This window comes from Vicugna pacos, chromosome 6 (genome assembly GCF_048564905.1).
Source record: "Vicugna pacos chromosome 6, VicPac4, whole genome shotgun sequence".
NCBI classification, from domain to species: domain Eukaryota; kingdom Metazoa; phylum Chordata; class Mammalia; order Artiodactyla; family Camelidae; genus Vicugna; species Vicugna pacos.
Window position 1 is genome coordinate 84449552 of NC_132992.1, and position 129450 is coordinate 84579001.

The 129450-nt window shown below is 36.5% G+C and overlaps 1 protein-coding gene across 1 annotated transcript; it reads right to left on the reverse strand.

Annotated features, from left to right (window-relative positions):
* Positions 1 to 846: 846 nt before the first annotated feature.
* CATSPERB (cation channel sperm associated auxiliary subunit beta) lies at positions 847 to 101953 on the reverse strand. The gene is made up of 27 exons (XM_072963623.1): positions 101864 to 101953; positions 100736 to 100814; positions 90015 to 90103; positions 87880 to 88020; positions 84046 to 84106; positions 74478 to 74573; positions 65267 to 65416; positions 62028 to 62126; positions 61774 to 61892; positions 60618 to 60650; positions 56602 to 56668; positions 56282 to 56328; positions 55721 to 55873; positions 53936 to 54085; positions 46475 to 46619; positions 33777 to 33931; positions 31288 to 31442; positions 19988 to 20178; positions 17528 to 17866; positions 12209 to 12348; positions 10094 to 10291; positions 9225 to 9335; positions 6887 to 6997; positions 5455 to 5590; positions 3975 to 4075; positions 3215 to 3289; positions 847 to 1184 (listed from the first exon to the last, which is right to left on the reverse strand). Exons 1-27 carry the CDS (start codon positions 101882 to 101884, stop codon positions 1014 to 1016), a joined length of 3333 nt encoding a protein of 1110 aa, XP_072819724.1. The 5' UTR covers positions 101885 to 101953; the 3' UTR covers positions 847 to 1013.
* Positions 101954 to 129450: the final 27497 nt, after the last annotated feature.

The window sequence follows — 129450 nt, forward strand, 5'->3', positions numbered from 1 at the left end:
TCACAATAACCCTTTTAGGTAGGTATTAATGTTACCTCCATTTTACAGGTGAAAAAACTCAGGCACAAAGAAGTAACTGCTCAAGTCACACAGCTAGGAAGTAGCAAGCCAGGGATGTCTGGCTCCCGAGTCTGATTGTTGGATCCACCCCGCTCACTGTCCTCTCAAGAGAACTCTCGGGATACACAGGTATGGCCGTGGTTTACAGTGCTCAGCACTGGCCTCTCCTGGACTGGATGCCTAGCCTCTCTGTATGCTGTCAGGGCGGTGTGCAGCTCCTCCTGAGCTTTTCCAGGAGAGGGTAACTCTCTGATCTCCAAATGTATTGGCCATCTTCTGGCTACTTTGGAACAGGGGCTCTGAGAGTACACAGAGGTACATTTGTTGGAATTCTACACATTGCATGTAGGTTTGTAAACCAATACTTCATCCAGACCCCATGTTCCTCTAACCCCACGATGGGGTCACATTTCCTTCTCATTAGCCTTTACAATCTGGTTTCCAAGTTGCCTCAAGAAACCCAGATGGCTTTGTCTTTAATTCCCACGAGGCTCTGAATGCACATATGTAGGTGAGCCTCCTTTATCACCTATCTTTCCCTGGCAGGACTGCATGCTACTCCCACTCCAATCTGAAAAGAGCAAGGCTCTGGTGTTCTGATCCCATGGAATGGGCTCCAGTCAATAAAAGCTGCAAAATGCAGAAAACTCATTCCACACAGAGATGGTTATCATTTTATATTTTTCTAAAAACCTCAGGGAAAACCCTCTACATAAATGTTGCTGTAAGAAATTTTCTATATATTTAAAATAAGAGGATGGAATGAGAAACAAATAACAATTTGAGTTAAAATGGTAATTCTATAGCATTTTATCTAGTTTTTACATTAACATTTAAATATTTATTTTTCTAGGAATTATCTAACAAAACTAAGAAATGAAGAGAAAATTATGATTATCATGTGTTCACTATTGAGATTTTCATCTCTAAGCCGTCTGCCTGGCACTGACATTTCATAAGTTCATATTGTTTCCTCTAAGCAATTTTTGGCATGTGTTCCATGGGTGGATGTTATGTATTTGGAATATAAATGCTACAAAAAACAACCCCCCTAGCACTACAGCCGCTGCGATGACAATAAGTGTGTGTCCTGGAAATGGCAGTGGCGCTTCGTCAACATAAATCTGCAACAGAGAAAGCAAAGCCTTTAAGCTTTCTGGACCCAGTAATTCAAAACACTGAACTTTATATGATTTTCACAATGGTGGATACACTATTATTCGTTTAGCAAAATTCTTTCTGGACTTATACAGATATTCAGCACCCACAAAGCTTAGAAGCAGTCTCTTGACAGGTACCAATTTGCATACGATATATAGGGAATAAGGATTCTATTATCCGATGCCTTTATCCGATGCCTTTAACGGCAGAGGTAGGCAGATAGAACTCGTACGCAGCAGGAAAACATTGTGTGTTGAGTGACAGAGGAATGGGCAAAGTGCTATGGGAACACCGTTAGGAAACGCCTAACTGCTTAGAGTAATCAGGGAATGTGATTCCTGAGCTGGGTCTTGAAGAATAAGAGAAAGAGAAGAAGGTACATTCAAGGTGGAGGGAACCAGTATGTGCCTTCAAACTATCATCTGTTTAGAAAATCCTCTGCACAAGTGCTGACTTCGGGAAGTTTCTGTAAATTCAAAGTGTTTCCTCTGTCTGCATGGATAATTCATAAAAATGAGTTCCTAGAGGAGAGCTAGGATTGCTGACAGAGAGGCACAGAGTCTTTTTCTCTGAGACCCGAGGCAAGGATGGATGCCATTTATGTTAAAAGCAGAAGGTGGGGCACGTGGAGAGGAAGGTGGTTCAAGCTTATGTTTTCCCTGCAAAGTCGGAAGCAAGATCATCTTTTGAGGTGGAAGAAAGTAGAGATGAATGGAAATAGAACAGTGGGAATGTGGGGAAATGCCAGGACAAGCCAGAGGATTGACAAACCGCTTTAGGGTGCAGTTTAAGTTAAAGGTATCACCATCCTCCCAGTGACCCAAGGGTGCATCTACTTTTTAAGAAACAGTCTCATAAGCTATCTCTTCTTTTAAATTTCCTCTTAGACTCATTCCACAGGAGTTAGTCTGGAACTTCAGTGGTTTTCATACTGTAGTTTTATTTTGAAGCCTCTGCCGAGCTTCCGTTGGTGTGTTCTGTCCTTGTGCTGCTTGGCACTGGTGCTAGTGCATATGTGGAATCAGGGGTCTCCTTCTCCAGCTCTTAGGGAGTTCCCCTCACACTCTGTATTCCTGGAGGCCCTTCTCCCTAGTCCTCTGGGAAGAAAGCTGGGATTCATTAGCGTTTCAGCCCCCTGTACTGTTGTGCTGTTCCATGAAACTGGGGCTGAACTTTGGGACAAATAGGTGAGAAAACAGAGAGAAAAACAATGGGGATTTTCTCTCATGCTCCTCACATGACAGGTGTTCTTTTCTGAGACCCTCTGTCTAGTGGGATGGATTTTCTCTCAGGGTCTTGGCTGTCTGCACTGCTCCCATGGCCACCCAGCACCGCAGTTGTGTGGCTCCGTTACTGAGGCAGGGCCAGGATAGAAAAAGAAAGAGGAAGTGAGAGAGATTGTTTTTGATAGTGTGGTATCAGTATCTGGCAACAAATGTGCCATTAATCAATTTAATCCAATCCTTATTCCTTCCCATCTCCCACAGGCATCAGATATTACATGAATAAGAAAAAATGAGTCACCAGTCACTGAACATCATAGGGTGAATTCACAGGGGAGACTGATTTTGGTTCCCAATTCTTGTGGCCCTTGATGGCTTTTGCAGCATTTAAGACTCAACTGCAAATAACCAAAGGGAGGCTAATACTGGAAACTAAAATGTTACAGATGTGGGTCTTTGTGGAGAAGTGGGGGTGAGAGGAAGGGCATTAAAAGTCAGAAAAACGAGCTAAATGTGGAAGGTAAAGAGAGAACAAAAACAAATACAGGAATTTATTAAAATTTCCCCAGCATCGACTGGTCTTGTGACCCAACAAGTGTCCTAACTTCATCCTTGCTGATAATGTCACTACCGTTCTCCAGGACCCCCTCTCTAAGCCTTGTCCATCACACGAATCCTGCCGTTTTCTCTGTTCAGTGTCTCCTGGGCAGATGCCTGTCATGTCATTTCCCCAGCCATCACCCCACTGGATACCTGTGCATTCACTGTACCTGAAATTCTTCAACTAAGTTACAAAAAGTGACCCCGGGAACAACAGACACTCTGAAGTGAAAGAGCTCCGAGCCCTGTAGAAAAAACAGGCATTAGCAACACTGACATGTATGCTTCTTCAAGTAAAAATACATGCTGGGGCCATTTTCCCTAGAGGTGCTGCATAGAAAAATTCCAGTCTCCTTCCCAAGGTTCCTGGGCATATACTTCATGTATTAAAATAAAAATGGAGGGAAGACAAGAGTCTGAAACAAAGGGATTTAATAGTTGATGCTTTTTTTTTGAATGAAGAAACAGAAACATAAAACCTAACATGGCCTAGATGACTACTTTGGGCTAACCCTCATGTTCATGGACATTTTGATATGTCCCCTAACTTTTATTGGCTTTCACAACAATAACTTAGATTATACCAACTTCATTTGTCCTTATGGGCATCTGGAACCAGAAGACCGTGCATACCCAGGTGAAGATTACTAAGCCCATTTCCCCCCTAACTTTTGGGAACACCTTTTTCTGCTCCACCTTCATAATCTATGAATCTTGCCTTTCAGCTCAGAAAACGGTAAGTCAACGTTACATTCAACATTCAGATATCTTTGGAAATAATAGCATCAAGGGAAATGAAGGAAAAATAAACTTCAAATACTTCAAAGATGCTCTTCCCGCCACTTATGGATATCCACATTTTAAAATCTTAGTTTACACATAAAGGTTTTATCTAAGCTCAAAACAGGAAAAAAATTGCTGTCAACTTACTTTTATACTTAAGTTGAGGCCTAAAGGATTATACACTGGAGTATGAAGAATCGATTCTAAGTAGTCTTTCATTTTTTTTACATTTTCTGGTACAGCCTGTCCTAAAATTACACAAAGTATATCTTAAGCACACGTATGCTATTTTCTCATTTGACGTAAAGTTTCTTACATACATTAAGGTACGATGAAAGATTCCATTCTATAGCATGGCGAGCTTATTCCATACTTTTAGTTCTGCTTGACTTTGCGAAAAATACATTTAAGGGGAAATTAGACTCAGCATCTGACACTGCATCTTTTCCGGGGCATCGTCAAGATGGACAAGACCTCTGACCACCTTGATTTGGGCTGACCTTCCTTTCCTGCCCCATGACTAGTCCTGACCTGCACATATTTTAGATCTTTGACAATGAATGAGGTGCTTTCAGGACCACCTTAGTGGTTGGTAAATGGCTTTCAGTAAGGCAGAAAAGTTCCACAATAAGATCATTTAAATCTTTTCCAAAAGTGATCAGTTACTCCTACCTTTCTTATAATTCTTTCTAAAACCAGGTAAGTAGTGTGGGGTTTAGGAATTGCAGTGGTGTGATGGTACATGAGATCTAAAGGGGCAAATAAAAGCTCTGATTGTAGCATTTGCCAATTTTCAGGGTGTGGGTATCCTCATCATGGCTGATTTCAAGCTACCAATGGCTTAGCAACCAGCACACAAAGTACTTGAATATTAACAGTTGGTGCTCAGAAAGAGCAGGCTCCCACACACCACAGAAAGTGGAGATGATAGAGCAAAATACTTAGTAGTCCTCTGCTGGATTTTGCATTTCAAAAGCGCAAATGTTGGGCAGAGTTAAGACTCACCAAATACCAAATGTCTGGATATTTGGTAACATTTGGAAATTTCATTGAATTCGATTGATCTATCAATGTATCTACTCACTGATCTCCTTAAAAGTAGGCATTACCAAACAAACACAAATGTGCAACAAAAAAGTTGTATATTTGAGGTAAAATCTAATTGTGGTAGATTTCATTTTTCTTATTTAGAAATATTTCTGCATCCTTTCAATTATTTTACCATATTTAAAGAACTTTTATCATATAATTATAAGAGAGATCCTATAGATAATCTGGGCACATGTTTTATATCTTCCTCTGCAACATTCCAAAAGCAAACATCAGACCAATGTGCAGGACAAATCCAGTCAATCATTTTGTGCTGCTAATCTGCATAATGGCTGTCAATGCTTTACAGTTCAAACTCTTCAAAAATGCTTTTATGCCACAGATTTGGGGTCACTGGATGTGATGATGAAAAAAGTATGAGATAATAGAAAAGGAGTGAACAGCAATATGACAAATGATTTGCCCTCTTTTTCAAAGAATTCCTGGCTATCTCTCAGGAAACAGGTTTTGTAAACTTTTATCTAAGTAATAACATTACTTATGAGCTGTAATAACTATAGAAGAAAGCAAACCCTACTTAGTTTCCAGTTTTCCCTCCTGTTCACTTCAGTCACAGTAACCAGGTATGGCGCTTCCATTGGGAAATGTCCATCCTCACTGTAAATCTTCAAAGATACTGGATACTGTAAAACTGGAAATTTAAAACGAGGAACCTAAAATGTGAATTCCAAGAATGAATGTAAATTTGGAAAATTCAATATTAACTTCATTTCCTAGTAAAGAATGAATCAATGTGTTCCCAAGAGTTGGGCTATTCTAAATGAAATGTACTTCTGAGGGTTTCAGCCTTCTCAGGGCATGGGAAAAAACATCTGTCTTATAGCAGAATCGTGTGAACTCCAAGAAGAACACACAAACATTGTGGTAACAAAACTCATAATTTTCTATCGGCCCTTTTTCACAGGAATTTGCTGTGATGGTATTCAGACCTTTTTGACTAACCTTCATTCCCTAAGGTACCACATGAAGTGGATCTTGCCCAAATCCCTCTCCCTTCTCCCTCTGCCAGTCTCAATCTTTCAGCCACACTCATTAAACTCAGGCTCTGGAGTTCCAATCTATCTCCATATTAATGATACAATCTTTAGCAAATCACCAGATTTCTTTGTGCCTCAAATGAAATGAGACAAGTCATGGAGAAGCCTGAGACCAGTGTAGGGTAGATAGTAAATTCTCAGGAAATGTGGAATTCAGCATGGGGGCAGTTGTAGAGGTACATAATAGCAACCCTCATAATTTAACGAATGCTGACTTTATGTCCAATATTGCATTAAGTGATTTTAGCTTTACATAGATATTTTTTATATTTTTATATTTTATATAAAGATAAAATCACTTAAAGTAATGCCACACATAGTCCTACAAGGTCTTTGAAATAGATCTACTCGAGATTTATATTAAGTGCACACGTAAGTCAGCTAATGCAGACACCAACATTCAATGTGATACAGCTTTGAATGCTCTGAGACTAATTGAAGGAAATATTAAACACAGAACCTACTCTCTTAACTAACATACTATATTGTCTTCTATTTTGTCACAAGTACCTTGAGCTTCAACTTCTATATTTCCAGACCTTGATACACATTAGATACTCAATAATTTTTTGAATGAATCAATATTCACCATAATCTAGTGTAGCATTTGACAGGTTATAAGTTGTTTTCATATAGAAGTGTGTGTGTGTGTGTGTGTGTGTGTGTATCTTTATAAGAACTCATGAAATGAACAAGACGGTGCAGATATTATTCTGTCTTACAGATGAGGTTAATTAACGTGTCTGAAGGGCATTTAAACCCAGATCTTTTTAACTCTGTGTCATATTTAGTTCTATGTCATAAAAAGACATTACTTCTGTGTCTTAGCTTTCATGTTTAACCAAAACGCACATTTCAAAATCTTATTAATATGAAAGTACTCCATCTTCAGGAAATTAAAAATCATCTTACCTTTTCTCTGCAATCTGAGAAAGCGACAGCATATGAGAACTTCTGATAATTGGTGCAATTACACTCCTCCCGAGTAGACACATTAGCACACTGTTTGAATTTACCGGATTTCTGCAAATAGAATTAAACAGGTTGATGTGCTTTTTTGTTTCTGCCAGGATTTCTGCAAGTTGAGTAAATGTGCAATAAATATTTGATCCCTGAATGAATAAAATCCCCAAAAAAGGGGAAAGGAAAAAAAGGGAAAAAAATCCATTAATAATAAAGTAAAAGTACAGTATTTCTGAATTTTGTCTCCTTGCTTGGTAATGAAGGCAGGTTTCTCTTAGCTGCTTGCCAGCTTACCTAAAGGCACTTTATGGTTAACTTGCATGGGACCCAGACAGCCTGTATCATTCCAAAAGCAGTAATCAGGATGCCAGCTGCCCTCTTCTAGGCCCCTCCCACTGCTGGCATGGAAACAGAGACGTAAAAGAGCAGACTTAATACTATGGGCTGCAGATTCTGTGGATACTCTCCAAACCTACTATTTCTTACTGGTCTCTTCTCCTAGCAGTTCACTAATGCTATGTAAAATCTCCACTATAACCATCCGTTTGTCATTCATTTTTCACTTGATCACTCTTGCTAGAGATTGGTTTATTTATTATTTTTTTCAAGAAACTGCTTTTGACTTTGATAATAAATTCTATTTATAAAAATGTTATTCTTCCTTCCACTGTTTTTAGGATTACCATTTTCCCTTTCTTTGCTTCTTTTTTTCTTCTTTTTATTGAGATAAAATTTATCATTTTAACTATGTTCAAGGGTACAAGGCAGTGGGTTTTAATATATTCACAATTCTGTTCAATCATCACCACCATCTAATTTCAGAACTCACTAATATGTTGTTTAGTTGGGTCCATTCAGTTATTCCAGTCAATCTATTGAGCTCTCTGTTTCATGGGTTGCATTTTAAATTTCCGGTATCTTGTGTGTGTGTGTAATTATGTATGTATAAATGTGTATTATTAGTTCGTTCAACAGTTAAGCACTCCCTATGTCTGGCCCTTTTCTGAGTACTAAAGATACAGTAGAGGATAAAACATATTTAAAAAACCCAAGAACAACCCTCCCTAATGTAAGCTTAACTTTTAATGAAACACAATAAGTAAAATACATTAAAAAACTGTAGTAAGTGCAACATTGTAAAATGACTATAACTCAATAAAAAATGTTTAAAAAAAACTGTAGTAAGTGCAATGAAGAAAAATTAGGCAGGGAAGGGGGATAGGGAATGGGTAACAATGGAGGTGGGGGTTATAATTCTAAACAGCGAGGCCAAGGAAGGCCTCACAATAAAGGTGACATTTAAGCGAAAACCTGAAGATGGTGATGGAACGTGCCACATGACGTCTGGCAGATGTGCACTCCAGACAAGGAAATTTTTGAAGCTGCAGAGGCCCTGAGGTGGAAATGTGTCTGGCCTATTTGAAGAACAGTGAGGAGGCCAAGGTGGCCAGAGCAGACTGACCTGGGGGAAACCCGGTCAGATGTAAAGCCAAGGCCACACTGTGGAGGACCTTATGAACCATTGTAAGAATTTGGCTTTTATTCTGAATGAGACGGGGTGACAATGGAGACTTTTCAACAACAGAAACAATCATTTAATGTCTCTGTGTGCGTGTGTACAGACATGAATGGGTATGAACATCTGCTTGTCCACGTGTACAGGCTAGGTAGGTGTGTTTTCCTGGAGAGAGATTCCACAGGTATCCATGAGATTTCCTCAAGAAGACACCCCGTGATGTACTTTTCTTCTGAACCCAGTGGTTTCTCTGTGTTCTCTCTACCTTGTTCATTCTGACTCCAGAGAGGCAGAGTGCAGCTGGGGTTGGGTTCTTTCCTAGGTGGATCCTCGGCAGGGGTTCAAGTGAGTCTATGTTGGAGCAAACACTCTTCTCTCCTTTTGGACATCATTCCTTCCACAAAGCCAGAGCTGTGAGATGGGCCTGGAGTCCTTCTCATTTAAATAAAGATGCTCTTACCCTCGGCATGCCCTTTGAAATCCAAATGGGAGGCAGGGAGAGGCCAATGGGAAAGAGTTCACTTAAGACTTCTTGGTTCCAAAACCACATCCAGGAATGACAGTAAGAGAAGGGAGGGGATGTAGTAGTAGTAGTAGTAACAACAACAACAACAACAACAACAATAATAATAGCAATAACTTATAAGGGCAGTTTATGTTGAATGTACCTTCCCATTTAATCCCAACAGCTAGGTCTGTCCATCTGTGATTTTACTGAATGATTTCTTGAATTCAAATGAATACTAGTTTATTTGCAGAAAAAATATTTACCTTTGACTTGTGAAATAGATTTCTTGGAATGGGTTTGCTAGGATCTGCGTGATAAAAATTATCTGTAAGCGGAATAGCAATTCCCATATTAGAAGGAGGCCTGTAGTTTACCTGAAAATGATTAAACAAAGAAAGTGTATTTACTAAGTCTTTAATTTAAATATCTTGATCTTCTAGAAAAGCAATCAAAACAAATATTTCACTTTTAGCTCCAGGTATTTAAGTAAATTTCTCTTCCCTCAACACTCCCTGAATTTTGTTTTCTGGAAATTCAACCACCTCAGCCCATGGTAATATAACTTGGATCTTGTAAATAAGTGAAAAAAGCTTTATTACCTAAAATAGCTGTCATAAAGTCAATGCACTGAAGTTTAAACACTTTATAAAGTGACATATTTAGTGAATAATTCTTCAAGTCTGCTTTTTTTTTGTCACAAAGAAAACGGTAAGTATTAAGTTAGTCAACAAAGAATAATAACATTTTTTTTTTAAAGTCACAGATTCTGACAAGGCAAAAATTAAAATTGTGACTACATGGAAATGGGACTAGTAAGATATTTAGCTCAGGACAAGTCAACATAAAGGCAAATAACTATACATTGTGAAAGCCCAAGATTATGCCACCATAATACAGCATAAAATGATATTAATAATGATGAGACTAAGTATCCAAGAAAAATCATTATTTCAGAAAGTTTTCACATTTTAGAAACAAATGGTCATCACATCCTCAAATGACATGAGGACTGAAAAAGAACTGGAGTGCTTTGAGCATCTCAGGAAAGAAATGCTAAGACTGAACGGCCAGCCAATCACACAAAAGTAATATGTCACTGATCCCCTTCAAACAATCTGCTTAGGTTTCTTACTGGCAAAACTTGGATCATATTAAAACCCTGACTGTCCATGTGAACTCCACTGATCCAGTCTTCCATTGGGATAAATATACTGGGGATGTGATGCATAGACTTGAAATAACTACAGCTGCTTTTCAACGTTGGCACGATTGTTGTAACAAAGCACTCAGTAGATGCTCCCCAGACAATAAACGCCAGTGAAGTTGAACCCTGGAAATATTCAAATAAATGAAGTTTAATTAAAGGAACCATTACTGACCAAACTGAGTCTACCCCAAATTCATTTGTTGACGTCTTAACCCCCAGTATCTCAGAATGTGGTAAGGCCTTTAAAGAGGTCATTAAGTTGAGATCGTTAGGGTAGATCCTAATCCAATATGATAGGTGTTATATAACAAAAGGAAATTTGAACACAGACACACACAGGGAAAACCATGTGAAGGCACAGGGAGAAGATGGCCACCTGCAAACCAAGGCAAGAGGCCTGAGAAGAAACCAACCCTGCCAACACCTTGATCTTTGATTTCCAGCCTCTAGAACTGTGAGAAAATACAATTCTGTTGTTAAAGTCACTCAGTCTGTGGTATTTCATTATGGCAGCCCTAGCAAACTAATACGGTAGCTAACTAAAGAATATCGAAAATGAAAAGAAATAAGAAAAGGAAGGATAATAGAAAATAAAAAGTCATTAAGTTTGACCATATGATCTGTTTGATAGCACTCATTTTTTTTTCTTTTGTTTTATGAGGGGGAGGTGATCCATTTGAGAATAAATTATAACAGAAGACATATTCTTTTCTAGGAAGAAATGCATTCCAGTCTACTTGGTTGTGGGTGACATTTGGAAATGAGCAAGGATCAAGAAGGACTTGTTAAATAAATATCATTATTACATCCAACTCAGATCAGTGAGGCTTGCCTCATTCACTGATGAACACCTGGACGTTTGCTTTGATAATATGAATAAAATAACTTCTACTGGTATATATTTTGAAAAGAAGTTATTTACTTAGCAATCACTGTATTTCACAAAGATATGTTTTAGTAGGAATTTATGTACAATAAATGTATTTGAACCTTGCACAATATAAAACATTCAACAAAATTTGATAAATTCTGTTTGAAAATTTCAAGTATATCTGAAAACTTTTAAATGTAGAAATATTAATTACCATAGTGATAGAGTAGACCCTGGTAGTGGTAGTTTTGCCCCTATCCTCATACTCGGTATATTATTAATAATTATACATTTTTAATGAATTTCTTCCAAAACACATTAAACTTAAATCTAAGCAGAGTTCTACTATTAAAGGAAATTTGGGGTGGGAGGAGCGGGGAGGCACAAGTTAAATAAGAAACAAACAGGAAAATCCAGAATAGTGGAAATTCTACAACATAACTGACTCAATTTCTATAAGTCAATGGCAAGGGAAGAAAATGGAATAGTACCTACCTTTGATTAAAAGAAATTTAAGAGATTAAATAACACTGTGTGAATCGTGTTTGGATCCCAAATAAAACAAACCAACCATAAAAATTTTTTTTGAGAAAATTGGGGGAATTTGAACATTGATTGGGCTTTATAGGATACCAAAAAATTAGTTTAAAAAGTTTTAGGGATGACAATGGCATTGTGGTTATGTTAAGCGGAAGGAGTAAATTTTTAAGTGTTCTCCCAGTTTTCGGGAAAAAGAAATAGAAAAATACTGTAAATTCAAAGAGGTTGAGCATTTTCTGTGTGCCAGACATTGTTTTAGATGGCCTACTTGAATATCACATTTAATTCTCAAAACAACCCAATGACACAGGTATTATTATCACTTCCATTTTATAGATGAAGAAACTTAGCCAGAGTGAAGTAACTTTCCCAAGCTCATAAAGATCGTATCAGTAGTGAAAACTAACCCAGGTCATCTTTTCCAGAGTTCACTTTTTAACCACTATTGTATACTGTTACACAGCCTTTTTGTAATATCCAAAATGTTAAAAGTTCTTGGTCATCCTTGTTTTTAAAATGTTCATCCTTGATAGGTAAGATTGTATGTAATTTTTCCTTCTTTTTCTTGGTTTACATTATAAATTTTCTGTAAGTATTGGATTTTTTTTAATAATGAAAGAAAACCTTACTTGATGTAAAGTTTTGCTAGCTGCAGAAATTTCTATTAGATAACTATCAGTATCATCAAAAGAGTCTTCAGCTTTAACTTCCAGCAAATTTGGATTTCCAACAACTACTTCCACGAGTGGTATTTCAAGTATTTGAACACCTATGGAAACAAGGCCAAGGGTTAGCATGGAATCATGAAAATTTTAAGCAATTTCAGAACAATTTGCTAATCCAGGATTCTGGAACATCTACAGAAATCTATTATGAAGACTACAAAATGGCTACAGATATAGTTAGAGATTTATATGGAGTTAGCTTTAATAGTTCTCAGAAAAATATAACTTCGTGAATATTTTCTTCTATTTTTTTTCATGGAAATGTTGTCCCCCTCTGCACTTCATTCCTCAGCCAGGTTCTCAAATGCAAATAAAGGTGACTTGGATGGTACAGGTCACACTGAGATGGATAACTCAGCAGAGAAACTGAGAATACATGCTCAATTTAGAGAGCTGTCCTCAACTGTTGCCAAGGGGAAACCAGGCAGATGAAGGAGTTTGTCCTCAGGCGGATTCCTGCCTGCAGAAACCCAGATTTCTGCCCTGTTTGCAACCTCTCCACACTGAGACATTTACTGGAATGAGAGATTTGAGAGACCATGTACTCTAACTGCCATCTTTACTACAATATATCAGGGCTGAGAAGTAGTAAATGATTTGCCTGAAGTCTCATTTAGAGCAGTTCCCCTTAAACCAAAGTGCTCTGGCCAGTACTTCCTAAACTATAACTGAAGATTTTGTTAAAACGCCAATTATTATCCAGCAGGTCTGAGGAGGGGGCTGAGATTCCACACCCTGCCTCCTCCATCCCTTTATTGAGTCTATATTTACATTGTATATGTAATATTAAATATTACATTACAATATTAAATATATTGTATATATTTAAATTGTATGCTGTGGTGATTTGATGTACTCATACATCGTGAAATGATTACCACAATTAAGTTAATTTATACAGCCGCCACTTTACATAGTTATGTGAGAAGAACGCTTAGTTACCATGCTGTGTATAACATCCTCAGTACTTACTTATTTTACAACTGGAACTTTGTACCCTTTGATCAACATCTGCCCATTTTCTTCCCTCCTCAATCCTTGGCAACCAGCATTCTATATTTATATGAGTTAGACTTTTCTCTCAGATTCCATGTATAAGTGAGATCATATATGATTCATTTTCTCTGTGTGCTTTATTTCACTTAGCATAATGTCTTCCGGGTTCATCCATGTTGATGCAAATGGCAGGATTTCCTTCTTTTTAAATAATATTTCATTGTGTATATATACCACATTTTTTGAAATAATTAATTAATTATTTTAAATAGAGGTACTGAGTATTGAACCGAGGACCTTGTGCATGCTAACCATGCACTTTACCACAGAGCTATTACCTCCCCTCCCCCTGACATTTTCTTTATCCATTCATTTGTTGATAGGCACTTAGGTTATTTCCACACCCTGGGTATTGTGAGTAATGCTGCAATGAACATGGAAGTGCAGACATCTCTTCAAAATATCGCTTTTATTTTCTTCAGATATATACCCAGCAGTGGGATTGCTGGACCATATGGTAGTTCTGTTTTTAACTTTTTAAAGAAACGTCTATACTGTTTTTCATAGTGATTGAATCAATATATTCCTACCAACAATGCACAAGGGTTCCCTTTACTTCACATCCTTGCCAGCATTTATTATTTCTTGTTTACTGATAACAGCCATTCTAACCAGTGTGAGGGTGACATCTCATTATAGTTCTGATTTGTATTTCCTTGATGATTAGTGATGTTAAATATTTTTTCATGTACCTGTTGGCTATTTGTATATCTTCTTTGCAAACATGTCTATTCAAGTCCTTTGTACATTTTTAATTGTATCATTTGATTATTTGTTTGTTATATGAGTTCCTCTTATATTATGTTAACCCCTAATCAGATATATAGTTTGCAAATATTTTCTCCCATTCCATAAACTGCCTTTTAATTTTGCTTTGTTTCCTTTGCTATGCAGAAGCTTTTTAGTTTCATATAGTCCTATTTGTTTACTTTTGCTTTTGTTGCCTTTGATTTTGGTGACAATTCAAAAATATCATTGCCAAGAACCATGTCAAAGGGCTTTCCCCCTTTTTTTTTTTTTTAGGAGTTTTATGGTTTCAGGTCTTACATTGAAGTCTTTAATTCATTTAGAGTTAACTTCTGTGAGTAGTGTAAGACAGGGGTCCAGTTTTATTCTTTTGCATATGGCTGTCCAGTTTTCCCAACACCATTTAGTGAAGAGACCATCCTCTCCCTAGTGTGTGTTCTTGGCTCCCCTGCAAAAATTATTTGACTGTGTAGGCACGGGTTTATTTCTCAGCTCTCTATTCTATTCTCTATTCTGTATTGGTTTATGCGTCTCTTTTTATTCCATTACCATAATGTTTTGATTAGTATAACTTTGTGGTATAGTTTGAAATCAGAAAGTGTGTTGCCTCTAGCTTTGTTCTTTTTCAAGATTGCTTTGGCTATGCAAGTTTTTAATGTGATACACCATGTTAATAGAGTGAAAGGTAAAAAGTGTTGATTATCTCAATATTTGTAGAAAAAGCATTTGACAAAATTAAACATCCATTCATGAATAAAACTCTTAACAAATTAGGTAAGAAAGAATGTACCTCAACACAATATAGGCCATATGTGACAAGTCCATAGCTAACATCACACTCATACTCATCATGCACAAAGCTTAAAGCTTTTCCTCTAAGATTAAGAACAAGACAAGGATGCACACTCTCACCACCTCTATTTAACATAGTACTGGAAGCCCTACACAGAACAATTAGGCAAGAAAAAGAAAAGGCTTCCAAATCAGGAAGGAAGAAGTAAAATTGTGTCTGTTTGCAGATGACGTAATCTTATATTTAGAAAACCCTAAAGACTCTACAAATAAAAAAAAACTGTAAGAATAAATAAGTTCGGCAGAGTTGCAGGATACAAAATCAGCGTACAAAAAGTGTTTCTATACACTAACAATGAACTATCTGAAAGAAAAATTAAAATGATCCCATTTGCAATAGCATCAAAAAGAACAAAATATTAGTAATTTAACCGAGGACATAAAAGACCTGTATTCTGAAAACTATAAGATATTGGTGAAAGAAACTGAAGAAGACACAAAGAAGTTGAAAGATATTTCATGTTCATGGACTGGAAGAATTAATATTATTAAAATGTCCATACTGCATAAACCCATCTACAGATCCAGTGTAATTTCTATCAAAATTTCAATGGCATTTTTTTCATAGAAATAGAAAAGAAAACTCTAAAATTCTTATGGAACCACAGATGACTCCACAGTTCTAACAAGCGCCTAAATGATGCTGATGCAGCTGGTTCCCGGACAACACTTTGAGTAGCTTAGACCAGGCTCTTCTTCACAAAGAGGCAACTGAATTTATTTGCTGATTATTATTCTCTTCCTAAAACTGAATGAATATAACTGCACCATTTAACAACTAATTTGTTATATTTTAAAGCTAAAATGATCAGAAAATGTGGCTTTTGTGCTGGAATATAGAAAGGTAACAAAGAAACCGAATTTTAAAAATCCAGAAATGGTCGAAAAGAGAGGTAAATTGCATTGTTTTTAAAAATTGGTGAAGAAAGGATACGTTACTCAATAAGTGATGTCGGAACAACTACCTTCACTACCTACAATACACCAAACCAAAATGTAGATAAATTAAAGAATTCAATGCACAGTTAAAACCATAAAGTAAAAACTCAAAAATTACTTGATGAAAATATGAACAATTAGTCATATAATCAATGAGAAAGGATCCTAAGGGTTTCAGAAAGTTTTTCAGACTATTTAGTCTACAATATTGGTGGAAATAGAAATAGATGTCTCCAATTTTTTCAAAACCTGTAATTTTCATTTTTGTAAGTAGTGTTTGGTTCTGTTTTTCAAGTAAGTCTTTAAAAAATAGTATTTTTGTCCTTTCATTATGGTTCATCTATCTTCTTTTATCTTTTAAGAGTTTTACATACTTCATACTTTACAGTTATTTTTATACTGTTTTTCTGATTTTTCTATTATCCCAAGATTAAAATTTTCTGCTTCCTATGCTTGTTGACTTTCTCTTATGCTGGGTCATTTCTTTTTCTTTTTTTTTTTTCTTTTTTCTCTCTTTTTTTAGGTTTTTATTTAGGGTCATGTCTTTACATGATTTTAAAATTCTTTTTCTTAATTCATGTTCAATAGAGATCAATTTTTCTGTGGAAGTGCATGTTATCTGGTTTATGAAAGCATTCCTACAAAGGGTTTTGTGCTTTCTTATCCTGAAGACCAGGTGTTATAATTATTTCTCACCTTATGATTCTTGTATCTGGTGGGTAACCTCTGGTGTTACATGGTCTTGGGTTTGGGTTTTTTACAGGAAATTCTTTGAGTCCCACGGAGATGGTAATCCCCCTACACCTCCTTCTTGGGTTGTTGGGTAGTGTTTTCCTAACCCCCTCATCACAATTTGATAGTCCTGGCTTTACTTAATGTTCCCAGTTTCAACTTTCTACTACAAGGTAGAAATGACCAAAGGTCCCTATCTCCTGCCAATGTTTGGGCATTAAAACCCACCCCACTGCCTTTACGGCCTATATCTGAGCCTCACAACCTTCCAGGAGCCACACGTTAGCCAACTTCTTTGGCTTTGTGTTCCCTCTTCATTTCTGGTGACAGGATTTTCTTCTTTCTCTCCCTTCCTTCCATCTTTCTCTCCTCACTTTCTAGCTAAGATATTTACTACAATTTTTGTGTTACTTTTTCCAGTATACCAATTCCTCATTACCTTTAGTAAGTTCTATATTACCTTTACAATTAAAAAAAAACCTGGAAAAATGGAGAAAAGTATGAAATTCTATCTTAAAGTCATTTTTTGGGCTTAAAATAAATACTTGAAATCATTGTAATAATACCGAGGTAATCATAACAGTTTTCTTTTCAGAGGGCAGCAAAAATCTAAACTAAAATCCTGTGTAAATTTGGGGTGGTAATTTAACTTCATTTTCCTCATTTGTTAAAAAAAAAGGATTGTAATCTAGCCTTTTAGGGTTGTTATAAACGTTAAGTTTTAAAATGTATGAAAATCATTTAATACAGAACTTCAATAATCAGAAGCTAACATTGTTATTGATAAAATGCCACTACTATGGTATCTAAAGATAAAGGAAATATCAAAGAGTATATTTTACATTCAAGAAAAGCAACAACATCTCCTTTGATATTTCCCAATAAAAATAAACTTACTTTTTGTGTTAGGCATGACCTTAATTTTCAAGGAGTTCGATTTCCCCAGATCAATGTACTTCAGGACATTGAGGGATAGTAAATCATCATGTTTTTGAAACCAGTAATTACACGGTTTTGAATATATGTTCCATGTTCGTCCATTCTTTTGCCCAAAGTTGTATAATAACCAGGAGTCTTTCCAAAAGGTCATATTGTTGGGTACTCTTCCAGGCATGGTAGCAATAGCTAAAGCATTCTCATTATCTAAAATTCTTGTGATCAGGAAGCTGCTGTAACCAGGAATCACCACCGTCTTCTCTACATCTGAATCTTGAAATGAGGAAATAGCACCTGGAGCTAAAATAGGAATGATTTGATATACAATAAAACAGCCAATGTTCTCCAAGTCTGCTGATGAACATACATGATGAATACACTATTTGAGATTTTAAACTATGGTCTTACCAGAGAACACATTTGCCAGATTCCAGGTTATAATTCAAATTATTTTGTAAAAAGTGTATCACAAATATGCCAAGCCCAACCTATAACTTTAATCTTTACGGTGAAACTAGTTCCATAAAATACTCATCAGAAAAAAATTATAGGGCTAAGTAATTATAAGAAAGTTTATTTCTTTACTATAGAACTGCCAAGAACCTTGATAACCTAGACTCTTCATTGTGTTTTTACAAGAGAAGAATAACATAGCCAGTGTTTTTCCCCAGGGCCTAAAGTTCTGTCTATTACATAGCAGATGCTCAGTAAACATTTATTGAATAAATGAATAATTGACTGTTACAGAGATCTTAAAGACTTAGAAGAGGCTCGACCATAATGAACATTATCATGTTATAATGGGAAGGAAAAAAATTCCACAAAGGAGACAAAGAAGAAATGATGGAGAAAATCCATCAGAGAGGATACGAGGCAAGTCAAAAGGAGAGGAAAGCCACACTACTACCCGTTTTGATAGGGCCTGAAGCATGTCAACAACAATACTCACCATGTTCTGAAAAAATACATAGAAGTAGTCAGAAGAGAACCTCATAGTTCCCTTCCTCATGCACACATGCTCTAATCTTTTCCCATTTTCAACAAACCTACAAAACCCCTTTTCCTACGTTCCTGCCAACTACCTCTCAGTTTCTCTCCTCCTCTTGATCATGAAATTTCCTGAAAGAGTTGCCTTTATTCACTAGTGTCAATTCCTCTCCTAATTTTTTGACCTTAACACAATCAGAATTTTGTTTACATCGCTCCATCTATTGAGATGATCATGTGGTTTTAATTCTTCAATTTGTTAACGTGGTGTATCATATTGATTGACTTGCAGATATTGAAAAATCCTTGCATCCCTGGGATAAATCCTGCTTGATCATGGTGTACGATCCTTTTAAAGCACTATTGGAGTCGATTTGCTAGTATTTTATTGAGGATTTTTGCAGCTATATTCATAAGTAATGTTAGTCTGTGATTTTCTTTTTTTGTGTTATCTTTAGTTTTGGTATCAGGGTGACGGTGGCCTCACAGAATGAGTTTGGAAGTGTTTCTTTCACTTTAATTTTTGGGAATAGTTTCAGAAGGATAGGTGTTAACCCTTCTCTAAATGTTTGTTAAAATTTGCCTGTGAAGCCATCTGGTCCTGGACTTTTGTTTTGGGGAGTCTACTAATTACTGATTCGATTTCGGTGCTGGTACTTGGTCTATGTATGTTTTCTACTTCTTCTTGGTTTAGTCTTGGCAAATTGTACCTTTCTAAGAAAGATTGGCCAAAGGCCATCTTGGCCTCCAGTCACTCCTCAGTGACTGGTAAGCCCTCCACTCTTTCTTTCTCCACTTTGATGAATAACAGTCAGCTTATATTTAATATGACTTCTCCCCTGATTATTGGAATAGCCTCTCAGCTGATTCCTCTGCTTTCCCTCTTGACCTCTCTCCATCACTTGCCCAGTCTGTTTTCAACATAGCAGCCAAAGTGATATTGCTAAAACATAAACTAAATGATGTAATTTTCTGTTCAGAACACTCCAATGGCTTGCCATTTTCTCAGAGGAAAATCCAAATCCTTATAATAAACAATACTAACTTCTGCTTGTATCTACCATATAATCTTTTGAAATAGAAATATCCTGCATGACAGTGATTCAGAACTATTTCATTATGTAGGGTAACATCTGCATGGACTTCCTATCTTCTCTCACTTCTCCTGAACACTGTTTATGACAAAAATAGCATCACTGGAAAAAATGATAGGTACTACTATTGATGAAATATCAATGAAGTGATAGCTAGGTTTTACTATATTAGAATTAAAGGATTCCTACAGGAATCTAAGCATATGTAGACTTCTGTAGACTACCAATCAGACTAAATTTTGAAATCTACTATTCTATAAAAGAGCATGAACACTCTTCCCAAAAGATAATTTTTTCATTTTTCCCAGCCATCAGAGATGTATTATATTATTACACTTACTTTGTGATTGAAGAGTAAGTTGATAGGAGAAAATTCCAGTTTGATTAATGTAAAGGGAACCAGACAAACAAGAGCTCTCATGCACTTCCTCTATTCCAAAAGGGTCTATCACTTCTGCAATAACTGAGGACAAAAATCCTTCAGGAGTGTCATGTTGCAATATTTTTTTTATGTAAGCCATTCCAGTTTTCCTAAAAGACAAATCAACACGCATCAGTCAATTTGGATAAAACAGTGGCCTAAATAAGCAAGTTTATGAACATATAGTTTACAAATAAAATATACCATAAATGGCTAACAAATGAAAATTTGAGTAACATTTGTTCAACCTCATTAGTAGTCGATAAAATGTCAATTATAGCAGTGGGATACAATTTTTCACCTATCAAATTAGCAAAGACTTTTTAAAAGACAGGGTTTAGTCGTGGCAGGAACTGAGTGGAGATAAGAATTCATCCACCACTAATGGGATGGTAAAGTGTTACCAGATTCCTAAGAAGCAGTCTGACATTATGCATTAAGAACTCTAACATTATTTTTTCCCCTTTGATTCTATAAATCTACTGAGAGGACTCTCTCCTAAGTTAATAACTTGAAATATAGTGGTAAGAAAAGCTTTCTACACGAAGATGTTCATAATAGCATTATGATGAAAGTTAGAAATAAAAATGCCAACAACAGGAAAATTAAGTAAATGATATATTTGATCCATTTAGACAAAATGCATCTATTAAAATGTCACTTAAGAAGAGTTTTTAACTACATAAGGAAAGTCATCTTATTAGAGTGTCTGAAAGAAGCATGGTGAAAATGCTAAAATGCGTATTAAAAAGGACTTATCAGTAATTCATCAAAATGTTAACAGTCATGATGTCAATTGTCTTCTTTACATTTCACTGTCTTTTAGGAAATTTCTACAATAAGCACGTAGTCTATAATCAAGAAAAACAATGTTAAGCTAGGATTCCACATGCAAAAAAATAAATAAATCTAGACACAGACTTTACACTCTTCACAAAAATGAACTCAAAATAGATTATAGATTTAAATATAAAATGCAAAACTCTAAAACTTCTAGAAGATAACATAGGAGAAGATCTAGATGAACTCAGGTATGGTGATGACTTTTAGGTATAACAGTAAGGACACAACACATGAAATTAAAAATTGACAACTATACTTTATTAAAACTAAAAACTTCTGCTCTGTGAAAGACACTGTCAAGATAATTAGAAGATAAGCCACAGACTGGGACATAATAGCTGTGAAAAATGTATTTGACAAAGGGCTGTTATCCATAATAACCTGTAGGGGAGGAATGAAACCTCTTTTCCCTCGACACTCCTAGATTTTGTGCCTAGGACCCAAGAAATTAAACTGACAAAAGACAGGCTAACAGCAGAAAATGAACAGTTTATTAGTGTGTGTCATGCTTACACAGGGGGAAAACCTCAGTGATGATTAACAGGTGGTTAGAACCTGGGGCTTATATAACATCTTTTTTTTTAACTTTTTTAAAATTTATAATCATTTTACAATGTTGCGTCAAATTCCAGTGTTCAGCACAATTTTTCAGTTATACATGAACATATATATATTCATTGTCACATTTTTTTCTCTGTGAGCTACCATAAGATTTTGTGTATATTTCCCTGTGCTATACAGTATAATCTTGTTTATCTAGTCTACAATTTTGAAATCCCGTCTATCCCTTCCCACCCTCCGCCCCCTTGGCAACCACAAGTCTGTATTCTATGTCTATGAGTCTATTTCTGTTTTGTATTTACGCTTTGTTTTTGTTGTTGTTGTTGCTTTTGTTTTTTAGGTTCCACATATGAGCGATCTCATATGGTATTTTTCTTTCTCTTTCTGGCTTACTTCACTTAGAATGACATTCTCCAGGAGCATTCATGTTGCTGCAAATGGTGTTATGTTGTTGGTTTTTATGATTGGGTAGTATTCCATTGTATAAATATACCACATCTTCCTTATCCAGTCACCTGTTGATGGACATTTAGGCTATTTCCATGTTTTGGCTATTGTAAATAGTGCTGCTATGAACATCGGGTTAATAAAGAACAATAAGACTATAGAGAAGTGAAAACATAAAGGAAAAAGGGCTAAGGCTTTTAGGGGTGGCAAACTGTGGAAAAGTAAATACATATTGGAAACTACTGGAAGATAAGGGTTGTTTTCAGTCATGCCTGTTGTGTAGATTTCTCTTGGTGTCTCTGGACTGGTAAGTCTCCAGCTGTCTCTAGTGATTAAGAATCACCCTGTCCTTCTTGGTAGAGAGGGGGAGGGCAAAGAATTTTTTCATGTGTCTGCTTCTTTTTCAATTACCTTCAGCTAAAAAGAATCTTTATGCCAAAGTGGTTTATTTTGGATTGGCATATGCTAATCCCCTACGATACAAAGAACTCTCAAAACTCAAACAGTAAGAAAACAAACAACTTAGTTAAAAAATGGGCAAAAGAGCTAAATAGACATCTCACCAAAGAAGACATGCAGATGGCAAATAAGGATATGAAAAGGTGTCCATAATCATCACGTAGCATCAGGACACACAAATTAATACAACCATGAGATACCAATACACACTTATTAGGATGGTAAAAGTCCAAAATACTGACACCACCAAATCCTGGTGAGGATGTGGAGCAACAGGAACTTTCATTCATTGCTGGTAGGAATGCAAAATGGTACAGCCAGTTTGGAAGGCAGTTTGGTAGTTTCTTACAAAACTAAACATGCTCTTACCACATGATCCAGCAAAGTCCTTGGTATTTATCCAAATGAGTTAAAAACATACCCCTACACAAAAACCTGAATTAGGATGTTTACAACAGCACAATTATTCAAAACTGCCAAAACTTGGAAGCAACCAAGATGTCCTTCAGTAGGAGAATGGATAAATTAACTGTGGTGCATCCATACAAGGGAATATTATTCAGTGGTAAACAGAAATGAGTTATCAAGTCATGAAAAGACATGGAGGAAGCTTAAACGCCTATTACTAAGTGAAAGAAACCAATTTGAAAATCCTACACACTGTGTGATTCCAACTGTACGACACTGGGAAAAAGGGAAAATAATGAGACCATATAGACGTCAGGGGTTAGGAGGAAGGGAAGAATTGGTGGAGCACAGAGGACTTTTAGGGCAGTGAAACTATTCTGTGTGATACTGTAAGGTAGATAAGTGTCATTACACACTTGTCAAAATCCACAGAATGTACAACACCAAGGGTGAACCCTAATGTAAACCATGGACTTCGGGTGACTGATGAAGTGTCAATATATGTTCATCGATTGTAACAAATGTACCACTGGCGAGTGGGAGGTCAACAGTGAGGGAGTTATGTGTGGAGAGGGGGTATGTAGGAACTCTCTGCACTTCCTGCTTAAATTTGCTGTGAACCTAAAACTGCTCTAAAAATTAAGTTTATTATTGTAATTTAAAAAATTAACCTCTTTGCATATGAAGTCAATTACCAATAGCCAGGCAGACACCTTAATTACCGAAGCTGTCTCCCCACCCCTCCCACCATCAGAGAAGTAAATGAGTCCCTTGTATTCAAGTGTCTAGGATTGCTCTTGGGGATAATCAGGCTCAAGAGGTGAGAAAGCAGCTTATAAAGGAGGGAAGAGGATTTGGGCAATGAAGGATGGGCTTAAAATTAGGAGTCAGTGAGCTCCTGAGGTGAAGCAGAATATCTGCTGAGTGGGGAAAACACTGCAAAAGACAGTTATCAACAAACTTAACTACCTACCTGTGCTAAGCTCCCATCCTAGCACCTTTGCTGCCTCCCCACTCCACTGCCCTCACCCTGTGCCAATGAACCTGCTTTAATAAGCGTTACTACAGCCTGGAATGGTTCCACATCCAAAGGCCACTTTGATTCTTTCTGCTTATTTTATTCAATCCATCAGCTATGTACTTCATACTTTCCAAAACACCCACCTCCCCTGGCATATATGGCCCCACACTTTCCTGGGTTTTCTTCTATCTCAGTGGCTGCTCCCTCCTGGCTGGGGTCTCCTTTTCTGTCCAATCTTTCTTCCTCGAGTGTCCAAGATCTTTTCTTCTCTACCTGCATCCAGAACAACTGTCAAATGCAGAGCTCCTGCTCTGACTTTTTGGGCTGTGAATTCACACATCCATGCAACTGCCAACCTCACAGGGGTACCTAACAGGCACATCAAGCTTAATATTTCTAACCTGGAACTCCCACTTACCCTGCTTAACCCTGCACCCTTCATCTCAGAAAGTAACAGCATTATCCACTCAGCTGTGAATCAAAACCCTAGATAATTCTTGATTGCTCTCTTGTTCATACCCACAACAGGCAATCCATCATCAAATCCTGTCTTTTCTCAAGTGCACCTGCTTTAGGCACCTTCATCTCCCACCAGTATTACTTCAACAGCTCTTCAAGGCTGGAAACTGTGACTCTCACCCAGCAGTCAGAAGTGATCTTTTTGAAAATATAAATTACTTTACTCTCCTATATAAAACTCTCCAGTGGCTTCCCCCAGCACCAAGAATAAGATGTAAACTCACGCAGCCCACAATGCCTTATACGATCTGGCACTGCCTACCTCATTGCTGACCTTTCCACCACTTCATCTCACTCTGCACCATCCACACCAGCCTCCTTCCTGTTTATTAAATGAACCCACATTTTTTCTTGCCTCACTGCATTTGCACTTGTCTTTTGCCAGGAAAGCTCTTCCCTTGGTTCTTTGCTCTTTGTTCTCAGCTGTGTGCTTATCTTTCTCACTCTATCACCGTATTTACTTTCTTCATAGCATTCCTAAGACCTAAAATTATTTTCATTTTTGCTTACCTGTTTATCACCTGTCTCTCTTCATCAGAACATCACTTCCATGTGGGAAAGGACCTTGTCTATCTTACTCACCACTATATTCCTAGTCTTAGCATAAGATTTGACACATAATAATCACTCAATAAATATTCATTGAATGAATGAATAGCTTTACTAAAAATTTTGTGTAACTGTTGATAATGCTTTCTTTCTGAGCAATTTAGTAGCAATGCTGACATTAAGTCATCATTTTTAGGATTTTGTGAAGATTCTTAAGAACAACTGAACTTGTTATGAAATGAGAGCAGCTTTGTCTCAGTACGTCACCATTTGTGGAAGGACTACACTTCCCCTGTTGCCGAGCAGATGCAGTTTTTTACCTAGCAATATATAATCAGTTCCCACGTGGAAAGGATTTTGACTCAGTATCCGAAATCTCATAGGTAGTGTCCCCCAAATCCAAAATCCTTGCTAGTGTTCTGAATCCCTTCTGTTTTATCATTTAACCTTAGTTCTTGACCGTTATTCCTCAAATTCTCTTTTGAATTCCAGGCCTACTGTTTGCCATTTCCACATTGCCTGATTCCTCACCCAATTGTCTGTCTACCTCGAGTACCTGTCTTCTTAAGCACAATATGAGAACCTCAGATTCCATGACGGTAATAAGACAAGATGTAGCTGGATGTGGCCCATGGGAGACAAATGTAGATGTGCTCTACAATGCAATGAGTAAGGTAGTGGACACTGCTCTGGCTCCATTGTCCTTTTGGGTCTATCTCTTAAATATCTCCCAAACCCATCCATTCCTCTCTATTTCTACTATCAATATCTTAGACTAAAACCAACAATTTTTGCTAAGACTACTCATTAAGAAGATGTAACAGTTCTAAACTTATATGTACCTAATAATAGCCTCAAAATATATAAGGCAAAACTGATAGAACTGCAATAAGAAATTGACAAGTCCAATATCATATTAGAAAATTTTAACATAACTCTCTCAATATTATTGATAGATCATGTAGGAAAAAAATCAGTAAGGATACAGAAAATTGGAACATCACAATTAACAAGATTAATCTAACAAATAAATACTAACACTGCACTCAACAATTTATGAAATGTATGAACATATATAATACACAGTGACCAAGATAGGTTTATTGTATGAGTTCAAGTATGGTTCAACATTAAATCCATAATATAATTCATAATATTAAGTAGAAAGTTAGAGGAAAAAAATTCTATAGATTAGCTCAATAGATACAGAAGGAACATTGCAGTTAAAAACAAAAATAAAATACCTCTTAAACTGCAAAAAATTGTCTATAAGTAAAAAAGAGTTAAAAAAAAAACTATGGAAAGGATAATATGTGATGGTGAAAGGTTTAAACAATCTTGCTATAGTCTGAATGTTTGTATCTCTCCAAAATTCTTATGTTGAAAACTGAATGCCCAAGGTGATGGTATTGGGAGGTGAAGCTTTAGGGAACTGATTTAGGTCATGAGGGTGGATTTGTGAATGAGATTAGGACCCTTACCAAAGGGGCTCCAAACAGATCCCCCGCCTCCTTCAACCGTGTGGAGACACAGAGACAAGTTGGCGATCTGCAACGCACAAGCAGGTCCGCACTGGAACTTGACAGTTCTGGCACCTAATCTTGGACTTCCAGCCTTCAGAACTGTGAAGAATACATTTCTGTTGTTTATAAGCCACCCAGTCGATGGGGTTTGATTACACCAGTACGAATGAACTAAGACACCCACTATCTTCATCCCTGTTAATGACTTTCTAGATACTGTAACAGAAAAAGGGTATAATATGCTAAGAAATGTTAAACAAGAAACAAAACAAATTATTTGCAGGTAGAGTGATTATCTACTTAGAAAAAAAATTTACTTCTACTCAGACCCCCCCAAATATATTAAAAGTATTAAAATGATCAAAAGAATTTAGCAAATGTGAAAAATTTAAGGTTACTACACAAAAGTCAATTATAAGACATCTACTTTTGCTTTAGATGCAGAAAGAAGCAATTCAACAAGAAAAAACAAAGCAAAGCAGATAAATTACAAGTCATCACTTCCCTTAAGCCATCAGAGAACTAAGGTCACAAGATAACCAACCAGCCTGGAACCCAGGGGAATAAGTCATTTCCAGGAGAGTATGAACACTGGAATAGTCTCTCTTATGGATTAGTGTGGAATGGAGAAATACAGTGCTGGCTACAAAAGAAGTGAGTAAGAATTAGCTAAAATTGTAAAGAAAAAAAATAATAAAAACTGCCAAAGACCAAGTATGTGCTGGCATGTGGGTTTGGAAATGCTGGGGCAGCTTTCAAAAGGGAATCTGTATTCCCTTGCAAGTTCCTTCCCATGGGCTTCTCTGAAGGCTCAAGAGAGAGACTGGGGCAGGGAATAGACCAGAGAGAGTCCCAGATGGTGGTGCAGGGAGCAAGGGTGTGGGAGATGGGGTGATGGTGGGAGGAACAGAGGATGAAAGGAAATAGGTCTGAAGGATAACCCACTTCCCTGCATCTTCTTTCCTAAGAAGCAGAAGCCTTCAGCCACAGGAGGTTGGGCATTAAACACTCTTGCACACAGGTCTCAAAAGAGGTGACTGGAGGCTGGGGAGGGGGCCCTGGGGGGTGCTGTCACTGAAGCCTTGGCTCTCTCCCTCCCCCTGGTAGCAGAAGCTTTAAGCTACTGGGAGAGAGGCAGCAAAGCCAAGCATCACCAGCGCACAGTCAGACACACTACGGATGAGGAAAGGATGAAATAACAACTCTCTATCCTTATGGAGGGTTGGGAAGCTGTCTCAGGCCTAAGATTCCAAGAGAATAAAATAGAGTTATCTTATTGTAAGAAGAGCCAGGAATCTCCACCCAAGATCTAACTGCAGACAGAAGGCAGAACCTGGCTATCACGAGAGGTAACTTCTATTATTAGGTGCTTTTTTTTTTAAATCTTAATGGAGCATCACAAGCTGAACCTGACATTGAAATGCAAGACCAAAGGCCAAGAAAAACCAGGAAGGGGTGCCAGCCACATGGGTTACCTGGTTAGAGAAATTTAGTGTGACTTTGGGAAGACAAATACAGCAATGAGATAGAAGAGAAACAGAAAGAGATGGATGCACGTATGGAATTATGATACATCATGGGGTGATGCTGCAGATCAGGGGGAAAGAAGAGGCTTGTTTGGACAACTGGCTATCTATATTTAAAGAAAGAAAGAAATCAGATTTCCACGTCAAATTACATGCAACATCAGTCCTAGCTAGACTGAAAACTTAAAAATACAAAGCAAAAGTTTAAAACTACAACATAGGAGACTAGCTAAAGAGATTGTGGTATATTCATGTGAGTGAATTACAGTGCATACATCAGTATGGAGTAATTTAAAAAGCATATAGGATAATTTAAAAAGCAGAGGTTGAATGAAAGAGACAAGTCACAGGAAAAGGCAGACATGGCTAAGAAATACATTTCACAAAACTAAACAATACATTTTGATACATATATATGTGTTAAAGCTATAAAAAATTTTTAGCCAATATTTTATAATAATTTTATATGGAGTACAATCTATAAAATATTGACTCACTATGTTGTACATCTGAAAGTAAAATAAAATTGTTAGTCAACTATACTTCAACTAAAAAACAAATAACCCCACAAAGTCCTTTCCTTCCGTCCCCCTGAGCTAGTCCTGCAGGATATAATACTCTAGACACCTCCTTGTGGAAGTGCCAGATTTCTATGTGGAAATGTTTTAAAATTAGGCTCAAATTTTCCCTCTTTGGTGATCTGATCACAGGGAACTCGGTATGAGGTCACAGATGTGGATTACAGGAGAGGCGGTAAAGCAGGAGCAGGAGGTGTATCTGTCAGTTACAAACCTCCCACTCGTGAAACATACCGGCGCTCTCCAGACCTGCTCATGTGTCATCTTTTTTGATTACTGTTTCCACTTGAGGACAGAGTGCTGCTACACACTCTACCATTTTATGGGTTGATGAGTCAGGGGACGTCTGGTCAATTACAGGCATCTCAGATCATATGTTCATTTGTGCCCCACAGACAGGATTTCAGCCTCTACCGTGGTCCAACAGCAAGCCAGAAACTGTGTTACCGAGTTGAGACCTCTAGGAAGCAGACTCAGGGACAGAGTTAGAGGGTAGGGTGTTTGACTGTGAGTTCTTTGAGATTAACACCCATAGAGGGGAGGTGATGGAGGCAGGACTCAGCAGAGAGAGAAGTGGGGAACTCTGAAGCTAAAATGGCCCTTTAGAGCTGAACTGTGTTAGGCTGAAAAGGCTAGGTCTTTCTGTTTCCACCTTGATCTGTCATTGGATGTGGCCAGCCCTGGGAAGGCTGTGACAGTTGAAGGGTGCCCTCTGAGAGCACTCCTGGGGCTCCTACCAGCACTTCCAGAAACAAGTCTAGAGGCATAGTGCTGGGGGGCAGAAGAGAGGCAGGAAAGAAAAGAATGCTGCCCAGAAGCACTGCTGCAAGTGTACAGGCCTGCAGAGTGGAAGACTTGCAGAGGCCTGGGGGTGATGGGGACAGCTGTCCACCAGTAGACGTGTCACCTTTTCAAAGGAGTCAGATCTCCCTCAGCAGACCCCTTTATCTTACTTCCCTCTCTCACCCAACTCCGGAAGGGGCTGGAAAGCCTTGACTTTTAGGGAGGGAGAATGTAAATGTGAAAATACTGAGAATGAGAAATTCTCCACCTCCCCACACTCTAGGCTCCCCAGGCAGGGTCAGGCCCAAACAGGGGTTGGAAAACAAACTTAAATTGGATAAGAGTTTGAAGTTTCTTAAAACACTGGAGATGAATGGAGTCATGTAGTTATTAGACTGATTCAGACTCTTTAAAAAGCCAAGGAAATATTTACTTATTGTCTCAGAGAAAAGCTATGGGATCTGCCTGATATGTCATCTAGAGCCACAAAGGAAATAGGTCCACAGAGGGATCTGAAGAGACCGGAAGGGGAAAAATAAAGTTGATATCCAGCTGGTTCGGTAAACAAATTACACACAGTTCATCCGGTTAGTCACCTAATTCAAAGCCTTCAGTGCTTCCCCTTCTTGGAATAACATCCACATTCCTTACTGGGGCACAAAAGCCCCCCTGATCTGGTCTTGAATGATTTTTCTCCTTGGTTCACGACACTGAAGTCACTCTGATTTCCTCGGGTTTCTTAAGCACACATCAGGCTCCCGCTGGCCTGGGGCCCTTTTCCACGCTGTTCTCAGGCTGGAACCTTTCCCCCACTCCCCTCCCCCTTTCCTCCTCCTCATTTCATCATAAACATCACTGCCTCTGGGAAACCCTCCAAGATCCTCCAAACAAGGGCTCAATCCCCAGGAAACCACTCTCTCAATGCTCCACGCTCCTCCGTTGCAGACTTACATTAACTATTATTACTTAATGGTCGATGTCCTGTGCTGGAATCCAAGTTCAAGGAGTACATGGGCTCGAACGTCCTTCTCAACCTCTATCACCCCATTTCCCGCACTGTCTTGCGTGCAGTGAGTGTTAAATAACTATTTGTCAACAGAATGAAGGGCTTACCCTGCTTTGCCCCCTGACTACCTAGATACCTGCCTTTGGCCTATTGCCGACCTCATAACTTTCGGTTCCCAAATCCTTGACCTTCCCGGTCAGTTAGTCAGTCACCACACAAGAGATCAAGATACTTTTCTTAGAGACAGAATGTTCTACAATCTTTGTAGGAAAAAACTAATGCCAACGTTTGTTATACTGTGTCTAACCACCATCCTCCAATCCCACCTCTGAGCGAGCTGCGCTGCGGGGTGCGTGGAGTTGCGGCTGTGGGACAGGATATGCACTGACAGCCCAATGCACGTGTAATAAACAGACCTCAGCCTCCTGGAATAGGGCCCAACACATTTGGGATGGGGGAGTCTCTGGTAATCTGAAACCATTCCTTTCCTGGTTGTTAGATCTGAGGGGGGAGTTACAGAATTCGCATTAGTTTTCAAAGAAAGTCTTTAAGCCTTAAGTGTAGCTTGAAGGGTCACTGGCTCTAGCTGGTATTTTCAAAGCAAGCGTTCCTGAGAACTCGGCACACCCTCTGTGCAGTATTTCAGGCAGGATGGCCTCCTCTACGCTAGATGTGCTTGCCTTCAGGCTGTCCTGAGACTGAGCCCTGAAGATCAGCAGTATCCAGTGCAGCCCACACGTTTTCGATGCCCAAGATGACAAACACGCAAGCCTACAGCTTGGCCTGACAGTGCCGACAGACCCGGCCCCACATTTCTAAAACTGGCGCATTGCACAAGGCACCTTGGAGTCCATAAATGTATTTGGCCTTGTGAGGTGTTAAAGGAAAAACTTATCCTATATGATCAAGAAAATTACTCAAAAACGCAGGCTCAAAATTAAGAATTTAGAAACCAGTGTGCCATCTAAGTGAAATGTGAAGCTAGTCAGTCACTACCTGGAGTGGATCACTTTTCCAGCGTGAATGCCGTTGAACTTCTTGTTGTGTATATTTTCCTTAGGTTCATTCTTGGGCACATACGCAAAAAAGATCATCTCATTTAAGGTGATATACTGTGGAGCAAGGGCAGTCTCAAAGCCCATATCAGGAGCCTGGGATATGAAAAGAGAAAATACTGTAGTTCGAACGGCTTTATACTTCAATTATGACAAAATGCGAGTAACAGATTTGCTTCCACTTCACATCAAAACAATGCTGTTTTGCTTATCAATAGGAGGAATATTCCAATGGATTCTGTTTCATCCACGTGTGTGCAAGGGAAAAACGCATTTTTTTCTATCGAGGAGGAAAATCAATTCTGAGGAGTAAAATTCCGTTTACGATTCCTGCGTAGAAGGTGGCGTGGAAGACTTGAGTGTCATGTCGTGTGTGTGGAGTTTAGAGGCGGTGACTCCAGAACTCAATTCTTATTTGGAGTCGTATGTAAGTGGGGGGCTGAGAAGCACCTCTCCACTTGAGCGCTGACGCTCCCAATCTCCCGTGGTGACCCTGCCCAGCGCTGAGGGCTCCCCAGCACTGGTGGCACGTTCTCGCTCCCTCTGGCTCACAAGGCTTTTCCTGGCTGTTGACGTGAGCACCTTTGGCCCACATTTCTGACCCAGGGGTCTTCTTTTCAACAACCCTTCTCTGATCCTGATCCTGTCCAGGTCTGGGCAGTTTGAGGGGCGAGAAGACAGGTGAGGACCATCCCCAAAGGGGATGCTGGAGTTGACCTTGTTGCTGCGACACAAGGAGGGTGGTAGACAGTGCAGACTCGTTAGGGCGCCACCATCAGGCGGTGCCTTCAAGACCCATTTCTCTCATGCCTTTTCCCTTGGTCTCTTAAATCTGGGAGCCCACCAAGTAGGGGAGAGAGTGGGAAACAGACGCTGTGAGAATGTATTGGGACTGAACAGATGGCTTAAGGACTCTTGAAAATTACTGGCAAAGCTTTAAGATTTCTGTAGGACATCCTAGCCTGGGAGTGGCAAGTACATCCCATGAAAAGAACGTGCAAGTCCCAGGAAAGGTGGCGCAGTGACTAACAGGACAGGCCCTGGAATCTGCTGTCTGCTTAGATGCCTCATTCCAGCAACTAACCAGTGGTGGGTGTAATTCTGGGTAAATTCTTTAGCCATGGGTAAAATGAGGAGAAACAGCTGTTAGGAAGGTGAAGTGCTTTGCTAGTGCGTGGCACACAGTCAGAGCCAAATAAGATCCAGGAACTTTCTGTATCCAGAGGGGATGCTTGTATAGTTTGATTTGGGGGAGGGAGGTGATAATGCTGAGTGTGAGTTCCTGGAACTCATCTTGAGTATAAAAACTCCCATTGGCTTAAAAAATTTTTTTTGTCTTTTTATGGGGGGGGCAGAAAATTAGGTTTATTTATTTGTTATTATTATTATTTGTTTTTATTTGATGGAGGTACTGAGGATTGAACCCATGACCTTGTACATGCTAAGCATGTGCTCTACCACTGAGCTATACCCTCCCCCCAGCTTTTGATTTTAATAATTTAAACGTTGACATAAGAGAGCTAAGACATTTTCTACAAATTGTGAAGTTACTGAAAAATTGAGGTAACTGCTTTTTTGGTGAGTGCGACCCTTCTGTTCATGTGGTTTGATGTATTTCTTTGCAGGTTCACACAACAGATCGGCAAATAAGGACACAGGGAGTCACAGGATGGCATCTTACTGTCACTACAAAGTTCCCTGTTACTCTCTACAGGTACTCAGACAGGAGAAGTTAAAACACCACCCTCTGAATCGCAGTCTTGGCCTGGTAATTCGGAAAGATCTAGTAAAACTAGAGTCATCTTTTATTCTGTTTCCTTTAGGCCAAAGGGCAGGTTTTACTAAATCTCAGTCAAAACATCTGTTTGATTCTTCGCTGACATACTAATGAGAACTCTTTATCTTGATCGTGTGCCATGAGGAGTTCTTAGGCATTTGTAACTTCCCAGGTGGGCACATGACACATCAAAACTATCAGGAAAATCTGCATGAAGTAGATGGTAAGTCCTCTATGTCAGCATTAGAAAAGGAAGAAATGAGGGGGCAGGGTTAATATGAAAGAGAAAAGGTAAACAAGTGGGAAAAACAGAACTCACATTTCTTCAAGGTCAACCTTGAGAGGTAGAGCATCAAACTCACCATGAACCTGGGTTGGATCTAGCTTAGAACATCTGGTGGTTTGCTGTGAAAACATTTATATGAAAATATTGTGGATGGAGTTAAATCTCTATATCCCTGGATAGGGCTTGAAAGATTTTGGAGATGTTCCTTGACACATGGAGGTTTTTCCTTTAGTTACGTAGAGCAAAGAGCATTAATAAGGGTTTGTCCCAAGGAAAACACTTTCCCATTTCCCCATTGCTCTGTATATAGAATGTGGCATTTATGTTTAAAACAAGGCGAACTGCTTCAATGCATTGTATCACTGACCTGTCCAAAAATACCTTTAGAATTTCCAGAGCCAGCAAGCGACCCGCCAGCTTCAAAATGATCTGGAGTCAGTTTATGTATGAATCCCATGTGGTCATAGTATAATGTGAAAATTTTATCAGAAATAGATCCAATTTCACTATATCTTCCTAATCCTGTTAGGAAAGAAACAGAAGTCTCTTGACATCGATATGATACTATATAGAGAACCTTTCAAATTATACTTTATGAAAATTCTATTTAAACTAAGAGGTGGGAGAAGGGCTCTGAGACTGTGGAATTAGCAAAATACATGTTAGTCTTTGTTAAATCCCCGGAAAATCGCTCTCAAGCTTCCTTTGATTACAGGACCTGTTTGCTGAAGCAGGTGCAGGACAGACAGAGTGAGGGAATGTTAAGGGATCTTGAGGAAAAGAGCTTAGCATCTCCTGGCAGCGGGTTCTCTTTCTAACACTAAAATCAGGTTCTTGATGGCAGTGAGAAAATAAACCCAGGAGGTCAAGAGGAATTATCTGTAGAGACCACCAGGTCATTAGCCCTATTAGGATTAATATGTTGAATCCAACTTGGTGTCCTCTCTCTCATGTCTTAGGGCAACATATTGAGAGGAACTGGCAGTGCAGCAACTTTCACTTAACCAGACACTGATGCAGAGAAAGAGAGCGCCCCTCCCCCGGATGGAGGATGAAGCCAGACTGCACGCTGAGGTCTCAGGATGAGAAAGGCTCATTTCCACCCTCCTTAGTTAGGCCAGGGTCTCCTGGTCCATTCTCCTGCTCTGACCTCTAACATCGGAGTGCCCCAGGGCTCAGCTCTGAGATCTCTTCTCTCGCTGTCTCTGGAGAGCTCGTCCAGTTTCAGGATTTTAAATTTTATGTGGTTGATTCCCAGGTTTAAACCTCCCATCTCATTCTCTTCCCTGAACTCCAGACTTATCTAACTGCCTCATGACATCGCCAGGTGCATGTCAGCCAAGCATCTCAAATGGAACTTAGCCCAAACTGAACTCCTAGCACTCACACAAACCTCCATACTCAGGCTTTCTCATCTCCAATACGGGCAATTGCATTATTCCTGTTGCTCAGTCCAAAACCTGTGCTGTCGTTCTTAATTCCTTTCTTCCTTTCATACCCTGCATCTAATCCATCAGCAAATCCCATTGACTTTAGCCCCAAAATACATATAGAACTCAGCCCCTTCTCGTCACTCTACTACAATCACCCTGGACAAGCCAATATAGATATGCTTATTTATTATGAGATTTACTATGAGGAATGGGCTCATGCAATTATAGAGGCTGAGAAGTCCTACGATCTTCTGTCTGTAAGGCAGAGAACCAAAGGCCGAAGCACCAGAGGAGCTGATGGTGGAACTCCCAGTTGGAGCCCAAAGGCCTGAGAACGGAGGTGGGGGAGGGGAAGGGATGATGTAAGTCTCAGTCCATGGGCAGGAGAAGACCAACGTCTCAGCTCAAGCGGGCAGGCAGGAAGCAAATGGGATGAATTCCTCTCTTCTCCACCTTTTTGTTCTACTCAGGCCCTCAATGGACTGGAGGATGCCCACCCACACTGGGGAGGCCAGTCTACTTTCCTGAGTCCATGGATTCAAATGCTAATCTCATCCAGAATCACACTCACAGACATACTCAGAAATGATGTTTAATTTGGGCACCCCTTGGCCCAGTTAGGCTGACACGTAAAATTAACTGTTACAGTTGTTAGGGTTCAATTTGCCATATTTCATCTATAAACATAAGACCCCCCCCCCACTTCTAGCACCTTGGAAATTGAGGTGTTTTACAATTGATGTGTCTTACAATCATTGTCCACTAGGGGGCACTTATGCTACAGCAGTCAACTGGCTACACATGCATGTACTTTTGTCTCTGCTCTTTAAACCATCATCATGTTGAGTTTCCTGAATCACTAGTATAATACATGTTGAGTTCTAATGCTACTTAAAGTGTGAAAATATTACATTATAATTTGGTTTTGCAACAAAATTGTGGGTGCAGCAAAGAGGGAAACAAGCAGGGCATATATTTATCTATAAAGCAAACATCACTGGAAGAATTACCACAACACGACATTTTATGGTAGAACAACCCCAAGTTTTTTATAGGACCTAAGGAAGGAAGAAAACCACAAGCAGATGTAACTGAATTATGTTTTACTACCGGGATACATGCAAGATGACTGCCTTATCACACAACAAGCTGGGAAAGTAATGTCAGTATAATCCGTGTGTCACTATGACCTCCTTTAAAACACCGTGTTAAAAGTTTAATTGGAAGAGTTTTCCTTTCTTTGTGTTAATAGAATAAAGTGTATCTTACAATCAGTGAATCTCAGATTTGATGAAATATAGTGTTTACAACATTCTTCTGTTTGTTTTGCATATGAACAACTAGTTGAGTTGGCTCCAAATTCTTAGGTAATATTATTTTTCTCTGAAAGTTCTTTAGAAGAATATGTGATATTCATTGTTGCAGTGGAAAAATCCAAGGCTGGCTTGATTTTTATTTATGCCTTTAAAATTGATTTTTACTTTCTGTTTCAAATAATTCAGAAGTGGTTTTGCTTTTATTATTTGTTTTGCGTTTAGTTTTTAAAAATGTCCTTGCAGCCACTGTGGTAAACAGGATGGAGGTCCCTCAAAAAAACTACAATAGAACTACCATATGATTCAGCAGATTTACTCCTGGGTATATATCCAGGAAAAAAAACACTAATTCAAAAAGATACATGCACCCCTATGTCCATAGCAACAGTATTTACAATAGCCAAGATTTGGAAGCAATCCAATTGCCCATCAACAGACAAATGGATAAAGAAGATGTATACATACATACAATGGAATATTACTCAGCCATAAAAAAGAATGAAACTCTGCCATTAACAGCCATGTGAATAGACCTAGAGAATATCATGTTTAGTAAAATAAGTCAGACAGGGGAAGACAAATACTGTATGATATCACTCATATGTGGAATCTAAAAAATAATACAAGTGAATGTACATGCAAAACAGAAGCAGATTCACAGACACAGAAAACAAACTCATGGTTACTGAAGGGGAAGGGGGTAGAGGCAAATTAGGGGTATGAGATTAAGAGATACAAACTACTCTGTATAAAATAGATAAGCAACAAGGATGTATTGTACAGTACAATGAATTACAGCCGTTATCTTGTAATAACTTTTAATGGAATATGGGCCATAAAAATACTGAATCACTATGTTATACATCTGAAACTAATATAATATAAATCATCTGCATGTCAATAAAAATTTTTTTAAATTAACATCTTAGTATCAATTTGGTTTCCTTTATTCTTCCTACTTTCAGTGTTTATTCATTCATCCATCCATTCATTTTATCAGGGCTACAATGGGCCAGGAAGTGTAGATAAAATAGAGAAACAGAGAGCCTCACTTCTGTTCATCACTAGAAATTCCTACAATTTTCAGTTTCTCAACCTTTAACATTTATATTTCTCATTTTAGATTCCTTCCACTTATTTATTCATTCTACATGTAGACAGGTTTCTATAGTTTATATCTACAATTTGTAATAGCTTATAATTTATATTGTCAATTTAGTTTGGTTTTCTTAAGTCTTATAATTACCGTTTCCAAAGCAATCTTGCTTAGTCTATTTTGATTTTTGGTTCATAATATGTGAGATTTGTTTATTCTCTATTTGCGTATTTACCCCCAGATCCATTCTCAGACGTTCTCTTCCCTGTTCAGGGCACTGGAAGGTCGACCCCTATGAACGTGTGAGCTCTGTTTCCAGGTGGCCTCTGACTGGGTTTGGCTAGTGAAAGGCATTAGCAACAGGTAAGAACAAGGGAAGGAGAGAGAAATCTAGCTAGCTAGCTAGCATCTATTTATCTGCATTACTCCTTTAATCAAAGGGACTGTATGGCTTTCTTCCATTGCTAATCTCTGGATATTTTAATGTTGTTGGTTCCTCTAACTTGTCCACCATTCTTCTGATAAAGGTTCTACAGGTGAAACACTTGAGTGGAATTATGTTTCCTGCCAGGACCATAACTGATACAATATTTTTATCAAAAATGTCCCTACAAAACAGAATATCAAGGCAAGATTGAGACTGAGTTGCTCACATATTTAAGGAATGTAAAGATGACTTCTTATGCTTGCTAAATACTGTGACACTAGTAATTCATACCAAGCAAGAGCAACACAATTACTAAAATAATTACTGGTAGCATAGGATGGAGTAGTCTGTGGAGTGCTGGATAACAACAGCAAACATGGTTTTGAGGGAGACAGTATGGCTCAGTGGTAGACTGCATGTTTACCATGCACAAGGTCCTAGGTTCAATCCCCAGTACCTCCATTTAAAATAATAATAGTAAATAAATAAAACTAAGTACCACCCCCCTCCAAAAAAACAACTAAACAAAAAAAATTGTTAAAAATGAACATGGTTTTTGTAAAGATTGTGGGGTAGTATGATTTATGGATGTACTGGAGAGCTTACCAAAAACAAACAAACTAACAAACAAAAACCTATGACCTTGAATATCCAACTCAAGGCCAGAGTAGAGAACCTGACAGCTGTAAGAAGAAGGAAACTTATCTCACACCACACACAAATTTAGAAATTTTACACAGATCTATATAAGAAATCAGCTGGAAGAAAACAGGAGAATATCTTCATCGATTTGGGACAGGCGAAGATTTCTTAAACAGGATATAAGAAGCAAGAAGCACTAGCCGTAAAAGAAAAGACTGAGGAATTTGAACTTTAAAGAATTAATAACTTTGTTCATCAATAGATACCATGAAGTGAATAAAAATAACAAGCCACTAGTTGGGAAAAGATGATAGCAAGTCATATTTCTAAAAAAAGACTCCTATCCATAATACATTAAAAACTCATAGAAGTCAATAAGGAAAAGTCAATACAATAAAAAATTGATTAAAAAAAAGACTCAAAGAGATAATTTACAGAAAAAGACATAAAAATTGGCCAGTGAACACATGAAAATGTGCTCAACGCTATTACCCATGCAAACGAAATCTTCAATGAGATACCATTACATACTCAGCATAATGGCTTACTATTCAAACAACTAACAATACTAAGAGTTGGTCAGAAGAGGGAGCAACTGGAATTCCTTTAGATTGCTCGTAGGACAGTACACTGATACAATCACCTTGGGAAAATGTTGGCAGCAGTCAATATTTTTTCCTCACAAAAACCTAAACAAACATATACTTTATGATGTAGCAATTCCGTTCTGAGGTATATACCCAACAGAAATAAAAGCTCTGCTTAGCAAAAACACTTACGCAAGAATGTTTATAACTACTTTATTTATAATAGGCCCCTAATGGAAGCAATTCAAATACCTATCATCAGTGGTATGGCAAAATAAATCGCCATACATTCATACAGTGGAGGACTATGCAGCAGTGAAAAAGAACAAATTACTAATATGAAAGACTCTCACAGTCATAATGTTGACTGGAAAAAGTCAGACATACAAGAACATATACTGCATAATTCTGTTCATAGGAAGTTCAAAACCAAGCATAACTAATCTGTGGTATTAGAAGTCAGAGTAATGGCTACCCTTCAAGGTATACTGACAGGAAAGAGGCATGAGGGAGCTCTCTAGAGCACTGAGAATGCTCTGTATTTTGCTCTACTTTCCAACCCTTCCCAATGAGATGGATAGTTTTTGTTTATTTCACAATCATACAATGCCTAGTGTCAGATTTCCAAATGCTACTACTGCATGACTGCCGTCTCAACAAATGATTCAGACAAATTAACCACAAAGATTAACCTTGATACCAACATAAACTGAACAGAAGTTTTGTGGCAGAAGAGAGAATAAACAAACACAGTGGTGAAGATCTGAGACAAGAATCAGAATTCTGTGGTCTCTCTTTATCCTGAATAAGGAAGGACTGTTGAGGGGATTTTATGACAGTAAAGCTGCTTCTGTTGGTGAGCGTCAAGGACACAAAATCAAGGCCTTAGAAACCATGCTTTATAGAGTCATATCAGAAATCTTTAGAAAGCTTATTGTTATCATAGACTTACAAGGGCAGAAGAAACTAGTTTTAAGTTTAGACAGTCAAGAATGCTGACAATGTTAAAAACAAAGAAACAGACAAAAACCCCAGCCTTGCTCTTGTCTTGGAGACAATCAGTGTTTTTTTTTTGGAATCCGGTCTAATCAGTTATCTCCAAGCCTACCCCAATCTCTAAACTTACTCAATGATCTATGAAAGTGTACTTGAACACTGGGAGATGTTCCTTCAGGGAGACTGTATTTCTGAAGGTAGATCTCATTTGTCTATTAAGTTACTGAATTTCAGCATTTTTTTTTTTACAATTGGTAGCTTTATCAACTTATGAATGCCTGAAAAAGTGAACCAAAAAATGTATGAAAACTATAAGCTTCTCTGAAGAAAACATAGGATTAAATCTTCATGTCCATGAATCAGGCAATGGTTTCATTAGATAAGACACCAAAATCACAAACAACAAAAGGAAAAACAGATAAATTGGATTTGATCAAAATTTAAAATGCTTGTGTCTCAAAAAAAGCACCACCAAAAAAGTAAAAGATAACTCAGAGAATGAGAGCAGATACATGCAAATCATGTATCTGATAAGAGACTTACCTCCAGAATATATAAAGTACTTTTACAACACAACAATAAAAAGACAATTAACCCAATATTAAATGGGCAAAGTATTTGATGAGCTATTTCTTCAAAAAAAAATAAATAAATGGCCAATGAACACATGGAAAGATTCTTAACATCATTAGTTATTAGGGAAATGCAAACCAAAACCACACTGAGATATGACTTTTCATCCACTAGGGTAACTAAAATTTTTCAAAGACAGACAATAATAAGTGCTGGTGAGGATGGAGGGCAATAATCTCCATATATTGCTAGCAGGAATGTAAAATGGTACAGTCACACTTCTTCAAAATGTTAAACACAGAGTTACCATATGATCCAGCAATGAGAATCCTAAGTATATATCCAAGAGAACTGAAAGCATTATTTCTACACAAAACTTCTACACAAATAATCATAATAATATTAATCATAATAGCCAAAAAGTGTAAAAAAATCAAATGCCCATGAATCCAAATATCCTGATAAATGGATAAAGAAAATGTGCCAAATCAGTACACTAAAATATTATTCAGCCACTAAAAGGAATGAAGTATTGCTATGACATGGATGAAACTTGAAGACATTATATTAAGTAAATAAGCCAGTCACAAAAGGACAAATACTGTATGATTCCACTTAGGTGGGGTGTCTAGAGTGGTCAAATTCATACATTCAGAAAGTAGTTAGAATAGATAAACAAGATTATATTGTATAGCACAGGGAAATATATACAAGATCTTGTGGTAGCTCACAATGAAAAAATTGTGACAATGAAAAGATGTATGTTCATGTATAACTGAAAAATTGTGCTCTACACTGGAATTTGCCACAACATTGTAAAATGACTATAACTCAATAAGAAAATGTAAAAAAAAAAAAAAAGAAAGAAAAGAAAGTAGTTGCCAGAGGATGGGGGAAGGGAGAATGGGAAATTATTTAATAGCAATGGGGTCTAAGTCTGGGAAGATGGAAATATTCTGGAGGGACATGGATGCAGCATTTCATTGCAGCATTATTCAGAATAAATAAGACACAGAAACAACCTAAGCGTTCACTGACAGATGAATGAATAAAGAAAATGTGATATACACACAACAGAATATTATTTGGCCATAAAAAAGAAGAAAATCCTGACATTCACAACAATGGATAAAACTTAGAGCATTATTCTAAGTGAAGGTAAGTCAGAGAAAGACAAACACTGTATGACCTCACTTATATATGGAATCTACTAAAAAAGAATCAAACTTTTATAGAAATTGAGAGCAGAACGATGGTTGCTGGGGTGTGGTGGCAAGGAGTGGGAAGGACTAATTGGTAAAGATGGTCAAAGTGTACAAATTTCCAATTATAAGATGAATAAGTTCTGGGGATGAAATGTATAGCACAGTGACATAGTTAATAATACTATACGTATATTTGAAGGTTGCTATAAGAGTAAACCTTATCTTAAAAGTTCTCATCATACAAAAAATTATAACTACGTGAGATGGTAAATGTGTTAACTAACCTTATTGTGATAATCATTTTGCAATATGTATATATATCAAATAATTACATTCTACATCATAAACGTATACAATATTATATCAATTACATCCCAATAAAGCTGGGGAGAAAAGCCAGGACATTCAAAAGCAACTGCATATACAAGGAAAATTAGAAACTGATTACACAAACTTGGGAAAAGACATTGACTCAGGAAAGACCTAAGATGACCTTAAGTTTACACTTCAGGCTGATTCTTGGCATAGAGACAACCCATAATGATAAAAACAAAAACATAACAAAAAAGCAAACCCTGGGGAAGGGGGAGAATCTGATTTCCAGATCTACTATATGATTATATTCAAATATCCAAAAAGATCACAAAGAATACAAAGAAACAGAAAAGTATAGCCCATTCAAAGGAATAAAAATAAATCAACAGAAATGTTCTATCTTAAATATGTTCAAAGAATGAAAGGATTATATGGTGAAAGTCAAGAAAATATTGTTTGAACAAAATGGAAATATCATTAAAGAGACAGAAAACCTAAAAGAACCAAAAAGAAATTCTGCAGCTGAAAAGTACAAAAACCAAAATGAAAAAAACCTGCTAGAGGGACTCAAAGGTAGAAGAAGGAATTAGTTAACCTGAAGATAGGATAATGAAAATTATCAAGTCTGAGGAACAGAAAGAAAAGTGATTGAAGAAAAGTGAACAATGGTTTGTAACTGTACTTTTGTTTTCTACATGATTTAAGAGACTGACATATTTAAAGAAAAACGAATTAGTAATTTAAAAGCTAGTACTACTTACTGTTAACTTAGGTTTGAACTCTAAATCTCTTTTTCTACATAATTTTGGAGATTAATGAATTTAAAAGAATTATTAGTTTATGTTTGGGGACAAAAAGTACAATGATGTAATTTTGTGACATCAACAGCTAAAACAATAATAGTTGGAGACTTCAATACCCCACTCACAATTATGGATAGAACACCAGACAGAAGATACTTAAAGATATCAAGGACTTAAACAGCACAGTAAGCCAACTAGATCTAATAGACATATACAGAATACTCCACCCCAAAACAATACATACACTTCTTCTCAAGGGCATATGAAACATTTTTCCAGGACAGACTATAAGTTATGCCACAAATTAAGTTTCAGTAGATTAAAAAATAAAAATATCACACAATGTATCTTCTCTGATCATAAGGAAATGAAGTTAAAAATCAGTAACAAAGAAAACTGGAAAAGTCACAAAACTGTCGAAACTAAACAATGCACATTTAAACCACTAATCTATTAAAGAAGAAATCACAAGGGAAATTGGAAAATAACTTAGACACAAATGAAAATGAAAACACAACATACCAAAAGTTACGGAATGAAGCAAGACTGGTGCTAAGGGGGAAATTTATTGTTATAAACATCTACTTTAAAAATAAATAAGAAATGACTGAAAGGAGCCAAAAGGCACAAACCTCTAATTATAAAATAAATAAGCCACGGAGACGTACAGGCATACACTGGAGATACTGCACATTTGTTTCCAGGCCACCACAATAAAGCGAATATTGCAAAATAGACAGTCACATGAACTTTTTTGTTTCCCAGTATATATAAAAGTTATGTTTACACTAGGCTGTAGTCTATTAAGGGTGCAATAGTATTATGTCTTAACAAAAATATACATACCTTAATTTTAAAATACCTTATCACTAAAAAAGAGTGCTAACCGTCATCTGACAATATATTTGTTATTGTCAATAATAGTTAACAATTCAATTTGTTAAAAAAAAAAGCAGTATCTGCAAAGTGCAATAAAGCAAAGTACAATAAAAGGATGTATTGGTGTATGCTTGTAATGTACATTATGGTGACTATAGTTAATAATATCATATTACATATATGAAAGTTGCTGAGAGAGTAGACTTTAAAAGTTCTCATCATAAGAAAAAAAAGATTTTTAACTGTGTATGTTGGCAGATGTTAACTAGACTTACTGGCGTGGACATTTCACAATTTATACAAATATCAAATCGTTGTACACCTGAAACTCATATAATGCTATATGTCGATTACACCTCAATTTAAAATTAATTAAAATTGTTAAATTAAAACAAGAAAACAAGAAATTTCTCAAATCAACAATTTAACTTTAAAACCTAAGGACCTAGAGAAAGAAGAACAAAGTAAATCAAAAGCTAGCAGAAGGAAGGAAATAAAGATTAGAGGGAGATAAATGAAATAGAGAGCAGAAAAACAAGACAGAAGATCAATAAAACCAAAAGTTGGTTCTTTGAAAAGATCAATAAAACTTCTACAGAAATAGAGGGGATTATGAGAGAGTAGTAGAAACCCACAAAGTGGATAAGCTAGATGACATGAAAAAATTCCTGGAAAAATAAAAGCTGTAAGATGAAATCATAAATAAATATAAAATCTGAATAGTTCTAAAACTAGTAAGAAGAATGAATTAGTAACAAAAAAAATCTCTCAACAAAGAAAAGCCCTGGACTGATGGCTTCACTAGTGAATTTTACAAAACACTTAAAGAACTAATACCAATCCTTCTCAAACTTTTCCAAAAAATTGAAAAGGAAGGAATATTTCCCAACTTATTCCATGAGGTCAGTGTTATCTTGATACCAAAGTCAGACAAAGACACTACAAAAAAGAAAACAATAGACCAATATCCTTGATTAATACTGAAGCATAAATCCTCAAATTACTACAAACAGAATTTAGCAGCACATTAAAAGGATTATACGCCATGACTAAGTGGGATTTATTCCTGAAATGCAAGGGTGGTTCAATATATGAAAATTGATCAATGTAATATCCCACATTAACAGAATGATAGGAAAAAACCCACAACATCATCTCAATTGATACAAAAAGGCATTTGACAAAATTCAACATACTCTCATGATAAAAACACTTTTTGGACTAGAATATGGGGTGGGGGGAACTACCTCAACACAGTGAAAGCCATATAGGAGAAATCCACAGTGAGCATCATACTTAATGGTAAAAGACTTAAAGCTTTTCCTCTAAGATCAGGAATAAGACAAGGAAGCCCACTGTCACTATTTCTATTCAATAGAGTAGTGGAAGTTCTAACCAGAGCTGTTAGACAAAAAAAGCAATTAAAAACCACATATATTGAAAAGGAATTAGTAAAGTAATCTCAGTTCACAGAGGATATAATCTTAAATGTAGAAAACCCTAAAGTTTCTCCAAAAAAACTGTTAGAATTTGGCAATGTAGCAGGATATAAAATCAATACTCAAAAATCAGTTGCATTCCTATAGACTAACATGAATAATAAGAAAAGGAAATTAGGAAAACAATTCCATTTACAATAGCATCAAAAAGAATAAAATACTTAAGATATAACTTAACCAAAGAGGTTAAGGGTAACCCACAGAATGGGAGAAAATGTTTGCAAATCATATATCTGGTAGGGGATTAATATCCAGAATAAATATACCACTCCTAAAACTCAATGACAGAAATAAGCAATCTGATTAATGGGCAAAGGACTTGAAAAGACATTTCTCCAAAGAAGATATAAAAATGTCCAATAAACACATGAAAAGATGTTCAACATCACTAACAACTAGGGAAATGCAATAAAAACCATAATGAAATACCACTTCACACCCATTAAGATGAATACTATTAAAAAAAAAAACCACCCAGAAAATAACAAGTGTCAACAAGGATGTGAAGAAATTGGAACCCTTTTACACTGGTGGTCAGAAGGTACAATGGTACAGTGCTGCAGAAAACAATATTGAAGTCTGACAAAAAATTAAAAATAGAATTATCATATGATCCAGCTATCTCACCTCTGGGTATAAACCCAAAAGAATTAAAAGCAAAGTCTCAAAGATATATTTGTACACCCACATTCATAGTAACACTATTCACAATAGCTAAAACATGGAAGCAACCCACGTGTCCACTGATGGATGAATGGATAAGCAAAATGTTGTATATACCAAACAGTTAAATATTATTCAGCCTTAAAGATGAAGAAAACTCTGACATATGCTACCACATGGATGAACCTTGAGAACATTATGCTAAGTGAACTAATCTAGTCACAAAAGGACAAATGCTATATGATTCCACTTATATGAGGAACCAGAGTAGCCAAAAACATAGAAATAGAAAGTAGAATGGTGAGTTGTGCGGAGGTGCGGGGAGGAGGGAAATGGGGGTTTATTGTTTAAAAGGTATAGAATTTCAAGATGAAAAGAGTTATGGAGGTGGATGATGGTGATGGTTGTAGAATATCTGCATGTATTTAATAACACTGAACTTGTACACTTACACTTTAAGATGGTAAATATTGTTTTGTTTGTTTTATCCCAATAAAATTTTTTAAAAATCATTCACTCCTAATAGGTCTGAGACCCTAGGATTAGTTGATTAATATGGTAGATTTAAAAATCTATCTTCTAATCCCTGGCTCACATGTAGTGCTTATACCAATAAAAGTGAATTTCTCACCTGCCTTTGTCAAGTAAACCTTTCCACTTTGGGAAATGAAAGTAATATCTGAAGTATAAAAACTATGGTAAGTATTCTTAATGATATCACCATGAAAGTCGGCTATTAGCTCAAAGGTGTTGCCGCCATCAATTGAAAGCCATACCTAAGGGAGTAAAAAGATAATACTTCACTAAAGAGCTGCCAAGTAATCGTCAACGATTACCTATCAGCCTAATCTTCCTAAATAAGAAAAATCATGCAGCACAGTCTTTCCCATACTCCTACATCCATTACACACACACACACACACACACACACAAACACACACACACACACACATACACACAAGTGTACAGACTGTTTACCTACTTGGTAAACCTTCCATTTCCTTCCTAGATTTTGTGCAACAGCGTATGTGGCAGTTTTCAGTTCTATATAGTATGCATCATGAATGTATAAAAGAACAAAGTTATACTGCTATCTCCCAGCTGAGTCCTCCTTGTTCATAAAAGGATGAAGTGTTGGGTGCATTTGGATATGGAAGGAGAGTGCCTACCCATACTGAAATGAGACTTCTGTGCTAAATTCCTTAATTAGTTCTAAAAGTTTTTTTTGTTTTTGTTTTTGGAGAATCTTTAGAGTTTGTGGACAGAGATCATTTTCAATACAGATACTTTACATTTATTTTTCTTGTCTAATAGCTCTGGTTAGAACTTCCAGTACTATACTGAACAGAAGTGGTGAGAGTGGGTTTCCTTCATTGTTTCTGATTTTAGAGGAAAAGCTTTCTTTCACCATTGAATATGTTGTTCACTGTGGGTTGCTCCTATGTGGCTTTCTTTATTTTGAGGTAGTTTTCATCTATTTAAATTATGTTAAGTGTTTTTATCATGAAAGTATGTTGAATTTTGTGAAACGCAATTTTATATCAATTGAGATGATGCTGTGGATTTTTTTTCTCCTTCATTCCTTTAATGTGGTGTATTATATTGATCGACTTTCATATGTTGAACATTCCTATGTTCTAGGAACAAATCCCACTTGGTCATGGTATGGATAATCTTTTTTTTTTAAATTGAAGTATAGCTGATTTACAATGTTGTGTTAGTTTCTGGTGTATAGCATAGTGATTCAGCCATCTACACATATGGCTAATCCTTTTAATGTGCTGTTGAGTTCAGTTTGCTAGTATTTTCTTGAGAATTTCTGTATCAGTGTTCTTCAGGGATTGGTCTCTAGTTTTCGTTTCCCATATTATCCTCCTCTAGCTTTGGTATCAGGGTAATGGTGGCTTCATAGAATGACCTTTGAAGTATTCTTTCCTCTTCAATTATTTTGATAAGGGTTTGAGGAGGATTGGTGTTAATTCTTCTTTATATTTGGAACAATTCACCAATGAAGGCACCTGGTCTGGGCTTTTCTTTGTTGGGAGGTTTGATTACTGATTTAATCTCCTAACTAGTTATCGGTCTGTTCAAATGTCCTATTTCTTTATGATTTAGTATTGGTAGGTTGTGTGTTTCTAGGAATTCACTCATTTTTTCTAGGTTATCCAGTTTGTTAGCATACAACTGTTCATAATATTCTCAATTCCTCCTCATTTCTGTGACATCAATGGTAAAGTCCACTCTTTTCATTTTTTATTTTAGTTGAGTCTTCTTTTTCTTTTCTTTGTTAATCTAGCTAATGGTTGTTAATAAACAAGCTCTTAATTTCATTGCTTTTTTTTCCTATTGTTTTTCTATTCTCTGCTGCATTTATATCTTCTCTAGTCTTTATTATTTCCTTCCATCTGCTAGCTTTTGGTTTGGTAGCTCTTCTTTGTCTAGCTCCTTAAGTTATAAAATTAGGTTGTTAATTTGAGGTTTTTTCTTTTTCATATGTGTTTATAGCTATAAACTTCCCTGATAGTACTACTATTGCTACATCCCATAAGTTATGGTATATTTTGTTTTCATTTAATTTTCTCAAGGTATTTTCTAATTTCCCTTATGACTACTTCTTTGACTCACTGGTTGTTTTAAAAATGTGTTGATTAATTCCACTTACTTGTGGATTTTCCATCTTTCCTTCTATTGATTTCTAGTTTCATTCCATTTGGTTGGAAAATATACTTTGTATAATTTCAGTCTTTCTAAATGTGTTGAGACATGTTTTGTGGCCTTACATATGGTCTATTCTGGTTGTATTTGAGAAGAATTTATACTGCAGTTGCTGGGTACAGTATTCTGATTATATCTGTTAGGTCCAATTGGTCTGCAGTGTTGTGTAAGTCCTCTATTTCCTTACTCTTCTTCTGTCCATTTGTTCTATTCATTGAAAGTGGAGTATTGAGGTCTCCTGCTATTATGTTGCTATTTCTCCCTTCAATTCTTTCTAATTCTGCATCATATATTTAGGAGCCCTGATATTTGGTGCATAAATATTTATAATAGTTATGTCTTCTTGGTGAATTGATTTTTTATTCTTATATAATATCTTTGTCAATTTTTGACTTAAAGTCAATTTTGTATGGTATTATATAGCCATCCTTGCTCTCTTTCAGATACCATTTGCATGAAATATTTTTAAAATCTTTTCACTTTCAGCTATGTGCATCCTCAGATCTAAAGAGAGATTTTTGTAGACAGCATATAGTTGCATCTTGTTTTTTTTTTTAAATTCATTCAGCTAATTTATGTCTTTTGATTGGGAAATTTAGTCCATTTACATGTAAAGTAACTACTGTATGGAAGGACTTACTATTGCCATTTTGTTTACTGTTTTGTATGTCTTGTATCTTTTTGTCTTTCCTTTCCTTTCTTATTGTCTTGCTTTCTCCTTTGTTAAATATTTTGTAGTGGCATGCTTTGATTTCCTTCTAATTTTCTTGTGCATATATTCTATACTTTTTTTTTCTGTGTGGTTACCATCACAATTGTATTAAAAAATCTTATTCTATTTTTAATCTGATAACAATTTAACTTTAATTGCATACAGAATCTTCTATACATCCCCATCCCCCTTTATGCTATTAATGTCATATATTACATATTTTAATATTATATACTCATGAACATATTTATTGTTCAAAAATGTTTTCTTTTGTAAATTCTATACAAGAATTAAACGTGAATTTATGCACCAAAATCACATTAATACAAGTGATTATGTTTGCACATGTATTTACATTAAGGAAAATTTTATACTTTTGTGTGATTTCATGTTGATGTCTAGCACCCTTTACTTTCATCTTGCAGGATTCTCTTCAGCATTTTTTTTTTTTTAGCAGAACAGTCATAGTTGTAATGAACTCTTTCAGCTTTAGTTTATCTGGGAAAAGTCAATTTCCCCATCATTTTTGAAAGACAGTTTACCAAATACAGTATTTTTTATGGATTTCTATTTTTTTAAATATATTTTTGTTGAAGTACAGTCAGTTTACAATGTTACATCAATTTCTGGTGCACAGCACAATACTTCAGTCACATAGGAACATACATACGTTCATTCTCATTATTCTTCACCATAGGTTACTACAAAATATTGAATATGGTTCCCTGTGCTATACAGTATAAACTTGTTGTTTATCTGTTTTATATATATTAGTTAGTATCTGCAAATCTCCAACTCCAAATTTATCCCTTCCTGCCCCCTTATCCCCCTGGTAACCATAAGTTTGTATTTTATGTCTGTGAGTCTGTTTCTGTTTTGTAAATAAGTTTTTTTTTTTTTTTAAGTTTCCATATATAAGTGGTATCATGTGGTATTTTTCTTGCTCCTTCTGGTTTAATTCACTTAGAATGACATTTTCCAGTTACAATATTCTTAACTGACAGGTATTCTTCCCTTTCAGCACTTTGAATATATTATCCTATCCCCTTCTGACTTGCAAGGCTTCTGCTGAGAAATTCACTGATAATCTTATGAAAGTTCCCTTGTATGTGACAAAGTCACTTTTCTCTTGCTGTTTACAAGATCTCTTTCTGCCTTTGACCTTTGACCTTTTGATTTTCTGTGTCTTGGTGTTGGTCTCTTTGGACTTACTCTGATTGGAATTCCTTGAGCTTCTTTAATGTGTATGTCCATGTTTTCCCTTCAGATTTGAGAAGTATTTGACCATTATTTCTTTATATGAGCTCTGTGCCTGCTTCTCTCTCTCTTCACCTTCTGAGACTCCCATAATGCATATGTAAGTCTGACAGCATCCCATAAGTTCCTGAGGCTCTCTTCACTTTTTTTCATTTGTTTTTCTTTTTTGCTCCTCTGACTTGATGACTTCAATTTGCTGATTCTTTCTTCTGCTTGATCAAGTTTGTTGTTAAACTCCTCCAGTGAATTTTCCAGTTTATTGTATTTTTCAGTTCCAGAATTTCTCTTTGAGCTTTTAAATTAGTTTCTCTGATATTCTCATTTTGTCCATGCATTAGTTTCCTGATTTCTTTTAGTTGTCTATCTGTGTTCTTGTCTAGCTCATTGAGCATCTTTAGGAAGTTGTTTTAAATTCTTTGTCAGGCATCTCATAGATCTGCATTTCCTTAGAGTCATTTTTCTGGAGTTTTATTTTGTTCCTTTGATTGGACCATGCTTCCCCACTTCTTTGTATTCCTTGTGATTGTTGTTTTGAGACTTCGGCATTTGCTAAAGCAACCACACCTCCCAGTTTTTATGGACTGGTTTCACACAGACCTTTACCGATCTGCCCAGTTAAAGGTTCTAGGACCTCTGAAATCTTTTCTGAGAAAACATCTTCTCTGGCTTGTGCTGTGCTTTCAGTTGTCTCAAATTCCCTGAACAGCTTATCTCTGACTCTTCTCAGAAGCCCATTAGCTCTTGTCGCCCCTAGCATCTGCCTGCAGAACCACAGTTCTAATGTGCTGCAGCAATATCTGTTTTCAGTAGTTTTCAAACAAGTCTACCAGTTCCATCAGTGTTCTGAGTCAGGCAAGACAGATTCTGTTCTGTCAGGTAGCCCCTGGTCTGGGCAGAATATGGGGTGCACTGTTATCTCTTTTGTTTCTGTTCTGAGAGAGGATCCCTGGTGTGGGAAGTTTCCTTCAATTGTGCTGCACTAAATCAAATAGGAGGGGAGGGATGGATGGATGTGCAAAATGTTGTAGGCTTTTCTATCTCTTTTGCTGGAATCCCTTTTGACTTCAGATTGGTCTGGGTGCTGTAGCTTCTCAACTTGTCTCTAAAGTTCTTGCAAAGGTATTTGGTCCATATATTGTTATCTTGGTGGCTTTGGGAGAAAGTGAGGGTCTGAAGCATCCTAGTCTGCCATCTTGTCAATATTATTCCCCTCTTTCAGCAGTTTCCAAACACTGCTGCCTGTTGTGTCAGTGTTCTGAGTTAGGCAAGTTCCCTTGAACAGCCCCCAGACAAGCCAGAACATTGGATGCAATGTCTATTCTTCTGTTCCCATTCCAAGGGAGGATCCCTGCTGTTGGAGGGATGCTGGGTTGGATGCAGCAGGACAGATGGACAAATGCTGCACATTTTCCTACCCTTTTTTAGAATCCCTTTTTGGTTTTATGTTGGGCTGTGTGCCATAGCTCCTCAATTGGTCTCTAAAGTTCTTGCAAAGGTACTCTGATCTATATATTGTTGCTAACTCAGTGTCTCTGTGGGAGAGCAAGGCACTGAAGCTTCTTAGTCTGCCGTCTTGCTGACCCACGATTCTTCTTTTTAATGGAGGTGAAGTTCTCTTTTTCTTCATCATTCCTGCTTTTTCAGTCTGGTTTTAAAATGCTTTCCTTACCCTGACTTCCAGATGATATCCACTATTTGTTCCTCTGAAAGTTTTGATATTTAAATTAATCCATCACGAGTTGAACTTGCACCATGGGGATGTAGTTCAACATCTTCCATATGTATAGCCAAACTTCCGATCCCATTTTGAGCAGTCTCTTATTTCCCCCTGTGATGTTACTTTGGCCTCTGTTAACATTCTAGATATGCATGGGTCTATTTGTAGGCTATTTTATTCCATTGGTCAATTTGTCTGTTCCTGAGCCCAAACTGTATTATCATAATTACTAAAGATCTTTTAAAAGGGTTAATGTCTGGTAATGCGACTCCTTCTTCCTTATTCTTCTTTAGAACTATCTTGGTTACTCTTGGTCTTTTGTTTTCCCATGTATATTTTCTTTTCTTAAAAAAATTGAGGTATAATTGACATATACCATATAGACTTCAGAGTCAACTAAACGCCACATAAATCTTGGTATTTTGATTAGAGTTGTATTAGGTCTACAGATTAATTTAAGGAAGAACTGATAAGTCAAGTTTTCATATCCATAAGAATGTTTATGTCCATTTCTTTATAAAGTTTTAAATGTCCTTCAGTAGGGTTTATAATTTTCTACATATAGGTCTTGGAAATCTTTTCTTAGATTTACTCTTAAGTACTTCATAGTTTTTATTTGTGTGTTTCTGTTTTGTTTTGGCTACTGTAAAAATAATGGCTTAAAAATTATGCTTTCAAATTTACTGTTGATCATGTGCAGAAATGAAATTTACTTTACCTCCCACCATGTTTAGCGTTTCCATTTGTTTTAGCAATTTGTATGTAATTTTTAGATTTTTGATATAGACAATCATATCTTCTGCAAGTACCCAGTTTACTACTATTTAATATTCATGCCTTGATTTCTTTTTTTCTTTGTCTAATTGCATTCCTCAATGTACATTTTTCATTTCTTAATAGTTTCTTGATAGAACTCCAATTGTGGTTAATACAACCCCCCTCCTTCTCCACTACATCTATACCCCTACAACTGAACATGAAGAACATTTAATAAAGCTGCACTAGTCACATGTTGAATTCATGAGCACAGAGCTCAAGCAATCATACCACATTCTTTTAATCAATTCATTCTCCCATCCTCCTAGGTAACTATTTTACTCTTCTCTCTTTCTTCAACACCCCAACATTCCTCCTTCATCCTCACTCTTAAATAATAACTTTGGTTTTTGTTGATAAAATAGAAAATAAATTCCCACATCTTCCATATCTACCCACGTACCAGCTTTTGAACTTGAAAACCCTTCCTTCCTCTTGCTACTACAGAACAACTGTCTGTGCTCCTAAGGCCAGCCTCTTCAGTGCTTCATAGATCTCATCTCCCTCATCTGTTTAGAAATGTCACTCTATCAATTTCTTCTCTCTTTTCCCTGCATCCCCAATTTTCCCCTCTCTACTGAATAATTCCCATAATTACACATAATTCCTCCTATCTTAAAAAATTTTCTTCTTTTGACTTCCTTTTCCCTTTCAAACACTACAGCACTTACCTGCTCCCCTTTTCTGCAAAACTCAGCAAAAGATTTGTTTGTATTCACTGTCACTTTCCTTTCCCCTCATTCTCTCCTCATCAGGTTTTCCACCTCCCAGATCAGCTGAATGACTCTGTTCTTTATTTGATGTATAATCACTCAGCATAGAGTAAGTGAATGATTTATACCTATACTGCACTGCAAGGTTTCATTTGTACATACCTGATTACCATAAGCATACAGAAAATGACTTCGTGGGTGGAATACCATGCCAACAGGAGAAAATGATGAAGGAAACAAGAAAACTGGAAATTTTGGTACTAATCTTGGTTTGTTGTTTTTTAGGATCCTCACTGTGGCAGTGGTATCTTTCTAGAAACAGATAAACAAAGCATGAGCAAATCGTAAGAGTTCTCCTGTTATAGAAACGACAGGCCAGCCAAGAGACAAGCACCACTCGGAGGGTTGGAGTACTCAGATTTATTACGCCGGCGGGCTCAGACGGGCTTCTGCTCTGAAGCTCTTAGCACCTCCAAGACATGTGCATGAAGTTTTATAGGGTTAATTACAAGCTTGGGGTATTCGGCCAATAGGCATGCATCAGCTTTAGCAGCATCATTATCACAAAAGCAGAGGCAGGGAATCAGCAAACCGACATTTATTAATTTAGATTTATGAGTTAGGCCCAGCAGAACTCAGATCAGTAATCTGACACTTGTTAAGCTTAGATTTACCAGTAGGCCCAGCCTGGCTTTTCCTTCACACTCCCATTAATATTACTAGTCTATGTTACAATTTTTAGAGTTTCTTGTTACTTGGATTTTGATTAAGATAGGGACACAACCATTAACATATATAGAATTGGAAGGATTAGCAACAATTTGTATCTCTTTACTCGGCCTCCTCCAACAATAGAGGTCCATTTTATAGATGTTGAATGTGACGTTGAGGAGATTAAGTCATTTGTCCATTATAAATGTCACAAGGAGACTGATCATAGAATCATTACTGAACAGACAGACTCCAATGCCCATGCTCATAACTATCCTGTCAAACTACTTTTTAAGAAGTGTGGATGTCTGGGTCACACTCCAGTTATGTTGGATCATGATTTTGAAGTGGATCAGAATATATGCACCCCAAGATATGCTGCTTTGGTATAAAGATTATGTTAAGCTGAAGGTATCTGAGATTCAACAAATGCAGAAAAAAATCCTTCCCTTATCTGACTAAAAGCACCAATTTCTCAAATATAAGGCTGCCACTAATTCCTCTTCACATCAGAACTACTCCTAGAAGGAAGAATATGAACATAACCTACCCCAAATCCCTCCTCTAAGAGAGTTTCATGCCCCTGAAGGAGATGGAAAGACCACTTATACCTGTATAAACAAACATAATCACAAACTTTCTTATATCCCATTTGTTCTCCTGTAAACCCATTATCTTTTCATTTGTTTTCCCTTAAGTGCCTATTCAATTACCAAGATAGTATATAACCTCCAAATTTTAACCACCTTTTTCAATTACTCATTACTGACTTTCACCCCGCATGTACGTGTACTGCATGCAGAAATAAATTGTTTTCTTTCCTTCTGTTAATCTGTCTTTTGTCAGTTTAATTTGTAGGGCCCTAATAACTGAACATAAGATGGGAGAGGAAAATTATTTTTTTCTCCCCCCAAGTCATGAGAATAGGGCTAGTTCTACTTTTTGTTCATTTAAACTAACCATTTTATGGAGACTTAAATTTATATCCTGGAGAATAAGCAAAAAAGAATCACTATGCAAACAGCATATTTTCCATTTTCATCAAATTGAATGATAATCAGAGGCAAGAAATCTCTAAAGTGTCAAACTATATTATTAACCATTAATAATTTTGCTGTAATCAATTTTATCAACATCTACCACCAAAGGTAACAAGAATTTGGAAATAAGTTTTGCTAAGGTAAATTTTCATGATTGTGGTGTCAAGAGCAATCATCTCTAGGCTATGAGGCTTACCTGGTTATGGCAGAGGTAGACTCCAGAACTTTGCTCTTGGTCAACAAGAAATGTTATCAACGTTGAAGGAATAGTTTTTGTTCCTTTGGAAATGGGAGGTAAGCAAGACAACCATTCAAGAAATGGTTCTTTACTATAAAAACAAGAGCTTGCCTACAAAAAGAGAAAGGAAAAGTAAATGCCATTCCTGAACTGTCAGAGTCCTAATTAGTTCTCGTAGGTTCAAATAAACTAATGAACCACTGTGTTGTCGTGACCACAAATAATCGTGATGTATCTTTAATGTCTGTGCTTCTCTTCTGGGGGATGTGACTTGAGAAAACACTGCAAAGCATCCCTTTTTGGCATGAATTGTTTTTCTAGAACCACTGTAGTGGGTCTAAATTTAACATAATTTGGTAATTACCATTAAATCCAAATAGAAGTACCACTGGCAGCAGAGAGTGATTGCTAAGCTTTTCAGTCTGCAGAACTGCCATTTTTTAGATTAATGACAATCTAAAAATGATGTAAATCATGTATAATAAAATTTTTTGTCTATTAAAACATTTAACAGCATACCTCACTTAGGGTCCTGTTTCTCTCAAAGGTGATAGTAACATAATCAACTATAAAATATAAAGGTGCAGAGATTATAAGCAACATCTATATTTTGAAATGTACCATTAGTTAAGTATATTCAACTACAATTTTCTTGTGCTTATAACAGGGCATGTGTATTGTCTCAGATTAAATTGACTGTTCTCTCAGTTTTAGGCCATTAACTTATACAAATCTATCTTTACTGTTTATTCTATTTTCCTTTTATTTCATTTAATCAAATCTATATATGCTACCTATATTGAAAAAAGCTTATTAATAGTTTTGTAACTAAAATTTACCTTCAAAGTGTTCTCTGTTAGCAAAACACCTTTCATTATACCACAGTTTTCCTTTAATGTAGTCAACCTACATAAATAAACAAAAATATAATTTAAGCAGTAAGTAGACTTAACTTCTAGAAGTTCCACAGTTCAGAAATCTGAGGCAAATAAAGAGAGAAAAACTCCATGCCAACAAAATAAAAGATCATAGAATGAGGACAAGAAACAAGAATATGCTTTTTGAACAACACACAAATAAGGAATAAAAAGAGAATGGAAGTGCAGATGATGTTAATGGAAGATGCTGCTATCTCTGAACTGTTTTTCCAAGGCCACCAGGAGCTGTTGGTCTTTCATGACAGTTAATATGAGCCACATAATAATCTTTTATTCTTCTTCAGCTGCAGCTGGATTTATGGTGTCTTCCCAGAAGCCTGACAGCAGCAGGAAGCAGTAAGATAAAGCCACAAAAATACAGGTTTTCAAAAATTGGTCATAAGAGAGAAGCTTCCAAAAAAGTTAGACTATACATATTGGATAAGAATTATATGTGAGAGTTTGAAATGGTTTTGTTATAGGATGATTCTGACTCTCAAATTATTATTGAGACCAAAGACAGACCTTCTTACATTTTTAAAAAGCAGTGATAAAATCTGCATAATCTGTGAATTTAAAAACCTTTTAAATGTTCTAGAATAGACAGTGGTGATGGTTGCAGAACTCTGTGAATATAGTAAAGGCCCTTGAATTGTACACTTTAAGTGGGTGAATTTTATGCTATCTGAATTATATCTCAGTAAAACTGCTAGATAAACAAAAAAGACTTTTAAAATGGGATGGACAATAATGTACTTGAATTTCAGCCTAAGGTATTATATCAAATAAGCCTTCTGAGTTTTTATATAAATCTGCCTGTTTTCAGGATATCATAATTATCATAATATCTGGGCAATTAATATAGACTCTTTATTGGGCCCTGTCTTATTCCTTTTTTTTTCCCCCTCTTTAGATTCCTTCTTGCTCTTTTTCCCTACCTGGAAAGAAAACTGGTAATAGTCCAGTGAATATCCTTGGGGATAATTTAACCTCATCAGGCTGACTTCATTCCAAGGATGAGCTCATGCCCCAGGCCTGACTCAGAGTCACGAAGATGGGTCAGGAATGAACACGTGATCCAAGTCAGCCTAATGAGTCAGCCCTGAGACATGCTGGAACCACTGGGAAAGCAATACGTTATTCCTGTGGGAATTGCTAAACGAACTGCACACAAACCTGCGGCTGTTCTCACTGACAACTGGAAGAAACCCACTGAGAATGAAGCTCAGGGAGAGGCAAGCAGACCCGATCCTTGAGAAGACAGAGTCCGACGGCCATCTGTCAGGTGCTAAATCCAGTCATGTCTGGAAGCAGGATTCATTTACTCCTTGAATTCCCTGTTCACATAAGCCAACAACTTCTCCTCCTTTGCTAAAATCAGGTTTAGTTTAGTTTCTGTCATCTACCTTCAAAAGGTTCTAACTATCTGTTTGGGGAGAGAATCCAGATTTTTTTTTTTTAAGTTTCTACTTTGATTCATGAACCAGGCTGAGGTTTTTCTTACATCGCGTTGTTTAATGACTTCACCTCTGAGAGGTAGATATTGTTAGGCCCATTTTAAAATGAAGAAATTGAGGTCCAGAAAGGTCTATGACTGTTCTAACTTCCATGCTACATGGCTACTAAACTCATGAAAGATTAGACTCTTGACTTTCATTTATTCACTCATGGAGTCAGCAAATACTTATTGAGACAGCCTATCTGCAAGGCAGTGTCTTGCAGTATTAGCATCCAATACTAAATGAGATAGTCCTTGATAGGAAACCTGAAGCCTGGTGAGGCTAGTCAGAGAACTCAGCAGACAAAATAGGGTAGCAAGTGACAGGAATTCATGTGGAGAGCTCTGAGGTTGCACAGGAAAAGGCACCTTGGCAGTCTCAGAGGGCTTCCTGAAGGAGAAGTAGGAATTCTCTAAGTGAAATGAAAGGGGGGAGGAGAGAGTGCACCCTGAGAGGATGAAGCATCTCGTGCACAGGATTTGAGGTGTGAGAAGCCATGGCCCATCTGAGGGGGGCTGGTGGGGGTCAAGTGTTTTCCGTGGCAGGAGAGGGTGGCCTGGGGTGAGGGCAGGCATGATGAAGCTGGAGCAGGTGAGGGAGGCTTCGACCACACAGGATTCTGTGTCTCAATTTACAGCCTTTGTACCTCTGTCTGGATATATTTTGTTGCTATCATTTCTTTAAGTCATTTGAGTTAAATGCTTAAATTTGACCTCCTTGGAGAGGCCTGCTATAATCACCCTGTTTAAAATACAATATTATCTTCCATTCAGTCTCTATTTCTCTTTCCTGCTTTAAATTCAATAAGCCCTATTACTGTCTCCAATCATATTCTGCAAGTTTGTGTACTTGTTGAGGGTCTGTCTCCCTTAGTAGGACGGGAGGGAAGCTACATGAGAGTCGAGACTTCATCTGTCTTGTTCACTATGCAATCCTCTGTCTAAACAAGCCTGGCTCAACAGACATCTGTTGAATGGGTGAATAAGTGAATGAAAAAATCATCAAGTATTAACTCCTTCAAGTTCCTGGCTGGACAGCCACACACATCCCATTCTTACTGTTCTTCCTTCAGTCATTATAAAAGAGGTCTTTTCCAAAGGTTAATCCCCATACTTTAAAGAATAAGTTCACTTTTGCCCTTTCCTCCCCTGCCACATGACCTCACTATTTTTGCAACACTTGTATTTCCCCCGTCCCTCCTCACTACCAAAAACCTCTGAGTTTTGCTGAGATATTTTAGCTCAAGAGGATTTATTACAATATCCTTGTAAATGCTTAAAATCTCTATGAAGGGCATTTGTGATTGTCTTCTAATATTGAATAAGCATTTACTCCTTGATGTGCTAATCCAAGTTCTAGGAATGTGTTGTACTGCTATACCTGGAAACATACAAACTGGCTAGGTACAAATTATTAATGGCAGCATTGTTTGTAATACAAAAGCAAAAGATCAGAAAAGTACCCAAGTACCCATCAATAGGAGACAGCTTAGGTAAACTCTGGTAAGTCCACACAATGGAGAACTTGCAGCTACAAAAAAAGGGCAGGTGGGCTCAGGTCTGGTGAAAGGCACAGGCAAGGCTCCTGCCTCGCTTAGAGCTCAGAGCTTACATTTCTAGTTCTTTCACCGCTTCTGGCATCCCCCTCCTTCGCAGGAGTCTCTGGGTGGTAAGCTCTCCTGATGTCTTACCTGTGAAACTTCCTCATTCTTGAGTGATATGGTTTAGCTAGGTTTGAAATTCTATCTTGACAGTTTTTCCCCTTGTTCTTTCTAATGTAAATCAGTTTTGGCTACCCCACCTTCTCAGTTCTCTCAGTTCTCTGCTTTATGTTTCTTCCAAACAGTACAGCGGGAAGTCAATTCCTTTTGCTTCCTGAGAAAGAAGTGCCCCTTTCAGTGTGAGAGAGCGAGCGTGTGCGTGCACCTGGGTGTGTGTGCCCCCAGGCCTGTATGAGCACAGAGAGGGAAGAGGACATGGCAAAAGGCTAAAAATACTCATAATTTTATTGTGCTTTCCAAACAAAAGCATATTTATCTGTTGATGGGAATGCCTTGATTGAATCATACAACTTGACCTTGTAACAGAGAGGGGAGATAAGCAGTGATCTATGTAGACCAGGTAGGCACAGATCTCCCACTGTCTTTTCAATGGGGCACCTTTGTGCAGAATACACTGAACAACCACAGCAGTCCTGTGGACATATAAAGACGGGGAGGGGGCCGCCTCTGAAAAAAAGAGGGGCATTTCCTCCTTTGAGACAGAAGGGGAGATCATTGCTTAATGGTTAATGGAAGCACATTTTTCAGTTCAAACTGTAAATAATACTATAGTATTAGGAATAATCTATATTATGAATTCTTGTCTTGTGCCTCATCTCTTACGTCATCAAGGAAACACATGTCTTCTAACCAATCCCTGCAAGTTGAAAGTGTCTTACCCTTTCAAAACCATAAAAGCCTTTCCTTGAAAACTAGAAGAAAGAAAAAAAAAAGGAATTTTAATTTTTGTTTGCAAATCAGAAGGCCTAATAAAACATAGCAATTTAAATTAGACTAAAGGAAATGATTTTTTTTTAATATCCCAGCAGTTAGGAGTACAAAACACTAAAATCAGCCTCTTAAGTAGTTTATACAATATCTTGGAGATTTCCCCTTCAGTCTTTGCCTTGTTTTGTCATTTAATTAAAGTATTTACATTTTAACTTAATTCCAGATAGGATTTGAGATTTTAAAAAACCTCATTTTTTAATGATTTAAGTAGAGGCATTGAGAAGTGTGTAGGAAGATACTAAGGCTGCCATCAACCGGGGTTTAGGGAGACAGACACTCGTCCCAGTGTTTTCTCCACGGCCACTTGGTCTTCTGTCCAGCCCAGTGCAGCCCCTCAGCCAGGCCCTCAGGATGTACACCACAAATTCTCTGTGCTTTGACCTTATGTCACTGTTTCTACTGTCTCAGTTCTCCACTTTAGCAATTACATGATAAGCACATAAAAGGCCAGATCTGTTAGCTGTCTGAGCAACACGTGATACTTAAGAGATGATGAGGAAGAAGGAAGGCTATGAATATTCATATACCTGAAGAAATACCTGCTTCTCAGCCAGTACAACTGCCCCTTCTGCAGTTCCCTAATCCTCCCTCCCACTCTTCCTGTCTTTATTACTGCTCTTATTTCTGTAGAGGTAATTTTGAGAGGTATTTATTCACATGTTTAAGAATTTCATTCCCTTTTTCTCAATCCCAAAACTTACTTTTAATTTGTTACTCTGTAATACCATATTTAGCTTTATAAGTTACCTTAAAATGTTTGGGGAACATATGTAATTATAATATATAGATAGCATATTTTCCACGTGTATGTATTTGAAACTTCCCATAAATTCGTATAGCAATAAAACTAGCACCATTTCCAAATGACATACTCAACACCATAAGGCAAAGGACAAAGTTACTATATTATGCGTTTACATTTTTTAAAAGCAAGAAGCATTCCCATTCTAAGATATACCACACATAACTCAAGAATCTAAAATTTCTATTTTATGTCACAGCAGGTATAAAGGTTCACTATTAGTTACAGAGCAATTCACCTACCGTTAAGACAGAAGATGATGGATAACGAAGATCTTCACTTATAAAAAGACCCAGAGAGGTGAGGATAACTAAAAAATGATTTGTTAAAACCATATCCACCAGTGAAATCTCTGTGTGTTCTAAAGGAAGAAATCATACTGTGGGTTAAAAATAAAGAAGGGGTGTGCTCAGCAAAGCAAAGACATTCTATGAATATTCATCATGTGTTGTTGGAAAGGAAATGCTGAAGATGAAGGCACTGTGAGAGGAATTACCTTCTGCAACTTGGGAATAGATCATATCAGTCAGGTTATACCACATGATACTGTCATAATTCCAAAATCCAGAAAAGCTGAGGCCTATGTAAACACCAACTATGAGAGAAGAGGGAAATTAAGGTAAGACAACTCTGCAAAGTGAGTAACTCACTCCTGTGGTGCTAAGTCTTCTAGGGGCAGAGCCTGCACCTGCTCCTCCTTCCAGCCCACTCTCCGCCCCTGCCTCAGCCCCTCCTCCCCCAGTTCAAATCTCACTTCCCCAAGCATTGGAAAGACAATGTAACTTTGGATTACACCACCAGAGTTTAGCCAACCAGTTAATTATTAAGGATTTTGTTTTGTATTAAAGGGGATCAAAATATGCCACCCCCAAAATATGAAGTGATTTGTGATCAGTCTTGATCTTCTACACCAAGTACTAAAGGGCACAGTGAGAGAGGAAAGGGCAAGGAGGTGATGCAGACCATCTGAGGAGCGGAAAGAGGTGTGACAAGGTCATCCTGCTGAATGGGAAAGTAAACATCCCAGGGAAGAGATGATTTCTGGGTGGTGCTGAGTACCCTTTGGAGATTTGTGATCATGAATTTTATAGTGCAACCACTTGGTGAAATGTTTAAGACTGGCGTGCAGTTTTTTTCTAGTAATTTCTGCTATTCCAGCAGAACTAGAGTTGGGATTGTGTAGGCAGGGAGGAAAGAGAAGCGCAAGGAAGTTACAGGAGTATTTATAAAGAGGGGCTATGCAGATTATGGTGAAAAGAGAGAAAAGTAAGGATGTTGAATAGTGAAAAAAGTGATAGTGACAACATATTGAAGTGTCCCTGAAATCTGAGAAATGTCAGAGTGTGAGCACTAGGGTAGGCTGAAAGAATAGGTGGTGGGCAGAGTGTGAGATGCCTGTAGTGGAGATTTTGGAGACAACAAGGTCAAGAAAATGACCACAGAAGATGAGGGAAGGACCATTGGAGGAGAGGAGGTCTTAAAAGCATGGGCCATTCAAACAGATGGTGAAATCACCAACAATAGTGACAAAAATAAGGTGGAGAGGAAGGTGGGGGTCCAGAGGCTAAATTCGTCAATGAGAGTGAGTGATGGGAAGATCATCACAGGCTGGTGACCAAGAAGAGTTAGACGGAGGTAAAATATGAGTTCAAAAGAATTGGGCATCTTGAAGGAGAAGACAGGAGTAACCTTTAAGAAGTAGCCCTAAGGAATAGGATGACTCCTTGAGACTCAGACACGTGACATGCAAGAGGGCTGCTGGGCAAAGAATATTAACTGGGAATGGCCTGATTACTCTTTCTAGTAAGAAAATTAAGGGACAATTCAGAGAAAAGACTCATAGTACGGAGGAGTTTGCCAACTACAGACCACAAATCCCGATGAATGGATTTGGGTGGATGGAGAGGGACAGAGATCTGGGTGAAATTAAAGGAAGTCCAGAACAGTATGTGGGATAGGGTGACCACAGGTTTCTGGTGGTGACTGGTAAAACTGGGATGAGAGGCATGATGGATGTCAGGAGTGTCACAGAGGCGGAAGGTGGGTAATAAGTCCAAACTGGAACACGTGGGGCTCCTGGATACCTGTTCCCATCATTAATTCCATGTGGTATGAAGCCCGGGGGGGGGGGTGGATGAACTAGGGCTTCGCAAAGAAACTGCTAGTTTAGGCAGTGGAAGCTTGATACGGTGGGAACTTCTTTTCTGCTTCAGTACAGCAGTGGCCAGCTGGGGGAAAAGCTGGTTTTATCTAAAAGCAGGTTTCCAAACTGTTTTCTTTTCTTGAGATGTTTAGGTGGTCAGGTGACGGAGACCCCAAGGAGTTGAGACTGCCCCTTCTCTCCTGTGACTCTCAGGTCTGTGGCAGGATCCAGAGACTGGCTCCTTTCTGTGACTCACAAAAGTAAGGCAGGTTTGGATAGAGAGGAGGAGGGGGACCTAGCCTGGCTTCCATGGAACAAAGCTAGAAAAGGAGTTGAGTTTCCACATGGTTGACAGAGAGAAAAAAGAGACACGACTTCCAACTAAACTAATTCAGCAAAGCAGGCACTCAAAGCTAGAGATAAGTAAAAGACTGCAGGCCACTAGGAACTCAAAGAAATTTGGGGCAAGGCTCTTTGTCTATCCCTATGCCAATGTATACTGTTTGAAATCTTATTTTTTGATTCAGTGTATACTGTTTGAATCTATTACTTTATAAGAAGCCATGGTAAAGCAATCTTTTTTTTTTATTATTCTTTAAAATTATGTTTGTTATTTACGTTGCTTCAGTCTCCCACATGAATTTTGGGATAGACTTGTCAATTTCCACACACGAAAAAATAATGCTATAATTTTTCTTGGAATTGTATCAGACTGACTGATAAATCTGGAGAAAATCAACATCTTTACAACACTGGAAGTTCCTGTTGATGAACGTAAAACAGCTTTTTTGGTCTTTTTTATACAGTCTTCATTAAAGTTAAATAATTTCTACACAAGAAGCCTTGTAAATTTTTTTTAGCTTGTTTCTTTATCTCTAGGTCACTAATGGGGTTTATTACTTTCTCAATAGGATTTTTAAAATTATAATCTTCAATTAGTCTTTGGTGGAGTGATTTTTATATATTACTTTGTCCTTCAGTTCTGTAGCCACTCCCATATTTGTTCTGATAATTTGTTGATTCTTTTGGGTTTTTATATAGATACACATATAATCTATGAATAACAAAATTTTGTTTCTTGTCTTTTAATTTTATTTCTCTTTTAAAATATTCATTGGATTTGGGGACTAGGAGGTCATCAATGACCTAAGAAAAACAATTATAATTTAGAATGATTAGTAATTGAAATGTGTAAGGATGCTACTAAACATTATGGAAAAACACATACCTAGTGAATAAAATAATGCTGTGATACCTTAGAACAACGTTACCTATTTACACATGGCAGGAATAGTAGATGGATTAGAAATGCAATGAATAATCTCTGGAAGGAATTAACACATTAATGGAGGACAGGGTATCAAGAAAATTTGGAGAGCCACTAAAGTCACTATCAACATGGCAAAGTGTCACAGAGAAGTTTATCACACTAGCAAGCAGACAAGGGTAAGCGATGAAGAATAAATTCTTAGGTGTTTTTAGGAAACATGTTCACTCCAAGTCTACATGTTTAAACCCATACTGCCAGTTAAACATCACCGTTATAAAATACAAAACACCACCTCCAACTTTGGATAAAGCTGCAAACTTACCGGCAAGCGTTGTATTCACAATGAAGCCAAGCAATGCCACATCGTTGGCACAGGGGCATTTTGTCGCTTTGAGATCTACCACATGTGGATATAATTTACTGATGTCATTTTTTGTCATACTAGTCCCAAGTTTCCACTGAAGAATAGGTTCTGTGGAAATCAAGTTTTGGTGTTTAAGTTGTGGCAGCATTCTTGAAAACGGAACATTACTGCCTTCCTTTAAGGGTTTTAAAGGAACTACTCCTTTTTTTTAAGGGTGCATTACCTCACACTTCATCAGTTAAACATAGGTCAAATTTTTTTTTCCCAAAGTAGGAGAAATGAAGTCTAATTTCCTTGAAGAGGTCTGGCAATGTCATACTGCAGAAGAGCACATGGGATGGGAGTTACCGCTTTGAACACCTTTGGAAAATACAATTGGCCACAAGATCTATCTCTAGAAATGGAACTGCTGGATTGCAGGGTTTGCACATTTATAACTTAGAGAATAACTTCTACTTCAAGAGGCCACACATTTCCTTTTTGTTCTCTTTCCCAACCCTATAGAAACTGTAGAAGTTATGTATAAATGAGAATATATCTGGACCAGCCGTAGAGAACAAGGAAAGTTGTAATCAGTGGCCAAGACACTGAGAGGGATTTCTGGAAGATATAAAGGAGTTGGGGTGGTACTAATAGGAAAAGCCAATCAGAGGTATTACATCTCCCACCCTTCCATCCAGAAATCTATTCTTAGATATACAAAGGACTGGAGCTGGATAAAGTCAAATTTGAATGCATGAGACACAAGAGGACTTTTTTTTCTTCTGAAAAAATGAGAAAAGAGAATACAAAAAGTAAGCCAAAACAGTTTGACAGACTACTGCTGTCTGAATTTCAAAAATAATCAAAGGACTTTTAAGAATAGAGATACATTCACTCTGTAGCTGTTTACATTTCTGCTCTGTGACTCTCTTCCATCTCTTCATCGGACTTTCAATAAAATCTGCTACAAAATCAAAGACTTTCTGTGATATATACTTCACTTAGTGCAAACAAGAAAAGAAGCTAAGTTTCCATTTGGCTTGACATAGTACAGCACAGGGATGGCCAAGAAGCGAAAGAGACACAATTTATCACCAAACTAATCCACTCTGAAATTCAAAGAAATCTGGGGCAAGGCAGCTGACTTTCCAGGGTGTAGCATGCTTATACAGACAACTAATGACCAGATCTTAGAGGACAGGGAGATATGAGCTTGCATCTGGGACATGATTGCACTGAACTGAAAATACCTCTTTACTTACGTACTATATTTTGAATGGTTTAAGAATGAGGAGTGAGTAAAAGTCTTGACAGCTGAAGCTAAAAAGGAGACAGGAAAGTGACCAGTGTGAATATAACTGGTGACTGTAATTAAGAGCAGTTTTAGTGGAGTGGTCTAGGGTGCAGGTCAGAGATTAGGAGGCAGGGACAATATTTTACAGCATCTCTTTTGCTTTTACTAGTAAGTAAAGATTTTCAACTGTAACTCTGATCTTAACCCTTGAGTGCCACTTCGTGATGTTTCTCCCCATGTCTTCAGCATTTCAGTAAGTGATACAATACCATCATCCACTTAATTGCTTAAGTAAGAAAATCTAGGATTCACATCACATCAACAAGAGAAAGGACAAAAACCATATGATCATCTCAATCGATGCAGAAAAAGCATTTGATAAAATTCAACACCCATTTATGATAAAAACTCTCGCCAAAGTGGGTATAGAGGGAACATATCTCAACATAATAAAAGCTATATATGACAAACCTATAGCCAGCATAGTTCTCAACGGTGAAAAACTCAAAAGCTTCCCACTAAAATCTGGGACAAGACAAGGATGCCCACTATCACCACTCCTATTCAATATAGTCCTGGAAGTCCTAGCCACAGCAATCAGGCAAGAGAAAGAAATAAAAGGGATCCAAATTGGAAAAGAAGAGGTAAAAGTGTCATTATATGCTGACGGCATGTTACTATATATAGAAAACCCTAAAAGGTCCACAAAAAAGCTACTAGAGCTGATCGAAGAATTCAGCAAGGTAGCAGGTTACAAAATTAATGTTCAAAAATCAGTTGCCTTTCTTTACACTAACGATAAATCAACAGAGAAAGAAAGTAAAGAAACAATCCCCTTTAAAATAGCACCCAAAGTAATAAAATATCTGGGAATAAATCTAACCAAGGAGGCGAAAGAATTATACACAGAAAACTATAAACCATTGATGAAGGAAATTAAAGAAGACTTTAAAAAATGGAAAGATATTCCATGCTCTTGGATTGGAAGAATCAATATTTTTAAAATGGTCACACTGCCCAAGGCAATCTACAGATTTAATGCAATCCCTATCCAATTACCCAGGACATATTTCACAGAACTAGAACAAATCATAATAAAATTTATATGGAACCATCAAAGACCTAGAATTGCCAAAGCATTACTGAAGAGAAAGAAAGAGGCTGGAGGAATAACTCTCCCAGACCTCAGACAATACTATAGAGCTACAGTCATCAAGACAGCATGGTATTGGTACCAATGGAACAGAATAGAGAGCCCAGAAATGAACCCACAAACTTTTGGTCAACTCATCTTCGACAAAGGAGGCAAGAATATACAATGGAATACAGACAGTCTCTTCAGCAAATGGTGTTGGAAAAACTGGACAGCAGCATGTAAAACAATGAAGCTAGAACACACCCTTACACCATATACAAAAATCAACTCAAAATGGATTAAAGACTTAAACATAAGACAAGATACAATAAACCTCCTAGAGGAAAACATAGGCAAAACATTATCTGACATACATTTCAAAAATTTTCTCCTAGAAGAAATAAAAGCAAGAATAAACAAATGGGACCTAATGAAACTTACAAGCTTCTGCAGAGCAAAGGAAACCAGAAGTAAAACAAGAAGAAAACCTACGGAATGGGAGAAAATTTTTGCAAGTGAAACCGACAAAGGCTTGATTTCCAAAATATATAAGCAGCTCATACAACTCAATAAGAAAAAAATAAACAACTCAATCCAAAAATGGGCAGAAGACCTAAACAAGCAATTCTCCAAGGAAGACATACAAATGATCAAAAAACACATGAAAAAATGTTCAATATCACTAATTATCAGAGAAATGCAAATCAAAACTACAATGAGGTATCACCTCACACCAGTCAGAATGGCCGTCATTCAAAAATCCAAAAATGACAAATGCTGGAGAGGCTGTGGAGAAAGGGGAACCCTCCTACACTGCTGGTGGGAATGCAGTTTGGTGCAGCCACTATGGAAAACAGTGTGGCGATTCCTCAAAAGACTAGGAATAGACTTACCATATGACCCAGGAATCCCACTCCTGGGCTTGTACCCAGAAGGAAATCTACTTCAGGATGACACCTGCACCCCAATGTTCATAGCAGCACTATTTACAATAGCCAAAACATGGAAACAACCTAAATGTCCATCAACAGGTGACTGGATAAAGAAGAGGTGGTATATTTATACAATGGAATACTACTCAGCCATAAAAACCGACAACATAATGCCATTTGCAGCAACATGGATGCTCCTAGAGAATGTCATTCTAAGTGAAGTAAGCCAGAAAGAGAAAGAAAAATATCATATGAGATCGCTCATATGTGGAATCTAAAAAACAAAAACAAACAAACAAACAAAAACAAAGCATAAATACAGGACAGAAATAGACTCATGGACAGAGAATACAGACTTGTGGTTACCGGGGGGGGCGGGGTAGAGGGTGGGAAGGGATAGACTGGGATTTCAAAATTGTAGAACAGATAAACAAGATTACACTGTATAGCACAGGGAAATATACACAAAATGTTATGATAAATCACAGAGAAAAAAAAATAAAGGTACAAAATAACATGTAGGTAGCTTTCAATTCAGCAAATTAAAAAAAAAAAAAAAGAAAATCTAGGATTCATCCTTAATACCTGGGTTTCCTTTATCTCCAGTCCATCAGGAAGTCATATCAGCTCTACTTTCAAACTGCATCCTGAAGACTGTTACTTCTCACCATCTCCTCATCCCATAGCCCAAGGACTCTGGACCATCTCCTGTGTGGATGTGGCAGCAGCTGCCAACCAATGTCCTTTTTTCCCCTCTTGTATATATATTTTTTACTGAAGTGTAGTCAGTTTACAATGTTGTGTCAATTTCTGGTGTACAGCATAATGCTTCAGTCATATATGAACATACATATATTCGTTTTCATATTTTTTCACCATAAATTACAACAAGATACTGAATACAGTTCCCTGTGCTACACAGAAGAAACTTGTTGTTTCTTTTATATATATTAGTTAGTCTCTGCAAATTCCAAACTCCCAATTTATCTCTTCCCACCCGCTTCATCACCTGGTAACCATAAGTTTTGTTTTCTATGTCTGTGAGTCTGTTTCTGTTTTGTAAATAAATTCATCCTTTCTTTTTAGATTCCACATTTAAGTGACATCATATGGTATTTTTTCTTTCTCTTTCAGGCTTCACTTAGAATGACAATCTCCAGGTCCATTTATGTTGCTGCAAATGTCATTACTTTATTCTTTTGTATGGCTGAGTAGTATTCCATCATATAAATATACCACTTCTTCTTTATTCATCTGTCAATGGATATTTAGGTCATTTCCATGTCTTGACTACTGAAAATAGTGCTGCTATGAACATTGGGGTGCATATATGTTTTTTGAATTAAGGTTCCCCTGGATATATGCCCAGGAGTGAGATTGCTAGATCACGTGGTAAGTCTATTTTTAGTGTTTTGAGGAATTTCCATAATGGATGCATCAAACTACATTCCCACCTACAGTGTAGGAGGGTTCCCTTTCTCCATACCCTCTCCAGGTATTGTTTGTGGTCTTTTTAACTGATGGCCATTCTGACTGGTGTGAGGCGATACCTCAGTGCAATTTTGACTTGCAATTCTCTGATAATTAGCGTTATTGACCATTTTCTCTTGTGCCTATTGGCCATTTGTACCAAACAATGTCCCTTATTCCATCCTTGCCCACCTTCCCCAAGAGTCAGTTCTCTACAAAGGAGTCAAAGCCATCTTTTTATGAAGCATCAGTTCGAATTTATCACTCTCCTGCTTAAAACACTCCAGTGGCTTCTCATTACAATCAGAATAAAATTCACACTTTTTACCGTGATCCCTGCCAACCTCTCTAAACTCATCATATACCACTCTGTCATTCACCATACTTCCCCCCACTGGCCTCCTCTCAGTTCCTCAAACTGATGAATCTCACCTGTGGAGCCAAAACCTTTAAGAACTACTAATTTGTGAACCTCTGTGCAGCCACAGTACCTTCATTTATTCTCAATAAGAGTACATTAAAATTTTAATGTAGTATGGAATATTCTGGGTACATCTCAATATGCCAATGATTCAGGTTTCAGATTTTTTTAAAAAATTGAAATAATTTTATATTGGTATTTTTGTCTTTAAAAGTAGCACAGGACATCAAAATATCAGAGTCTCAAAAGTCAGTACTACAATTATTTGAATAACTGAATCACTATTGTTAAAAATTTTGGACTCTATGAAAAAAATAAGAAAGCACATTGTATCATTTTCCTGCTTCAGATATTTTAATTTTGATAAACAAATTAAAACAAACTGATCAAAGACACCTCTGCTCCCCTCCAGAGTTCCATTCCCAAATTCTTCCAAAATGTAACCACTATTATGAAACTGCTGTGTATGTTTCTAGTCTATGTTTTTATATTTTCACTATAATACATATGTACCCATGAACAGGGTATAGCATTGCTTTATGGCTTTTCTGAATTTTAGAGAAATGCTCTCCTGCTCTATTCTGAGATGACTTTTCACTCAATGTTTTTCAGTACTGTTCTTGATATATATATATCATGTATATGTATATAGGTTTATTTCCTTCATTTTAATAGAATAGTTGTCTTTACCCCTATTGATGAACATTTACGTTGTTTTCAGTTTTTTTTTCTTATTACAAATAATGTTGCATTAAATAGGCCTGTATGTGTCTCTTGGCATATATGCAGTGTTCTCTCTAGAGCACTGTTCAATCTTTAAACATCAGAATCACCCTGGAGGTTTTTTTTGTTTTTTTTAAACTGCTGATGGTTGGCTCCATCTATAGATGATCAGATTTTAACTGGTATATGGTAGGGTCAAGACATCATTACTTTTTAAAAAGTTTTTCTTTCTCCCAATTTCGAGATATTATTGTCTGTATTGCATAATGATTTGACTTACATGAATCATGAGATAATTATCACAATAAGTTTAGTGAACACCCATCATCTCATATAGACACAAAATAAAAGAAAAAATACTTTTCTTTGTGATGTGAGCTCTTAGGATCTACTTTCTTAACAAGTTTCATATGTAAGATACAGCAGTGCTAGTTATATTTATCACGTTGTACATTACATTCCTAGTACTTACTTATAACTGAAAGTTTGTATGTTTTGACTGCCTTCATCCAAGTCCCCCTCCCCATCCCCCCTGCCTCTGGTAACTACAAATCTGATCTCTTTTGCTATGAGTTCGTTTTTTGAAGTATAATCAACCTATAACACTATGTCAGTTTCATATGTGCAACACAGTGATTTGATATTTCTATATATCACATATCTGTTCATTTGTCCTGTTTTTTAACGTCCACATGTAAGTTAAATCATATGGTATTTCTCTTTCTCTGATTCATATTGCTTAGCACAATCCCCTACAACCATCTGTGTTGTTGCAAATGGCAAGGTTTCTTTCTTTTCTATGGCTGAGTAATGTTTCATTGTCTGTTTATGTGTGTGTGTGTGTGTGTGTACACACCACATCTTCTTTATCTATTCATCTGTAAATGGACACTTAGGTTGTTTCCATATCTTGGCAATTGTAAATAATGCTGTGAATGAACATAAGGGTGCATATATCTTTTAAAATTAGCATTTTTATTTTCTTTGGAAAAACACCCAGGAGTGGAATTGCTCAGTCATATGGTACTTCCATTTAAAATTTTTTTAGAAACGTCCATTCTTTTCTCCACAGTGGCTGCACCAATTTACATCACCACCAACAGTGCACAAGGGTTCTCTTTTCTCCACATCCTCTCCAACACTTGTTAGTTGTCTTTTTGATAATAGTCATTCTGACAGGTGTGAGGTGCTATCTCATTGTGGTTTTGATTTGCATTTCCCTGATGATTAGTGATGTTGAGTATCTTTTCACGTGCCTGTTGGCATCAATATGCCTTCTTTAGAAAAATTTCTCTGCCCATTTTTAAAATCAGGTCTTTTTTTTTAATGTTGAGTTGTATGAGTTCTTTGTATATTTTGGGTATTAATCCCTTACCAGATATATCATTTGCAAATATCTTCTCCCATTCAGTAGACTGTCTTTTCAATTTGTTGATAGTTTCCTTTGCTGTGCAAAGGCTTTTAGTTTGATGTAGCCCCATTTGTTTTTTGCTTTTACTTCCTTTGTGTGAGGAGATAGATCCAAAAAACATTGCTAAGACTGATGTCAAAGAGCGTGCTGCCTACATTTTCCTCTAGGAGTTTAATGAATTCAGGTCTTACATTCAAGTCTTTAATCCATTTTGAGTTTATTTTCCAATATAGTGTGAGAAAGTAGTCCAGTTTGATTCTGTTGCCTGTAGCTGTCCAGTTTTCCCAACACCAATTATTGAAGAAGCTATTTTCCCCCCACTGCATATTCTTGTATATCCTTTGTCATAGATTAATTGACCAAAAAAGTGCAGGTTCATTTCTGGGCTCTCTATTCTGTTCCATTGATCTATGTGTCTGCTTTTATGCCAGTCCCACACAATTTTGATTACTGTAGCTTTGTGGTACAATTTGAAATCAACGAGCATGATACTTCTAGCTTTGTTCTTTCTCAAGATTGTTTTGGCTATTCAGGGTCTTTTCTGTTTCCATACAAATTTTTAAATTATTTGGTCTAGTTCTATGAAAAAATGCCATTGATATTTTGATCGTGACTGCACTGAAATCTGTATATTGCCTTGGGTAGTATGGCCATTTTAACAATGTTAATTGTTGTTGTTTTTTTTAATCCACTCAGCCACTATGTCTTCTAATTGGAGAATTTAGTCCATTTGCATTTAAGATAAAATTATTGATAGGTAGGTACTTATTGCCATTTTCTTCACTGTTTTCTGGTTGGTTTTGTGTGTTTTTTTTCCTGTTCCTCGCTTCTATTTCTCTCTTCCCTTGTGATTGATGACTACCTTAGAATTATGTTTGGATTCATTTCCCTTTTTTGTTTATCTAGTACAGGTTTTGGTTTGTGTTACCATGAGGTTCACATATAACAACCTATGTACATAATTATTTACAAGATAATATAGGTTGTTATACATGAACTTCATGGTGAGGTGAGCTCAGGGTCTTCCTCCACCTTGGCCTTGAATCATCATTACTTTTCTTTTTCTTTTTCTTTTTTAACATTTCTTATTGATTTATAATCATTTTACAATGTTGTGTCATCATTACTTTTCTTAAAGCTACCCAGATGATTCCATAAGATGAAATATTTATTTATATATATTTACTTTGCTCCCACATAGCACCACATCAAAGTGGGAGCAAAAGAAGAAAAGTAAAAAGGGAAGGTGAGGAAAATGAGGATAAATACAAAATCCGGGACTGAGCTTTTTATATACTGTAATGCTATAGGTGATCCAAAAACTAGACTATAGATCAGACAATTGAATAAGAAAACCCTAGTCTATTATACTCTTCAGTGCTTATAACCTTAAAACAACCAACTTTTTATGAAAAAATACAAATGTTCTTACTAGGACTCAGGAAGAATTTTTGCTTGATGGGCCTCATAAAATAGACTGTGATGCAATAAAAAATATCTTCTGTAACGTCTTTATAGAAATACAGAAACTAACTTTATAGAGCCATTGTTTATAATGACCCCTCAATATGGCTATTAAAACGTATTTCATATTTCTACAGCACTGTTTACAGACTTCTATTAATAATTACCCGTGTGTATTTAATTCTTTGTCTGCCTCATCAGAATGTGAGCCCCTCAAAGGTCATGATCATTTCTTATTTATCTCTAGTACTTAGCATAGAGTCTGGCATATAGTAGGTTAGAAGCCTGTTGAAAGACTACTACAAATTCTACTTTACTTTTATCTACTGGCATTTACCTCGAACACAATCCAACAGTGTTCCTTCAGTAGCATAAGTATTTAATCCATGTTGTAAAGTGATCCTCACAAACCATTCTTCTACAGCTGTAATATCTGTTTGAAAACAAAAGGCAAGCAATTAGCTATTTCTTTGTATGTCATGGTGGTGAAATTTTAGGCTATGTGAACATTATCGACAGCAATTAACTTTCATTTCCCAATTATTTTGATTGTAATTATATGTTTTCCCAACAAATATTTTGATGATAAAATAAGGAAAAAGAATTATGAAGTGATCTAACCCCCACAGCAATGAAGCTAATAATCTATATATTCTATAATCTAATATTTTAGATTATAATTTTTCTGAGAGCTATTGTAGCTTAGAAAGAAGCAAATTGTGACACTTCAGGTGAACTGGTATAATGTTATTTGAAAGTAGACCATGATTAATTAAAATATATAGAATAAATCCTAGGGACAACACTAAAAAATTTAAATAAGACAATATTTGAGACAAAATGGAATAATAAAAATTATTAATATGAATGAAGACAGAAAAAGAAAAGTAAAACAGAAGATGGGATAGTATATTTCAATACAACCATACTAACAATTACATTAAATGTAAATGGCCTAAAAATACTAATAAAAAGACAGATTTTCAGATTAGATGTAAAAATCAAGACTGAACTATATGCTAACTCTAAGAAATCCACTTAAATATAAAAGCATAAATGAGTCAAAAGTTAAAGAATGGGTGGGCCGGGGGAAGCCAGGGGTGATGAACTTAACCTGGGAGCTGCTGCAGCATTTCCACCCATGAGTTGAGGCTGAAACCAGGGTACACTTGTGAACAACATGCCTGACCCAAACATCTCAGCTGCACAAGCCCTCATGGTCACCCAGGCCTCTAGGTGGATCTGTGTACCACCCCTGGGAGGACATGGCTCTTCTGGTAGCAGCTGAAGCAGCTGGTAACCATGTAGGTCAAGGGCCATTCATGCTTCTTGCTGTCACTGCTCACTATTAGCAGTTCCTGGACCTTGGGAAAGATAATGGTGTGAGAAAACATCATATTTGTTTCTGCAAAGGGAGCTTCCTGAACAACTGGCAAACACAATGAGAGAAGTCAATCTTCTGATTGTTAACTGGCCTTCAGTGTGGCTAGTCAAAGTTGACCTGTACAAGATATGAAAATAAGAGCCCTGAGAATCAATAGGTCTTGAATAACTTTCGTAAGTCTTGATAAAAATAGAAACAACAATGTGGTTCCTACGGTACATGGATTGACTGAAAAGAAGGCAAAGTATGAGTTTCATTAGCAGTGATATCCAATAATTTCTGGATTGGTTTTATACAAACTGCACTTCTGTTTGGTGGTGAAACTAATTCTGCTCATCCTAAACATACAGGAAATATTAATCCCACCTGTAATATGGCTTATATAGTGAAAGATGTACATGGAACAGCCAAGAGACTGTGTGAACAGTGTTAGCTGGTAGATCCAGAGCTGGAAGTTGAAGAGTTCAAAGCCAAAACTCTAGACAAACCTATTCAGGTAGTTTATGTGCCCTCCCATCTATTTCACATGCTATTGAGGAACTCACTGAGAACAACACAACTGTGTGAAGAGTTACAGAAAAGAAGGTTACCTGGCTGTTAAAACCTTTGTACTTTGGGTAAAGAAGATGTAGCCATATGACCAAGGTGATTGTACCCATTCTGAAAAATAGTGCCATAGTTATTCCAATGCCTGAATGTTTATTTTCTCTATACCAGCTGGATATTTTCCGTGGGGCCCTTCCTATACTCCAGTTCTTCACTGAAACTAGTAACTTGAGTAATTTTCATATCTTGCTGCAGTGTGGTTAATGCCTGACATACAAGAGCAGAGCCTCCTTAAAGTTCTAGTAGCCTCATATACTCCACTTCATCATTTGAGAGTTGAATGTCCACAATCTCTACAGGATTCTGAACTTCTTCCTCATTTCAGATACAGCAGATATCTACTGTTGTTCTTTGTGACCAAGTATCATGCCTGTCGCAGACCACCAATTAGTGCCCAAGGTATCTGGAAGTTAAAGGTATCAGTTGAGTCTGTCTTGATAATTCAGCCTGTCAGGGTCCTTACTCCCTTGTGTACATCTCTCCTCCATGCTCTGACTTAGACTTCTGCCTTCCTCCATCTGATTATAATCTCATTGTGAGGCATGGGTACTTTTGTGTTCTATCTTACTTGCTGGTGCATTGATTTTATTTAAAATTAGTTTGTGTACTTATATTCTGTTGATTAATGTGTTCTAAAAGTTACCTTGCTGGCAGGGGAAGGTGGAAGGATGAAAAAACACATGTTATACAAACACTAATCAAAAGAAAGCTGTAGTGGCTGTAATAATTTCTGACAAATGATATTTCAGATCAAGGTTATATAATGAATAAAGGGGGGCAATACATATGATAAGGGGGAAATCAACTCACAAAAAAGACATGACAGCCCTAAATGTGTACATGCCTAACAGAGCTTCAAAATACATGAATCAAAAGCTAATAAAACTGAAAAGAGAAATAAATAAATCCACAATTATAGTTGGATATTTCAACACTCCTAAGTAACTGACAAAAATCAGTGAGGATAGAGAGAGAAGTTGAACACCACCACCACCCAATGACCTAGTCAACATTTACAGAGCACTCCAACTAAGAACAGCAAATAGTCTTTTCAAGTGCATGTGGAAGATGAGCCAAATAGGCCATAAAAAAATCTTAACAAATTTTCACACAAAATATGTTCTCACAAGATAATAGAAGTAATCTATAAAAATCAATGACAGAAAGATAAGATATCTGGGAAATCCCCCAATATATGGACATTTTACAACCCATGTCTACATAAATACAAAATAGAAAATATTTTGAATTGGAAGAGAATAAAAACACAACATACCATAATTTATGAAGTACAGATAAAGCAGTCCTGAATAGAAATACATAGCAGTAAAATATTTATGTTAAAAATGGAAAGATCTCAAATCAATTATCTGAAGCAGAGACTGAGCAATATTAACAGCCTTATAAAATGTCAAACAGTAAATATTTGGGGCTTTGTGGGACATATGGTCTCTGTCACAACACTTTAACTCTGCTAGCATAAAGGCAGCTATAGAAAACAAATGGTTATGGTTGTTTTCCAATAAAACTTATTTACAAAAACAGGCAGCAGGCCAGATTTGTCCTGCAAACTAGTTTGCCAACCCCTGATTTAAAGGTTCCATCTTAAGAAACTAGGAAAAAAGGAGCAAATGAAACCCAAAGCAAGTAGAAGGATGAGATAAAGAATGGAATCAATAAAATGAAGAACAGAAAAACAGTATTACAATCAATGAAATCAGAAAATGCTTCTTGGAAAGAATCAGAAAAATTGATGGATTTCTGCCAGATTGATCAAGAAGGAAATAAAGATACAAATAACTCATATTAGAAATGAAATAGGGAACATCACCACAGACCCTTTAAGGTTAATAAAAGAGTATCACAAAAACCCTTATGCCATAAATTCAACAATTTAGATGAAATGGACAAGTTCCTTGAAAGATACAAACTGTTAAAACTCACTTAAGAAAAAACAGAAAACTTGAATATTCCCATATCTATTAAGGAAATTGAATTTGTTCTTAAAATTCTTCCCACAAAGAAAACTCCACACCCAGAAATCTTCTAATGGTGAATCCTGCCAAACATTTGAAAAAAAGATCTACGAAATCTACAAAAATTCTTCCCATGATATAGGAGGGAACTGTGCCCAGCTCTTATTTATTTTCCTTTTTAGAAATGAGGTTTATTTTCGTTGCAATTTAGAGATTTTGTACTGACTTTTTCCTCCATCCAGGTTTACCTGCCAGTCAGGATTTCAAAACCCACAACAAACAAATCAAACACCTGTGGGATTCTGAGCAGCGCCCACCTGAGTTTCATTTTGGCAATTAAATCAGGACTCCCTTTCAAAGAAGTTTCTGAGTAAAACCCTGTATTTCCTAGAATGAGACTCCTTGTTTTTCCACCCTGAAATCACCCACTTGAAAAGCAGACCCAGCAACCCAAGCTTTCAGAACTCCTTCCCAATATCACCACATAAATCACTCTTACTCTAGCAACTGTTCAGTTAATGGCCCCCAAATTTCCTTTCATTAACAGAGGGCTTCAGGGCAAGACAAAGTTTCTCTTAACACGGCCGTGGGCTCCTGCCAACTGTCTTCCATAGGAATCAGTAATACTTCACCCTCAGAGTCCTGGGGATGACCTCAGCTACCAAGAAGAGCCAGATTCCACCTGAGAGGAATTTGGACAGATTCCTTACTGGTCCCAGCACTGATGTCAAACTCAGAAACAATGAATTCACTCTTTACTCATAAACATTGTCATAACATAAACATTAACAATGAGGCTACCGTAAAACTTAGAAGCCAACCTTTCTGCTCAGATTCCTGGATAAAAACGATTTTTTAGAATCTGCCTAATTCAAACAAAACGATGTTTATTAAAAATAAAATCAAGAGGGGAGGGTATAGCTCAGTGGTAGGCATCAGGTCCTGTGTTCAATCCCTGGTACCTCCACCAAAAGTAATGAATAGATAAACCTAATTACTCCCCCCAAAATTATTTTAAATAAATAAAATCAAGAAATAGTCAGATGTTTCTGGTGAAAGCTTGGTAAAAAATGGATTCCAGTATGATTATAAAAGATCTAGATATGTTCTTTTGATTATGGGGAATGCAATGCTATCAGCCCCTTACATAAGCCCTCCTGAATTCATTAGTAGACAGCATTTCAATTCAGAGACCAAAGTGAAAATACCTTTGAAAGGAAAACAGTAATGCAGCTGGGAAACCATGTGCTTCTTGGCGATCATTTTCCCACCCACCACGAGCTTGGGTTTTCTGGTAAGGTCATCTGCTTTCCAGTCAAACACATTCTTGAAGTCTTCGGGAACAGAGGAACGGAGACGTGGAGTCTGGGCAGCTGTGTTCCTCGTTTCATATCTGGGGCTCAAGAGCTAACAGTAGGATCCTGCAGGACTCATGAAATGTTCCCCAGGATGATGAAGATTCTAAAGCTCAGTAAGAACTCAAGGCTCTTATCACCTGTACTGGGTTGCCTGGACTCCTCCCCAAAGGCCTGAGCACCCTTCCTGAAAGTGTGAAGTTGAGCACCGCCCCCAGTGTTCATTAGTAGCATCAGGAACAGCTGAGCAACTCCTTTTATAATGCCAGCACTACCAGACAACAAAAGGAGGTAAAGACTTTACAAAAAAGTAAAACTCCACGCTGATAATCCCAAGAACCTAGTAGCCAAACGAGTCCAGCCATACATAAAAAGGCTAACACATCATAAGGAAGAGTTGTTTATCATAGGATTGAAAGGCTGGTTCAGAATTCAAAAATGAATCAATGAAATTCTCTATCAGAGGATGAAAAGAAAATCCTGATAATCATCTCAATAGATGCAGAAAGAGCATTTAACAAAATTCAACACCAATTCACGAACTCAGCAAACTAGGGGAACAGAAGGGAACTTCCTTAACCTGACAAAGGGCCCATTCCTATTCAACATTGTACTGGAGGTCCTACCAGTACAATGAGGCATAAGTAAGTAAATAAATAAATAAATAGAGTACATATTGGAATGGAAGAAATGAAATTATCTCTATTTCTACATGGATGATTACTCACATAGAAAATTCCAAAGAATATACAAAAGACTACCAGAATCAAAAAGTGAATTTAACAAAGTTGCAAAATTTAAGGTCAATCTACAAACATCAATTGTATATTTACATATAATCAATGAACAATTGGAAATTAAAATATTAAAAATAACCATTTAAAATAATGCCAAACCCATGAAATACTTAAATATAAATTTTTTAAAAGTATATGCAATATCTCTATGCTGAAAACCACAAAACCCGGATGAAATAAATCAAAGGAGATGTAAATAGAGCGAGATATACTGTGTCTGTGGATTGGAAGACTCAATATTGTTAAGATGTCAATTCTCCCAAAACTATAGATTCAGTGCAATCCTAATTTTAAAAAAATCACAGCAGAATATTTTGCAGAATTAAACAAATCGATTGTAAAATTTTCATGGGAAGGCAAAAGAACTAAAAGAACCACAGAAAAAGAAGATCAAAGTTGAAGGATTAATATTACTTGTTATAAGCTTATTATTTATAAAGCTAAAGTAATCAAGACAGTGCAGTATTGGGAAGGACAGAGAGCCCAGAAATAGCAACGCAGTGGAGGACAAAATAGCTTTTACAACAATGGTGCTGGAATAACTGGTTATCCATATTCCTCCCAAATTAACCTCAGTCCATATATGTACAAAAATTAACTCAAATTCAGTAATAGACATAAATATAAAACCTAGAACAATAAACTTCTAGAAGTAAAGGGAGGAGAATTTTTTTGTAAGCTTGGGTTAAGCAAAGATTTCTTAGGTATAATGCCAAATGTACAATCCATAAAATTAAAAACTGATAAATAAGACTTCATCAGAATTGAAAACTCTGATCTGCAAGGGATATTCTTAAGAGATGAAAAATACAAGCCATAGACTGGGAGAAAATATCTGTAAATCACATACCTGATGAAGGAGTTGTATCCAGAATATATAACGAACTTGCAAAATATTTGAAAATTCACCAAATGGCAAATAAGCACCAAAAAAGATGCTCATTGTCATTAGTTATTAGGGAAATGTGAATTAAAACCATAATTAAATGCCATTATGCACCTATTAGAATGACTAAATTAAGTACATGTATTTATACATATCAAGAAATATTTATATGTATACATATACATACTGTAAAAATATACATATATGTATAAATATATATATGTGTGTGTGTATGTATATATACATATATACAAACATATACACACACTTATACCAAGTGCTGGTATGGATCCAGATAACCTGGTGGTGAGAATGCAAAATGATACAGCTACTTTAGAAAACAGTTTGACAACTTCTTATAAAGTTAAATTTACACTTACCATGTAACACAGTAATCCTACCACCCGGTATTAGCCAAGTGCAATGAAAATTTATGTTCACACAAGAATCTTTATCAGAATGCTTATAGCAGCTTTTTTCATAATTGTCAAAAACTAAAAAATCCAAATGCCCTGCAACAAAATTAACTATGGTACATCCATACAGTGGAATACTACCCAATAAGAAAATGGAAGAAACTACAACACAGATGAATCTCAAATGAATTATGGTAAGTGAAAGTAGCCAGACTCAAAAGACTACATACATATTCATTGATTCCATTTATATGACTCTGGAATAGACAAAATAATAGAAACAGAAAAATCTGTGGTTGCTGGAGCCTGGGAGACAGAGAGTTGACTACAGGTGGGTTAATTTTATTGGATAATGGGACTGCGCTAAATCTTGACTGGTGATTACACAATTGTATACATCTGTGAAAACGTATGGATATAGGCACTAAAAAGGGTATATTTTACTGAATGTAAATTATATTTTATTTTAAAGTGAAAAAAAAAGAACAAATTGTGACATATAAATCAAGAAGGGACTCTTTTTTCAACAGTTTTATGTAGTTCAAACTTCAAACTGCCTTCACTACTTTCTAGCTATCTCCAAATCTCCATATGGCTCCATAGGCCTCAGTTAAATCATTTAAAGATGGAGATAATAACAGTACCTAACACATAGTGAGTAATAAATGAATTAAGATAGGTAAAGTGTTTAGAGTTATGCTAGAAATACAATAAGAATTCAATAAATGCTACCTGCAAGTTCTACTACTACTGGTGATTATATTGCTACCTTTGTTGTTATGTTACCTAAAATATCCTTCCCAAGAATTTTACAGATACATGATACTCAAATTCATGGCAAGGAGGCAAATAAGATACAATTAAGGAGGGAAAAGTGAGTGAGAAAATCTGATTGCCTTTCCCTTGAACATTTTCTTTCCTGATTTCTAGCATATTACTAATATTAGACCACCCTCTTTTTTTAATATTACAAGTTAAAATATATTTCTTTTTACTCAATCCAAGGAAATGTATAAAGACAAGCACAGATCATTTGATCTCTTTTCATAAAATGCTTAAGCTCTCAGACCAGCTTTGTTCCTGTCTGGGTAACTTGAGAATCAATGTTTTTCTGAAATTAAAGTTTGTAAATAGAAAAAGTGAAAAATAACAAGTGATCTTCACTTCTTCAGTTGTCAAACTAATGTCAGTATTAGGCCAAGCAGCTAGAACAATCCATCATTAGACTGATGACAGTTAGGTTAGATTTTTTTTTGAAGAAGTAAAATTTTCAGGATGAATTTCTTGAAAAAAGAATCACAAAAAGTTCTGATAGATTAATTTGAAAAAATTGAGATGAATAATGGATAAAAATAGTGATATAATCCGTGTCAGCTGTTATAACACTGGGGCTTCTTTTGCAGTCTTTTCTATATTTTCTGCCTCACTCTCACTTCCCCCCAACCTTTACTCTGTAGGACACACAATTTGATATGTCCTTTAACTACTCCCATACCTAGAGGGGTTGGCCTGTATGGCTCTCCCCTCCCACTGTCCCAATTCCTCATTCCCTGCCATATTTTATTGGCACACAAGTGGATGCTGGATCAACTCCAGGCCAATTGAAGATACTCTCCTGGGAATTTGGCATTGGGTTGGTCCCCTATATATATATATATATATATATATATATATATATATGACAGCAGTGAGGTAGCTTTAGGAAACTAGTCTGCAAGAAAAAAAAATACAGATTTACAGAAAATATATATAAGAGAAACGGTGAAAATATTCCCTGGGTTCTTAATGGTTCTCCATTTCTCCCTTCTAATTCCTTCCTATAATCTGGTTGCGTTTTTGTGTTTGAGTTCCATGACAAAAACAAATTTAGCCTTTTTCCTTAAGTGAAGTCAGGATGGTTTCTGTTTCTTGCACCTACCATATTGAAATAATGTACCCTTTCTCATATTTAAACTATGGGAATGTGTCTTGTGCCTGAAGATCTACTAGCTTAGTTCACTAGCTCAATACTCACAACTTCTGGAATTTGATTTTCCTCCTCTTTCCTTCTGAATATTCAAGTAGCATATAAACTGGGCTGCCACATAGCACTTAATAGTAGATTCCATGGTAAAATAATACATTACATATTATAGCCTATAACATTTTAAAAGTAATGATTCCATTTCATTAAAATTAATTGGTAACTGAATTTCTCAATACTATAATTTTCAAGTTCTAGAACATGAGTTTACTTTAAATAAAAATACTATAAATGCTATATATGTCAGAACCATCTATAATATAATTGCCAGATAAAATACAGGAAGCCTAGTTAAATTTGAATTTCGGATGAATCACAAATAAGTTTTAGTATGTCCCAAATACCATAGGAGACACTTACATGGGATGACAATTGATTTTTAACATAATAAATGTTTTTTCAATTTGGTAAATTTGGCAATCCAGATGCATGAGTAAAAGAATTAATTCAGATCTCTCTTACCTGTATTTTTTGTGATGTTTTCTCTCGGAATATTAATCGACCAATAAACCTGGTCACTGAACTTGAGTAAAGAAGACATCAGAAAACAGTATTTTACCATGTTAATAGCAACATTTATTTCAGCATACTCTATCCTGTATTTTAAAAACTAAAACTAAACAAAAACATCCAATGCATATATCTTTCACCTAGTAATTTCACTCTTGGGAATTTATTAAACTACATTTTACTCACATATGTGTGAAATGAAATATGTTCAAGAATATTTTTATCATTATTTGTGATAGCAAAAGATTGGAAATAACTAAAGTATTCATGATTTATGTGGAAGAATATAGTCACAAAATGGAATATCAGCTGTTCTCTGGTGGCACAAAGCTAAAGCATTTATGGCATTACTAGCTTGATGTGTCAGAAGACAGAGCTTGGTGTTGACAGACAATTTAGGAATTTAGGAGGAAAATTCCAGGAGCAAGGGAACTGCAAAAATGATGATCTAAGAGTTAAATATAAGCTCTTCTCAAATCCTTGGGCAACACAAGTGCAGGGGAGACCCCTAGAAGGCCATGTTAAAAAAGATCAGCAGTAGAAGCTAAAAGAACTAAGCAGAACTAACAGCTGTCCATATGTAAGATCATGTGCAATTTGTGTCAAGGCAACTAATAGCCTTTTAGACCACCACCAACAAAAACAGCAGCAAATTCTTGTAAGAACATAGCAGAATCCAGGGTTGTTACAGCTTACTATTTTCAATGTTCAGTTTTTAACCAAAAATGACAAGACATAAAAAGAAACAGGAACATGTAACAGATATTCAGGAGAGAAAAGACAGACCATAAACTGACTCAGAATGAGTTCAGATACAGATGAAGACTTCAAAGCAGCTATTAGAAATATGTAGATAGATTTAAGGAAAAACGTGTTAATGAGGGAATAGGTAGAAAATCCAGTACCGAAATAAAAAGTATAACAATAAAACCAAATGTAAATAATAAGGCTGAAAAGTATAACTGAAATAAAATATTTACAAATGAGTTCAATAGATTGGAGATGGCAAGAGAAAGAATAAGTGAACTTAGACATATAACAATAGAAATTATTCAATCTGAAAAAGGAGAAAAATGATTAAAGAAAAAATAAAAGCTGTAGAGATCTGTGGGTCAATATCATATATTCCAAAATGTGCATAATTGGAGTCCTAGGCAGGAAAATAGACAGAGAAAGAGGCAGAATATATATTTTTTTGATAAATAGTGGCTGAAGACTTTCCAAATTTGGTTTTGTTACAATCCAAGTAGCTCAGAGAATCCCAATCAGGGTAAATACAAAGAGAATATCTTGAAAGCACCCAGAGAAAAAGGACACATTACATGCAGGGGCCAATAATAAAGTTAACAGCTGACTTCTCATTCAGAAACAATGATGTTAGGTGACATATTCAAAATGCAGAATGACATATTTAAAAGGCTGAAAGGAAATTAAATCACCGAGAAATTCTATATCTGCCAAAACAATCATTCAAAATTAAGGTGACCACTAAAAAACTACTAAAATTTATAAATGAGTTCAGCAAGGTTTCAGGATACAAGCTTACTATAGAAAACTGTTTTTTATACACTTGCAAAGAACAATCTGGAAATAAGATTAAGAAAGCAATTCTCTTTACAAAGGAATCAAAAAAGAATAAAATGTTAGAGATAAATTTAATGAAAGTATAAAACATATACTCTGAAAACTATAAAATAGTATTGAAAGAAATTAAAGAATATCTAAATGAATATTCATGGATTGAAAGATTATTACAATGGCAAACTCTCCAAACTGATCTACAGATTTAACACAATCCCTACCAGAATGCAGCTAGTTTCTTTGTAAAAAAAAAAATGACAAGGTTATCCTAAAATTTTTATGGAAACTAGTGAAATTAATATGGAAACTAGCAAAAACACTCTTGAAAAATAAGAATAAAGTTGGAGGACTCATGCTTCTCAATTTCAAAACTTACTATAAAGTAGCAGTATCAAAACAACATGGCAATGTCACAGGGTAGATGTACAGATCAATGTAATAGATTTGAGAATCCAGAAATAATCCTCACATTAAGAATTGATTGATTTTCAACAAAAGTGCCAAAACAATTCAGTAGGAAAGAGTAATAGTATTTTCAACAAATGGTGCTAGAATAGCTGGATAACCACGTGTAAAATAATGAATGTGGACCCCCGCCACTCCACACCACACACAAAAATGAACTCAAAGTGGATCAAAGACCTAAATGTAAAAGGTTTAACTATGAACCTCTGAGAAGAAAACATAGGGATAAATCTGTATAACCTTGGATTAGGCAATGGTTTCCTATGTATGGCACCAAAAAGAATAGCAACAGAAGAAAAAAAAGATACATTAGACTTCATCAAAAAAAACTGGGGGCATCAAAAGACACTATCATGAAAGTGAAAAATCAACCCATAGAATGGAAGAAAATATTTGCAAATCATATGCCTGTTAAGAGACTTGAGAATATATAAAGAACTTTTACAATCAATAAAAAAAAAATTAAAAATGGTCAAAGAATCTATATAGACACCTCCACAAAGAAGATATTCAAATGGCCAATAAACACATGAAAAGATGCTCAACATTATTAATCATCAGGAAAATGCAAATCAAAACATAGTGAGATAGCATTTTATACCTACTGGGATGGCTATAACAATAAAAAATTTAAAAAAAAAACAGATAATAACAAGTGTTGGTGAGAATGTGGAAATTTGAACCCTAACACGCTGATACTGGGAATGAGAAAGGGTACAACAATTTTGGACAACAGTCTGGCAGTTCCTCTAAAAGTTAGATACAGAGTTACCATACGACTTAGCAATTCCACTTCCTAGGTATATACACAAGAAAAATTTAAAAATGTATTTCCACACAAAAAGTTGTACACAAAAGTTCATAGTAGCATTATTCAAGAGCCAAAAAGTGGAAACAACTCAAATGTCCATCAACTGATGAATTGATAAACAAAATATGGTATCAATACAATGGAATATTATTTGGCAATAAAAAGAATTAAAGTACTGATACATGCTATTCACATGGATGAACACTGTGAAACACTGAAAACATTATGCTAGCTGAAAGAAGCCAGTTACAAAAGACTGCAAATTATATGATTTCATTTATGCGAAATGTTCAGAATAAGCAAATCTATAGGGACAGAAAGTAGATTAGAGGTTGCTCAGGACTGAGGAGTAGAGGATGGAATGGGGAGTGACTGTCAGGGGGTATGGGCTATTTTTGGGGGGTGATGAAAGTGTTTTAATATTAGATAGTAGTGATGGTGGCACACTGTATGAATATACTAAAAAACCATTTAATTGTACACTTTAAATGGGCAAATTGTATGGTATGTAAATTATATCTTAACAAAGTTGTCACCAAAAGAATAAAGGTGAAATAAAGACATATTCAAAGGGAAAAAACTCCCAGAGAATTAATTTCCAGCAGACCTGCAGTGTAAGAAATGCTAAAAGTTCTTCATGCTGAAGGGATATGACACCAGATGGCAACTTATATTTATAGAAAAGAATGAAGAGCAGTGGAAATAGTAAATATGTGAATAAATAGTAAAAATCCATGTTATTTTTCTTTTCTTCTCTTAATTTCTTTAAAAAAAATGACTGCTTAAAGTAAGAAGTATACCAATGTATTATTGAATGTAAACCAAATACAGATGTAATATTACTGGATGAGCTATTTTTAAAAACACATACTAAAAGGAAGAGTATTCTTGTTAGTAACATATCACAGAATAATATAAAATGTAATTACCAAAGTTAAATTGAAGTGAAAGATGCCCATATATGTACTATTTGTGATTCCCAAGCTGGGAGCAAGTCCTTCTGCTGTGAACAAGTTAAGAAATTCCTTTGAAGTAAGCTCGTTTTCAGATTGGAAAAAACACTGGATTTTCTTTAGGAAAGAGGAAAAAAAGTAGTTACAATTTGATAGAGAGAAGCATATTTTATATAAATTTAAAAGTGAGGTGAAATCTATGAAAAGTAGATGCTGCTAAGATTGCTGTCTTTAGTAATTTCAGTCTTTAACTTGAAAAAAAATCTATTTTGAGAAGTACACTTTCAGAACTCAATAGCCTATTATGCTAGTGTCACCATGGGTTTCAATTCATCCTATAATAATCTTTTCTGTCATAGAAATGGTCATAAAGTTATTACACTTAATAAATACAGAATCAAAGCCACATGTTATTATATGTAGAAATTCCTATTTTATTAAAATTATTATTTTGTGTCTAAATAAAAAAGAAGCAAATATATAAAGCAAAACTCAATTTACTGCATTTTATTGACTATTTCCCAGTTTTGAGAAGGCATATGAAAAATACAGCAATCATAAATGGTGGATTTTCCTGAAAACCAATACAGAAAATAAGACCTTTATCTCATTTAGTTTTCCTAGTAGTTAAGATCACTTTAGGCAGGTTACCTATCTGAATTTCAGTTTCCCTATCTATAAAGTGGGGAAACACATTCATTTCAAAGATATTTACTGAGCCCTTACCATGAATCAGGCAGTCTTGTAGGTGCTGAGGAAACACAAGTAAACAAAACAGGCAAAAATCTCTGACCTGTTGGAACTTACATTTTAATGGGGATTCGCAGGGAGATAAGCCCCAAACCTTTTCTTTTGTCTTATCACTTCTCCACAATTTACTGCACTTTGTTAAGATGGTATATAAGCTCCAAATTCTAACCACCCCTTTGAGTTACTCATCATTGATTTCTCCCATGGGTATGCGCATCGCATGTGTAAATAAACTCTGTTTTTATCTCCTGTTTAATCTGTCTTTTCTTAGTTTATTTTACAGGCCCCAGCCACTGAACCTAAGAGGGTAGTTTCAGTACTCCCCTACAGTCCTTATCTTACAGAAGATTAAATGTCATAATGAACATAAACCACCTTGAAAGATGCCTGACACGCAATAACAGTTTATAAATGTTAGCTATCATTTCCACTAATACCTGCTCTAGAACTACCACATCACAATTATCCAAAAAGTAGGTTATAATTCCCTTTGAAAAGGACAAAACTGAGGATCAGAGAAGTTAGGTAACCTGCCCTAGGGTGCATTTACCATATATGGCAGAACCAAAATTTGACCCCAGCTCTGTAGGTCTTTCTTCCTCTAAAGCCCATTCTTTTCCACAATACTTAATCACAAATAAGAAAGACACATTTGACTCAAAGGGCATGCACTTCACAATAGCTGTAAATAAAAAACTAAATATATGTTTGACATATCAAGATGGAACTGGGAACTAAGTCAAAGCAGACTTTAAGATAAGTCTATTTGTCCTCATGGTGTTTTTCTTTGTTTTTGTTATATTTATCATAGATTTTTAGACAATCTGTGCAATTTTTATTAACTTATGTTTTTGTTAGCATTTGTTGCATGACTATTTTAACAGCACATTTTATTTTGCTGTGTTTTTTTTTAATCTGCCATGTTTTGAATCAAAGAAATCAAATCATCCCTTACCCAAAATGACCACTGCAATGTGGTACTTGTTATAAAAGGGAAAGATTTTTTTCTCAAGGTCATGTGAGGTAACGTTCTTTCTCTAACAGGCTACATCTGTCAAACTTCAAATGGACAAATGAGATCTATAAAAAATGAAGATATTACAGCCAATCTTTAAAAAGAGGAAAGTAGTCATTAAAAAAAATGCAAACCATCCAGGGTGTTCAATAGCTAAATAAAATATTTTACCTGATCCAAGAGGAATGAAATAGAAATGATAGAATGGATTGTTATTTATATTGAATTTCACCTCCTCAAGTCTGAAAATAGGAGGTATTTGAAAAGTGTAACAGTGCTACTGGTTTCACACATGGACTTGAAAGGAATATGAGAGGTTGTAACACATGCTATTAGTGGGCCTTACCAAGTCATCAGAAGAAAGATACAACTTGATTATTTCATTCTTTCTGGGGAACCCTTGGCTAGCACAAGCAAAATGTTTCTCCATATCACCTAAATTAAAATATATATATATATTTTAGGTCACCGATAAAGAATTTCCACTAAAAAACTGTATTTTTTAAACTGAGAAAATATTTTTAAAAGAATAAGAATTATAATTGTGTATTTTAAATTCACATTACTCTAGATAAAATTAAAATCTTTCACTTTTTTTTTCATTTTAAAGATACAATATCAGGACACTAAAAAGGAAGATTTGACTGAACTCTAAAATAAAATATAACACACGCTAGGCTATGATACAAATTTTCAGAGGTGGCCAAAAACCAGTTCTTGACTTTTAAACTCCTTAACTTTGGTGAACATATAAAACGGACAGAAATTGGAGATTGGAGACTGCATTTATGTTTTGATAAAGATCTACTGAAATGAATGTGACTCCTCTACCCAAAGTCGGGGGTGGGCACTGGAAGGAAGATCCCTCCTCCTTATCTTGATCTAAAGTGAGTCTCTTGTAGACAGCATAAAGTTGGATCATATGTTTTTATCCATACTACCAATCTCCCTCTGATTGGGGGATTTAATTCATTTATATTTAAAGTAATTACTCATAAGGAGAGATTTCTGTCATTTTGCTGTTAGTTTTTTATAACTTATAACTTTTGTCCTTCATTTCCTGCATTCTTCTTTTGTATTTAGTTGATTTTTTGGTAATAAAACTTGTAAATTTCTTTCATATATATTTCATAGCAATTTTCTTTGTGATTACCATATGGATTACATTTAACATTCTAGAGGTATAGTCACCTTAACTTGAAATTATAGTAGCCCAGCTTTAATAACATACAAAAACTGTGTTCCTTGAGGGGAAGGTATAACTCAGTGGTAGAGTGCATACTTAGCATTCACAAGGTCCTGGGTTCAATCCCGAGTATCTCTATTAAAAAACAAAATAAAATAAATAAATCGAATTATCTCTCCCTGCACCCCCCAAAAAACTGTGCTCCTTTACAGCTCCATCTCCACCTCTTTCAGTTATTGATATCACAAAATTATATCTTTACACATTGTGTACCCCAAACATAAACTAGTAATTCTTTTAAGTGCATTAGTCTCTCAAATTATGTAGAAAACAAGATTTGGAGTTACAAACCAAAGTTACAATGATACTAATTTTTGCACTAATAATTCTTTTCTTTCAATGCATTAGTCTTTTAAATCATGCAGAAAATAAAAAGTGGAGTAAAAATTCATTGTTAGAATAATATAATTGCCCACATATTTACATTTATTGAGATCTTTATTTCTCCCTACAGCTTCAAGTTACTGTCAAGTATCCTTTCGTTTTCCCTTGAACATTTTTTAAAGGGCGTCTAGGGGTAACAAACTCCCTCAACTTTTGTTTATCTGGGAATGCTTTAATTTATTCCTCACTCTTAAAGGACAATTTCCCCAGATATAGGAATCTTGGGTGCAGGTGTTTTTTGTTTGTTTGTTTGTTTGTTTTTGTTTGTTTGTTTTAGCAATTTGAGTATATCAGTCCATTGCCTTCTGGCCTCCAAATTTCTGATGAGACTTTTGGTGATTATCTAACTGAGTATCTTTTCTATGTGGTCATGCACTTCTCTCTTGCTGTTTTCAAGATTGTCTCTTTATATCACTGATGAATATAGACACATAAATCCTTACCAAAATATTAGCAAATAGAATCCAACAGCACATAAAAAATATTATACATCATGATCAAGTGGGGTTCATCCCAGGGACACAAGGGTGGTTCAACATACACAAATCAATCAATGTAATACATCACATCAACAAGAGAAAGGACAAAAATCACATGATCATCTCAACAGATGCAGAAAAATCATTTGATAAAATTTAACACCCATTTATGATAAAAACTCTCAAATGTAAAAAGTGGGTATAGAGGGGACATATATCAACATAATAAGAGCTATATATGACAAACCTACAGCCAGCATAGTACTCACCGGTGAAAAACTCAAAAGCTTCCCACTAAAACCTGGGACAAGATAAGGCTGCCCATTATCACCACTCCTATTCAACATAGACTTGGAAGTTCTAGCCACAGCAACCAGGCAAGAGAGAGAAATAAAAGGGATCTAAACTGGAAAAGAAGAGGTAAAAGTGTCACTATATGCAGATGACATGGTACTATATGTAGAAAACCCTAAAAGGTCCACACAAAAACTACTAGAAATAATCGAAGAATTCAGCAAGGTAGCAGGTTACAAGATTAATGTTCAAAAATCAGTTGCATTTCTTTTACTAATGATGAATCAACAGAAAAAGAAAGTAAAGAAATAATCCCCTTTAAAATAGCACCCAAAGTAATAAAATACCTAGGAATAAATCTAACCAAGGAGGTGAAAGACTTTTACATGGTAAACTATAAAACATTGATTAAGGAAATTAAAGAAGACTTTAAAAAATGGAAAGATATCCCATGCTCCTGGATTGGAAGAATCAATATTGTTAAAATGTTCATACTGCCCAAGGCAATCTACAAATTTAATGCAATCCCTATCAAATTACCCAGGACATATTTCACAGAACTAGAACAAATCATAATAAAATTTATATGGAAACACAAAAGACCTAGAATTGCCAAAGCATTGCTGAAGAAAAAGAAAGAGGCTGGAGGAATAACTCTCCCAGACTTCAGACAATACTATAGAGCTACAGTAATCGAAACAGCATGGTATTGGTACAAAAACAGACATATGGACCAATGGAACAGAATAGAGAGCCCAGAAATGAACCACAAACCTTTGGTCAACTAATCTTTGACAAAGGAGGCAAGAATATACAATGGAATAAAGACAGTCTCTTTAGCAAATGGTGTTGGGAAAACTGGACAGCAGCATGTAAATCAATGAAGCTAGAATACTCCCTTACACCATACACAAAAATAAACTCAAAATGGATCAAAGACTTAAACATAAGACAAGATACAATAAACCTCTTAGAAGAAAATATAGGCATAACACTATCTGACACACATCTCAAAAATGTTCTCCTAGGGCAGTCTACCTAAGCAATAGAAATAAAAGCAAGAATAAACAAATGGGACCTAATTAAACTTTCAAGCTTCTGCACAGCAAAGGAAACCATAGTAAAACAAAATGACAATCTATGGAATGGGAGAAAATTTTTGCAGATGAAACTGACAAAGGCTTGATCTCCAGAATATATAAGCAGCTCATACGATTTAATAAGAAAAAAACAAACAACCCCATCCAAAAATGAGCAGAAGACCTAAATAAGCAATTCTCCAAGGAAGAAATACAAATGATCAATAGACACATGAAAAAATGCTCAATATCACTAATTATCAGAGAAATGCAAATCAAAACTACGATGAGGTATCACCTCACACCAGTCAGAATGGCCATCATTCAAAACTCCACCAATGACAAATGCTGGCGAGGCTGTGAAGAAAAGGGAACCCTCCTACACTGCTGGTGGGAATGCAGTTTGGTGCAACCACTGTGGAAAACAGTATGGAGATTCCCCAAAAGACTAGGAGTAGACTTACCATATGACCCAGTAATCCTGCTCCTGGGCATATATCCAGAAGGAACCCTACTTCAAAAAGACACCTGCACCCCAATGTTCATAGCAGCACTATTTACAATAGCCAAGACATGGAAACAGCCTAAATGTCCATCAACAGATGACTGGATAAAGAAGATGTAGTATATTTATACAATGGAATTGTATTCAGCCATAAAAAAGACAACATAACACCATTTGCAGCAACATGGATGTTCCTGGAGAATGTCATTCTAAGTGAAGTAAGCCAGAAAGAGAAAGAAAAATACCATATGAGATTGCTCATATGCGGAATCTTAAAAAAAAAAAAAAAGAACATAAATACAAAACAGAAATAGACTCATAGACATAGAATATAAACTTGCAGTTGCCAAGGGTGGGAAGTGGGAAGGGATAGACTGAAAGTTTAAAATTTGTAGATATTGACAGGCATATGTAGAATAGATAAACAAGATTATATGGTATAGCACAAGGAAATGTATACAAGATCTTGTGGTAGCTCACAGTGAAAACAATATGACAATGAATATATGTATGTTCATGTATAACTGAAAAATTGTGCTCTACATTGGAATTTGACACAACATTGTAAAATGACTATAACTTAATAAAAAATGTTTAAAAATAAAATTAAAAATAACAAAGTAATTAGACTATTTAAAAAAAGATTGTCTCTTTATCTTTGGCTTTTGAAATTTTGATAATAATGTGTCTTGGTGTGGGTCTGTGTGAGTTTATCTTACTTGGAGTTCACTTAGCTTCCTAGATATTCATATATTATATATATATTCATGTCTTTCATTAAATTTAGTAGGTTTTTAGCCATTATTTCTTCAAATCATCTGTCACTCTCTCTCTTCTGTTACTCCCACAATGTGTATGTTGGTCCACTTGATGGTGTCCCACAAGTCCCTTACATTCTGTACACTTTTCTCCAATATTTTTTCTTTCTGTTCCTGAGACTTGATAATTAGAATTATCTTATCTTCAAATTCAGATTTTTTTCTTGTACCTGCTCAGATCTGCTTTTGACTCCCTCTAGTGAGTTTTTCATTTTGGTTATTGTACTTTTCAGCTCCTGCATTTTTTCTTGGTTTCTCTTTAAGTTTTCTATCCCTCTATTGATATTTCCATTTTGTTCATACATTGTTTTATTGACCTCCTCCACATCTTCCATTATTTGTTTGTTTGTCTATATTTAACAGGTTGATTTAAAATCTTTGTCTAATAGAGAAATCAGACCTCTTTTGGGGACAATTTCTGCTGATTTATTTTTTTCCTTTGAACAGGCCATATTTTCCTGTTTCTTTGTATGCTTTGTAGTTTTTTGTTGAAAACTGGACATTTGAATCTAATAATGTGGTAACTCTGAAAATCAGAGTCTTCCAATTCCCCAGGCTTTGCCTTTTTTGTTATTGTTTTTGTTTATTTTTTTTTAATTGTTGCAGGCTGTCTCTGTACCAAGGATCAACCTCAGGTATAAAATTATGGTCTTCTTAGGTCTTTACTGAGCCTTTCTTTCCCTGGGCTTGCATAGTCATTTTCTAATTTATCCCCGTATATCCCCATATATGTTGTTTTTGAATGTCTTAGTCTTTAGGCGGGCTCCCAAAGGGGACAACATGATAAATGAAAGAGTGGATGAAAGGGCACTGGCCCTGTAAGTCCCTTGAAAATTACTTCCGCTGAGGGAGAGGGGCTTACAACAATGAGTGGAGGTACAACAACAATGGCTGCTGCCTCTTTGCACGTCTGTGATCAGAAGCAGTAATCAGCAATCAAGAGCCCAGATCCTCCATATTTGGAAAACAGGGTCCTTTTTGCTCACCCTGGCTTCTTCAAGCTATGTGCAACTGCCCCAGGAACATATGCACAGTTGCTTGTCATGGAGCTGAGGCTGGGGGTTGGGTAGCTTCCATTGTGATAACAGTTGACAATAACTGAAATTAATTGCAATGTACTATCCAAGACTTCCCTTGGAAGCTGCAAGCCTTTAATAGACTCCAGAGTTCCAAAACAGGTACATTAGGCAGATTCTGCCAGTGCAATTGTTGTCCAGGTAGAGAGACAGATTTCTGGCACTTCCTACTCTGCCGTCTTCCAGGAATCCTCCATCTCTTCTCCTTATCTTGAGTCTGAGGAAAGAGGCTTTGACAGGACCCTCAGCAAGGTAACATGTATTCCTCTAACTTAGGGTATAAATTCAGACTCCTTCTTGGAAAAAGGCAAATGATTTGATGGAGAGGATAGAAGATGGTTTGATGGGAAGGAAGTGGTTCTGTTGTGAGTCCTGCATAACCCAAATTTTCTGCAGAATGCTTCCTGTGGGCCAGTTGTGAGAAATAACTAGCATAAGGTCATCAGGTCATCCAGGGTCCTGTCCTCAAAGGTCTCTCTAAGTGGGAACTAGATCTCAGCAGAAAGAATTTGAAGGTACAGACAGATTTTTAGGAGCTTATGAAGGAATAAATAATCAGTTGGAACAGAGAAGCTTTTGCCCTGTTAGAACTGTAATGTAATGGAAGGGAGGGGGTTCTCAAGGACCCAGGCAAGAGCCCAGAGACTGAGGGTCAAATTTACACAACTGCTGGATCCAGAGAGGGCTGATGTCAGATGGTTACCTTAGAATCAGTTAGGTAAGAACTGCTATATCTTTGCCTTCTCTCTCCCTGCCTACAGCCCTGTGGCAGGAAGAGTCAAAACTCAAAGTTAGCAAGGTGATAAAAAGGAATCTAAACTTCAGCTGGAGAAAAGGAAAAGCTGACCTTAACCCTTCTTCCCAAAATACAGGCTTCCCACCTGCATGGACCCAATCGAGAAGAAGGGAAGAAGCTTCTATTACAAAATACGAGTTCAGTTTTGACTATTACACAAGCTTGGATATTTTAATTACAACAATTGCAATGCAAAACTGTATTTTATAATTTGAAATCACTGGAGAACTGTTCAAATAACCTAACTACAACCAAAAAAGACATGAGCCTGCCCACATATTCATCCAGGGACAGAGGAAGCACTAACCCCAAGGAGTGCAAGATAAAAATGTTTTCCTTACGATTGTATGTTATTCATCTTGTTTGCACAACATAACAGTTTTTGAATGCTGTTCCAAAAGTCCTATAAGTAAACTTATCTATGCAAGTATCACAAACATGGCTTAAAATACATTTTGAGGTTATAATGATAAGTAGTTTTCAAATCACTTTCAATATATACCTTCACTTTGTCCATATCTGACTATGCTACCAGATCTATTTTTTTAGTTATAATTTGATTCTAAAGGCCAAATCACTTCTCTGCTTAAAAATTGGTACTGACACACCATTTCCCAATTAATAAACACCTTAAATGGAGAGAAGCTAAGCAGAAGGAAACTAACTGCTTTGAATAACATACCCTGAGCCAGACTCTGGGTTTACATGTCACCATGTGCCAGATGTATTGCTCTCCCATTTTTAGAGAAGACTAAACCAAGACTCAGGAAGATTCAGTTCTTGCTCAAGGTCAACCGACTCAATAGTAAGTCAGGTTCAAACCTCGCTATTTCCATCTCTAAGAGTCATCCTCTATTCATCCTGGTAGATAGTCTTTAGATTTTTATTTTTTAACTTAAGTGGGTTTTTTTGGAGGGGGTTAGATAATTAGGTTTATTTATCTACTTTAATGGAGGTACTGGGGATTGAACCCAGGGCCTTGTGCATGCTAAGCAGGGACTCTACCACTAAGCTACACCCTCCCCCACTGCTAGTTTTTAAAAGGCCAAGCCCCTCTACCTGATACCCTTGCACACAACCTACACTCCAGCACCCCTGGAGCAATCATGAGGTTCTCCCTACTTTTATTCTCTGCCTCAACTTTTAACACATTTTAAGATGCCATTCAAGTAGAAGCTTTTTCTATTATTTGTCTCAGCAAACCTAGTCAATTTGTCCTTTATACTTTGGTAGCATTTTGTGAATTATGTCCTCAAGTCAACAGGCTCTTTTGAGCTTGGGTTGTGAATGAGGAGGCAGAAAAAAACACAAGAGATACTGTGGTGAGAGACAGAGAAGGAATTCCAAACCCTCATACCCTTGCCTAGAAATTCTCAGATTACAGAGTTTTCTAGATTTTGTTTTAAAATGTAAGACAAAAAGAATTACTTTTTTTTGTGAGCATTTAAAGGAAAGATATGCCAGAGAAGTTACATTTCCAACAGTATATCACTTTAACATGACTCAAAACATAAAGGGAAACTATACAAGTGTAATCACTGAGGACTGTCCGGTTTGATTAGGGTAAGAAAACCGCCCTGGGACAAATTTATAGAAACACACCATCTATGGATTCATTCATTGTTCTATCCACAGTTACACAGTTGCAGCAATTGACAAAGACTCTCTCCTTGACTCAGTTTAGCCAGGCTCTCTAAGCCCTCTTCTCCACTAGGCCCCTTCCTTGCTAGGCCTGCTTAGCTATTTTCACAAGAATCTTGCTAAGCCACCTAGAGAGAACCTTCTGTCCTTGATGTCTGATCACTCTCAATACCTATTCATGTTCCTCGTCTCCCACTATGTACCCAGGTGGTCATGCAGGCCTGTCCTTTGCAAAAATCCTGTTTCATTAGTTTAGCAAGAATCCCCCCTCCTCTTGATGTCTCCTCTTAGTAACTTTCCATCCACCAATATTCCCCCCCGACACTGAGTCTATTCCTTGGCTATAAATCCTCACTTGCCCATGCTGTATTTGGAAATGAGCCCAGTTCTATACTGAGATCTTTCTTCCTCAGTTGCAGTAGTCCCTGAATAAATTGTGGTTTTACAGCTTTAAATACTGTCCAGCTCTGGCTTTCTTTGGCACAATGAAGTTGAAACCAGATGCAGCAAAAATACTGAAGGACATCATAGATGAGGCAGCTTTCATAGCAAACATGGGTTTTGATGGTTTATAATAGCAAAGTACTTTTTAAAAAATTGTCTAATTTAAAGATAACTTAAGGATTTTTTACATTACTTTTAAAAAATGTTCTAAAGTTTCTGATTTTTCTGACCATTCTGACAAATGGCTGTCAGGAATATGCTGACAGATATTTTCAAAACAGTAGCTCAGGATTCAATCTATCCTTTCAAATTAAAGGTTCATTTGAACAATGAACATGAAATTAAATATCTTAAGAAATGTGTGTTGTTGAGAGAGCATTCTGAATGCAGCTGGAAATGTTTACATCATTGTGTGATTTTTGTTGCTGGAAATCTCATAAATATATCATCTATAAAAATCATCATACCTGCACACTTTAAAAACCTGAAGGTAGAATTTTTTTACTCAATTTAAATCTTTCAAATGAAGAATTTCAATGAAGTTTGAAAAACCATTTGTTTAAAATGGGGGAAAAAATTGATTGACATAAAGAAAGATGGAAGCTTACTAAAATTTTTTCAATAAAAACCTTTACAAAATTGCTAAATGAGATTGAAAAAATGAGTACCATGATTTACTTGGTTAAGCCAATGCAAACTTACTCAATTTAGATACACGAAAAATTGTGAAGTTTTTTTAATAGATAATTAAAGTCAAAAACCAAAATAAATTAAATTAGAGCCAGATATTCCACTCTCCATAAAGTTTGATTCCAAGATTTTTAAAAATAGATTCAAATTATTGTTCTCACTAAAATTCTTAAAATTTCAAAGAATTTTATGTTGATAAATACACTATAATAATTTCAAAAGATTAGTTCATCCTTTTTCATCTACTTTTAATTTCTCTTTTTCATGTAGGTTTATAAGGTACACAGTATATTAGTACAGTAGTACAAGTACATTATTTAAAAATAAATATGCAAATATTGGGGAATTAAGCTTAATATATATATTTTTTTTACTGATGCAGTACATGACCAAAAGACTAAGTTCATAACTGAATATCTGATGTAAACTGTGATGGTCTTCTGTCTGTTCTCTCTGCTTCCCATCTCTCCCTCCATCTGTTTACTTTACTCAATGCTGCCATGTTAATCTTTCTAAACTATAGCTATGATATAGCACTTCCTTGCCCAGTCATTTTAAATGACTTCCCAATGACTACAGACTAAAGTCCAAATTCCTTAGCCTGGCATTCAAGTACCTCTAATATAAGACAATTTGCTATCTTTCCAAAATATTTTACTTCTTCTATCCCTTTATTCTAGTCAAACTAAACTACTGCCCCCCACCACGTTCTGTGGTTTCCTACCTCCACAACATTATTCATCACTTCCCCAGGTGCCGTCTTTGTAGGATACACTTCCCCATGCATGAATAGATAAATGTTAACCATTTGGGGGACTTACCTTTTGTGCAAAGCCTTCTCTGATACCCACCCCTGCTCCAGCTGGAAGTAAACTCTCCCTTTCCTGAAATCTCATAAATTTGCCTGTGACTCTCCAATCTTAGATTATATTCATACTTGTGTAATATGTTCTCTGATAGGATACAAGGACTCAACTGGTTCATCCCAGAACTCACCCATTTCTGCAACACACTCATGTGTAGAGAGAGCCTGAGTCTTTCTCTCCATCCACTGAGCCAACAATTTTTTTTCAGCATCTACTGTGTTCTAGTAGATTCAGTTCAGGATACATAGAATCTATACAATCTGCACAAATGAAGGTGGATTTGTCTTGCTCCTTTTACAAAGTTTTCCACTGTGAAAGTCCTATTGACTAATTTAATCCATGTGTTAATTTCAGAAAGTTCCCATCTACTAGTCTTATAATTCAGTTTATAGTTCATACTACATGCAACCATTCATAGAGGAAAAATCAAAAAGATCTATCCAAATAATTAAAGTTTCACAAAAAAAATGCTCCTTAAAATTTAAATATCCTATGACTTATAAGTAATGAAACTCTATAACAAAAGCATTTTCCCAATGCACACAACTTAATAACAGTAGTTTCACAATGATATTATTAGAAACCTCTGGATTATAGTACAATAGATAATACCTGGGAAAAATTAGAAGGTAAGGTAAAGAAGAAGTACTAAAAGAAAAATATTTTAACTGTTACTGAGGAAGCTGTATAAAGGGGAAATCCTGAGAAGCTTTTCTTTATTTTAGAGAGTAAGAGAATCTGAAACTTACCTTTATTATATGTTATTCCTGATGAAAAATTAAACAAGTTCAAAAGTAAAATTATAACATATAAAAGTGGCAAGTCCATCTGTTGGAGGAAATAAGAATTATTTCTATACAATTACTCTGAACATACTTTTGAGTACCTTTTGCTATAAACAACTGCATAGTAAATAAATCATTTCCTCCTTTAAACTAAAAATATTTCTCATTATGAGGCAAAAGCAGACAATATAACAGTCGACTAAGCTCTTCACTTACTCATTAATTGGCATTAAAACTACAATGAGGTATCACCTCATACAGGTCAGAATGGCCATCATTAAAAAGTCCATGAATGATAAATGCTAGAGAGGGTGTGGAGAAAAGGGAATGCTCCTACACTGTTGGTGGGAATGTATTTTGGTGCACTCACTATGGAAAACAGTAGGATGATTCCTTAAAAAACTAAAAATAGAGTTACCATATAATCCAGCAATCCCACTCCTGGGCATATATCCAGAGAAAACTCCAATTCAAAAAGATACATGCATCTTAATGTTCATAGCAGCACTATTTACAACAGCCAAGACATGGAAGCAACCTAAATGTCCATCAACAGATAATTGGATAAAGAAATTCTGGTGTATATGTATACAATGGGATAGTACTCAGCCATAAAAAACAATGAAATAATGTCATTTGCAGCAACATAGATGGACCTAGAGATTATCTCATGGTTAGAGCAAAAGCACAGACTTTGGCCTAAAACCAGCTCAGCTCATTGAGATGTTCAGTCTTTGGAAAGTTCCTTAACTTCTTGGAGTTCACTTTCTATTCAGTAAAACTGGGATAACACTTCATAGGGTTGTTGAGAGAATTAAAAGAATAGTACACTTAAAACATCTAACAGCTACTTTACACAGAATAAGCACTTGATAAATACTAGCTCTGAACCCATGTCTTTATATACTGACCATGTCTTCATACTCATTACACTCTTCTACTCACTCTTAGCAGTCAAATTACCTCCAGTTATGATTCCCACTTAATGCTTATGAGTTTCATATAATGCTCAGATATAGGTCACATATCTGGACATATGCTATTCTCTGGCACCAAATAAATATTGTGAATTGTCCCAAAGGAGGAACCTACCTCCCCCACCATATGGTTCATTTGTAGTTACTCTCTCCATAGAATAGTGATTACACTGTAAATTCATATTACAGGGAGCCCTTATTTCTTACTGTAATTCTCTTTTAATGGGATGCCCAAGCAGTTGCACTTCTCCTTTTTATATTTCCCCAAGCTTTCTTCCACAGAGGTTGAGAAAGAAGACCTCAAATTAGGAACTGATTTTTCAGTTTACTGGTTTAGCCGTCCAGTTAACTTTGTCAACAGCCAATCAGCTGCTACCAAGTACAGAAGCATGCTTAGAAAATCTAAAGGACAGGCAGTTGGAATTTCCAATTAACTGCCTCTTTCTGATCACCAAAGGTCATCTTTAAAATCTACAAGACGTGGAGCTATTTAAAACCTACCATCTTTTATACAACATTCATTTAATATGGATCAGAAACCTACATGTGACCATCTGCAAAATACTTCAGTCATCATGGGGTTATTGAGTGTCTGAGGAAAATCATAAATGCTAAAAGGTCACACCAACTACCTATAATGAGGTTTAAGAGAAGATTGTCAGAGAGTGTCACAACTGTGTCCTGAAGGAAGAGTGGGACTTAAAACAGTGGAGAAGACTTTATTGACAGGGTAAACAAGATAATACACAAAGCCCAGAGATAGGAATGAGCTACTTATGCATGGGAATCAGTTAAATGACTGCCAACCTCTCCTGCAGATTCACTCTGTGTGAATGTCCTTGGAGGGGCTGACGTCACCTACTCAGGCTGCCTCTGACTAGTAACCTGAGACTGAACCTTTCTGACTTAGCACTCTGACTAGTCATGAAGGTCACAGAAGCTAACATAATTTTTTAAATGATGATAATAAAACCTGCTTTACATCCATGTTTCTTTACAACATCTCTTCACATGGCCACACAGAACCTGCTTACGATCTTGTCAAGAAAGATAGCTGGTATCTGGGTTCCTGGAAGAGTCAGTGTAAGAAACACCTTTCTCTCACCTTTACTGGTGACTTTAACCGAAAGAAGAAAGTTACTCTTCAACCTGAAACAATGTGCAGAACTCAACAAAATCTCTCGCCTAATAAAGATTCAGTTCCTCCCCTAACAGAATAAAGATCTGCTTTCGATCAGTTACTGTTGAATTACACTGTGATGTGAATGAAAACTCCCATTCCAGAGCATTTATCTGTGACAGTGGAATGAAAATGTTCTTTCTCCTGGGAAAACAAGTCAGGCACTAGGCATCTAGTTAGGAGATTTGGGGACAAGAGAAGGGGCTCATTGGAAGAAGAATGACTGACGTTTTTTGTAATTTTTTTCTGGCTATAAAAGTGCTCACTATGCAAAACTTGAAAAATGCAAACAGGTATAGAGAAATTAATTACAATAAACTAACAATCATATATAACCACTGTTAATGTTTGACCTCTTTCTCAGTATGTCCCCTACACATTTATGTATTTCATGTAGGATCCTTCTGTATATAGCTTTCAGTCATTGTTTCAGACCATTTTCTCATGTAATTCAAGTGGTTTTTCAAAGTTTTTCATAATTATGTATCTAAAATAACTGCAGTTTATTTAAACATAAGTCATTCAGTTGCTTCCAGGGTTTTCCTATTATGACTAGTACAGTAATCAATAAACTGATAAAAATTTTTCCCTGCATTTAAAAATATTTCCCTAGGATATAATTAAGATTATTGATATATGTTGGAAAAGTTCCAGAAAATATAGCATTGAGAATTAGATATAACTGATAACAATTTGATAGGCAAAAAAATCTCATTGTTTTACTTTTTAAAATATTGGTGAAATTGAATATTTAAAGTGTGCTTGTTAGTCATTTTTTTCCTATAAATTATCTGGACATATTCTTGACCATTTTCTACTGGAATTTTAGTGTTTTGCTTGTGAAATAGTGGAAGAATCCTTTGCCATATTTGCATATTTGTATCACTTAATTTTGTTTATAATGGGCTTTGATGTACAATCATTCAAATCTGAAACCATATTTTCCTTTCAGATTATTTCCGTCACCTTATGGTTTCAAAGTCCACTCCTATCCAGAGATTTACTTTTCTTACCCTTTTTATAAAGTTAAAAAATTTAAAGACTCAAAAGATTTAAAGAAGAAAATAACAAGGACATTTTGATCATCTCAGATTACTCCAGTCAAAAAAGTTTTATTATGGATATTTCAAACATTAGAAAAAAGTAGAAAGAATTGTATAAACAGCATCTTTGTATCCACCACTTAGCTTCAGTCTTGATTCCTCAATACACCCACCCATCCATCTTTCTCCTGCAGGATCATCTTGAAAATATCCTAGTCATCTATGCGTATTTCAGTACATATTTCTAAGAGAAAAAATTACATTTAAAAAATAAAACCACAAAGCCATTTCATGCCTTGAAATGATAATAATTCCTGGATATCCATCCAGTGACTGTATTTCCTCAGTATCTCAGTCTTAAAATTTTTTATAGTTTGTAAGAATACAGATACAATAAGGTGCAGACTTTGTAACTGGTTGATACATCTTTAAAGTTTTTTAATCTATAGATAACTACCGTTCTTACCCCTAGTCATTTTCTGTCTCTCTTTTTCCCTGCAAATTATTAGTAAAGAAGTAGTTAGTTTTAATGTTTTCTCACAGTCTGGGTTTTGCTGATTGCACCATCATGGTATCTTTTAAACCATGAGTTTATTTCATTTGTCCTGTAAATCTTTAAGTAGATTTAAAGGCGTGATTAGATTCAGGTTAATTTTTTTTGGCAGAAACGTGTCAATGGTGGTGTTGAGTAATTCTAACAGGAGGCACATGTCTGGATGTTTCTCTTTCCATGATCCATCATTGATTGCCTAGATGTGTTAAATTCATTGGAGGTTGCAAGATGGTGATATGTTATCATTTATTCTTTACTCATTCACTGGAATACTTCTGCAAAGATAACCTATTGGGTTACCAAGAGGTATATAATTCCTAAGGAAAGGCAAAATAAATGCTTCATTCTTTTCCACTCATTTAGCAGTTTCCCTAGCATTGATTCCCCAGCATCCTCGTAGAAGTAACCAATAAGTTTCATTTTTAAGCATTGTTATGAGCTCATAGGTTCTTATTTAAAGATATTTGAGTGTTTCTATCCATTATGGTTATTATCCCTATTGACACTAAAAGTGTCCAATTGTGGGCAGATATGGCATTCTTAAAGTTGGCTCCTGAGTCTTTTCTTAAAATTTGTTTTTTAATATATTTTTAAAAAAATTTTATTGAAGTATAGTTGAGTTATAATGTTAGTTTCAGATGTATAGCAAAGCAATTCAGTTATACAGACACACATATATATATTTCAGATTCTTTTCCATTATATATATATACTTTTAGTATCTCTATTTCTATTTTTTTTGAAGTATAGTCACTTTGCTATGTTGCATCAATTTCTGGTGTACAGCATAATGTTTCAGTCATCCATATGCATACATATATTCCTTTTCATATTCTTTTCATTATAGGTTGCTACAAGGTATTGAATATAGTTCCCTGTGCTATACAGTAGGTCCTTTTTGTTTATCTATTTTATATATAGCAATGTTTTTGTTAATCCCAAACACCTTTATTGTGATGTCATTCCTGTACTACACACATTTCAGATGTACAATTTGATGAATTTTGATAGATGTATACACCAATGAAACCACCATCACAATCAAGATAGCTAACATTTCCATCACTCCCCAAGAGGGGCAAATTTTGAGTTCCCAATTAATCCCTTCCCACCTTCTTTCCCCCTTGGTAACCATAAGTTTGTTCTCTATGTCTGTGAGTTTGTTTCTGAAAAACCTGAAGGTATTAAAGGCACATTATTCTCTTGTTAACAACGGTAACAACAAAATGAAAGGGGATAAGAAACTCTAGGGAAAACAAAATGCTCTGTAAGACAGTAATGTTCCAAATCATAATAAAAGATGGCACTTCTTAAAGCTACTGTGCTTTGCTTTTCCATTTTATTTTTTAATCAAAGTTATATATGCACATTAAGAGCCAAATCGTTCTATAAGACTTGTGGCAAAAGAAGAGCAGTTCCTTGGATCTTCCACAGCATTGTCCCCTCCCAGAGACAATACTTTCAGTCTTCTGTTGTTCTGTTTTAGTTTGAGGCATTATCTGTTGACTTTCCACTCTGCAAGAAGAGGATTTGGCTCTCTTCTCCTCCACTCTCCCAACATGTCTGCACCCTTTCCATTACCCCATCATCTAATGACCTTTTGGTCTGTTCATCTAATTTTCCTCCTACTCTTATTTCCCATCCCTTTGTCTTTTTGTTAAATTTTCCAAGAGTTTTCTCAATTTTGTCTTCCAAAGATATATATTTTTTTACAATTTCTATAGTACTGTTTTCCAATAATTCTGTTTTATTCTCAGAATGCTCCTTTTCATAGAGTTTGTTCTTATTTATGTACCATTGTCTTTTCTGAGACTATTAACGATAGGGTGTTTGCTTTTTGTTTTTTTTTTTAAGCTCCTTGCATAGTTTGAGTTCTCCAAGTCATTTTTTCCTTTTCCTTTTTACTGGTCTCAGTCTTCCAATTTTGAGAGGTTCCCAGCATTCTTCATGACCCTTGGTTGTTTTCTCAGACTTAAAAGCAGGTACTAAAGATTATTTGAAGTTCTGGATCCAAGAGAATGGTCTATCAACTGTGAAAAGGGATAAGAAACCATAGCATGTTCTGGAGAGGTTGTTTCATTTGGGAACAATCTCAGTGTTTTTAGGTCTTTTCTCTTTGGCTTCTCAAATTTCCCCTGGTCTCTCCAAATCCTTTCTAAAGAGTATAGGCCTGGCTGCTAGCATTCTGGAGTGTCAGTATCTAGTATTTAAGCATTCATCCTCTCCCCTATATTCAGCATGGTACTCTCTTTCTCGAATATGCTTTATTTCTATTAGTCCAGCAACCTTCTGCTTTACTCTCTCCCAAGAATAAACTCCAGCCTCTGTTTGGGCGGGGAAGGGTAGCTACTAGGCTGCAGAGTATTGAAGAGGACCTAAAAACTTCCGTAGATATCCAAACAATCCCACTGTTAGCCCCACTTTCATCTCCACTTGAAGAGGTATGCGGTGCTACCTCTTTTTGGCGTTCTGCAGTACAAATACCCCACTGCTGCCAATCTTTCCCCCATGCCAATTTAGGATTAAGCTTTCCTAGGTCAGCTAATTCAGTTACCACTTATCCATCTGCTTTCCAGCTTTCTAAATTTTGTTCCTATGGTCACTTCTCAAGTTCTCTCTGTCCCTATGGGTTTATGCCACTTTAGAAAGCCTTTTAGTGTTTACCGTGGTAGGAGTGAGAGTAAACATGCACGCTCAAAACCAACAAACAGCAGTCCTAAATATGTCCTGAACAATTGATGGAGGGTAATAAAATAGAAATCCACTTGATTTTGTTGCTATGAATACTCTTTTTAAAAATTTAGATATAATTGACATATAATGCTATATTAGTTTCAGGTGTACAAGATGATAATTTGATATTTGTACTTACTGTATCATGAAATGATCACCACAATAAGTCTAGTTAATATCCATTTAGGAACATTCTTTTTTTGATGGTCTAGAAATCATGACATTGGACCCATAAAATAGGAAACATAATCCTGGCCTGGAAATGCATGGTATTTACACAATCATTGTGGCTGACCCACAATGACCCATGTTTTTGTATAATCCTTTCTCCCTGAGTGTAGGTGAGACCTGCAACTTGCTTCTAACCCACAGGATACAGCAAAGATGAGATGTCATTCCTCTGATTAGGTTACATTATATGACAAAGTGATGGGATGTCACCCTGTGATGGTGGTTCATCATATAAAAAGACTGAGCAGTTGAAGAGACCCTCCTGCTGGCTTTAAAAATGCAAATAGCCATGTTGAGAGCTGCATATGGAGAGGCCATGAGCAGGGAACTGCAGACAGTCATTAGCCACTGCAGGCGCCCTTAATTATACAACCATGAAGAAATATATTCTGCCAACAATCTGAGCTAAGAAGCAAAAATTTCCCCAGTGGAGACTTCAGGTGAAAAATCAGCCCAGCTGACAGCTCAACTGCAGCCCTGTGAGATTCCAAACAGAGAATCGGCTAACCTGTGTCTGGACTCCTGACCCATGGGATAATAAATGTGTGTTGTTTCAGGCCACCAAGTCTGTGGTGCTTTGTTACACAGCAGTGGAGTAGTACAGATCACAACAATGATTTCACTGACCTGCAACTAGAGACTGCTACAAAGACACTCCAGCCTCTTCTGCCTCTGAATCAACAGGCGAAGAAGGGGACTACTCTACTAATTGCAGTGACTGATCTTGACTACCAAGGGGAAACTGGATTGGTACAAGTAAGCAGGGGGATGGATGGCTTATGGAAGAACCCCCTTGGGCACCTTTTAGCACTCCCATGTCCTGTGATTAGAGTCAACAGAAAACTACAACAACCCAATTCAGGCAGGACTGCTAATAGGCCAGATGCTGCATGAATGAATATAGTGTCATCCCATTGGACAAAAAACTAGTCAGCTGAGATGCTTGCTAAGGGCAAAGGAAATACAGAATGAGCAAAAGGTTACAAATACCAGCAATAACTACATGATCAGTTATAGAAACAAAGGCAATAGCAGTCATGAATATTTCCTCCTTATTTTAATATGAAGTTTGTGTGTATATAGATACATGTGTGTATCTACACAAAGATTTATGTGGCTTTCCTTCTCTCATTCCCCTCCCCTTTTCATCTAACATGTCCCGATAGCTAATTTTACATGCCAGTATTTAAGCTACAGGAGAGCAAAGGAGAAGGGTGCAATCCCTGAAGGAGTTTGTGTCCTCTTCTGGGGGAAAGGCTAGCCTGTCTGAGTTGTGCATGGCAGAATTGTATCACGTGAGGCAGAAATATGACTGTTATTGTCTCTACTTAGACAGTAAGTATGATGTAAGCAGATGTGTATGAGAGCCAAGTTGACAAAGGGTAGACCGTGATGGCTTTGTGATGTGTCAGCTTGGCTACCTTCCCCAGAATTCTCTTGCTAGCATGTTTCTAGTTAGGTTGGGATATGAGGGATACTTTCTCACCAGTTGGAGAACAAATGGAAGGCAGCAGCTATTTTGTAGAATCCACATACTGTCTCCCAGTTATTCAATCAGACACTAATCTAGGTGCTGCTGTGAAGGGATTTTGCAAGTGCAATCAAAGACCCTAACCAGTTGAGTTAAAATTAATGAAACGGGATATTATCCTGATTGACATTACCTTATCAATTCAGAGGCTTCATGCTTCAGCTTGTGCTCATAGGTTCCAGGCTGTTTGTGATCGTCTGTTTCTTATTGCCTGCCCAACCAATGCCAAGCTTGCTTGGCCAGCCCCACCTTTGCATAAGCCACTTCATAATAAACAAAGAAAGTAAGTGTGTATGCAACATTCAGATATATGTCTCTCTATATACATACACAGATGATTGATAGGATAGATAGATGATAGACAGACAGATAGATTCTATCTGGTTCTGCTTCTCTGGTTGAACTCTGATACTATCATAATAATGTAAACACTACTGACCAGTTATCAATATTTAAACTGAACTTATTGAAAAGTAAATCAAGAAATAGAAGAATCATCATATTTTCTAAAGTTACCAGTGGTAATCACTGGAGGAACACAGAAACATCCCCAGAAGAGGGTGTCTCTGGAGAGGGGGACTAAGGCAAGAACTGATTGGAGCCTGAAACTATTACTTTTCATCATGATTTCTTAGGTGCTATTTTATTTGTTACCATATGTTTGTATATCTTCAAATAAAGGAAAGCAACACTTGGACAGCTTTCAAAAAAAAATACAATTCTCTTCCCCACTGGAGACAATATAAATTACAAAAGAGCAGGGACTCTGCAGTTTGATTTCCTGCACTCTTATTCCTGTGGTCTTTGTTAATGGTGTTACTTTGAAAAGGTTATTTATCCTCTCTAACCCTGTTTCCTTCTCTGAAAAATGGGGATAATAATACTACTGATCTCACACAGTATGTGAGTGTGTGAGTGTTCAAATACACTTTTGCTTTTCCCTATAAAGTAGCTTACTATATACCCTGTTACATTCTGTACTTTGAACTTAACACTACATCTTGGAGCTTTTCCTTATAGCTGCTCTGTTTCTTCTTAGAGGCCGCCTCTTGCTCCATCGTGTGGATGTACCGTAGTTTATATAACCAGCCACTCACTGACAGGCATTGCAGTTATTTGCAACCTTTTTCTCTTACAAACAATATTCTCATCTATATGTCATTTCACACATGTGTAAATATAGTTACAAGAAATTTATCTTGTGTCTTTAAAGTTTTAAAGTAAAAGTGTCTTTAAAATTTTGCTATTATCAAATCACCCATCACTGCGGATGTAGAAATTAACGTACACTCTTACCACCAGCACCTTAGTGCCAGTGTCTCCACATCTTTACCAACCATATGCTATTATGTGGTGGAAAATACTGTATTGTTACAGTATTTGCATTTCTTATAGTATATATACTTCCTTGTTCTTGAGGTTTTGTTCATTTTTCCAGGATGTTGACCTTTTTCTTATTATTTGTAGGCATTCATATATGTTAAGGAAATTAGTCCTTTGTGAGGTGAATTACAAAAAACCTTTTTTTCTCCGCTGTTTTGAAATAAGACCTTCATTTAATTGCTATGTACATTTTGGGTCTGTTTCTGAGTTTTCTAGTCTGTTCCTATGAATTGTAGATTCACTTGTGTGCCAGTACCTCATTGTTCTCATTACTGCAGAATAAGTGCTCATATTTAGTACAGTTAGTGCCCTTCCACTAATCTTCTCTTTTCAGAACTTTCTTGGTAATTTTTACTTTTTCATTTTCCCACACCATTTTTAGAACAGGCTTGTCCAGTTCCAAACAAAAACAAAAATAACCCTGTTGGAGTCAGTCAGACTAACCAAAGGAAAATCAATGTTATGATGACGCTAAATTTTCCTATCTAAATGTGGCAATACTTTCACATTTATTTAGGTCTTCTTTTTCCTCTCTGTGGTGTTTTTACAGTTTTCTTCATACAAATGTTGTATGTTTCTGCTAAGTGTATTCCTTTCTATCTTTTTCAAACTTACACAATGGGATTATTGCTTCTATTAACTAGTTGTTAATTGAATATATGAAGTTCTATTTCTGTACTTTTTATCTTGGTGACCTCAGTGAGTTATCCTAGCACTTAGCCTTTCAGTTTATTTCTGGGGTCCACAAATACTGACTTTTTACTAGTGATTGTGTCAGTGTTCCTTTTTAAATGTACATTGTTTACTATTTATTTCCACTTCAGTCTAATTGCAATGGCCACTACCTTCAGAACAAAGATAATTACGATGACTCCACTCTCACCTCTTTTCTGACTTTAACGGGAGTGTTTATAGTACTTCTTCATTAAGCATGATGCATCTGTTAGTCTTCATCAGCTTATGGTTGTTTGATTCTACAATTGCCAATCTGTTTAAGTTCATTCCGTTTGAATGGGCTTATTTCATCTCAGCTCATTATACCCTAGCATACTGATTTTGAATTTAGACTGTCATAGGGAGAAAGGGCTTGGTGGACAGTTAGCAGCTATGTGGGATGGTAGCAGCGTTACAAGATTTCTGAGAGTAGCCACAAATGCAGATGACTATAAACTTTGAGAACTGGAAAACAAAGAAGGTCTCAGGTTAAAGGAGTGATAAAATTGTAGTAAAAGAAAAATTGTACCAGTGTTACAGACGAAGCAAGATTCCCTGGAACCTGGGGTTGATATTCAGACCAAAACAAGTTGGCTGTTAGGAAAATTACTGGACAATATATTTCTAGTAATTTCTAGAGCTTTTCAGTTTGATCTTCAGTTGTTAAAAAGAGGAACTGGAAGTAGCCAGGGTTTAAAAAAAAAAAAAAAGGCTAGATCACCTGCAAAGAAATAATTAGAAAGACAATTGACTTTTCTTTAGTGATAACTAAGACCAGGAAGCAATGGAAAAATACCTTCACAGTGTTGAGAAAAAATAACTGTCAACTCATAATTGTGTACCCAGCAAAACTATCTTTTAAGAGTAAGAGTGAAATAAAGTTATTTACATATAAAAACAGAGTGTTCACTATCAAAAGTTCCACACCAAGGTAACTTCTAGAGTAAGTTCATTTTCAAGAAAGAAAATGACCCAGAAAGATAATCAGAAGTACAAGAAGAAATGATGTCATAAAGGGAAGTATGGAAAGAAAAAAGGTAGTGTTCTTGGATGTAACTAACTCTGACTGATACTGAATTAGGAGTCAATTAAAAGGCTATTGATTGATCCACAGAATTGCTAGAAAAGCTCACAGGAGCCAAGACCACAGCCAAAAATCACACCATAGAACAATCCATGGGCACATTTTGCTGCAGCAACCAAAACACTGAAGACCTGCAGCTGACCACATGATCTCCACTGACCGAACACTGAGTGCCACTGCTGCAAAGAGGGTGTTGCTAAGATTCTCTACTACCCCTGCTTCCTTCCACAAGCTCCAGACTCAAAGTCCACATGGTTGTCGCTGACTGACCAAACCTAGGTGATATGCCTGGGCCCAAACTGCAAGGAAGGCTAAGACACCAACTATGTGGCATTTTGGGTTTCATTTCACACTGGCACCTATGTAAGGAAATCCCAAACACAGGAATAGGAAGTGCTGAGCAACACAGCACATCTGACAATGTCTACTACCGGCACAGAGTTTAAAAATCTAATCAGGCCATTGTAACAAAAAATAAAAACCAACAGGACAAAATCATAACTAAAGGCAGAATGTTTCTTTTAAGATTTTTTAGATAACTAAGATTGCAGTGAGTAGAATCAGAGACATAATTCAAACAAAATATTTTATTGGAAAAATCACAGCTGAAGGCCCCCTGAAAGTGAAAAACCCTAGGCAGACATCCATAGAGTGGAGAAGTTCTGTTTGTGCCAAACTAGGCTGCCTCCAAGAAAAACAGGGGTAAATTATCCATGGGACAGCACTGTCATATCAGCCAAGTCACAAAAGATCATTCCATCACCAGACATTGCCTGGCTCAACTCTCAATCCCCTTCCCTAAGGTCTTCAAAGAAAGACAGTACCTGGGGCTCCCAACAAGGGCATAGCCCCAGAAATGTACCTGGAAATTAGAAGCCAATACAGGGCCAGTGATGTGGAACCCTTTATATCACTGTTTCTGCTAATTTTCAATTTTTTTGTAATCACTTGATTTACTCATTCATTCAAAAATATTTATTAAATATGTGTAGTCTGGAATGAAATACTGACATGTTCTTGCATTCATGGAATGTATAATCCAATGAGGGATAAAGACAAAAATTAGCAAATGATTGAATTAAATGATTAAGAGATCAGGACTAGTACGGTGCTATGTTAGAGAATACAGGGGTAGGGGATATGTACTAGTGAAGGAATGCCTCTATGAGACGACACCTAAACTACAAGATGAGGAGGAGGCCTTCACGTGAAGAATTGTGTACTTAGGGGGTTGGGTGGACAGGGGGGTGTGGAGGGCAGTGGGAGCAGCATGTGAACTCCTTAATCTTCTCATAGTATGATTCAATTATCAATGGCAGTTAAAATAATAAAATGTGTATAATGAGAGTACATAGGAGAAACATGAATGGATGGATAGAGAGGGCAGAAAAAAAAAGTTCCAACATTGGGAAAATGCAACCAAAACACAATAATTTTCTATGATACAGCAAAACAAAAATCAGAAACTCTAGCCAAACTCTAGTTAGAATGGTTCCAAGTTATTAACTCTTTCTCAAGTCAGACTTCTGATTAAATCACAGAGATTAAGAGGAGCCCTGGTGGAGTAGTTCTGGTGTACAGTGGCAAAGGGAGGGTGATTCGAGGACTGCTGCAGGGGTGCTGACTATGACACATGTCACACTTGGTTGAGCCAATCCAGCACGAGCCCTTAGAGGAAAACTGAGTCTTCACATCAGATTGCTTCCCACTGCTCACACAGCCGAAGGGCAAAATTTAGTAAGTTCATATGCTTGTAGCAGATGATGTCAGTGCTACACCCCTACCCACTGGGATTCATTAGCCTTGCTCCTGGTGGGCTTTCACTCTCCACAGCCACAGACAGAGCCAGTGTCTCTGTCCGAGGGCTGCTGTCAGGCTGCCACAGACCACTTTGTCTAAGAGCCTGAGGTTCCTGGGAATTCACACCTCCTCAGGGGAAACCCTTAAAACAGTGGTTCTCAACTGGGGGCAGTTCTGACCTCCAGGGGTCAAAATGTCTAGAGGCATTTTTGGTTGTCACCACGGTGTAAGGAGGAAGGTTCGGATGCTACTGGTATCTAGGAGGTAGAAGCCAGGAATGCTGCTGGACACCCTACAATGCACAGGGCAGACCCCTGCAACAAAGAACAAAGAACTATCCCCAAAATGTCAATAGTGTCCAGGCTAAGAAACTCCACCTTAAATAACAACTGATTGACACAGAAGTATAAATACTCCAGGGCTCCTGTATCTGATTGGGAGACTTCTGAGAGATGATCTACACTGTCCCAAGAGCTCTCCTGTGGGACTGAGCTAAAATTAACTCCTTGGAAATCTGCGTGCTGTGATATCCTTGTGAGGTTTCCTTCTCTTCCCTGTCCACTTCCCCACTGCCCTACCAGCTTTTCCTGAGAACCTTTCCTGATAACGCATTTACACAAATCTTGCTTTAGGAAAATAATTCAAAACAATATGTACAAGTGGATACTTACGAAGAACAATGGATTTTATGGATTTAGGTGACTAAATGATTGGCTCTGCTCTAACAGAACCCACGTAGTTGGACAAGCCCATAAGTGGAGGGTCAGAGTATATTAAATCAAACCAGGAAAGCATGGTATGGTAGGAAGAGAAACTGAAAAGTTACGAAACCCGAGTCATCTCTGTGACTAAGCAGTCATGAGTTCTTAAGTAAATCACAGCCATTAGGAAAATAAGAAAATACAATTGCTGAGGTCTTTTCTCTAACATTCTATTTTGCTTTGGAGTCGTGGTTCTCAACCAGGGGCAATTTTTCCCCCTAGGGGACATTTGTGGCTGTCATATCCGGGGGCAGGGTGCCAGCGGCATCTAATGAGTAGAGGCCAGAGATGATGCTAGACATTCTACAACATTTAGGCAAGTCCCTCCAGACCCCCCCGCCCCGACAAAGAATTACTGAGCCCAAAATGTCAATAGTACCCAGGCTGAGAAAAGCTGTTTTAGGGAGATAGGTTATATATTAACTTGAGAAATTCCAATAGTTAAGATTTATTAAACGAGGCAACGTGTTGTTGAAGGAAACTATAACATAGTCTCTAAAAACATCCCTAGAAATAGCATAGACTATGGATGCTTTTATGTATAAGATTTACATGGGCTTATTCAAAACAGATCTTGAAATGTTACATAGCAGAACTAAGCACCTATCCAAGTAGCCAGAGACAGACAGCTGGGCCCTGAATCTTAGCAAGCTGGACATTATTCTGAAGCACTAACTCTCAGCCACATATTGGCTCTCAGCTCATAAATATTTTTGTGAGTATGCATCCTCCTCCCCTATAATCATCAAAGAAGCCTCCTTCACGTGTCCATTAACCTATGGATATAACTTTGGGGCTGAGTCTTCTCCCTTAAACATTTTCTTGGAGCGAAAAAAAAAAAGGTTCCCAAATTACACGCAGGTAAGAGTTGGAGAAAACTGTTTTATAGCATAGCTGGCTTATCTGAGTTGATAAAAAATTTAAATTGATAAAAAATATATTTATTTATGAATCCGGGTCTGTTCATATGAAAAGTGGTAAAATGACACCATACTTAACTTTGACTTCACATTCCTGTTGGCTCAAACCTCTCACGCCCTTTTTAAACAGAGTTGGCAGTAAAGTCCAACACATTACACAACTAGCCAATGTTACATATTGGTCAGAAAACTCTACACACCCAACAGGAAATTCCAGGAATGAAAGGGTTTCTCAGTTTCATTATCAGATAGGTGCCATGTTCCAGTCACCACAATAGGTAGGCCACAATGAAACCATTCATCCCTGGATTGTTGATTTCTTTGAAAGTGATTTAAGGAATCTACTAACAGTTTTTGAAGTAGGTCTGACATAATGAATTATTTCTTATCTTTGATAATGATATATTGAAATGTGCATCAGAAAATCTTCTAAGGTGCTTAAAATTTTCAAAGACTAGCTGCTGTCAATTGGAAAGTAGGGTGATAGTTGAGATGGAGCCCAAAGTTTTCATTTGGCTTCTGAGGTGGATGGTCTGCACCCTGCACTTCACTGAAGTCTTTTTTATTAGGACTCAGGCAAAGAGGCATGCTCTCCTCTGTATGGTATCTTCAGTAGATTCCCCCCATTAGAAGGGCCTAGATTCCATCTACTACAATTAACACCACAAGGCACTTTGACTACCTGTTGTCAATGGCCAAACCAACACATGTTTAATAGAAATGCAAAGTTTCGACTTTTCAGATTTTTGGTCTCAAAGCTGAGTATTTATTCTCAAATAATACTACAGCCCATATTTTAGTCAGCAGCAAAGCAAACATTTTAAACTGTGATTCACACTGCTTATAGTTACTAAATGCCAAATTTAGAAAACTAAATAGCAATGATTTTTTTTAACCCAAATTACCATGCCTTTCAGCTCATGGGGATATATTATCAAAGAAGGGAACTAACATTTATTGAGATTCAATGCCAAATTTTCCAATATTTCTAAGTAAAATGCACTCATTCTTGAAGGGGAAAGGGCAATTGAGGGTACTGATTCAAACAAAGGCTATTTTACTGCCACTTGTGGTATTTAAGAAATAATAATAAACTTAAAAATTAGATTTCCTTTATTTCTTTAGTTTGACATGTCAATCTTTATTTGGTGTAGAAACAACAAAAAGTCAAGGCAAAGGAGATGCTTTAGTAAGATATGTTTCTCACCCAGTCATATGAAAATAACCCTATTTCATTACTCAAAAAAAAAAAAAGGAAGAAAGAAACAGGGAAGGGAATGAATGTAATTCAACTCGGTAGACCTCTAATTGGTCAAATAATGGTTAAATCAATGATATCTAAAACATTAGATAGAGAAATAGCTTCTGGTAGCAGACAGCTGAACAACATTCCTACCTTGGCTGCATTAAGAACTTAATCAATAACTAAGGCAAAGCTATTAACAAAATGATTATTAAATTTTGAATTATACAAAGATATAGGCTTATTGCCTAGTTATTATTTGTTATCTCAATATTTCCTCTTCTATAACTGAAATGGGCAGTGACATGTTATAAAGTTATTATACAGTCTAAAATGATTTTAACCAAAATATGGCATTTAACATAATACCTAGAGATGTAACAGGTACTTGGTGATGTCTGTTGAGTCAAAGATCACTAGACTAGACATTAGGGAACATGAATCCTTGATTCAGCTGTCACTAATTAGCTGATAAATCTATACATTTATTTAATGTTTTTATTATAAAATGTTCATTTTGCCTTTCACATTCAATGGTTCTAAGATTAATCAGATGGGCTAAATAGCTATTAATATATTAAAATAGAAATTATAATTTAAAAATATACATCTCATGTTAAATGCCATTAATTACTAAAAATAGGATTAGAGGAGGAAGAAAATTGGCCTAAGGCTTAGTGGTTTTATTGAAGATTCAAAGAGTGATAAAATGGGGTAAAATGAATGAAATCCTGAGTCACATTAATGGAAGTATAGCAGACAGACCACAGAAGGGAATAATCTTGTTGCAAGTGCTATGAGCTGGGCAGATCTCATCTAGAACATTCAGTATAACTGCAAACCAGAAATGTTGTAATTTCTTAATTTTATAAAATAATTTCTAATGTTTCTTCAAAAGAAAAAGTTGCAAAGCACTGACAATATTAATTCAGGCATCCAGGGCCCTAAATCCAAACCTGGGTTAGGGTGAGAAGAGGGAAGGGGTGATGATGAATTTCATGTGCCAACTTGGAAGGTGTTTTCAAATAAGATTAACTTTTAAATTGGTGGATTTTGGGTAAAGGATTGTCCTCCTTAATATGGGTGGGCTTCATCCAATCTGTTGAGGGCCTGAATAGAATGAAAAGACCAGGCTCTCTGAACAAAAGGGAATTCTCCAGCAGACTGACTTCAGACCTCATCTGCTTCATTGGCTTTCCTGGATCTCTGCCTGCTGGCCTTTGGACTAGAACTGCACCCTCTTCTCTCCTCAGTCTGAGCCTGCCTGCCCACACTGCAGATTTTAGATTTCCCAGCCTCCATAACTACGTGAGCTGATTCCTTATCACTTATATGTGTGTATGTATGAATGTATGTATTTTTTAATTATTAAAAATATTAACTAATTACATTATTTTTATTATGAGTCATATTAATTTATAAGAATAAATTATTATGAATATATATATATATATAATCTCCTATTGGTTCTGTTTCTCTAGAAAACCCTAAAATAGAAGGTTTCCTGGAGAAAATGATTTTAAGCTGAGACTCTCACAATATGTAGAAATTAGGTGGGTGGAGTGAGAAAGAGGAAGGCCCTGAATGAAGTGTTTCAGGCAATGGAAAACAACATGAACATAGCCCCAAAGGGCAAGAAGGTATATGAGACACCCACAGATAAACCCCAAGACCTAAGCCTGAGATTTTATCAGAGTCTATCTCTTATTTTGTATCCTGAGAAAAGGAGAAGCAAGCATTCCCAAGGAACATGGATTTACGTATCATCAAATTACTTCTCTTTTTCTCAGGACAGACCATTTAAAGAGACTTCTGGCAAGTAATTAATCTCTGTTAGTTAATATTAACTACTGCTGTTTAACTTGAGTCAGATTCAGTCTGGAAGATATCCAACCATTAATGGTAATCCTGTTACACAAAAATCAGCTGAGCACTCCTTCCCACCACTTTCTCATAGATATGCATGTGAGGCAGTATATAAATACATGCTGAATAAATTAAATTTCAAATGACTGGCATACGAGGGGAGGGTATAGCTCAGTGGTAGAGTACTCAACTCACTTAGCATGCAGGAGGTCCTGGGTTCAATCCCCAGTACCTCCATTTGAATGAATGAACAAACAAACAAATGAACCTAATTACCTCCTCCCCTGAACAAAAAACAAACAAACAAACAAACAAAAAACAAAAAAAACCTGGCACACAGATTTAATTATAAAAGAAAAAAAATGCAGAATTTTTTATAGTTTTCTCTGGAACCCACATACAATCGATACCTCTTATATGTTAGTTGATTTGAAAGCTACATTTATTTGGATTAGTTTTAAGTCACTTATCTACATAGGATAAACCATTTCTTATGTGCTTGTAACTGTCTCTGGGTATGGATATGAACGTCTTCAAATGGGCATGATTACACTAATGACCAATTGGCTTGGTGATGGTGAGTGATGTTTTACTCTTGTTTTTCCTCCATGCCTGGAAACTAGAACTTGTGTGTATTTGTTTCCTCATTATTACTCCACCTCTATGACGAAATTATTTGGACTCTTAGTAGATAGAGCCTTTTCCATAAATGTAAGCTTCCAGATGTTTTTTTATAAGAACACTATAGTAACTCTCCTCCTTCCAAAAAATTCTTGATGGTTTCTGTAATTGTGACCATATCCTAGAGACAGTAAGCAGAAAGGCTAATCTCAGATTAAGTAAATTTCTCAGTAGTTTAGCTCTAAGAACCTGTGATTTCTCTAGTAAATATGCTGTATATGCTAAACTGATGATCACCCTGCCATGTCGGTTAATAATGTGGATGTTAAACTGCTTTCAGGTAACTTTTATCCCACAAAAGGGGTAAAGATAGCACTGAGTGAAGGAATCTCTTTCCTTAAAATTAAGGCAATGTTATGAACTAATGTTCTCATCATGAAGAAACGCTACTTCTGAAACTTGCAGAAAATAGTGTGACAGTACAAGGAATCTCAGTAAGTCTTTAAAACATAATACCAATATAAGACTACATTTCTTCAGCTCTACACCATACTTGGAATGAAAAAGCTGTTTCTCATCATTTTCTTCTTAAGGCAGAAAAATGACAGAACATTGTCACTTTCAGACAAGTAAACTAAGATGCCAGACAGTATCAAAAGTATACTTCTCACACTCTCAAATGAGCCTGCAATAAAAACAGAAATCTTGCTAGAGAGTGTGCGAAACACACAAAGACAGAGATAGCTGTTTTATAACAACAATTTTCCTATATCTTTGGAAAACAGCTCACTATTTGGAAACTATGGGGTCCAAATCCCAAACTTATATGTAGTTGGGATGCAGATTCACATAAGAATGACGATGACCTGAGATATTCTTGGACTAGCCAGAGAGGAATTCTACATGGATAAATTTCTTTTACCTTCCTTGTGTTGTGAAGCCTCCAACTACAATATAAAGCCTGTCTAGTTTCCTTATCCTTTGAATGATAGCGCCATATTTTCCTTCATATCTCATATAGTGCTTATAGCCACCCCAGCTAATGCAGTAATAAATGAATCAAAAAAAGTTTCTCAAAAATAAAAAATTTTTAAAAGGAGGAGGTAATTAACTGTGTCAAAAGCTTTAAATGCTATTGATAGAACAAAAACTACAAACCTGGAGACTTCAGCTATATATTACCAAACAAATAGTTATGTATTATCAAAGAGCAAGGAATTTCTAAAACTGCATGCCAGATGACCTGGTTATGTCTTGGAGACATCATATAATGTGATTGTAACTTAGCAAGCTGAAACCTCATCAATTAAATGCTAACTTGCCCAGCCAAAGACTCTGTAAATAGGTGGAGATTAATAGAATAAATTACAGCAAAGGGGGAAATCAAAGAGGCAGAATAAACCGCTTAAGTCCTATACTATCCAGGAGAAAGGTCCTAAATATGGGCATCAGACAGAAGGGATTTTCAGCGGTCTCCTGTTTGGGGCAGGATGTTAAACCGGCCACATCAGAGCCTGGATTTTACCTCTGTCTACAATCCACTTCCCTTTGCTCTGATTTCACACTCTCCAATTATCTGGCTTCTAAAATTCAATTCTGTAGGTGCCTCGACATGAAACAGAGATTGATTGTGAAAGCAGACATAAATATTTCTTCATTGGTAGGGACTATCTTCCCTTTATAAATTAATAAACTGGTATTGTAGTTTGTACATCAGAATTTGGGAAGTTTTGCTAGCTAAGCCAATTTCCCTAATGTATTAGTGTTCTGAGAGGATGAAAATTCAAGCCTCTCATAACTGTGGGCCCAGACACTGTACTTCACTCAGGTGAAGTTGTCCTGAGCAATCTTGGTCTCCCCAAGTGACTCCCACTTCCCTTCTCAAACAACAACCAAGTTCATCTACTGTCTTAAGGCAAGCAACAGCGATCACACAAGGTCCTGAAAACAGTTATTTCTACTTTCAAAGGAATAATTTGAGGAATTAAATCAATGTTTTCCAAACATGGCTCAAGGATCAAAAGATTAATACCTTCCAACATTCTTTTAAAAATATATTTTAAAAACATAATTTAAAATAAAATATATGTACCTACTTAATTTTCCTCACTCCTAGGCCATGAAAAATACTTACACAATAGTATTCATAAGGAACAAGTACTTGAGAAATTCAAAACGATAAATTACATTTTAACATGTGAACTGCCTAAAGATAAAATGACTCAGCCTAGGATTTGACGATGTTTCTTGGATATGACACCGAAGGCACAGGCAACAAAAGTGAAAACAGACAAACTGGGCTTCATAAAAATTTTTAAATTTTGTGCATCAAAAGAAAAATGTCAAAAAAAAAAAGTCAACAGAGTAAAAAGGCAGCCCACAGAATGGGAGTACGCATTTTCAAATCATAATCTGATAATACTCGGAACATTTGGAGAACTCCTAAAACCCAGTAACAAGAACAACAACAAACTCAGTTCAAACACGGGAACGGGACTTGAATAGACATTTCTCCAAAGTTATACAAAGAGCCAATAAGGACTTGAAAAGATGCTTAACATTACTAATTTTCAGGGAAATGCAAATCAACATTACAATGAGATACCACCTCATAAAGTTTAGAATGGCTATCATCAAAAAAACAAAACAAAGCAAAGAAAAAAACAGAACATAAGTGTTGGTGAGGCTATGGAGAAACTGGAACCCTTGTTCCCACCCTGTCAATGGGAATGTAAAACGGTACAGTGACTATGGAAAACAGTAATGGTGGTTCCTCAAAAAAATTAAAACAGAATTACCATACGAAACAGCAATTTTGCCTCTGAGTATATACACAAAAGGACTGAAAGCAGAGTCCTTTTGTTGTTGTTGTTGTTGAGGGGGGAGGTAATTAGGCTGATTGATTTAAACGGGGGCACTGGGGGTTGAATCCCAGACCTCGTGCATGCTAAGCATGTGCTCTACCACTTGAGCTATATCCTCCCCCTGAAAACAGAGTCTTGAAGAGGTATTTGTACACCCAGGTTTGTAGTAACATTATTCACAATAGCTAAAATATAGAAGCAACCCAAGTGCCCATTTTTGGATGAATGGAAAAACAAAATGTCATAAACATGCAATGGGCTATTGTTTAGTTTTAAAAAGGAAGGAAATTCTAATACATGCTACCACATGGATGAACCTTGAGGGCTAAGTGAAATAAACCAGTCACAAAAAGACAAATGCTGTATGATTCCACTTACATGAGAGACCTAGAGTAGTCAAACTCATAGACATAAAGTAGAATGACAGGTGCCAGAGGCTGGGGGAGGGAGGAATGGGAGCTATTATTTAACGGATATAGACTTCGGCTTTTGCAATATGGGAAGAACCATGAAGATGGATGGTAGTGATGGCTACAGAACATATATTTAATACTTCTGAACTGTAACACTTAAAAATGGTTAAGATGGTAAATTTTATGTTGTGCATATTTTACCACAATTTGAAAAACTGGGGGAAAAAGCCCACAAAACTATGTAGCCTAGGTGTATGTATGAATTTCACTATGGTCCATCTACTTCAGTAATTCTATAACAGGTATAACAAAATCACCTAGAGTTTTTTTTCCCCCCAAGATTCACAACCTGTGTGCAAATTATTGCCACTGTGACTGTTAGTGATGAAGTGTGTCACAGCCTTAGGGAGAAAAAAATGAAAAACTATTATCTTGTTTCATATACTCTTATATCACTAGGAAGAAAAATTTTAACTCAGCTTTCAAGAAGGATCCAGGAACAGGAAACCCTAGAGCATTTATTATTTATTATCTGCACAGCAGAGACAGAACATTAGACACAGTAAGCAACTCATGCCCATTAGAACTGTATGGTCTAATCCAAAAAACAATGACATCATTTCAAACATTTTCTTGTTTTGTTGTTTCTGTGACTTACTTTCTTCTGGACTAGGAAAGGGAAAACTTTTTTCCTTTGTTGTTTCTCAAGTTTAGTCTTTTTCTGGAATGGGAAAAGAAATAAACTTGACTGTGATCAAATCTGTCATAATGTTTCCACCACTCTTCCAATGATTCCTGATGGAATCATTTATTCCCCTCACTTTCAAGAAAACAGATGTCATTTTTCTAGTTCTACAAGATAAAGGACATGTGTGTTGCATACATGTACGCACACACATACTATAAGGCAAATCCTACCGTTAATGTGCCTTTCTTGACTCCTGGTGTCACCATTTCCCTGCAAAGGCCCACTCTCTAGCCCACCTTTCCCTTTGCCTTGCCCACATGCTTCAAAAGAGAAAAAGAAAAAAAAAAGTTTTTAGAAGAGACTCAACTACTTTTTCAATGTCTCTGAGAAGAAACTGCACTTAGTTAATAAAGAATCTAGTTTTTACATTTTAAGAAAATGTTTCTGATGCTTTTTGCCTTTCCTTCCTTTGTCTTCCAGTCTTAAGACAGAAAATAATTAACATATGTGACTACATTTAAGAGTATAAATATGAACACACACACACACAGAAAGTAAATGCAGAAAATTGAACATATTTTCTCTTTGGCCTTCCCAGATACTCTAAAGATAACCTCCTACAATACAAGGACGTTCATTGTCTCTTTGACTAGTCTTTAAAAACAAAACCTCTACTCATCTCTACTATCAATATCATCTCTACTATCTTTTAAAAAGCCAGGAAAACCCGAACATACTAGTAACTCAGATAAAAATTGTTTGGTAGTAGGTTGTTCTTAAAATAACCACAGTACTTCCCTAGGTTAAGAATTCTGAGATGATTCACTTGATATATATGTCCTGTTTTAGCTCAGAGTAGCTCATAGAAAATAGTATCTTTAAAGTATCTCTTCTGAAAGAAAAAAATCTAGATAACTCATCAATATATTATGAACATAAGTATCTGAAGTAAACTAAGACCGAAGGAAATTAAACGATGACCATCAGTACATGAGTCATATGGAAGGAAGACCAAGAATAGATTTTCTGATCATCTATTTGTCCACCAAATTTTACTTGGAAATAATTCTGTGTATTATGATATGTTCACTATAATATAACCTCTATGAGGGCAGAGTTTTTGTTTATTAGGTGTATTCCCAGCACTTAAAATGGGTGGCACAAAGTAGCCACTCAAATAAATATTTGTTGAATAAATATCCCTATGTTCTAGATAGATGGGTATTTACATTAGAGGACTCTCAGGTCTTTTCCAGACACAAGAGTCAATGATTTTATTACCATAGAAAAAATTAGTTTTCAGATTTTCTACAAAGAAAGCAAAAACTGAGTATGAGTTTTGGTAAGCAGCAGAGGGGGGAGTGAGGGAGGGAGGAAAGATGGAGGAAAGAAGGAGAGGGAGGGATGGTATAAGAATCTTGTATACATTTCTCTGAAGGAAATCTAAATTATAGCAGGGTGCCTTATATAAAAAGAAGAGAGTACAGTATTAGGAAGCATAGAGAGATCACTACATAACCACATCATTATGAGTAAGAAAACATTACCCACCTTCCTTATCCCCAGACTTAACATGCCCTAGGTACTGAGATGTATATGGGGTTAGGCTTACTTCTCTGACAGCCTCTTCCCTGAATCCCTTTCTTAAATTCTATCAGAAAAGTTCTCCAAAATTCTCAATCTGTCCTTCCAGGATTAAAATTGTCACCTAACCAATCTCCTCCTCATCTTGTCTATAGAAGTCTTATGAATCCTGTTTAGGCTGGCAAATAAATAGGTTATTTGCATCTTACAGGAAATTGCCAAACCTGGAAACAATCTAAGTATCCTTTCTATTTTACACAGGAATCAAACCTACAGGTTCCCTGTAAAAAAACAAACGTTTTAAATAAACTAATACAATTCTTGTGCTCGGTAATGATACATATTAAGCTGTTAACATGCAACAATAAGGGAAAATCTGATGAATACTCAGCAACCCACAAAATTTAGCATTAATTATGTTACACTGTTCAAGATTTCAGAAATTTTTTTTCTAGGCCTATTTTTCCTATGCCATAACTCACAGTGTGAGGCTATCATATTTATGTTTTCTATAATTAAGAAATGCACCAATGAATTTTAGAAGTAAATGTACGAGATGTATAATCCAGCATTATCTCCCTCAAGAAGAAAATACTGGCCTTTAACTATCACTTTACTGAGCAATAAAACATGACTCAATGTGTTCATTCATTTTTTTCGGTTTATTCATTGCTATATCCCTAATGCCCAAAACGCTGCTTATCAGTTAAATGAATGAATAAACAAGTATTTACATATGCCAGGTACTGTGCCAGCCTCAGGAATGAAGCAAGAAACATGACCCTGCTTTCACGGAAACTTCAGTGTTAGTGGAGACACTAAATAAAGTTATGCAATTATTTAATTACAACTATAATAAAAGCTATAAAGGGAAATTTATATGAAAACAGGATCTAGTATTGCCTAAGAGGTAAAAAAAAAAAAGACTTCTCTGAGGAATAGACATTTAAGCTAGCATCCAGAAAAAGTATAGGATTTGGCAAAGGTAAGAGTAAAGCGGAAAACTATTCCCCACAGAAGAAACAACATGTGCAAGGATCCTGAGGAAGTGAGGTGTGTACCGTCTTCCAAGAATTGAAACAGGAATGGAAGGCAGAGCTTGGACTATATAGGGCCTTGTAGACCATGTGAAGGATTTTGGACTTCACACCAAGAGCACTGGGAACTAAGGAGTGATAATCATATTTGCATTAAAAAAAATACCACTCTGGTTGCTGGGTGGAGAGTGGATTAGAGAGAAACAAGAGGGAGATCAATTATGGGGACAGTACAGTACTACGGTGGAAGATGATGTTGCCTTTGCCTAGGCAAGTCCAGTGGAGATGGAGAAATGGATGGATTCCAGATCTACTTAAATACATGTCTGAATAGGATGACTGAGCTCCAAAGTGATTCCTAGGTCTCTGGGATGAGCAACCAGGTGGGTGATAGTTCCCTTTACTTGGATGGGGAACAACGGAGCCAGACTTATGGTAGAAATGGGAAGTAAAAAGCTTGGTTTAGGATAATGTTCAAGAAAAGATGCCCACATTAGTCAAATGACAATGGGCCTCATTAGCAAGATTTGTGTACAAATGAAAATTTGGCAGCCTTTAGCAATTGGACATCATTTGGGAACAGTCATGGGAACAGATGAGATTGTCCTGAGAGATAATGTGGAATGAGAAGAGAAGATGGTCTAGGACTGAGAACTAAGGAGCTCCCAATTTTTAAAGTGCACGAAGATGAGCTAACAGAGAAGAAAGAAAAGGAAAGGCTACAAAGGTAATAAGACAACAAGCAGAGCATGAAAGCTAAAGGAAGAAATGGTTTCAAGGAGGAGGAGATCTATTGTTAAGAAAACTGAGTAATAAAGAAAAAAAACAGCTGAAAAGCACTTAAGACTTCAGCATGAGGTTCATGGAGTGGTGGGGAAGGGCAAATGAAGAGAACAGGGTAAGAACAGAGCGGCTAGAAATTACCTATGAAGGGGAGACCAAATAAACCAGAATCTAGATCAGGATGGGAGGCCTAGGAATTTCTTAAAATAAGGAAATAGGCTGCAGAGAGGCCTGAAGTACTGGTGACCTGACATACTATGCTGAGAAATTAATGTTCCTATTCATTAATTACACTTAAATTCTTACTAATTACTCAGGAAGCTTTTGGGACTGCCTTCTGCCAGTTAAAAACACTTGTTGAGCAAGCAGAAATGAAGGCTATGCTTAGGAATGAATAGCCAGGTGAGAGAAGGAAAGTGGAGAAAGAAAAAAAATTCCTGTGAGAATGAAAACAGAGCTTCTGAGTCTCCACCAGCCACGTGTAAGACTCACTCATAGTTGTATGCCCCAGGGGGACCTGAGGGGACCTGGGAGGACAGATCTACACTGGGAGTAGGCTGCATTGTCCCTGCTTTATGTACTGTTTTCCTAAGTTCTTTCATCAATACAGAAACTTGACACCCTCAATTATGTCTGGTGGGTTCTTTCCATTGCACACATCACCAGCGTATTTTGAGATAGTCATGCATGAACCGAGGAGATCTGAATGATGACAGGAAGAATCCAGTAGAGGAGAGGCTCAAGATAGGAGAGAATAGGCATAATAAAAGGAATGAGATTCCTGAAAAAGCAAAGGGTTGGATTCAGAATTCCCAAGAAAGAACTGACTTTCTAACGTAACAGGATGGATATGGGTAAAAATAAGTTTGTGGACATGATGGTGGGATGGTGAAGAAATGCCTGATACAGTTTTCTTTGTGAAGCATGAAATAGGATCTTCTATGAAGAGTAAAGGAAGGAGCAGGTGGGTTGAAGATTAGAAGAGGGTAGAAGGAAGTGTAAAGTGTTTTTCACAGTGAGTCAGCTGATATAAGAAATGAACTAAGATTCTGATCATGCATTAATAGTGATCATGAATTGATCATGAAGTGATCATGAATTAATAGTGTTACCAATCTGCCTAGTTTTGTGTGTTTCAGATCAGGGATTTACCAAACTTTTCCTAATCCCTTAAGCTGTATTTTTTCCCTTAAGCTGTAGTTAATTATTTCTTTATTTGAGTCTCTAAAGAAAGCATTTTGTCCATACCTCAAATCCTGCTTTTTATTACAGCCCTGCTTTATAGTGTTTTATTTCCTTACTAAAATATAAAACCTCAGAGTAAAGAGTGATGGATTATTCATCTTTGTATCCCTGAAACACCTAGAACATTTCTTTACATGAAGTATTCTATCGATATTTTTGTACTTAATTATTAAATATATAAAATGGCTCATTTAAAAATTTAGTTTATAACTTAGTCCATACATTGTATAATCAAAAAAGATTAATGACCCAGAAATTAACCTAGAAGACAATTCAGAGCCACAGTCAGCCAAATTTATCTGTTAAAATAAATCTAGTCCTACGATTAATGACAAATACATTTTAGCACCCTCCTGCCTCAGAAACTAAAGAATAGTGACCCAAGAAACAAGTTCCACAGCATGATGAAAATGAAAATGAAAATGATCATATTCTAAAAGACGTAATAACATTCAGTGATTCAGCCCAGCATGGAATTAGATATCTTTCAGCCATCTGAGAAGACACACAGAACTTTCTTTCTAGACATCTATTGCTGTTATCAGAATCCTACAGTTTAATATAGTTACACAGTTATTATAGTTATATGCTTTAATTTGGTTATCAATTTAAATAAAGTAGTTATTTTAGAAATCACTTTTTATACATGAAAAAGCTTAAAAATCCATAACCACTAAGTTAAAAAAATTTTCAACTAGGAAATTACTGAAAATGTAGGCAGCATTCATCCTCAGACAATTCATCAGCCATAAAATACAATCCAACTTTGTAGGGCTACGTTTACTCTTGCAAAAAGAATACGCAGAAACCTCAAATAGAGTTGGGGGATCAGAAGGGGGAGCTCTCATGCTCCGCAATGCTAGCCAAGCCCAACAAGAAGAGACTCCTCTGCTTTCCTGACTAGGACTCAGCCAATGAAAAGCCACAGACTTTTTTACTGTAGCCCTCCCAATTTCCTGTAACTCTCTATAAAAAGTGTTCTCCTTCTCTCGCGTGTGGGGACTTGCACACAGCTCACCGAGGTAGCAGACCCTCAATCGCAATTCTCTGCTGATCCCAAATAAATCCATCTTTCCTAAAGAAATATCTGCAGTCTATTTCAGGTTATCATTCTTTAAGGCCTTTTTTAATCTTAAATCTGTATTTCAAAATGGACATGGTACTTCATATACAACTACTTTTCATAATTTTTTTCTCAATGTTTCAGCCAAAACTTCAAGCATTTGAAATTCATTGTTGAACAAGAATTATAACTAATGCATCAAAAGAATACTAGTAGGTATCTACCATAGTTAATTTTACATGCCAGCTTGACTGGCCAGGGGTGCCCAGATTAAATATGATTTCTGGGTGTGTCTGTGAGGGTATTTCTGGATGAGACTGGGACTTGCATCATTGTGGGCATCTTTCAATCTGTTGGGGGCC

Bases quoted from the DNA above. Each gene is read 5' to 3' on its own strand.
- CATSPERB (XM_072963623.1), bottom strand. From the start codon at position 101,884: ATGAACCATATGGTGGGGGAG. The intron at 74,574-84,045 runs GTAAGAGAGATC...GTTTTCAAACAG, and splicing joins AAACATCACAAAAAATACAG to ATATTACAGCTGTAGAAGAA. The intron at 31,443-33,776 runs GTCAGTGATACA...TTCATATCCCAG, and splicing joins CTAAAGGTATTTTTGGACAG to GCTCCTGATATGGGCTTTGA.